Source organism: Scatophagus argus, chromosome 5 (assembly GCF_020382885.2).
Source record: "Scatophagus argus isolate fScaArg1 chromosome 5, fScaArg1.pri, whole genome shotgun sequence".
Taxonomy (NCBI): domain Eukaryota; kingdom Metazoa; phylum Chordata; class Actinopteri; family Scatophagidae; genus Scatophagus; species Scatophagus argus.
Genome location: NC_058497.1, coordinates 25,946,843 through 26,077,860, shown reverse-complemented (window position 1 = coordinate 26,077,860; position 131,018 = coordinate 25,946,843). Strand labels below are relative to the sequence as shown.

The following is a 131,018-nucleotide window of genomic DNA, read 5'->3' as shown; positions in this document are numbered from 1 at the left end:
TGGCAAACTTGGTGCAGATTCCCAGCAGCAGAACCGCATTAAGTGATGTTCACAGTTTGTGTTCTCTGTGTGTTCCAGTTTCCTGTTGGATTATGACCTGACAGGATGTGACACCGTGTTCCTGCAGCATACGATCTATTAGTGAGCGCTTAGCTCGGAACATTCAGCCGGCGTTTTCTCTGAATGAATCTTTAACCGTGTTTACAGAGTTTTTATCTTCCTTCCTCTTCCTCTGTGGCCAGTGAGCCTAAGTGCTCCGACGGCGAAGCTTTCAGGGGGCGTAGGATTTCCTTCAAAACACTTTGCGGATGTGTTGCATCTTCAACACAATCAGCTCTTGGCTTTAATATTTCATTTCTGACATTTTTTGATTGTTGAATTCCGGCGGCTTGAGGTGAAGCTGGTGCAGTGAGACACAAAAGGTCCAGACTGAACACACCTGGGAGGGCAAACCAGCAGGTAACATGAATCAGGGACGCCGGACAGGAAGTGCAGCCCAGAACATGACACATGTGAAGCTGAACTACAAAATCGAAGAGGGAACAGACGCACCAAACGTGAAGAATTAATTTAACGCCACACACTCAGCAGCAGGAGTCTTTATGGAGTCTAAAGTGCACCAAAATGTGTCACGGCTTTAAAACACGTCGGTAAAAGGATTTCTGTAGTCTGCTAGGAATGACATCACTGACACAGTAAAACCAGATGATCCCTTTGTTCTTATTAATAACTTAATGACTTCAGTGACTAAATGTTTAACAACAGATTGCACTTTTGAAAAACGTTTCTTTTCATTTTCCTACTTAACTGGTCAGGGACTGGTTAACTGGACTCATCTTACGTTGGCGTGAAACTGAAGATCCGAGTCGGGTTTATTTGCGGGTTTCGGCCGAGTTGCTCCCTGACTCTGGTTTAATGTCATCAGCTGATGTTTTCTGTCAGATATGAGATTGCAGAGCTGCACCGTGTTCGGATTTAATTGAACTAATTGCAGGGATGATTGCGAGCGAGTGCTCGCCTGCTGAGCGAGCTCCCAGGGGTCACCGCGGTTTCCGCTAAAACGGCGTCCAGATGCTGCTGATTGACGAAGGTCCATTCAGGAGGAAGCTGAAAGCTAATGGAGCTACAGCAGCTAATTTATGACAACATTAACACAGAGAGGAGGAGGAGGAGGAGGGGAGGAGGGGGAGGAGGGCAGTAATGTCAGACAGCATTAGACAGACGCCCCGAGACAGGAAACTGCTGATGAGGATGATAACGAGGATGATGATGCTGGTAATGAGTTCAGGACTTTCCTCAGACTTTCCTCCAGCTGTGGGTTCTCCTCAAAGGAGAACGTTATGATAACATCTCAGAAGAACTTTGAAAAGTGAGGAAATCTTGTGAACATTTATGTAAAATTAAAACGTTTTTCACAAACACATTTGATGTTGGGAAAATATTTCTGGGACATTTTTGGAAAAGGACATTTTTTAAAGGGGATGCAAGTTGTGGAAATGGAAAACACACACACACACACACACACACACACACACACACACACACACACACACACACACAGAGTTTCCAGTTTAACTTGTCACTGCTGTTCACCCTCGCGTGTCGTGTTCATGTAAGAAATGAAAACCTGAAAGCAACTGATCTGTGCAGCTCATGTGGGAACCAAACATGAAACATGAACGCACAGGAAGCCAACAGTCTGACTTCCTGCTCGTCTGTCTGTGTTTCCTTTCAGAGTGTTTAAGAAAGCCAGTCCCAATGGAAAGGTGAGTCTTTTCTTCTTCACGTTCAACCTGCTCAAGCCACACTTTTAGCTTTGGCTCTTAAAGTTTTGTGCACACCTGAAACAAGGTGCAGACATTGGAAAAAAACACCAACACCTGTGGGGGAAAAAATTCTTAAAAGGTGTGTTAAATTTAATATCTGAACATGAGATTGGCGGTTTGAAGAACTGATCATTGATTCTGATTGGCTGACCTGACTTCTGTGTTCCTCCCTCAGCTCACCGTCTATCTGGGGAAGAGAGACTTTGTGGACCACGTGGACCTGGTGGAGCCTGTCGGTGAGACCGGTTTTTCATCAACATCAGTTATAACGTTATAATTCTTATTGTTGTTGTGGTTAATGTGATTATTAATTATCAACAGTAATAAAATACTGAAGTGTCTGAATTTGCGTTTGAGGTTTGCTTTGTGCTCGAAACAGAAACTGCTGAAAATCAGAATAAAAATCAGCTGTCCTCTTGCTCTTAATGGACTTTTGGACTTTTTGTCCTGCAGATGGTGTCGTGCTGATCGACCCAGAGTACCTGAAGGAGAGGAAAGGTGAGAAATCTGAACCTCCGTCAGAATCATTCTTTAAATCAGCACCGTGTGAAAACCAGGTTTTTAATTGTAACAAACAGACTCCTAGAAAAAATATGGAGGACATAACTTTACTTTGTGTCCTCACTGGCAGCCAGAGCCCAGATTTCCTCTTCATCCTCAGTCCTCATCTCCTTCTGACATCCTGGGACCAAATAGAGGACCTCAAGATCCTCTATTTGGTCCCAGGATGTTCTTCATTTACGTACTCACTTCAGTGTTACGCTGATGACACGCATTTGCAGTTCTGATTCCTGAAAAGTTGGGACACTGTGTCTCAACCACCCCTTTATAGCTCTGTTAAGTTAAAGGAGCAGTCCAACACTAAACCTTTTCAGAACATCAGACTCTTTCTCAGAGTCTTTCTATCCACAGAAACTTGAGAGAAAACTTTAACAACAGTACAGATGAAGATCGGTTATGTGTTTAGCCTAGCTTAGCACAAAGCCTGGAATCCACTGGCCTGGCTCCTTCAAAATATTTATAGGTTATTTGGAGGTTATTGCTGAGATATCAAGTTATGATTTCATATTTTTTGTTCCCATCAGTATTTGTGACTCTGACCTGTGCGTTCCGTTATGGTCGTGAGGATTTGGATGTCCTTGGGTTGACGTTTCGGAAAGACCTGTTTGTGGCCAACGTCCAGGCGTTTCCTCCGCTGCCTGAAGAGAAGAAGAGTTTAACTCGTCTTCAGGAACGCCTCATTAAAAAACTTGGAGAACACGCCCACCCGTTCACTTTCGAGGTACTGAGCCTGCCAGACGTGTTTAGTGACTTCAGTCACTCAGGTGTTGATAAATCGTCTTTGGGAGCTACCCAACATGATTAACCTTCATCAGGTTCCTGTTGCCCTGAATTCATCCTGTCAGGCCAAACTTCCTCTCCTCTGGCCTTCATGATACATGAAATGGTTCAGTTTCAGGTCTCAGGTAGGACGTTAGAAATCGTTTGTGGGATTTGAATTAATGGAACTTGCTGGGTCCGCACCCTGACGGGACCTGAGAAGACCACTTCAGAGCAGATCAGTACTGACTGATCAGATTATCTGCAGATAAGAACGTCTTGTTTAGTGTTGATCAGGCCTTAAATGTGAAGACTCAGAACAGAAATATTTCTTTTCAGAGATTCAGAGCCCTGCCAGAACCAGGGAACTTTGTCCTCCATCCACAGGCAACCTCTTCACTGCACTTAGTTAATATGTAGACTGGTGATATAAGAGTTATTTATGAAGTCATTTTGTTTGTTTTTGTTTACTGAGCATCTAAGTTCAGTGTTGATATTCTGATTTTCTCTCAGAGGATCAATAACCTCTAAAAACACATGATAATTTATTCATTGATGTTAATCTGAATCTGCAGCTACTAACTAACTAAAGTTTCCAAATAACTGTGGCGAAGTAATAAAGTGCAGTACTAGAAAAGACAAGCAAAAAGTGAGAATACTCACAAACACAAATACAGATACAAATACAGCACTTGAGTAAATGTACTTTCCTCCACTTCCAACAATCCCTGAGAACTAAAGGGAGGCTCCATCAAACGAGTGATTAGTTTTAATGAAGTACGAAAGCAGAAATGACTAAACGTGATTCCAGTGGAGACACAAGCGGACCTTTAAGTCCTGCTTATTAAAATTTTCTGGGACAAAAGAGAAGGAGGAGACACAATGTGACTACTACTGATAAAAAGATAAATAAGCTGCAATGATGAAACAAGTCTCAAAGAAATACTGGCAGCTGTCATGTGTTTTCAGATTCCCCTGAACCTACCGTGCTCCGTCACCCTGCAGCCGGGCCCGGAGGACACCGGGAAGGTAAAGACGCTCGCTTGAGCTCCTCCTGCCACGACATTTTCTGTCTTTGCCCAAAAAGTATTCAGGAAATCACAGGTTTTCTCGCTGGTGTGTGTCCTCAGGCCTGTGGAGTCGACTTCGAGGTGAAAGCTTTCTGCGCAGAAAATCTGGAGGAAAAGATCCATAAAAGGTAAAAGTGGGTCTGCTGTGGCTCGAACCCGGACAGAACAGAGAGATGAATTACGAGTGAAGGTGAAACCAGGAGCTTCCTGCACGCAGACGAATGCCGTGTCGTGTTGTTGTCGCAGGAACTCGGTGCGTCTGGTGATCAGGAAGGTCCAGTACGCTCCGGAGAAGCCCGGTCCTCAGCCGACGGCAGAAACCACCAGACAGTTCCTGATGTCGGACAAACCGCTGCACCTGGAGGCCTCGCTGGACAAAGAGGTGAGCTCACACCTGAGCCAATCACACACACACACACACACACACACGTCAGGCAAAAAGCACACACAGAAGAAACAAAGGGATTTGGTGAAGTAGAAATAGAAAGTAGCATGAAATGGAAATACTTCAAAGTACAAATACCTCACATTGGTACATCGCACGAGTGAGTAATGGCGCTGAATGACCAGCAGCTCTGACCTCTGTGTATCTGCCCGCTGGCTCTCAGATTTATTATCACGGGGAGCCAATCAGCGTCAACGTTCACGTCACCAACAACACCAACAAGACGGTGAAGAAGATGAAGATCTCAGGTACGTCTGAGCACCTGTCCTCGCTCTCTCTGTGCTTCTCCATCGGTCTCACTGATGGCCGATGTTTGTTTCCGTAGTGCGGCAGTACGCCGACATCTGCCTGTTCAACACGGCTCAGTACAAATGTCCGGTGGCCACCGAGGAGTCAGAGTGAGTTTCAGCCTCTGCAGCACATTGGGTTTACCCTGTGAGATGTTCGCATTTCCAAAGATGTTTTAAATGGATAAAGTGCTACAATCACATTAAGGTGAAGATGTTTTTCTGTCTTCAGTGATGTTGTCGCTCCCAGTTCAACTTTCTGCAAAGTTTTCACCCTCACTCCATTTCTGGCCAACAACCGAGAGAAACGAGGTCTCGCTCTGGACGGGAAACTGAAGCATGAGGACACCAACCTGGCCTCCAGCACACTGTGAGTCCACCTCTGCCAGAGCTGAGTGTCTGAGGTCAGACTGTGGGGTGTTTGGGGGTGTATCCTGGATGTTTTAGGCACAACTCGGAAGCTGATAAATGAGCATCCAAACTCATAAAAATATGTTACAAGAAGAATGTTGGAAAAGCTTTCATCGGCTCAGCTTGAACTTCGTCGATGTCACTAAATTTAATCTGCAGGGTTTGATCAGTTTGAGCACATCAGAGTTCAGCCAGCCTTCATTACAGCCAGCGCAGAGTGAAGAGGTGAGGTGAAGGGTGCAGGATGACCAGAGCAAGTGTCTGGCTGCTGATTGGTGTTTCTTCAGCAGGTTAAGAGAAGGAGCCAATAAGGAGATCCTCGGCATCATCGTGTCATACAAAGTCAAAGTGAAGCTGGTGGTGTCCCGAGGCGGGTCAGTACACTCTGCTGTGTTTACCTCAACAGGTTATCAGCTGACACGAGCTTCAAAGTCACACTGACGTCAAAGTTTGCTTTAGATGTATTTCTTTATATTTATCTGTAGATTTTTATATTACATTTATTTTGTGCCATCTGCTAACATGGAGGGGGAGGAGTTTGTGAGCTGTACTGCAGCCAGCCACCAGGGGGCGTGCAGATGTTTGGGCTTCACTTTTGGAGAGCTTGATGTTTTCTAACGGTCACACAGCTGCAGCTCTGAAACGTGATTGGTTAAATACGACTTCTTCTTTCAAGATGTGAAAATATCCACAACCATATTGTTCCGTTTGACTTTAAAGCTCAGTTTGAGTGTGAATCTCTGCTTTCTGTTCATCCCTCCTGTCAGGACGTTAACAGCTGTTAAATTCCTCAATTCCACTTTTGAGCATTTGGTTAAAAACCATAAACATACACTCGTTCTTATCTGGATGACTGATGACGGAGGCTGAACGGGAAGGAAGGCAGCCGTCGACGAGCTGTGGTTACGGCGGCAGAAACACGCAGCGACGTCAGCCGTCTCGGGCTGAATGATGGTAACGCGTATTTCAGGTTCACAACGATGACGCTTTGTTACTGATGTAAGATTAACCTGAAGTGAAACTCATCCAGCTCTGACGAGCTTCGCTTCGGTTCCGAACGCGTCGTGACTTCTCACATCACCGCAGGAGGTCTTTCAGCAGACAGTTTCCTGCTTCGTCTCAGTTCTTTAAATATTCAGGTCATAAATATCCTCGGTCCACAGCGTGAACGGGATGAACAGAAAGCGGCTCAGATCACGCCGCGGTTGGCCTTTAAGCGCTCTGTAACGCAGCGACAGTTAATGAGCGCATCAATGGAAACGCTGCTGCTGTGAAGCTGAACCTCTTTAATGTCTATTGATTTCAGGCTCCTGGGAGATCTGGCGGCGAGGTAACCTTTCACGTTATGTCACTTCACTGAGATCATCGATGAACACACTGATACAAAGCACACACTGTGATTTACAAAGGTCGCCCGAACGTCTCACTGAACAAACTCAACGTGTTCAGTGAAGCCGCGGGGGGCTGTGGGTGTTTTCATGAGCTCTGATGATTTGTTTTCCAGTGACGTCTCCGTCGAGCTGCCGTTCACGCTGATGCACCCGAAGCCCATGGAGGAAGCCAACTGCAGAGACGGTGAGTCGCTCAGACGCGTTTTGACTCGGTTCAGCGACTCAGAGCGTTGGTCTGATCGAGTTCGGTGTGTGACTGCTCTCGCTGTCTCTGCTGCAGCTCCTGACGAGGCCCAGATCGACACAAACCTCATCGAGTTTGACACAAAGTGAGCAGCCGTCTCTCTTCCTGCCTGTCTGCCTCTCTGCCTGTCTGTCTGTGTGTTTCTCTCCCTCCTCATCAGCTCCTCCAGCTCCCCTCTGTCATCTGATTGGCTCTGCCCTGGTTTACGGCCTCGTCAATAACCCTGACAGCAGAGAGGGTTTCCTCTCGGCCTGCTGAAGCATTAACAGTGATGGACTCGTCTCCCGAGTCTCAGCCTTAATGCGTCTTAATGTCCGCTGCTGCAGGAAATGGGCTGTAAACTGGAGACTCATCCTGCTGTCAGCGCACACTCAGCTCATTATTTCACGCTCATACAACCACAGAGTAACAACAAATAATTTATTATTATTACTTATTCACCAAACACCACTTTTATTTTCCTATGCTGCTCACATTAGAAACAAATGAGCGGTGAAATGATTTCCACTTGTTCCCAGTTTCCTTTGATTTCACGTTAGCTGTAGAGTCAGTCGGTGGTCGGTTATTTTATTTTAAAGTCTGCAAAGAGCCAGAATCCAGAATAACCTGACAAAAATAAATAAATATAAATAAAATAACTGAGGGTTTAAAATAGATTAAAACAGAGGAAGCAGATTCATCAGGTTGCATTAAACGTGTTGGTAGATTTTCATTCATTCATTCATTCATTCACTGTTGCAGAAGATTTTAGATTAGATTTGTGTTTGTCTCCTCTGATGGAGCTACGCTAACAGTTTCCACCTGCTTTCAGTCTTTATGCTAAGCTAATCTCTGCTCAAGATGAAGCGCAGCCATGAAACTGATATCCAGCTTCTCCTCTTCCTCCAGGGAGCGCAGAGAAAATCTAATGCAGACGTCTTTGGTTTCATCCTTCATCCTTCTCTCTCTCTAAACCCTCTCTCAGCCCATGACCACTTCCTGTCTCAAACCTGCACGTTTTTATGTCTTTTTGACTCTCTTTCGTGAATTAACCTCCGCTTCCTCCTTTCCCTCAGCGATGATGACATCATCTTCGAAGACTTTGCTCGCCAACGGCTGATTGGGGCGAAGGACGACAAGGAGGAAGACGAGGAGCCGGTGGACTCGCCGAAACTCAATGACAGATAAAGGCGGCGAGCGTTGCTGCCGCCGCCGCCGCTGTTGTTGTTTCGCTGCTGTTTGTAGTGTGGAGCTAACGGAGGTCACCTTTAGGTCAAGTCTGGACACCCTTTAAACACTCTGCGGTGCCGTGTTTGTGTTCTCGTTCATGTTCGTCCTCTCTCTGCGTCCTGCCAGGGTGTAAAAAGCTAGAATACCGCAGCATAGACGTCAGTGTGTTTTCAGACGGAGCAGCTGTCCACTCCTTCGCCCGCCGGCCGGAGACTCCGCCCGCCGGCCGCGGCCTCGTGACGACGGCTGGTAGCATGCCTCTAATGCCACTTTGTTCTATGTGTTTCCATTAGGGAGCGAACAGGAGTAACGTTGTGTTGAGATTAGTTTCGATGTGTCGTGTCAGAGGATCTTCATAAACACTGCCGACTTTGGTTGAGGTGGAACAGTTCACCGGCTGACGGAGGCTGAACTGTGAGACGAAGCTGCAGAGCGTGAAGAAACACCAGAAGAAGAGTCACCTGCAGGACGTCTCGACCCCCCCGAGAGGACCTGAAACTGTCACAAAGCCACCAATTAGCTGAGAGGAACCGGTGGCCTTGTTTGCATGAAATACATCAGTACTTTATACAATTCACTGACGTCACGAGTTACCAGTCTTTACAGGAGCGTACGAGTGTTTGTGTTTCCATATCATCATCAGTATTTAGACGTGTCCACTCAGCTGCTGGTTTCACTTCATTTCTACCAACACTGACTTGTCTGCACATTCAGCCTCAAACTTTTTGTGGCATAAGAGCAAAATGTGATTTTTTTCCATCACTGAAAAATCTGAAGGCCATCTTGTCATTTTGACAGGTCTGCTGTAATGTCAGCAATTCACATGCAATTCATTCTGGACCACATGACCACATGCAGACCACCTGACTTGTCAGAAATAAAGAAAAAAATCTTTCTCCTCATCCTGATTTTTCATTGAAATAAAGTCCAACCAATGGCTCCAGCAGGAGGTGAAGTAAATAGGATGCGTTCAAGCAGAAAATGCAAAAACAAACACCGGTATGGTCCTTTAGAGCGTGTAATTCATGTGACGTGTCAGGAGATTCATGCAGTGTGTAATTACTCAACATTAACTTTACAACAATGTTTAATTTGAACATTTAAAGTTAAACTGAAACGTCCCTACAGAATTGACTGCTGTGTGTATGTGTGTGTGTGTGTGTGTGTGTGGTGTTTTTGAATCTGACAGACTGAATGCATTTGGGGTTTTTTTTCACTGTAACATGACATCACAGGATGAAGAACGAAAACACCGAAAAACATCTGCTGTGTTTGTAACAACATTTTAATTGACTTTTATTTTGACAGGACCAGGAAGAAACCTGTATCTACTGCATCTTTAATAAAGGGACATTTATGGCATCTGTGTGTGTTTTAACGCCTCCTGGTCTTCGCCTGAGTCCGTTCCTGCTCCTCAGAGGATGAACCCTGTAGACTTTAATGGTCCCATGGCCTCCTGGACGAAGGTCACGTGTTCACTTATCTCCAGTAGTCGTGAGGCTGCAGTAACGTTGGATCATCAGTGTTGTTTGTCTTGAACTCTACCTGAAGACGTACACTTCAAAAAAGAATTTAAAGACTGGACTGTTTCCTGTTTCTGTGTTAAGACAGAAACATCACAAAATGCCCTTCAATACTGATTGTCACTGATGTGATTTTTGTAAAGCAATGACAGTGAAAACTCACATGACTTATCCACCATACAAATGTTAAAGAATATTCAAAACTAAAGGAAAAGGAATCATACGTGATAAAGACTCCTGACTAATTCTGTGAAGGTCTGTACTCAGTTATCTACTGTCCCTGATGGAAAACACCGGGAGGCTCTTAAACAGGAAGTAGTAAATGTGAGACACGTTGGCTTTACAAACAGATCAGGTGGTCACAAGGATGTTTGAAACACAGCAAACTGTGTCACGTTTGTGCTTTTCCAGCAGGACAAACTTTCACCCTCATTATTGTCTTCATCCTGAGTTTAAAAATCTTAAAGAAGCCGTTTCGAATTTCTTTAGTCCGGACGCCGTAGATGATGGGGTTGACAGTCGCTGGGAACAGAATGTACATGAGTCCCATGAAGGTGTTGACATCCGTCGGTATGGGGATGTTCAGGTTGTGAGAGAGGAACGTGACGCTGCCCACCAGGTAGAAACACATCATGATGATCAGGTGAGTGCCACAGGTGTGAAACGCCTTCCAGCGGTCCTCGCCGGCCGCAGCGGCTCGCAGCACCACGCTCAGGATCTTCATGTAGGAGAAGAAGATGAGCGGGATGTCCACGCCCACAAAGCAGACGATCACGGCGAGGCCCGCCGCGCTGCTCTTCGCTGTGCTGCCACACGCCAGGCTGACCAGCGCCATGTGGTCGCAGTAGCAGTGCTGGATGATGTTGGAGCCGCAGAACCGCAGCGAGCCCGCCAAACCGACCAGCGTGGCCATGATGGATCCGCTGCGGACCAGAGTGAAGAGCAGCAGCTTCACGAACATGGAAGAGTCGATGATTTTGGTGTAGTGCAGCGGCTGGCAGATGGCCACGTAGCGGTCCAGCGCCATCGCCAGCAGCAGCGTCGACTCCAGTGAGGACAGGAAGTGGGTGAAGAACATCTGAGTCAAGCAGCCAGCCAATGAGATCTCATCCCTGTCGAACAGGAGGCTCAGGAGCATTTTGGGGATGATGGCGGTCACCACGAGGATGTCGACGAGGCAAAGCGTGCAGATGAGCAGGTACATGGGGCTGTGCAGAGCCTCCACCCGGCGGATCACGAACACCAGCAGAGAGTTCCCCAGCAGCACCGACAGGTAGGAGGCGGAGAACGGCAGCGCCAGCAGCCGGCGGTGTTTCTGCAGCTCAGGAAAGCCTCTGAACACGAAGGTGCTGTGGGAAAAGTTGTTGCCCGGCGACACCTCCAACATGGCGCCGACGTCACCTGAGCAGCAGTTCAGGAAACAGTCAGAAACAGTCAAAAGAAATCAGTCTGTTTAATTCATCACCATAGAGTTACTCATCAGTGCACACACACACACACACACACACACTTTCTTCGCTTTATTAGAGTCAGTGATTGTGTATTCACTGAGAGGGTTGCTGAGGAATTCATTATCAGTTATGATACATAAAGAATCATTTCATCCAAATCACAACAAAAATATTTTCTCCCTTTTGCTTCGTCCTCCAACAAAACCAATAACTACTGAAGAAGAAGAACAAGTAAATGCAATAATAAATACAACTTACATAAATAAGAATAAAGCTTTCGAAGCCTGACACACCTCTAACAAACACACACAGTTTACATTTCCGTGTGTGTGAGCGTTTGTCGATAAAAACGACTGGAAGCGGCAAGCGTTTTACATTTCTGATTGACGGAACGTATCGATCAATAACATAATGTCAGAACAATGTGAGTGAAAGTTCACATTAAAGGCATCCTGACAGTCAAACTGAATGATATGCTAACAGGCTTGTCTATGCTAATAGCTGCTTTCAGATAAGAAACACGCGTGGAACATCAGAACGCCACATACAGACGTGCTGCATTCAGATGTTCATAATCTGCCAATAACTAAAGCCTTTAACCAAATACACAAAGTACAAGACTTGTCTTTGCAGTACACGTAGTAAACAATAGACACACCTGACTAACAGCAGAAAACTGATTCGTCATCTATATATTTGAATGAATGAAAACCTTTTCATCCAGTCTGTTCAAATGTCATCTTTACGAACTCAATTCAAAGCTCAAACTCTTTGATAGCAAAGTGAGAAACAACACGCAGCATTTCAACACGTCCTGCTTTCCTACCTGCTGTGGTTCCTCCGCTGGTCCTCAGGAAGACCTCCGTCCTCTCACACTTCATCTTATACCTGAGGTTCAAACGTCCCACAGGACCGACTGGTCCCAAACGCAGCAGCACAAACACTTTTAACAAATTCGAACTCAACCCCATTAGAGGGCAGCCGGACTGAAGGTCCTCTGGAGTTTACTTAACCCGCTGACTTCAGGAAATCCTCTGATGCTCGGACTCGAGTGTGGAAACTTTCCATGTGATTTGTTTAATTTTTGTGCACATGTAACGATGAAACGATTTAAAATACAGTGGATTTATCATTCAGCAAAATGACTAAAACATTTCTGAATTCCAAATGTGAATATTTGATGATTTTCTTCGTCTTTCGTGACAAACTGAAAATGCACCCGCTTCAGTCATAAACTTTTCCTGCTATGAGGCCTTTCCACCCCGAGCTTAACAGGAAACGTTAACTGTGGTTAGTTTCACAGAAACTTTGGTGACTTTTGGTTTCGACTGGACCGTGAACTACACAGTACAGTACTGCTTCCTGCCTGTTGTTACCACATGAAAAACTACACGACTACATCACTGTACTTGTGCTTCAGTACATTTTCTTCAGTATTTCCTCCTAAAAGACACCAGTGAAATCCAACACATTCTGATGATTACATCATCTCATCCTGCTTCAACGCTAAAGCAGCAAATCAGAGGCCGCAAGGTGTTTAAAGGGTTAAACCGTTAAATCAAATTAGTCTGTGGCTCGTCCCTGCAGGAATCTCAGCTGGCAGTTTGTTTTGTCTTCGGTCCTGGAAGCTAATTGGCCCCGAGGTGAAAGCAGCAGAGTTGAGTTTCCTCTGAGAAGAACGTGGAGTTAATTATCTTCAGTCACACTGCTGGGACACTCAGGGCGGCGGCTCTAATCTGATTCTTGTGACTCCAGTTTTAGTGGATGAACGCGTCCGACTCTGCAGACATCAAGGCTGAACAGAATTCTGTAACCTCACTGTAATATTGTCATGTTTCTTGTTACGTTGACTCACCTCGTTAACAAACTTGACAGCATTCTCGCCTTATAACAAGATAAACCACGTGCAGATTTAACTTGTTAGAACATCTAAACAAAAACCACTTTCATCAGTTTGGAGAGAAAAGCTTAAGAAAACTGCAAGGAGGCTTCAACATGCTGGTCATGCAGAAGAACCAACTGACTGAAATAAAGTGAAGTTCACACTGGAGAAGAACAAAAACACCTCGTTAGCTGGCTTTCATTAAGCCAGCTGCTGCACTCACCTGGACTTACCTGATCGCTGTGTCCTCCGTCACCCACTCAGTCACAAAGTGGACGAGCGAAGTGTCACTGAAGCGTTAGCAGTTCTCGGTTTTGTCCGAGCTGAACCGCTGGACCACCTCGGCGTGAGAGTGGACAGAAAACTTCAGACTGAACTCCCAGCAGTCTGATGGAAAGATTTTGGATGATGGAGCTGATGTAGGCCACACAGTCTCAGGTTTGGTACCTGAACAGATCCTGTCTCAATGTTTGGACTCCATGTGCTGCTCTGGTAGCTCACCTGGTACAGCGAGTGTCTGATGCTAACACCTGAGGACGTTTTGCAGCTTGTCTTCTTTCTGTCTCGCTTTGCAGCTAAGTTAAGATGAACCTTTCCTAGTGGGGACATCCTCAGTGTCTCAGCAGCACAAGGACAGCAAATTAAGGTACAAATAGGAGGATATTTTGTTTTTTACTTCCTTTTTTTAAAAAATAAACTATACAAAACACACACACGGTATATACAGTACTGCACAATTCTTTACCTTATCAGTAAGAGCAGTAAGAAGTTAGTACTATTGCACTTTGGAGGCTGGGGGTGACTGCACAGTGAGCTGCTGAGGTTCAGTTTGTGGTCCGGTTGTACAGTCTCCCAGCAGGAAGGACGGCCCTGCAGTAACGCTCCTTCACACACTGCTTTCACGTTGTGAACGTTGTCCCAGTCTCTTTCTTTAATTCGTCTGAAACTCTCAGATCTTTGGGTGACGGCTAACCGTCACTTGGAACAAGACGGCAGCTGCTGTATTCATCTTATCCGTATTGCTGTGGTGTGCGGTTAGATTATCCCACAGACATAAAGAAAACCTAAATTGAATTGTTCAGGTTTCCTTGCATCGGCCATGTTTCTGTTGTGTTTTGTAAAGCGCAACGTCTACAGCAAGCCTACAGGGCTAAAATACGGTGGAAAGAAAGCAAAGTGAGCCTGGAGAGCTGTTTGTTCACAATGCACAGACTGAGTGAGCTGCTGCGTGGGCCTTAAGAGAACCGAACTCAGGCCACTCGACGTAGAGGTCTCAGAGGGATCTGAGTTCGTTTGCTGTATTCAAGAAAACACAGAAAATGCTGACTCATGCTCTGAGTTTGTGTGAATGGCTGAAAGGGACCAAGCGTGAAAACACCCCAAAAGACTAAGAACCGTCTGAACAGCTGACACAAGTCAAACCTTCACTCTATGGCACTGTTTTTAAGATACTTCTGTTTCCTGTCTCCTCGTTGTCATTCTTAAATGACCTGCGATAATCACAGGAAGCAGAAATACAGCTCTCCCAAAGTGTACAACCAATCACGTCGTGAGTTTTGCATACTAATTACGTGTAGTGTTTTATCATGAGGCACCTCGCTGTTGTCTGCTGGTTGTCAGAGTGTGAAGTCGTCTGTGGTTCCTCACCTGGCAGGAAGCTCATTCCTGATCCCTCAGGTTGTGGGTTTGAGTCTTTGCTGACGCTGACTGAACATCTCAAGCCTCATCTGTCAGTGTGCTGCGGACCTCCTGCCCTCCATGTTTAATAAGTTCTCCTCCAACACACTTAATTCATGTGGTCAGCTGGTCGTGAAGCTCTGCGTGAGGCTGAAAACGAGCCGATAATCTGAACTGAGAAAACATCTGAGACACGCAGGGCAGTACGGAGAAACACTGGACCAGGGACACAGGAAGACATTTCTAATTTGATAGTCTGTGCTGTCCTGTTGATGGACCCTCATGTCTTCATCATGACCATCTGTGAAGACTCCTCATAATTAATTGTTGTTGTTATTCAACACCAGCCACCTTCAGCTTCGATCAACAGCGACAAGAAGAAGAAAAGTGAAAGATAAATGTGGATGAAAAGATGAAAGATGAAAATGAAAAATGTTATTATTAATATCATAATTATAACAACTGTGAATGAGGACGTAAACAGCTTATACTGCCTCATAATGTCTTATAGCAGCGAGGTGAATAAACCTGATGGGGCCTGCAGAGTCTGTGGTGTGTCAGTAGATGTCAGTATGCTGCCTCACAGCTCCTCTCTGAGCTGCCTGAACACAGCAGCTTGTCATCAGCTCTTCTGTCCACAGAGACGCCACTTCGAATGTCCTCCTGGGAGCTTCGTGAGGTTTTGGTTCTGAAAGAGACCAGGAGGTGATTTGAAGTGATGTCATGAAGAGCCGTCCAGATGTTCCAGTCTGAGGGAACATCTGGATCCATGCAGATGACTGGTGGATTCACCTCATGCTGGCTCCATGATTTAGATGTAAATGGAGAAGCTGATGTAATGAATGTGATTACTTCTGCAAACTTTACTTTTTGATTCTGCGTGCTTCCTCGAGTGTCAAATCCATATTTTTTGTTCATTCGGAAACGTTCAAACAACATTCTATGTGTATAAATGCAGACTGTTAAATCTGTACAAAAAGACCTCTCAGCACATGCTGTTCTCAACACAGAAAGAGATATTTGATTTTTATCGTAAAGTTCACGTGTGGTCAGATGTCATGTATTCTGTGGAAGGAGGGATGACGAGTACATACAGTGTAACACGTAGCTATGGAATATAATTCCATAGGTAGCTCACCTGGTGCAGCAAGCACTGGCCAAAGAGTCCCACCTGAGCAATGTTGCCGCTGAGCTTGTTAAAACAATCCTTTCTTGGTCTCACATTCACAGGACTGATAAGAAGGCCAGACAGCGTCTCTTCCACCTCAGACGCCTCAGAGACTTCAGGCTCCCCCTCAAGGTGCTCAGGAACTTTTACACCTGCACCACTGAGAGCATCTTGAGTGGGAGCATCACCACATGGATGGGCAGCTGCACAAAGCAGGACCTCTCGGCCCTTAGGAGGGTAGTCCGCTCAGCTGAGACAATCAGAACAACCTTACCCGACCTGCAGGACATTTACACCAAACGATGCAGGTCGAGAGCCGAGAAGATCCTCAGGCAGCCCCATCACCCCGGACACTCACTCTTCTCCCTGTTGCCATCAGGCCGTCGGTTCCGCTGCCTGAGAACCAACACTGAGAGGATGAGGAAAGCTTCTTCCTCCAGACCATCCGTCTGCTCAACAGTGAGCGTTAATCTGGACAATCCCACTCCCACCTGCACTACATGCACTAGATGTAAATAATGCACATTTTCACTTTTTTTTAAATTTAAATTTAATTTTATTATTTTTCTTTAAATTTAATTTTTTTATTTACCTATTTTTTGGTAGCAGGGACACAAAGAATTTCACTGCACATTGTACCGTGTATGATTGTGTGTGTGACAAATAAACCTATCCTGTATCTCTTGAAATAATCTTGAAAAAATGTCAGTTTCCTTTCCTTAACTTTCAAACAACAACACAACCTTCCTCTTGGTTTGTCAGCACGCACACAGACCTGTCAGCTGCCCCGAGGACCAGTCTGTGTGAGCTCACCTGTTAAAGGGTTGGAAATGTTACGTGCTGTGCGTGTTACTGACTGGCCTGTGGACACCAGGTCAACAGCCTTTACGTCAAGGCAAGACACGTTTGTGACAGGAGGTGGCGCTGTTGTGCTTTTGTGGATGCACCCCGGAAGCCAAAACGAAGTGAACGAGCGCCGTCCTGAGGGGGCCCAAACCTTCTCTCCGTTGTTTCGCAGGTGTGATAAATAAAACTTGCTTTTCTGTCTGTAAAATGAGTCGACGTGACACGTAAGCACGTTTTCAATTGTTCGGTAACAGTCACACGTGATTTGAAGAATACGTGTTGAGCTTAGAAAGCTTCGTTTCTTTGCTAACCGACTCGACATGTCGTAGCTGGAACTTCGGTTCTGCGCAGTGTGTGTCGTAAGTCTGAGTGTAACCGATGGTTGCATCTTGTGGTTTAAGAGAGCGCGTTTTAAAAATTGTTTACTGTGTTGCCAGCCAGCCGTGAGTAAATGTAGTTAAATGGTAGTTAGTTAAATGTAATATTCAAACGGGTTTCGCACTTCCGGTTACTTGCTGACATGGCGCGGTGGCGCCATATTGCTAAGCGCTACTATTAACTAAGTGTATGAAAGAGCGTTTTAAGCTTTTGATTGAAGGCTTTGTGTAATTTATGCTCTGAATAAGACTGTGTGTAATACGTACGTTGAGCTATATTTTGTTAAACTGTCATAATTTTATCCGAGCTGTTGTCTGCTTATGTGAAATATATGCTAAGGTATTTTGAATTGTCTTACACTCATACTCCTATAATCTTTATTTTGACCGCGTTTATTATTTGTTTTTTTGTCAAGTTTCTTTTTTTCTGAATGTCATGACTCATTATTGCTTATCTGTGTTTAATTTATATACATATTTGATTTTAACAAGTTGTAAAATTACAGATATAATGTAAACAAAAGTAAAGTAAGTAGTCAGCCTGTACTATTACAAAGCCTTGTAATGTGATTATGAATCATATGCAGCTTTATCTCAGAAATTAACAAGCACAGTTCTGGTCAGGACGCTGACCGTGACCCTCCTGCTATTGGTCCACAGGTCAGATCGCCTGTAGACCGGCTACACGGCGCTCCCTAGCCTATTTAACTCAGCTCGAAGAGAGAAGGTCTGACTTGTATCAGCTGCTCAGATGGTTTCTTGGTCTTTTTAGACCTTACAGAGCAGCTGCAGAGTGAGACAGAAAGAAGACAAGCTGCAAGACGTCCTCAAGTCCTGAACGTGTGACCTCTGCTGGGAACTCTGGACATCAGACACTCGCTGTACCAGGTGAGCTACCAGAGCAGCACATGGAGTCCAAACATTGAGACAGGATCTGTTCAGGTACTAAACCTGTATCAGCTCTGTCATCCAAAATCTTTCCATCAGACTGCTGGGAGTTCAGTCTGAAGTTTTCTCTCCACTTTCACGCTGGCTTTTCTTGAGCCTCCACCTTCAGTCTGATCCTCTTTGTCTCTCTGCTTGTTGGTTTCTGTCAGTGCTGAAAACGGTCCAGTGGCGAAAGACCGTGATTGGCGACGTGGGATCAAACCTCAGCTCGGACATCCAGAGGTAAGACACAAAAGTGTTTGTCCGTGTGGTCAAAACAAAACGCCTTGATAAAACTTGGATCGTTGCGTTCGCTTGTGGAGTTTATGAGTGCATGGTGGAGGTTACAGCGAGCAGGTAAGTCCAGGTGAGTGGAGCAAGGCTGGTATTTTGAGTCAGTCAGTGTGAATTTTATTTTACTTTATTTCAGTCAGTTGGTTCTTGGTGACACTGTGATGTGTGACGCACACACAGACCCCTCCTCCCACAGAATACATGACATCATATGAATATGCTAAATAACAGATTTTATGATAAGCATCAGATGTCTGTTTCCGACATATTTAAAAACAACACGTGCTGAGATATTTGTTTTGTACGTGTATAAGTCCTCATTTAGAGACATTATTTGAACATGTCCAACCAAACAAAAATATGTATTTGGCACTTGAGGAAGCATGGAATGAAAGGAATGAAAAATAATAAATGCAGAAGTGGACTTATTCATTACATCACGTTCTTCATTTATGTGTAAATTATGAAACCAGTATGAAGTGCACATCATTCCAGGCATTTTTGTCTAACTTTTGCCAGTAATATAATGTTGAGTTAAAAATCAAACTGACTCATAATGCTGATTTGTCTCAGCATTTTACTTCATATTGTCTAAGTCTTAATTACCAATTTTGACGTATCTCATATTTTTGCATTGCAAGAAAGTAGACATTAACTTAGATATTATACATAACATTTCTTAGTTTCTAAAGACCAACTTCACTTTGTTATTTGTTTTTGCTCAGTTGTGTTCTTACATTATTCCATAAATGTATAACAAACAAGCAAACCCTGGGAAATCTAATTTTGTTTGGGCTAATGATATGTTTCATTTCCTGTCACTGAAGAGTCAGGGAGGAAGTTGTGATTAAAACTTTACCTCGACCGTGAGCATTTCTGCCTGAGTCATGTCAGATAGATTTTCATCAAGACAGCAGCTCCCGTCATCCCACACTGCTTCACTACATCATGAAACTGTTCCCGTTGTTTTGATTGAGAGGCAGAAACTTCATGCTGTGCATTTAAAAAGCTTTAAAAGAATTTTGACATCAACTCTCATAATCTGTTCTGTATATTTTACATGAATAGGTTCTTACGAATAATTCACATTTGTGACAAAGCGACAGCACATTAGTGTCTTCACAATGTGCTGTCTGATTTCGGTGGTTCTGACGCCGTAGATGATCGGGTTGAAACAGCTCGGGAACAGCAGGTACATGATGCTGAAGAAGACCCGAATGGCTGCTGGAGGACCGTTTCTTATCCGATATGACAGGAAAGCGACGAGTATGATGGTCAGGCTGACAGACATGACCACGATGTGGGTGATGCAGGTGTGAAGTGCTTTGACTCCTGACTGGCCTGAACTCAGAACAGATCTGAATATGACTATGTAGGAGGCAGTGATGATGATGAAGTCAGCTACGGGGATGAGGAACACTGAGATCAACCCCACCAGACTGTTGACAGCGGTGCTTCCACAGGCCAGCTCCACTAAGGCCATGTGCTCACAGAAACAGTGTTGGATCACGTTTCTGAAGCAGAATGACAGTGATCCTGCAAGAATCACGACCAGTGAGACCATGAACACATTTCTGACCAGCAGAGGCATCACGAATTTGAAGAATCTTGGTAAAGCCATGCATTCATGGTAGTAAAGTGGCGTGCAGATGGCAAAGTAGCGGTCCAGCGCCATCCACAGCAGCAGAGTGGACTGAAACGCTCCTAACAGGTGAACAAAGTAGATCTGAACCAGGCAGCCGATCAGAGAGATTCCCCTCCAGTCGAACAAGAAGCTCAGCAGCATGTTGGGCACGAAGAACAGTGGGAGGCTCAGGTCCACAAACGCCATGCCAGCGATGAGGATGCACATCGGTGAGTGGAGGCTCCTCTGAGAAATGACAACATACAGCAGCAGGGAGTTGGCTGACAACGACACAACGAACATGATGGAAAATGGGATGAAGAGGACGGGCCTCAGCGCTCCGAGTTCGTTGAAACCATTGAGGATGAAGTGTTTGTGTGAGGAGACGTTCTCCATCCTCCCCTCTTCATAAAACCTCGTTCAGGATTTTAGTTTGATCAGCCTGCAATCAGAGATTTGAATAGTCACTAAAAGTGAAAGTTTCTGTGGTAGGTTCTAGTTGAAAGAGCAGAAACCTGATGTCAATCTGTTTAAAAACAGTTAAAGAACACCACTAACTTAGGATGATCTGTTGATTATTTGTTAACCGTTGTTTGTGAAAACACTGAATTAGTGAAACCACCACCTCACATCAGTACCTTTGTTGTTTGGTTCGAGTGAGCAGTCAGGTGTGAAGGACAGGATGCTTCAGCTGCTATTTCAGTGTTTCAGATACGTGTTCATTAAACTAACGTCTCACTAGAGATCATCACACAAATTTTTGTAGGTATTGAAGGCTAAGACCTAAAGACGTGTTAACGGACACAGCAAAAAAGAAAAAACTCTCCACTAATCTCCACTAATATTCAACTTTAATAATAATATTTCATTTAACTCTACATATATGTTGGTCTGAGTGGATAATGGCTGTAAGAAGTCCAGGTCTGTCACACCAGAATCCAGGATTCACATCCTGTGTCCAGACTATCAGGAAAAAATGAATACATAAATCCTACTGGTTAAATTTCATCACAATTTCAGAAACTCCTGCGATACTGCTTTGAAAGACGACACGCTTGTCCAGTACTGATCTGAGCTGAGGCTCGGGGTGGGGAGTGTTGTATGCCATACAGATTGTGAAGGCATCAGGTAAATTGGATTTTAGGAAGAACAAATAAAATACAAACACATTTCATTACAAGGCTAAAGGAACTATTTTTCTTTAGTCCCTGAACAAACTTCATCAGGGAACGAAAAAGTGCTCCAGTGTTTCTCTTTCACCTCGCCGGTGACCTCAGAGAAGTCTGAGAGGTCGTGTTGACCAGAAAGACAGCACGAACACTTACCAGACTGTACATCTGAGTGGAAACTTTGAACAGATATCTGTCAGTGAAAGACACGAATCAGCACCATGAATTCATACAGTAAACAAACCTCACACGGAGTGCAGGAGGCTCCTCTCTCTTCAGGGTGTTTGGGTTCACAACGAAGAGAAAACTTTGTACACTGAAATCAGTGGAAAGGTTTACCTGATGGATTAATTACTCTTCAGCATCTAGAAATAAAAGAGGACAAGAGGCTCCAGGAACATACAAACAGATCAGTGTGTACAACAATACCATTGTTTGTAGAAGATGTCTGAAAACAGTCTGAGGTGAATGAGCCCCCTGCTGATCTCTGAATGTTTGAACACGAAGAGCTGAAAAGAAATCTGCAGGGTTTACTTGTTGGTGTCAGAGTCCCATCAGTAAATGTGTCCCGTCTGCAGGTGGATCATTTCAGCTGCTGACTCTCCTCCATACCTCCCTCCACCCATCTAGGCCATGGGGGCGCTGACTCAGCACTTTAATACCCTCCACTTGATGCTGCCATTGGCTGCATACGAAGAGTTTGACATGTCCGTCACACCAACAGTTTGAAACACTTTTGCTTTTAATGAACCAAATCCAGTGATAACAGGAGGACATGTGGACAGCCCAGACCTCCGCCAAGGCCAACAGTCCACTCTTCTGCAAGTGTAAACACGCTTTGTCTGGGTGTATTTACTCAAAGTAATAGAAATATGTCAGAACAAGATGGTGTGTAAGTGAAGTGTTAGCATCACAGCTCACTCAGTCAGTCAGTGGAAGTGTGTGACAGCCTGCCCGTGTTTTCTTCTTCTTATCCTTATTACTGTGTTGGGGACGTTTCTTGCCGTCTTTGGGTTGTGCACTTGTAGCCTCCAGCCGGTCACCGTGTGCAGGGTTTGGGGTCGGACTGTGGGCTAAAAATGCAGTGACCATATGCGTCTCCGTCTCCATGTGGATAATGTGTGTATCACTTATGCTAGGCAGTGTGGCTCATACCTGCGGCTTTGTGTGGAGGTCGGGAGTGTTTATGATAATAACTTTTTATTTCTCTGAGTCAGTCCCTCTGTTCAATCGCTGAGTAACTTACTCAGGGGATGGAGAGAAGGCAACACTTGAATCCTACTCATTCTGCAAGCAAAGTTAAAATTTATTTGCGTATCTGGCGTGTGATTCAGATCTGCTCCAAATTTAATGGTTTGTTCTTTGGTCCGTGCTGCACTCTTCTACCAGGTTTCTTGAAGGTGGCAATGTTTTGATTGAACCTGGAGTGGTTGTACTACTCAGGTCTCATGTTTGAGTGGGACATGTCAGAGTTTCTTGGCATTTTTAATTCAGTGCATAATTTTTTAAATATTCGAAATAATAATCAAAATGAGAAATCAGGGCTGAGCTGAACAGAAGTTTTATTTGGAATTTCCTGTCTGTGGTCACAACACATTTAAAAAGCAGTTATTATGCAGCAGAGGCCCAAACCACCTGGGTGCAGAAGTCGGGCTTACCCATCAAGCTGATCATCAGAGAGTAAGAACTATTACAGAACACTCGGTCAAACCCAGTCCTGACATGTGGCTGATGTCTAGTCAAAGTCAGTAGTTCAAAATGCCATTTCTGTCAATTACTGACTTTATCCTAATCTTGACCATTTTTATTTTGTGATTTTTAACTTCTTACCAACTTCTTCCTTGTCACGTCATAGATGGACTTTTGCAGAAGAGTTACTTAAATACGTAACAGTATCTTAAGAATGGGCAACCGTTTTAAGAAAGCGACCGCACATTAGTGTCTTCACAATGTGCTGTCGGATCTCGGTGGTTCTGATGCCGTAGATGATCGGGTTGAAACAGCTCGGGAACAGCAGGTACATGATGCTGAAGAAGACCCGAATGGCTGCTGGAGGACCGTTTCTTATCCGATATGACAGGAAAGCGACGAGTATGATGGTCAGGCTGACAGACATGACCACGATGTGGGTGATGCAGGTGTGAAGTGCTTTGACTCCTGACTGGCCTGAACTCAGAACAGATCTGAATATGACTATGTAGGAGGCAGTGATGATGATGAAGTCAGCTACGGGGATGAGGGACACAGTCAACAGCCCCACCAGATTGTTGACAGCGGTGCTTCCACAGGCCAGCTCCACTAAGGCCATGTGCTCACAGAAACAGTGGTTTATCACATTTGGACTGCAGAATGACAGTGATCCTGCCAGGGTTACGATCAGCGTGACCATGAGCACATTTCTGATCAGCAGAGGCATCACGAATTTGAAGAATCTTGGTAAGGCCATGCATTCATGGTAGTAAAGTGGCGTGCAGATGGCGAAGTAGCGGTCCAGCGCCATCCACAGCAGCAGAGTGGACTGAAAGGTTCCTAACAGGTGAACAAAGTAGATCTGAACCAGGCAGCCGAGCAGAGAGATTCCCCTCCAGTCGAACAAGAAGCTCAGCAGCATGTTGGGCACGAAGAACAGTGGGAGGCTCAGGTCCACAAACGCCATGCCAGCGATGAGGATGCACATCGGTGAGTGGAGGCTCCTCTGAGAAATGACAACATACAGCAGCAGGGAGTTGGCTGACAACGACACAACGAACATGATGGAAAATGGGATGAAGAGGACGGGCCTCAGCGCTCCGAGTTCGTTGAAACCATTGAGGATGAAGTGTTTGTGCGAGGAGACGTTCTCCATCCTCCCCTCTTAGAAATATCTAATATTAATATTACTTTTAATATTTACATTAATCCAAATGAAATATAACTTTCTAGAATTTAAGCTTCAGCACTTTAAACAAAGGCACCAACACAGGATGTCAGCTCAGTTATTAAATGGGTTTGGATTTGTTTGCATCAGTTATGCATGCAAACATATTCAGTCATGATCAGCTGACAAGCACAACATTTTTCACCATTATTGTTAACTGGACTTTTTCCTCTTGTTGCACAATGTTCACCTGCTTTAAGAGAATTACTGAAAATGACAGCTTAAGATGGAGACTTTCTTCAGTCGTCATGTGTTTGTAAAGCTTGAAACACTAAAATCCTATTTAAAACAACTGTTAGATGTAACCCAGAGGACACACATTTGTTTTTCTTCCCAGTACAGTCTTTTTTTCACCACAAGAACGAAACTCTGTAGCAAACAAAAGCAGATAGTCTGCTGAATCAGATACCTTCAAATGTCTACTTCTCACAGACAAAATCCCATAACTTCACAGAGAGAGCAAATCTGTCGGCAGGTTTGAGCCCCACCTGAACATTCAAATATTTTCACTTGTTTTTGTGCATTCACAATCTCATTCACAATCTCAGAAGTCGAACTTATGTCCTATGTCATCTCGTCCCAAACATTTTGCAAGGTTTTTAATGACTTGAAGCTCATCTCCAGAAGACTAAGCACCTGTAGATGTGACGTTCAACTAACATCAGCAGGAAAAGTTTGAGCAAAAAGAGAACGACAGGGAACTCGACGAGGTTCAGAAATCAGGTCTACCAGATGACAGCAACAACATTTATCACTTAACCAATTTGTTGATTGAATGGAAATTGGAAATGGAAATGAATCAGCAACATATCACGAACCAGAAAACAGTTTAACAAAGCTCACAAAACACAACAAAGAAAAAAACTGACCAAATTATTCAACTGCTCAGCCACCCAGATCATCACACTAGAATATATGACACACGTATGATGTATCCATGTGTAGTTGTATGTGTTTAAGAGCTCAAATATAATTAACTGTGAGGACCTGCTCACACTTCAATAAAACAGAAATCAGCCAGATTCACTTGTTGGAGGCATCTTTAAATGCATCTTGTCTGCAGTGCATCAGGGTCAGCTGCTATCTCCATCAATCCCTCCCTCTCCCCGTCACTGCCGAACCACTGACTCTGCACTTTAATGCCCTCTGTGTGACGCAGCCATTGGCTGACGAGTCCAACACTTCGTCACCTGTCAAAATAAGACATTAAAGGGACAGTTCACCCCAAAATCAAAAATACACACTGTTCTTCTGAGTGCTAATTTTAGTGTGAGCTGGAATTAGATGGCCCCTGTCTCACAAAGATACATTTGGAAAAACTCAACATTGGTGTCTCTTCACAGAAATCATGAGCTGTTATTGAGATAATTCACAAACCTTGTTGTGAGCACTTCTGTATAGACCGTAAAGTGAACCCTGTTATCGTTTCATCCCGCTCTGCAATCCTGGGGCTACACCATCTTTAGTTCATAAAAAATAGCAAGACATGTTAAGGTAACAGCGAAGCCTGTGTCACTAAAAATCAAGTCGATTCTCTATGTCAAGGCATTTAATGCAGAACTGGCTCCTTCAGAGCGTAATAAGATTTTGGTTCGTGAGTGGTGGCACGGTTTGACACGTGATCATGATCAGGCTACTCTAATAGGGTACTCGCTATGTGTCAACAGAACGGCAACATGGCTGCCTTTATGCCAGTTGATGTTCTAAGCAGAGATTTGGGAGAATGATTGTATTGTATCCAGGAGAACCTGGATACAGGACTCTGGATAGATAGATAATGGCTGCTAAATGCTAATGGCTCAATAACTAATGTGAACAGAAGCGGGGACAGGGCGTCCCGCTGTTTTGTACGTCTAAACAACCTGCAAAATGGGGAATCCAGACCATTTGTGACAACAGTTGCACTAGGTTTCTCATATCTATACATCTTAATCCAATTAATAAACCCCTAAAAATAACAAAACTTGAGAAAATTGCACTGCAGTTACCTGTAGTTTGAAACATCAACACCTTGGAGTGGGCATTTTTGATTTTTGTTTTTGTTAACCCGCTGTTAATGTTTCTTTTTGCCGTTTGCCTGCTTTAGTGATGAGTTTCTCCTTTTTCTTGCATATTATGCACAGGGCAGGAAGGACAGGGCCAGAGCTCGGGATAGGTAGGCCTGACCTGGACTGCTGCTCGACGTTCTTGACTGGTCTTCCGTATCTTCTCCTTCTCTCTGTCACGTACAAGACGTCTTTCTACCCTTGCAATGCCGTTTTTGTAGATAAACCTACGGTAGCATGTGGGATGGAAGGCGGCATCCTCGGTTATGTTTTTGAACTCCAGATCCATACAGTGTTTGTAGTTCTCAGCCACGTACCGACACTCACCCTTCAACTCGAGCCATCGTTGTAGGTTCCTGTAAGTATTCCACCGTGTGATGATGAAATCTTGTATCTTTTCGTGCCTCACAGAAGTAATGTGCATATAACACAGTTTATATTTAGATAATTTCGATTTTTGAGGACTTTCTGGTGTATTTTCCTTGTCTTCAGTACTGCTGGAGTTTACGCTCTGAAGGAGCTAGTTCTGCATTAAATGCCTCGACATAGAGAATCTGACTGGATTACTAGACTGAATTTTTAGCGACAGACTTTTTGCTGTTAGCTTAACAAGACTTGTTTTATGAACTAAAGATTCTGTAGCCTCCGGCTGTGAAGCAGAAATCAATTTCTAAAAGACTTTTCGTGGTTCACCTTACAGCCTAATATATGAACTATTTTCTTTCCACATCACTGTGCAGAGGGGAAACGTGCATCTACTTATGGGCAAGAGGCTCGTGCTCGTGTCAGGGCGAGATGTAAACACTGGAACTGAATGAAATTTCAAATATTTTTAATCTCTGGGGCTTCACTTATTTTACCTTGATATGCCTCCTAATATTACGTCATTCCAGTGGTTCTCCATGTGTTTTATTGGCTCCAATGTTGACTTTAGAGGATTTAGCTTCTGTAGTTGTAAAATTTGACTAATGTGTGCATCTGTCTGTGAATCTGCATATTTGAAGATATTCCTGAGGGACTTGTCCATAGTCCATCCGAGTTCATAGTGAAATAGGTGACTCATAAAACACAAGCCAAACATGGATGGCATAGAAAAGAAACCTGCTTGGGAGTTTTTCCGGGCCACTCAGTGTTGTGGTTATTTATTGCACGCTTGTAGAGCTGTGTTTTCAGTCAAACTCGCAGATGTCCATGGTTTTCTGGGGCTTCTGTAATGTATTAAAATGTATGAACACTGTAAGGCTACAAAGAAGGTCTGGTCAACACTGCAGAAACAGGAGGACCTCTTCAGCCAAAGGTTTTGAGTCAGAGTTTGCACTAACATGTCATATAGTTAACAGTAGTATTTCGGGGTAGTTAGTTACTTTTGCCAAATCAGCTCTAGGAATGGACGAGAAAAAGTTTGTAGTATACACATATGTGTTGACATGCTGCATCCCTGTAGGAGCAACTCTTTATCATGATTGTAATTTGACACAAGAATTTTGTAGTAGTAAATAAATGCTTAATGTCTCTGTGTAGTTTTCAGATGTTAATTTTATTAAGATACCAGTGTATTGCCAGCAAGATTTTTTCAGATAAGGATCAGTCACGATAGTGAGGTATTGCTTTATTTATCATGGACCAAAAAATGAAGTCAAACCAATACTGTACAGAAATTACATACAAAAATAGACGAAACCTGTGATATCTGCCCAAAGGGTTATAAATATTAAGTTAAGACACAAACATGATCACTCTGGCAGCTACCACCCAGCTTCTTCTGAGATGTAGGACAAATTGAACACCCTGCAGACAACGGCCTCAACCAAATGTCACAATGTACCCCCATAACACATTCAAGTTTACGAGGTTTATTTGGCAGCTTCGCCCACTGCCTGATTTAACTCACCATCAGGTGACACCAAAGCTGTTTTGGTCCCAGTTGCATTTGAACTTACCAACTATTTTGTGCTCAAACACGATGTTTGTTATGGATATTTTGTGCATAGAAGTTCAGATCAGAAGTCAGTACTAAAACATCACCGGGGCTCATGGGTGTCACCACCTGATGCGGTTAAAACAAGGCAAAACTTGCAAAATTTAAAACACAAAATGTAGCAAACAGTATAACAAGCAGTATAACAAAATATTGATATCAACATAATAAGAATGAAATGAATAAAAGCAATAAATTGACATCTCGTAAAAACAAACAAGTCAAAAAATAAGAACAACAAAAGCAATAATCACCTAGTTTTTGCCCTTATTGAATTGAATTTTGATATATAAGAGCGGTTTGATGTGACAGATTTTTCAGAATTTCTTAATAATGGGGTGCAGTCTGGTGACAGTATGTAAGCATTTTCAGGATCTGCTGTCGGATCTCAGCGGTTCTGATGCCGTAAATCATTGGGTTGAAACAGCTCGGGAACAGCAGGTACATGGTGCTGAAGAAGACCCGAATGGCTACAGGAAGATGATTTCTGGTCCGATATGACAAGAAAGCCACAAGTGCGATGGTCAGAGTGACAGTAATGACCACGATGTGGGTTATGCAGGTGTGAAGTGCTTTGCCTCCTGACTTGCTGGACTTGATCACAGAGTTAAAAATCACCCCATACGATGCAGCAGTAAAGATGCCGTCTGCTACAGGGATGAAGAACACAGCCAGTAATGCAGTCAGGTTGTTGATGGCTGTACTTCCACAGGCCAGCTCTGCTAAGGCCATGTGCTCACAGAAACAGTGGTTCATCACATTATCAGCACAAAATGAAAGTGTTCCTGCCAGACTCACAAACAGTGTGATCAGGATGACATTTCTGACCACAAGTGGGATTATGAACTTGAGGAATCTTGGTAAAGCCATGCATTCATGGTAGTAAAGTGGTGTGCAGATGGCAAAGTAGCGGTCTATGGCCATCCATACCAGCAGTGTGGATTGAAAAGTTCCCACAAAGTGAATGAAGTGCATCTGAACCAGGCAGCCGAGCAGAGAGATTCCCCTCCAGTCGAACAAGAAGCTCAGCAGCATGTGAGGGACAAAAAACAGCGGGAGGCTCAGGTCCACAAACGCCATGCCAGCGATGAGGATGCACATCGGTGAGTGGAGGCTCCTCTGAGAAATGACAACATACAGCAGCAGGGAGTTGGCTGACAACGACACAACGAACATGATGGAAAATGGGATGAAGAGGACGGGCCTCAGAGCTCCGAGTTCGTTGAAACCATTGAGAATAAAGTGTTTGTGTGAGGAGACGTTCTCCATCCTCTCGTGCTCATAAAACCTCGTTCAGGATTTTAGTTTGATAAGCCTGAAAACAGAGAGAGACATGTAGAAATGAAACTTCCACTCACCTGCAAATTGTGTTTCTGTAGGATGCCTTTCGCGATACAAGAAAACCTTATTTATATTGTATAATATTAAATGAGTTCAGCTGTTTCTAAGAGATTGGTACTTAAACATTTGAAAACACAGTGGGAAAACAGAATGTTAAGACCAATTTACACTCACATAATGGTGACTTTTAATATGTAATTCAATGTCACTGATTATTATGACTTAGGAACAGATGCAAAGATGAGCCACAGAAATGAAACTGATATATTAAAAAAATCAAAGCAGTGTTTAAAAATGCCTTACTTCACTAATTTTTGGTGTTTTGTCCTTGTGAAAATGTAGTTATTATATAAAACATTTTCTTACTGTATTAAAGTGACTCGTATAGTTGGAGATATTTTATGTTTGGATTATTGATTGTACATTAAAGCTTCCTTACACCTGAATGGGGGTCAACGGTTTTCAGAAAATATATCTTCAGAGGGAGATAAGGTTGTCTAATGCCAGTTTCTGGTGTATTTGAGGCTCAATTCTGCTTTTCTGATAGAAATTCTTTACTTCAAATACTTTAATTGTCCTGACACTCCCTCAAAATATTTTCATGATTTGTCTCATATCGAGTATGTGTTTCTCCACAGTGTAATTCTGCTCCAACATGACTTGACAACTTGTGCTTGGAAACAGTGCTTGAGAGAAACAGCAACATTTACCACAATTCTTTCCATTTAACAGTAAGTCTGTTTTGGCTGCATTGGAACTTTCGACAACAAATTTATGCCAAGGGAAAAACGATGCTGCTACACCATGAAACATTTTTGCAAACAAACCTGGCTCACATCTCAGGGTATTTGGTATTGCGCTGAAGAGAGAACTGAAAACACACAGAAAATATTGTGAAATTAATCCAAGTATTCAGCCAGTGGACAGAGATGATTTAACATGTTTCCTGACAGATAAATTAATGAGAATCACAACATGTAACAGTATAGAAAATCTCTGAAACAGTCTGAGATTAAATAATTTCCCCTCACTTTCTGATTAGTCATTTGGTTGGAAGAAGAGCAGAATTCAGAACTCGGTCCTGAAGAGTTGAACCTGATGAACGGTAGAAAAGAAATCAACAGGTTTTACTTGTTAGTGTTAGTTCATCGACCCCTCCATCCACCTGACCCCCCTGAACACTTAACACTTTAATACTCTCCGCCTGATGTTGCCATTGGTCGACGAGACAAAATTGGACTGAAACTCCCAGGGTGTTATGAAATCAAAATAGGAAACACAGGAAGTAAAACTCCAACTTTGAAGAACCTTAAAACAAACTAACATTCTTTTCTGGGGAAGACTGAACAGAAACAGGTTTTATTCATAATAGATAATATTTTTACATCTTAAGTTTTGCTGATTAATTCTTACAGCACAACAGTTGTTCTTTTCATAGCTGATTGATATTGAATGAACTTATGATGGAGCTGTGTGTGGGAAATGAAAATGTGCAAGCGGTGCGATAGCATGAAAGCTAAGCACTGTTGTCATACACAGAATATTTTCCCAGAGTTGGCAGATCTGCTTCAAGAATCTTCCCTGCACGGGAACCAGACTTGTGGGCAATTCTCCCAAACAGTCACAACATTGTCTTCGTGTTTCAGTCACAGTTTTCTCGCAGCCCTAATATATAAAACTTTCTTGAGGCCAGGAAACTGACAGTGAAAATACATTGATGGACAAAGTGTCAGGAGTTGAAGACAACAGATAAGAGCCCTGCTGAGATTGCTGTTATGTTCCTGTCAAAAGTTGGGAACTTGTGCTGGTCTTCATCTGCATCTGAGAGGAGAGGTCAGCTGCTGGCTCAAAGTATCATCAGGATGACCCCATAGAGCCATCGAGCTACATCATATCCCACGTTGAAACAGCTTGAAACTTTTCCTGAAACCATTGTGATAAACTTAATTGACTTGGAGGGCAGACACATTTAGAAAGACAAGTGGAAGGAGGCAGAAAAATAGACATCCAAGCATATTCGAGTCTCCTACAAATCCAGAAACAGAACTAGCACCACTTTATGCAGTCTGGTTAGGTAATATTCACCCCAGGTATTTCATGTGTTGTCATGTTTGATAAGCTCTGTTAAACAAGGCCAGGCCATTATCAACAAGCCAAGCTGGCCCTGATGAAAGAGGTTTGGGCCAAGTGGGTGTAGCACCTGCCACTCATCTATAACTAAGTCCTATAACTGTTTATAACTAACTAAGTATCTCTAAGCCCTGACATCACAGTGGATGAGGGGACGCTGACCATTCAAACAGGACATGCCAAGCAAACTGTTTAAATATGGGATGATGATGTGGGCAGCAAATTTTACTGTGAACATAACATGTCATTTTGTGCCATTACTTAAAAATATTAAATAGTTACAACACGTTTTTGCTAAAAGCTGAGACAATAAGGACAGTATATTTCATAGAAGTATTATGTCAAAATAATCCTTACATTATGCTTTTACTCAGAAATCCGTTGTATGAGCCGTTGAGAGCTGTCATGAGCTGTTAATGAGGCCTTGAACAGGAAATGTAACCACAAAGGTTCAAAGGCAGTGTTCACAATAACTTGTTTAGACACAGCATTAGGCAATAACATATTTATTGTTATGGCTTTGTAATCAGCTGTAATGTGGTGGTCATTTTGGACCAGGAATACAGACTTAATTAACATGAAACAAGCACAACAAGAAGGTTAAATGTGTAAAGTGTTGATTTGCTTGCTCTCAGCACAGAAACTTTAGATTTGCTCATGACTTGCACGTGTGACAAACTCGCACATCTGCCATTTGTTCTTCAACTGCATTCACCCACACCTTCAGAGTGCGTGAAGTTGGCAGGATGGACCACTTAGGCAGAATGTTGTCACTGTCAGAATGTCCAAGGGCAGGTGACTGCCAATAGAACACACGGTTGTCTACACAGAGAGACGAATCAGTAGAAATACAGTTTGTTCAAAGATCAGATCTTCTGGCACTGAAATTGGCAGTCACATAAGGTTGAAGGTTTTCAGTGACTTTGAAGCTGCAGTATTTTCTAGCCTCCCAGGTGCCATTCTGCTGCTTTAGTTTGACAGTCTCATTCACTGCTGGTATCCACCAGGAGGTTCTCCAGTTACCACCCAGCTTCCTCTGAGATATAGAACAAATTGAACACCCTGCAGACAAAGCCCTCAACCAAATGTCACAATGTACCCCCATAACACATTCAAGTTTACAAGGTTTATTTGGCAGCTTCGCCCACTGCCTGATTCAACTCACCATCAGGTGACACCAAAGCTGTTTTGGTCCCAGTTGCATTTGAACTTACCAACTATTTTGTACTCAGACATAATGTTTGTTATGGATATTTTGTGCATAGAAGTTCAGATCAGAAGTCTGTAGTAAAACATCACCGGGGCTCATGGGTGTCACCACCTGATGTGGTTAAAACAAGACAAAACTTGCAAAATCTAAAACACAAAATATAGCAAACAGTATAACAAACAATATAACAAAATACATATATCAACATAATAAGAATGAAATGAATAAAAACAATAAATTGACATCACGTAAAAACAAATCAAAAAATAAGAGCAATAAAATTTCAATGCAATTTCAATTCAGTTTATTTATATAGCGCCACAACAACACAACTTTTCACAACAAAAGTTATCTCATGACACTTTCCAATTTGAGCAGGTCTAGACCAAACTCTTTAATTAAATTGTAAATAGAGAGAGCCCCACATTCCCCAACATAAAAGCAATAATCACCTAGTTTTTGCCCTTATTGAATTGAGTTTTGATATATAAGAGCAGTTTGACGTGACAGATTTTTCAGAATTTCTTAATAATGGGGTGCAGTCTGGTGACAGTATGTAAGCATTTTCAGTATCTGCTGTCGGATCTCAGCGGTTCTGATGCCGTAAATCATTGGGTTGAAACAGCTCGGGAACAACAGGTACATGGTGCTGAAGAAGACCCGAATGGCTGCAGGAAGATGATTTCTGATCCGATATGACAAGAAAGCCACAAGTGCGATGGTCAGACTGACAGTAATGACCACGATGTGGGTGATGCAGGTGTGAAGTGCTTTGACGCTTGACTTGCTGGACTTGATCACAGAGCTGAATATCACCACATACGACACAGCAATAAAGATGAAATCTGCTACGGGATTTAGGAAAATAGTCATTAGCCCAGTCAGGTTGTTGATGGCTGTACTTCCACAGGCCAGCTCCACCAAGGCCATGTGCTCACAGAAACAGTGGTTCATCACATTATCAGCACAAAATGACAGTGTTCCTGCCAGACTCACAAGCAGTGTGATCAGGATGGCGTTTCTGACCACCAGCGGGATTATGAACTTGAGGAATCTTGGTAAAGCCATGCATTCATGGTAGTAAAGTGGTGTGCAGATGGCAAAGTAGCGGTCTATGGCCATCCATACCAGCAGTGTGGACTGAAAAGTTCCCACAAAGTGAATGAAGTGCATCTGAACCAGGCAGCCGAGCAGAGAGATTCCCCTCCAGTCGAACAAGAAGCTCAGCAGCATGTTGGGCACGAAGAACAGTGGGAGGCTCAGGTCCACAAACGCCATGCCAGCGATGAGGATGCACATCGGTGAGTGGAGGCTCCTCTGAGAAATGACAACATACAGCAGCAGGGAGTTGGCTGACAACGACACAACGAACATGATGGAAAATGGGATGAAGAGGACGGGCCTCAGAGCTCCGAGTTCGTTGAAACCATTGAGGATGAAGTGTTTGTGCGAGGAGACGTTCTCCATCCTCCCCTCTTAGAAATATCTAATATTAATATTACTTTTAATATTTACATTAATCCAAATGAAATATAACTTTCTAGAATTTAAGCTTCAGCACTTTAAACAAAGGCACCAACACAGGATGTCAGCTCAGTTATTAAATGGGTTTGGATTTGTTTGCATCAGTTATGCATGCAAACATATTCAGTCATGATCAGCTGACAAGCACAACATTTTTCACCATTATTGTTAACTGGACTTTTTCCTCTTGTTGCACAATGTTCACCTGCTTTAAGAGAATTACTGAAAATGACAGCTTAAGATGGAGACTTTCTTCAGTCGTCATGTGTTTGTAAAGCTTGAAACACTAAAATCCTATTTAAAACAACTGTTAGATGTAACCCAGAGGACACACATTTGTTTTTCTTCCCAGTACAGTCTTTTTTTCACCACAAGAACGAAACTCTGTAGCAAACAAAAGCAGATAGTCTGCTGAATCAGATACCTTCAAATGTCTACTTCTCACAGACAAAATCCCATAACTTCACAGAGAGAGCAAATCTGTCGGCAGGTTTGAGCCCCACCTGAACATTCAAATATTTTCACTTGTTTTTGTGCATTCACAATCTCATTCACAATCTCAGAAGTCGAACTTATGTCCTATGTCATCTCGTCCCAAACATTTTGCAAGGTTTTTAATGACTTGAAGCTCATCTCCAGAAGACTAAGCACCTGTAGATGTGACGTTCAACTAACATCAGCAGGAAAAGTTTGAGCAAAAAGAGAACGACAGGGAACTCGACGAGGTTCAGAAATCAGGTCTACCAGATGACAGCAACAACATTTATCACTTAACCAATTTGTTGATTGAATGGAAATTGGAAATGGAAATGAATCAGCAACATATCACGAACCAGAAAACAGTTTAACAAAGCTCACAAAACACAACAAAGAAAAAAACTGACCAAATTATTCAACTGCTCAGCCACCCAGATCATCACACTAGAATATATGACACACGTATGATGTATCCATGTGTAGTTGTATGTGTTTAAGAGCTCAAATATAATTAACTGTGAGGACCTGCTCACACTTCAATAAAACAGAAATCAGCCAGATTCACTTGTTGGAGGCATCTTTAAATGCATCTTGTCTGCAGTGCATCAGGGTCAGCTGCTATCTCTGCACTTTAATGCCCTCTGTGTGACGCAGCCATTGGCTGACGAGTCCAACACTTCGTCACCTGTCAAAATAAGACATTAAAGGGACAGTTCACCCCAAAATCAAAAATACACACTGTTCTTCTGAGTGCTACTTATCCATTTGGATAATTTTGGTGTGAGCTGGAATTAGATGGTCCCTGTCTCACAAAGATACATTTGGAAAAACTCAACATTGGTGTCTCTTCACAGAAATCATGAGCTGTTATTGAGATAATTCACAAACCTTGTTGTGAGCACTTCCATATCGGAACTTTTTTCTTTTTGTATCACTGTGCAGATGGGAAACGTGCATCTAATTATGGGCGAGAGGCTCATGCTTGTTTCAGTGTGGGATGTAAACACTGGAACTCACTGAAATTTCAAATATTTTTAGTCTGTGGTGCTTCCCTGCCTTTTCCTTAGCAACAGTAGCGAGGAAAAACTGCCTTTTAGAAGGCAGAATTTTCGGAACAGACAGAGCAATCAGAGCTGCAGCAACAGTAATAATACCAGAAGTATTGGAACTGTAGATAATGATAATTATGAAGTATACAGAAGGTACTATGGTGATTCACCGTAATAATGGTAGTGGCTGTACAGAATAGTACTAGATTTAAAGCCGCGGCAAGAGGTCTAACCATGATCCATGGGAACATGAACAAGAAAGCACAAGGACTCCAGGGACGAAGTTGAGTTAGTAACATGCATTAATTGGACATAAATGTGTGCAGAAGGAGAGTTAGAGGAGGCGAGAGAGGCTCAGTGCATCATGGGAGATCCCTGTCAGTCTAAGCCTATAGCAGCATAACTAGTGGTCAGCCCTAACTGTAAGCAGGAGCTTACAGAGGAAAGTTTTTAGTCTCCTCTTAAATGTAGAGAGGGTGTCCGCCTCCCAGACCGAAACCGGAAGATGGTTCCATAGTAGAGGAGCTTGATAACTAAAGGCTCTGTTTACAAATCTACTTTTGAAGACTCTAGGAACCACAAGTAGCCCTGAATTTTGGGAATGCAAAGTTCTGGTGGGACAATACGGAACTATCAACTCTTTAAGATGTGATAGTGCCTGGCCGTTCAGGGCTTTTTAAGTGAGGAGATGGATTTTAAACTCTATCCTGAATTTTACAGGGTGGGTTAAATGCAGAGAACAAATTTCGTTGAGTTCCCTCCAATGACAAAATATGTCACTTTAATCACTTTAATCACTTTATCAAAACAAAAAATGATGCAAGTAAAACATAATATTCAATTCAGTAAAAATAAATGCATAAAATATTAAATAATGTTTTGCTTAAGTGTTCAGCCCCAACCAGTATAGCTATCCCTACACAACGTCTAGAACAAAAGAGCATTTTTTAATGTTTGCGGTTTTGGGCTAAGCTTTTGTTGTCCGAGGTTCAACAGTATCTTCTATGTGAACTCAAATATGTTCTTCATACCTTCGGGGTGATCCAGATGGAGTCCATACATTAAGCCGAACAGAAGACAGAGTGCTTGAGAGGTTGTGGGAATCTCATCCATGGCAGTGTTTCCTTCAAGGATGATTGCAATGTTGTTAATCAGTGATGGCGTGTCCTCAGCCATGATTCTAAGAACCCCAACAGGCACCTGTGTGAAGTCACATGCAAAGTCTGAATATTGCATTAAAAATAAAATAACACAAATAAATTAAGGTAGTTATAGTGTGCTCACTCTTATGATGCACAACATCACCCAGCGACTGTATTAGAGAGCTTTTTAGATTATGAGCAGGTAGAAATGGCTGCATTTCAGCACTAAGCCTTAACTAAAAGAATAAAAAAAATAATAAAAGGCTATACAACTTCATCTGTGAAGCTCAAATTTGGCTCAACTGACTTTGAATGCATTGAAAATCATATAAAACATAGATGTGTTGTTGCAATTTAGTGATATAACCCTCTAAACCCAATTATCGGGCAGAAATTGAAATGAAACATTTTCACCATAACTTCACATCACATGTGAGGTATCAAATTTGTTTTTAACTACCAACTGATTAAAAATATGTCACTTGTTTATTGTTGTGACATCCCAACTTAAGTATGTTTGGTTTGTAAAGTCTGAATACAGGCTTTAATAACTAACTTGACCTCAGTTCTTAAGAATTTTACTATTGGCTAAATCTGAGATCTGATGATATCCTAAAATGTGCACTGTGCGATGGTCAATCATTATCGTTATAAATGTACTTACTGAGCAGCTGAGGAAGAATTTGCTGGAATTATCTCTAAGACATTGCAGGACAGCAGTGCGTGTTGTGGTGATGTCATTGATCTCATGGAAAAGATGACAAAAAAAGAATAAGCAGAAGACTATATGAAAGCAAACTTATTTGGAAAAATTTGGCTGGAGGAGGCGATCGAGCGATTGGCCGACAACTCCTTTTCTGGTTTTGAAGAGTTCAGTGAGACAAGTGGTATGGTGGTCCAGAGCTTCGTTGGTCTGGCTGGGTAAGACAGTTATCTGGTACCCTGGTGGCCAATACAGTCTTGGTGACCGTAAAAAACTAGTATGAATTGAGTTAAATGCACTATTTCATCCTAAGTAAGAACATTGTTTGCATTTACAGTGTACACTTGTGGGTCATCTGTATAACAGTGAAAATTTATGGCGTCTTTCCTAATTATATCACCGATGGAGAGCATATAAAGAGTGAGTAGTATTGGCCCAAGCACAGAGCCTTGGGGGACTCCGTGACCAACTTTTGTGAGTATGGACGATGCGTCATTAGCATGAGCAAATTGAGATTGATCTGATAAATATGACTGAAACCATCTTTATGCAGTTCTTTTAATGCCAATTAGATTGATTTGATAAATACGACTGAAACCAGCTTAATGCAGTTTTTTCAATGCCAATTAGGTGTTCCAATTTGTGTAATAAGATAGAATGGTCAGTGGTGTGAAATGCAGCACTAAGGTCTAACCGTACAAGGACGGAGAAAAGTCCCTCGTCTGATACCAATAGAAAGTCACTTTTGACTTTGACTAAATGCCATCTCTGTGCTGTGATGAGCTCTAAAGCCAGATTGAAAATCCTCAAGTAAGTTATTACTATGTAGAAAGCCATGTAGCTGACTGGCGACTGTTCGCTCAAGGATCTTGTAGAGAAATGGAAGGTTAGATATTGGTCTATAGTTGCTTAATACATCTGGGTCAAGGAGAGGTTTGACTACAGCTACTTTAAAAGACTGGGGCACATAGCCTGTTATTATGGACAGATTGATCGTGTCTAATAGAGAGGTCCTAAGTAAGGGTAAAACTTCTTTGAGCAGCTTAGTTGGGATGGAGTCTAAGAGGCATGTTGTTGGTTTCAATGAAAATATGAGTGAATTTAGCTGATTAATGTCAATGGGAGAAAAGCACTATGGCTCTGTCAGCCTGGCTACAGTGCTGAACAGAAACCTGGAGTTATATTTGTTATCCTCAATTAATTTTGAGTAATATGCTTCTCTGGCAGTCCATAGGGCCTTCCTATATGATCTAAGACCATCTTACCAGACTTAGAGAGATTCTGTGAGTTTGGAGGAACACCATTTCCTTTCAAGGTTTTGCACATTTTGTTTTAATTTTCAAACCTCAATATTATACAATGGCACAAGTCTCTTTTGCTTTACATATTTAGCAGGGCAATAGAGTCGATTGTTCGTAATGAGCTTGCTGTACTGTCCACAAAATGGTCTATTTGAGAGGGACTACAATTGGCATAAGACTTTTCTTTAGTGTTGTGAAGTTCTACAGTACGGGGCCATGATACTGAAGTAAATGACAATAGAATTGCTTCCTCAGCCCTATCAGACAGGTATCAAGTATGGGAGTTTTTTCTTGGTGGTATGTAGTCAAGTAATTCAAACTCAAAAGTTATTAAACAATGGTCAGGTAAAAGAGGATTTTGTTCAAAGACTATTAAATGTTCTATTTCAGTGCCATATGTCAAAACAAGGACAAGTGTGTGATTGAAACAGTGAGTGGGTTTATGTACACTATTTACGCTGATAGAAGGCGATTGAATCTAATAAAGAGATAAATGCTGTGCAAAGGCTATCATTACCATTGTCTACATGGAAATTGAAATCACCCATAATAATTACTTTATTAGTTTAAAGGACTAGGACTGGAGACCACCTCAACAGCCAGCGATTGAATGATGACATACAGCTAAACAGGTCATCACTGGTCAGATTTGGTAGGGGTCCAGAGAAAACTATGGCGTCCGACATTGTCTTTGCAAGTGTACACAAAGATTCAACATTAATTTCAGTGACCTCCGAATGGCTCACTCACTGTTGTGGTTATTTATTTCACGCTTGTAGAGCTGTGTTTTCAGTCAGACTTGATAGCATTTATAGATATTCGTGGTTTTCCGGGGCTTCTGTAATTTATTAAAAAAAGAAGAAGAAGAAGAATCAGCTTTATTGACACTCCACCACACCCAAATCTTTCCTGCCCGTCCGGTGGGGGAATCGAACCGGTGACCCTCCGATCACAAGCTGCTTCTCCAACCTCTAGGCGACGGCTGCCCCCCAAAATGCATAAACGCTGTAAGGCTACAAAGAAGGTCTGGTCAACACTGCAGAAACAGGAGGACCTCTTCAGCCAAAGGTTTTGAGTCAGAGTTTGCACTGACATGTCACATAGTCAACAGTAGTATTTCTGGGTAGTTAGTTACTTTTGCCAAATCAACAGAATGGACTAGAAAAAGTTTACAGTATCCACATACGTGTTGACATGCTGCATCTCTGTAGGAGCAACTCTAAAATGACTGTAATCTGACATGAGAATTTTGCAGTAGTAAAGTAAATGCTTAATGTCTCTGTGCACTTTTCAAATGTGAATAGTTGAAATAACGGTAATATGTAAAATTTAAGTTTATTAAGATACCAGTGTATTGCCAGCAAGATTTATTCAGATAAGGATCAGTCACGATAGTCAGGTATTGCTTTATTTATCATGGACCAAAAAATGAAGTCAAACCAATACTGTACAGAAATTACATACAAAAATAGACGAAACCTGTGATATCTGCCCAAAGGGTTATAAATATTAAGTTAAGACACAAACATGATCACTCTGGCAGCTACCACCCAGCTTCTTCTGAGATGTAGGACAAATTGAACACCCTTCAGACAACGGCCTCAACCAAATGTCACAATGTACCCCCATAACACATTCACGTTTACGAGGTTTATTTGGCAGCTTCGCCCACTGCCTGATTCAGCTCACCACCAGGTGACAGTTCTGTTCATCTCTTCAAACTTTCACCAAAGCTGTTTTGGTCCCAGTTGCATTTGAACTTACCAACTATTTTGTGCTCAAAATTAAAAAAAAACACAAAATGTAGCAAACAGTATAACAAGCAGTATAACAAAATACATATATCAACATAATAAGAATGAAATGAATAAAAGCAATAAATTGACATCTTGTAAAAACAAACAAATCAAAAAATAAGAGCAATAAAAGCAATAATCACCTAGTTTTTGCCCTTATTGAATTGAGTTTTGATATATAAGAGCGGTTTGACGTGACAGATTTTTCAGAATTTCTTAATAATGGGGTGCAGTCTGGTGACAGTATGTAAGCATTTTCAGTATCTGCTGTCGGATCTCAGCGGTTCTGATGCCGTAAATCACTGGGTTGAAACAGCTCGGGAACAACAGGTACATGGTGCTGAAGAAGACCCGAATGGCTGCAGGAAGATGATTTCTGATCCGATATGACAAGAAAGCCACAAGTGCGATGGTCAGAGTGACAGTAATGACCATGATATGGGTTATGCAGGTGTGAAGTGCTTTGCCTCCTGACTTGCCGGACTTGATCAAAGAGTTGAATATCACCCCATACGATGCAGTAGTAAAGATGCTGTCTGCTACAGGGATGAAGAACACAGCCAGTAATGCAGTCAGGTTGTTGATGGCTATACTTCCACAGGCCAGCTCTGCTAAGGCCATGTGCTCACAGAAACAGTGGTTTATCACATTATCAGCACAAAATGACAGTGTTCCTGCCAGACTCACAAGCAGTGTGATCAGGATGGCGTTTCTGACCACCAGCGGGATTATGAACTTGAGGAATTTTGGTAAAGCCATGCATTCATTGTAGTAAAGTGGTGTGCAGATGGCAAAGTAGCGGTCTATGGCCATCCATACCAGCAGTGTGGACTGAAAAGTTCCCACAAAGTGAATGAAGTGCATCTGAACCAGGCAGCCGATCAGAGAGATTCCCCTCCAGTCGAACAAGAAGCTCAGCAGCATGTGAGGGACAAAAAACAGCGGGAGGCTCAGGTCCACAAACGCCATGCCAGCGATGAGGATGCACATCGGTGAGTGGAGGCTCCTCTGAGAAATGACAACATACAGCAGCAGGGAGTTGGCTGACAACGACACAACGAACATGATGGAAAATGGGATGAAGAGGACGGGCCTCAGAGCTCCGAGTTCGTTGAAACCATTGAGAATAAAGTGTTTGTGTGAGGAGACGTTCTCCATCCTCTCGTGCTCATAAAACCTCGTTCAGGATTTTAGTTTGATAAGCCTGAAAACAGAGAGAGACATGTAGAAATGAAACTTCCACTCACCTGCAAATTGTGTTTCTGTGGGATGCCTTTCGCGGTACAAGAAAACCTTATTTATATTGTATAATATTAAATGAGTTCAGCTGTTTCTAAGAGATTGGTACTTAAACATTTGAAAACACAGTGGGAAAACAGAATGTTAAGACCAATTTACATTCACATAATGGTGACTTTTAATATGTAATTCAATGTCACTGATTATTATGACTTAGGAACAGATGCAAAGATGAGCCACAGAAATGAAACTGATATATTAAAAAAAATCAAAGCAGTGTTTAAAAATGCCTTACTTCACTAATTTTTGGTGTTTTGTCCTTGTGAAAATGTAGTTATTATATAAAACATTTTCTTACTGTATTAAAGTGACTCGTATAGTTGGAGATATTTTATGTTTGGATTATTGATTGTACATTAAAGCTTCCTTACACCTGAATGGGGGTCAACGGTTTTCAGAAAATATATCTTCAGAGGGAGATAAGGTTGTCTAATGCCAGTTTCTGGTGTATTTGAGGCTCAATTCTGCTTTTCTGATAGAAATTCTTTACTTCAAATACTTTTATTGTCCTGACACTCCCTCAAAATATTTTCATGATTTGTCTCATATCGAGTATATGTTTCTCCACAGTGTAATTCTGCTCCAACATGACTTGACAACTTGTGCTTGGAAACAGTGCTTGAGAGAAACAGCAACATTTACCACAATTCTTTACATTTAACAGTAAGTCTGTTTTGGCTGCATTGGAACTTTCGACAGCAAATTTATGCCAAGGGAAAAACGATGCTTCTACACCATGAAACATTTTTGCAAACAAACCTGGCTCACATCTCAGGGTATTTGGTATTGCGCTGAAGAGAGAACTGAAAACACACAGAAAATATTGTGAAATTAATCCAAGTATTCAGCCAGTGGACAGAGATGATTTAACATGTTTCCTGACAGATAAATTAATGAGAATCACAACATGTAACAGTATAGAAAATCTCTGAAACAGTCTGAGATTAAATAATTTCCCCTCACTTTCTGATTAGTCATTTGGTTGGAAGAAGAGCAGAATTCAGAACTCAGTCCTGAAGAGTTGAACCTGATGAACGGTAGAAAAGAAATCAACAGGTTTTACTTGTTAGTGTTAGTACATCGACCCCTCCATCCACCTGACCCCCCTGAACACTTAACACTTTAATACCCTCCGTCTGATGTTGCCATTGGTCGACGAGACAAAATTGGACTGAAACTCCCAGGGTGTTATGAAATCAAAATAGGAAACACAGGAAGTAAAACTCCAACTTTGAAGAACCTTAAAACAAACTAACATTCTTTTCTGGGGAAGACTGAACAGAAACAGGTTTTATTCATAATAGATAATATTTTTACATCTTAAGTTTTGCTGATTAATTCTTACAGCACAACAGTTGTTCTTTTCTTAGCTGATTGATATTGAATGAACTTATGATGGAGCTGTGTGTGGGAAATGAAAATGTGCACGCGGTGCGATAGCATGAAAGCTAAGCACTGTTGTCAAACACAGAATATTTTCCCAGAGTTGGCAGATCTGCTTCAAGAATCTTCCCTGCACGGGAACCAGACTTGTGGGCAATTCTCCCAAACAGTCACAACATTGTCTTCGTGTTTCAGTCACAGTTTTCTCGCAGCCCTAATATATAAAACTTTCTTGAGGCCAGGAAACTGACAGTGAAAATACATTGATGGACAAAGTGTCAGGAGTTGAAGACAACAGATAAGAGCCCTGCTGAGATTGCTGTTATGTTCCTGTCAAAAGTTGGGAACTTGTGCTGGTCTTCATCTGCATCTGAGAGGAGAGGTCAGCTGCTGGCTCAAAGTATCATCAGGATGACCCCATAGAGCCATCGAGCTACATCATATCCCACGTTGAAACAGCTTGAAACTGTTCCTGAAACCATTGTGATAAACTTAATTGACTTGGAGGGCAGATGCATTTAGAAAGACAAGGAGGCAGAAAAATAGACATCCAAGCATATTCGAGTCTCCTACAAATCCAGAAACAGAACTAGCACCACTTTATGCAGTCTGGTTAGGTAATATTCACCCCAGGTATTTCATGTGTTGTCATGTTTGATAAGCTCTGTTAAACAAGGCCAGGCCATTATCAACAAGCCAAGCTGGCCCTGATCAAAGAGGTTTGGGCCAAGTGGGTGTAGCACCTGCCACTCATCTATAACTAAGTCCTATAACTGTTTATAACTAACTAAGTATCTCTAAGCCCTGACATCACAGTGGATGAGGGGACACTGACCATTCAAACAGGACATGCCAAGCAAACTGTTTAAATATGGGATGATGATGTGGGCAGCAAATTTTACTGTGAACATAACATGTCATTTTGTGCCATTACTTAAAAATATGAAATAGTTACAACACGTTTTTGCTAAATGCTGAGACAATAAGGACAGTATATTTCATAGAAGTATTATGTCAAAATAATCCTTACATTATGCTTTTACTCAGAAATCGGTTGTATGAGCCGTTGAGAGCTGTCATGAGCTGTTAATGAGGCCTTGAACAGGAAATGTAACCACAAAGGTTCAAAGGCAGTGTTCACAATAACTTGTTTAGACACAGCATTAGGCAATAACATATTTATTGTTATGGCTTTGTAATCAGCTGTAATGTGGTGGTCATTTTGGACCAGGAATACAGACTTAATTAACATGAAGCACAACAAGAACAACAAGAAGGTTAAATGTGTAAAGTGTTGATTTGCTTGCTCTCAGCACAGAAACTTTAGATTTGCTCATGACTTGCACGTGTGACAAACTCGCACATCTGCCATTTGTTCTTCAACTGCATTCACCCACACCTTCAGAGTGCGTGAAGTTGGCAGGATGGACCACTTAAGCAGAATATTGTCACTGTCAGAATGTCCAAGGGCAGGTGACTGCCAATAGAACACACGGTTGTCTACATAGAGAGACGAGTCAGTAGAAATACAGTTTGTTCAAAGATCAGATCTTCTGGCACTGAAATTGGCAGTCACATAAGGTTGAAGGTTTTCAGTGACTTTGAAGCTGCAGTATTTTCTAGCCTCCCAGGTGCCATTCTGCTGCTTTAGTTTGACAGTCTCATTCACTGCTGGTATCCACCAGGAGGTTCTCCAGTTACCACCCAGCTTCCTCTGAGATATAGAACAAATTGAACATCCTGCAGACAAAGCCCTCAACCAAATGTCACAATGTACCCCCATAACACATTCAAGTTTACAAGGTTTATTTGGCAGCTTCGCCCACTGCCTGATTCAACTCACCATCAGGTGACACCAAAGCTGTTTTGGTCCCAGTTGCATTTGAACTTACCAAATATTTTGTACTCAAACACGATGTTTGTTATGGATATTTTGTGCATAGAAGTTCAGATCAGCAGTCAGTAGTAAAACATCACCGGGGCTCATGGGTGTCACCACCTGATGTGGTTAAAACAAGACAAAACTTGCAAAATCTAAAACACAAAATATAGCAAACAGTATAACAAACAATATAACAAAATATTGATATCAACATAATAAGAATGAAATGAATAAAAACAATAAATTGACATCTCGTAAAAACAAATCAAAAAATAAGAGCAATAAAATTTCAATTCAATTTCAATTCAGTTTATTTATATAGCGCCACAACAACACAACTTTTCACAACAAAAGTTATCTCATGACACTTTCCAATTTGAGCAGGTCTAGACCAAACTCTTTCATTAAATTGTAAATAGAGAGAGCCCCACTTTCCCCAACATAAAAGCAATAATCACCTAGTTTTTGCCCTTATTGAATTGAGTTTTGATATATAAGAGCAGTTTGATGTGACAGATTTTTCAGAATTTCTTAATAATGGGGTGCAGTCTGGTGACAGTATGTAAGCATTTTCAGGATCTGCTGTCGGATCTCAGCGGTTCTGATGCCGTAAATCATTGGGTTGAAACAGCTCGGGAACAGCAGGTACATGGTGCTGAAGAAGACCCGAATGGCTACAGGAAGATGATTTCTGATCCGATATGACAAGAAAGCCACAAGTGCGATGGTCAGAGTGACAGTAATGACCACGATGTGGGTGATGCAGGTGTGAAGTGCTTTGACGCTTGACTTGCTGGACTTGATCACAGAGTTAAAAATCACCCCATACGATGCAGCAATAAAGATGAAATCTGCTACGGGATTTAGGAAAATAGTCATTAGCCCAGTCAGGTTGTTGATGGCTGTACTTCCACAGGCCAGCTCCACCAAGGCCATGTGCTCACAGAAACAGTGGTTCATCACATTATCAGCACAAAATGACAGTGTTCCTGCCAGACTCACAAGCAGTGTGATCAGGATGGCGTTTCTGACCACCAGTGGGATTATGAACTTGAGGAATCTTGGTAAAGCCATGCATTCATGGTAGTAAAGTGGTGTGCAGATGGCAAAGTAGCGGTCTATGGCCATCCATACCAGCAGTGTGGATTGAAAAGTTCCCACAAAGTGAATGAAGTGCATCTGAACCAGGCAGCCGAGCAGAGAGATTCCCCTCCAGTCGAACAAGAAGTTCAGCAGCATGTGAGGGACAAAAAACAGGGGGTAGCTCAGGTCCACAAACGCCATGCCAGCGATGAGGATGCACATCGGTGAGTGGAGGCTCCTCTGAGAAATGACAACATACAGCAGCAGGGAGTTGGCTGACAACGACACAACGAACATGATGGAAAATGGGATGAAGAGGACGGGCCTCAGAGCTCCGAGTTCGTTGAAACCATTGAGAATAAAGTGTTTGTGTGAGGAGACGTTCTCCATCCTCTCGTGCTCATAAAACCTCGTTCCGGATTTTAGTTTGTTAAGCCTGATCAGTCAACATTTTACACGGTTTTTAATGCCTTGAAGCTCATCTCCAGAAGACTAAGCACCTGTAGATGTGACGTTCAACTAACATCAGCAGGGAAAGTTTGAGCAAAAAGAGAACGACAGGGAACTCGACGAGGTTCAGAAATCAGGTCTACCGGATGACAGCAACAACATTTATCACTTAACCAATTTGTTGATTGAATGGAAATTGGAAATGGAAATGAATCAGCAACATATCACGAACCAGAAAACAGTTTAACAAAGCTCACAAAACACAACAAAGAAAAAAACTGACCAAATTATTCAACTGCTCAGCCACCCAGATCATCACACTAGAATATATGACACACGTATGATGTATCCATGTGTAGTTGTATGTGTTTAAGAGCTCAAATATAATTAACTGTGAGGACCTGCTCACACTTCAATAAAACAGAAATCAGCCAGATTCACTTGTTGGAGGCATCTTTAAATGCATCTTGTCTGCAGTGCATCAGGGTCAGCTGCTATCTCCATCAATCCCTCCCTCTCCCCGTCACTGCCGAACCACTGACTCTGCACTTTAATGCCCTCTGTGTGACGCAGCCATTGGCTGACGAGTCCAACACTTCGTCACTTGTCAAAATAAGACATTAAAGGGACAGTTCACCCCAAAATCAAAAATACACACTGTTCTTCTGAGTGCTACTTATCCATTTGGATAATTTTGGTGTGAGCTGGAATTAGATGGCCCCTGTCTCACAAAGATACATTTGGAAAAACTCAACATTGGTGTCTCTTCACAGAAATCATGAGCTGTTATTGAGATAATTCACACACCTTGTTGTGAGCACTTCCATATCGGAACTTTTTTCTTTTCGTATCACTGTGCAGATGGGAAACGTGCATCTAATTATGGGCGAGAGGCTCATGCTTGTTTCAGGGTGGGATGTAAACACTGGAACTCACTGAAATTTCAAATATTTTTAGTCTCTTCACTGCCTTTGCCTTGATATGCCTCCTAATATTACCTCATTCCTTGGCGACAGTAGTGAGGAAAAACTGCCTTTTAGAAGGCAGAATTTTCGGAACAGACAGAGCAATCAGAGCTGCAGCAACAGTAATAATACCAGAAGTATTGGAACTGTAGATAATGATAATTATGAAGTATACAGAAGGTATTATGGTGATTATGATAATGATAGAAAAAGTAATAATGGTAGTGGCTGTACAGAATAGTACTAGATTTAAATCCGCGGCAAGAGGTCCAACCATGATCCATGGGAACATGCGAGACAAGAAAGCACAAGGACTCCAGGGACGAAGTTGAGTTAGTAACATGCATTAATTGGACATAAATGTGTGCAGACGGAGAGTTAGAGGAGGCGAGAGAGGCTCAGTGCATCATGGGAGATCCCTGTCAGTCTAAGCCTATAGCAGCATAACTAGTGGCCAGCCTAGGCCAACCCTAACTATAAGATTTGTCACAGAGGAAAGTTTTTAGTCTCCTCTTAAATGTAGAGAGGGTGTCCGCCTCCCAGACGGAAACCGGAAGATGGTTCCATAGTAGAGGAGCTTGATAACTAAAGGCTCTGTTTCCCAATCTACTTTTGAAGACTCTAGGAGCCACAAGTAGCCCTGAATTTTGGGAATGCAAAGTTCTGGTGGGATAATACGGAACTATTAACTCTTTAAGATGTGATAGTGCCTGGCCGTTCAGGGCTTTTTATGTGAGGAGATGGATTTTAAACTCTATCCTGAATTTTACAGGTAGCCAATGTAGAGAAGCCAGTACAGGGGAAATATGATCTCATGCTGGTTCTTGTCAGTAATCTTGCTGCAGCATTCTGGATTAGCTGGAGAGTCTTTATAGATTTATTGGGGCAACCTGGTAGAAGGGAATTACAATTGTCCAGCCTGGAGGTAATGAATGCATGGACTAGTTTTTCTGCATCTTTCTGACTCAGGATGTGCCTAATTTTTGCAATATTGCAGAGGTGAAAGAATGCAGTCTTTGAAATATTCATTATGTGTGAGTTAAAGGACATGTCCTGGTCAAAGATAACTCCTAAATTCCTTACAGTGGAGCTTGAGGCCACGGCTAAGCCATCTAGCATTGCAATTATCACTGGATAATTTGTATCCAAGGTGTTCGGGGCCCAGAACAAAAGTTTTGTCTGAATTTAAAAGTAGGAAATTGCAAGTCGTCCATTTATGTCTTTAAGAAATGCCTGAAGTTTGGCTAACTGATTTGTTTCATCTGGTTTCACTGACAAGTACACTGTAAATTCTAACAAGTTGAGTTTACTTAAAAGAAATTTAGGACACCGATTACCTTGGGAAAAGTAAGTAAACAAATTTAGTTTTGTGATGTAGTGTGAAATTATTATATTTAAGTGAGCAGTACATGTTTTTGAAGTTGTAAGAACTTTATGTATCTCAGCACAGTTAAATTCAAATCAAGTTGTTGCAACTTCAATACTTTGTGTCACATTAACGTAATATATCCTGCCAAAACAAGTGGACATCGCTTTAAATTTGTAATAAACTTCACTTGAGGTATGTTAGTGTAATCCACTTTACTAAACTTGACAGAAAATCAATAAAGATAAGTCACATTAACTTAATATACTGTGCCAAAGTAAGTGAGCAGTACTTAATTTTAAATAAATGCACTTAACATACCTTAGTTTAGCTAACTTAAAAATAAGAATTCACAAAATGGCATTACAAACATGTTTTTTTTATTTCAGTATCTCTAAACAACAACAATAATAATCAACATGCTATTCATTCGGAAACTTGTCTAGAAAGAGATCATCAAAGGTCGAGTTTGACTGAACAATTATTCAAATTACAGTTGTAATTTGAATAATAGTACTTGGCCATATGGCGATTTTTGTTAATACTGTGATTAATTGTTCAGCACTAGTCCAAACCCTTCTGTTAGCGGGGAACCAGGACAGTCAGTGAAAAGAGGAGAGAAAACAGGGGGATTCAGTTATGCTAACACCAATTAGAGGCAAATCCTTCCTTGTAGTTTGCTGATTGCTTCAGATTTCTGCTAAGTTATGCCTTTCTCTAAATTATTATATACTCAATATTATGTGTTTGTGAGAGAGACTAAACATCATATACTGTATGCTCTTTTTCAACAGTTTTTACTCACTGAACACCTGCACTGATGGCTCTTTTTTATGCTTTCCGATCACAAATGCGAAACATAGGGAACAAATACAAGAAGTAGGTATCAATAGATACTTTTTTTTTTTTTTTTTAATACTGTTGGCTCCCCAAGTACCTCCTCCCTTTCTGCAATTACGAGGTAGCAATAACTGCACGCCCATAATATTGAGCCAGATGAGTATGAAATGAAATGAGTAAGTAAAATGGCTGAGTAAAAAAAACAAATAAACAAAACAATGGTATTCTTTTGACAGTTATTGTGAAGATTCACAGTTTTGTTAGAGTGATCATTCTCACTGTGTTGTGTATCAAATTTGTTTATATATTTCTTAAGAATAAAAAATGGAGACCTTTGCAGTTCCACCAAGAAAGAAAAAAAAAAATTGTCGTGGTTTCATTATCAAAACAAAAAAAGATGCAAGTAAAACATAATATTCAATGCAGTAAAAATAAATGCATAAAATATTAAATGTTTTGATGAATTGTTCAGCCCCATCATACTCGCACTCATTCACACACCACACGTGTGTAGAAAACCAGTATAGCTATCCCTACACAACGTCTAGAACAAAAGAGCATTTTTTAATGTTTGCGGTTTTGGGCTAAGCTTTTGTTGTCCGAGGTTCAACAGTATCTTCTATGTGAACTCAAATATGTTCTTCATACCTTCGGGGTGATCCAGATGGAGTACATACATTAAGCCGAACAGAAGACAGAGTGCTTGAGAGGTTGTGGGAATCTCATCCATGGCAGTGTTTCCTTCAAGGATGATTGCAATGTTGTTAATCAGTGGTGGCGTGTCCTCAGCCATGATTCTAAGAACCCCAACAGGCACCTGTGTGAAGTCACATGCAAAGTCTGAATCTTGCATTAAAAATAAAATAACACAAATAAATTAAGGTAGTTATAGTGTTCTCACTCTTATGATGCACAACATCACCTAGTTACTATTAGAGAGCTCTTTAGAATATGAGCAGGTAGAAATGGCTGCATTTCAACTAAAAGAATAAAAAAAAATAATAAAACGCAATACAACTTCATCTGTGAAGCTCTAACTTTGGCTTTAACTACCAACTGATTAAAAATATGTCACTTGTTTATTGTTGTGACATCCCAACTTAAGTATGTTTGGTTTGTAAAGTCAATACAGGCTATAATAACTAACTTGACCTCAGTTCTTGAGAATTTTACTATTGGCTAAATCTGAGATCTGATGATGTCCTAAAATGTGCACTGTGCGATGGTCAATCATTATCATTATAAATGTACTTACTGAGCAGCTGAGGAACAATTTGCTGGAATTATCTCTAAGACACAGGGGCAGACATTGCAGGACAGCAGTGCGTGTTGTGGTGATGTCATTGATCTCATGGAAAAGATGACCAAAAAAGAATAAGCAGAAGACTATATGAAAGCAAACTTATTTGGAAAAATTTGGCTGGAGGAGGCGATCAAGCGATTGGCCGACAAATCCTTTTCTGGTTTTGAAGAGTTCAGTGAGACAAGTGGTATGGTGGTCCAGAGCTTCGTTGGTCTGGCTGGGTAAGACAGTTATCTGGTACCCTGGTGGCCAATACAGTCTTGGTGACCGTAAAAAACTAGTATGATTTGAGTTAAATGCACTATTTCATCCTAAGTAAGAACATTGTTTGCATTTACAGTGTACACTTGTGGGTCATCTGTATAACAATGAAAATTTATGGTGTCTTTCCTAATTATATCACCGATGGAGAGCATATAAAGGGTGAGTAGTATTGGCCCAAGCACAGAGCCTTGGGGGACTCCGTGACCAACTTTTGTGAGTATGGACGATGCGTCATTAACATGAGCAAATTGAGATTGATCTGATAAATACGACTGAAACCATCTTTATGCAGTTCTTTTAATGCCAATTAGATTGATTTGATAAATACGACTGAAACCAGCTTAATGCAGTTCTTTCAATGCCACTTAGGTGTTCCAGTTTGTGTAATAAGATAGAATGGTCAATGGTGTGAAATGCAGTACTAAGGTGTAACCGTACAAGGACGGAGATAAGTCCCTCGTCTGATACCAATGGAAAGTCATTTTTGACTTTGACTAAATGCCATCTCTGTGCTGTGATGAGCTCTAAAGCCATATTGAAAATCCTCAAGTAAGTTATTACTATGTAGAAAGCCATGTAGCTGTTCGCTCAAGGATCTTGTAGAGAAATGGAAGGTTAGATATTGGTCTATGGTTGCTTAACACATCTGGGTCAAGGAGAGGTTTGACTACAGCTACTTTAAAAGACTGGGGTACATAGCCTGTTATTATGGACAGATTGATCGTGTCTAATAGAGAGGTGCTAAGTAAGGGTAAAACTTCTTTGAGCAGCTTAGCTGGGATGGAGTGTAAGAGGCATGTTGTTGGTTTCAATGAAAATATGAGTGAATTTAGTTGATGTCAATGGGAGAAAAGCACTATGGCTCTGTCAGCCTGGCTACAGTGCTGAACAGAAACCTGGAGATATGCTTGTTATCCTCAATTAATTTTGAGTAATATGCTTCTCTGGCAGTCCATAGGGCCTTATATTTTTTGTGCGATTTTAGGTCCTGTGTGTTAATACAGTATGTCAAAATGAAAAAAATAACAGTAAAGTCACAATTGTGAGGTTGTGCTGAAGAAAAATCATACCAAACATGGCAAGGTAAAAAATTTCTAAGCTGAAATATAAAGGTAGAATCAAAAATAGTCAAAAGCTGACAATCATACATGACTCCAGAGGGTTAAACTGTTCCTGAAACCATCGTGATAAACTTAATTGACTTGGAGGGCAGATGCATTTAGAAAGACAAGGAGGCAGAAAAATAGACATCCAAGCATATTCGAGTCTCCTACAAATCCAGAGACAGAACTAGCACCACTTTATGCAGTCTGGTTAGGTAATATTCACCCCAGGTATTTCATGTGTTGTCATGTTTGATAAGCTCTGTTAAACAAGGCCAGGCCATTATCAACAAGCCAAGCTGGCCCTGATCAAAGAGGTTTGGGCCAAGTGGGTGTAGCACCTGCCACTCATCTATAACTAAGTCCTATAACTGTTTATAACTAACTAAGTATCTCTAAGCCCTGACATCACAGTGGATGAGGGGACACTGACCATTCAAACAGGACATGCCAAGCAAACTGTTTAAATATGGGATGATGATGTGGGCAGCAAATTTTACTGTGAACATAACATGTCATTTTGTGCCATTACTTAAAAATATGAAATAGTTACAACACGTTTTTGCTAAATGCTGAGACAATAAGGACAGTATATTTCATAGAAGTATTATGTCAAAATAATCCTTATATTATGCTTTTACTCAGAAATCGGTTGTATGAGCCGTTGAGAGCTGTCATGAGCTGTTAATGAGGCCTTGAACAGGAAATGTAACCACAAAGGTTCAAAGGCAGTGTTCACAATAACTTGTTTAGACACAGCATTAGGCAATAACATATTTATTGTTATGGCTTTGTAATCAGCTGTAATGTGGTGGTCATTTTGGACCAGGAATACAGACTTAATTAACATGAAGCACAACAAGAACAACAAGAAGGTTAAATGTGTAAAGTGTTGATTTGCTTGCTCTCAGCACAGAAACTTTAGATTTGCTCATGACTTGCACGTATGACAAACTCGCACATCTGCCATTTGTTCTTCAACTGCATTCACCCACACCTTCAGAGTGCGTGAAGTTGGCAGGATGGACCACTTAGGCAGAATATTGTCACTGTCAGAATGTCCAAGGGCAGGTGACTGCCAATAGAACACACGGTTGTCTACATAGAGAGACGAGTCAGTAGAAATACAGTTTGTTCAAATGAGATGTTCTGGCACTCAAACGGTCACTAATGTTTGCCTCAGCCCAGCCAGTCAGTTCATATATACCTAACGTGTGATGAACATGAGGCAGTCCTCATAGAAGTTTATTGTTTCCATATAATAGAGCTATTTTACATGGCATTTTTAATAGTTTCCTAATAATGAGGGCAAGTCAGCATTTTAATAATGTGCTGTCGGATCTCGGTGGTTCTGATGCCATAAATCATTGGGTTGAAACAGCTCGGGAACAGCAGGTACATGATGCTGAAGAAAACCCGAATACCTTCCGGAAGATGATTTCTGATCCGATACGACAGCAAAGCAGCAAGTGCTACGATCAGACTGACAGTAATGACCACAATGTGGGTGATGCAGGTGTGAAGCGCTTTGACACTTGACTTGCCGGACTTGAGCACAGAGCTGAATATCACCACATACGACACAGCAATAAAGATGAAATCTGCTACAGGATTTAGGAAAATAGTCATTAGCCCAATCAGGTTGTTGATGGCTGTACTTCCACAGGCCAGTTCCACCAAGGCCATGTGCTCACAGAAACAGTGGTTCATCACATTATCAGCACAAAATGACAGTGTTCCTGCCAGACTCACAAGCAGTGTAAACAGGAGGACATTTCTGACCACAAGTGGGATTATGAACTTGAGGAATCTTGGTAAAGCCATGCATTCATGGTAGTAAAGTGGTGTGCAGATGGCAAAGTAGCGGTCTATGGCCATCCATACCAGAGAAGTGGAGTGAAAAGATGCAACAAAGTGAATGAAGTGCATCTGAACCAGGCAGCCGATCAGAGAGATTCCCCTCCAGTCGAACAAGAAGTTCAGCAGCATGTGAGGGACAAAAAACAGGGGGTAGCTCAGGTCCACAAATGCCATGCCAGCGATGAGGATGCACATCGGTGAGTGGAGGCTCCTCTGAGAAATGATGACGTACAGCAGCAGGGAGTTGGCTGAGAGGGAAACAACGAACATGAAGAAGAATGGGATGAAGAGGACGGGCCTCAGAGCTCCGAGTTCGTTGAAACCATTGAAGATGAAGTATTGGTGTGAGGAGACGTTCTCCATCCTCCCCTCCTCATATAACCTCTTTAACATTTCAAGTTTGGTCTCTCTTCAGAGAGAGACCAAATGATTGGAAAGTTAAACTTCCACACAACTGCAAATGATGTTTCTGTAGGATGACAAAATAATTCAAGAAATCATTGGCATGTGAAGAAAAACTTAAACCCCAGGATGGGGCCTGCTTTCACTTTCTGACTGACACCCTGATACCCAGCAACCACTTCAATGTAATTTTAGTTAATTTAATTTATAAAGCTTCAAATGACATTTTTTCACAGTTTACCTCAGTTCACTTTTCAGTCGATACCAGAACAACTTTATCCTTTCACAGTCTGTTCAGATGATGAAAACATGTCAGCACTGTATTACTGAGTAGTTTGTGATTTTTTACAGTCGAATAATGGACTGTGCATTGAAACCTCCTCACACCTGAATCATGCACAGTGTATAGCTACTTTTTTTTTCAGGGTTTGTTTTTTCCAGGGAAAAAAAGTCTGCACTTATTGTAAGTGCTTTCACAACAATTTGTTATGTCACAACTTATTGTAAGAGCCATTTTTTTGATTCAACCCCAACTGATATTCCTGGGATTTTTCTTTCTCACCCTCCTTGTAGCTCACCTGTCTTAGTCGTCACTCCTCATTGTTTTTCCAAACTGTGATCCTACACAATGTTCCATGAGTCTACTCTGTGAAGATGATACCTCATTCATGTCTTTCTGACTTCATGTCTTCCCTCCTCTGTTGCTCTTACTCCTCGTAATCAGGGTCTACGCTTAAATAGTTTTGAATGTTTGAAAAGACCTGAGGAAAATTTGTTATTTTTCTCAAAATAAATAGCTCTGACCTGACAGCAGGTGTGCTGAGAAAGCATGGGTGCTACAAACACACCATCATTGACTACATTTTAAAACACAGTGAAAACATCGTGGATTTAATACAAAGATTCAGCCAGCGGAGTGTGGTGATTTCCATTGTATCTAGACTTGCAAAACCAAAACTTGACAGCAAATAAAATGCCTGAAACAATCTGAGGTAAAATAATATCCCCTCACTGTCTTTGATTTGAAGAAAATCAAATTTCAGGTCTCAGACATGAAGGATTAAACCCAAAGAACTGCAGACAGTTCAGCTCTGTAGGAAAAAAGCCATCAGGTTTTACTGGTTGGAGTTTGAGTGTCCATCACTAAATGTGTGCTGCTGATTTCAGCTGCTGGCTGTTCTTCATCCAGTCCTCCCTCCACCCGTCCCTACTGAATGCTGATTCAGCACTTTAATACCCTCCATCTGATGAGAGAAAGTCAGACTGAGAGTCCCACAGTGTCATGCAATCCAATTAAGAAAGTATAGGAAACTTACATTTTGCTTTAAACAAAGTAGAAAGTTCTTCCCGGTTAGAATGGAAGAAAAAACAGTGGCTGAATGATTTTGCGTGCATAGATTTGTAAGTTGCTCCCTCAAACTACTGTAGCCGGGGGAATTTATTTGTTGCTACTGTGGTCAGTTAGTGAGTAGCAGAAGCTAGCAGCTGCGTTTCAGTTTTATGATTTCAAATTACTGAAATTGTTGCCTTCAAACTGGGTTAGTAATTATTGGCTGGTAGCTTGGCTGGTCAAATTTTAGCTAACTTGCTAGTACTAAGTTAGCTGTCAGACTTAACAGAGAATCGCTTATTTATTTTACTGGGAGGACATATCATCAGTGTAAAAGACAACTGGGGGACTGATAACCAGTAAAACTATGCAGCTATGTTACTTGTTCATGAAGCTGCATGATCATCACTGAATTGTTATCAGCGTCACTTAAGCTTACTCCTGACCTGTCATCATACCTCTTCCTCTGCTATTTTTTGAACATCTTTAATACATAATTAATTTTAATTGGTAGAACGCTCTGTTACAATCACTTTGCTGCCAACGTTGTTAAAATAAATAAATAAGAAAAACCCCTATCAGCCCCATATTAATCTATCACCACTTTATGCAGACTCTGATTGGGTGATTTGTTGTGCCGCGATGTCATTGACATTTCACATCTAGTCATGGGTGGTCAGCAGAGATGTAGCGATCGACCAGCCAGGAACCAGAATCAGCTGTTTTGCAGAGCGCTTGTCCTGGAACGGCGATCAATCGATCAGTCTCCTGTATCTCCAATTCCAAGACAGTCCTTTACGCATGTGCCACACATCATATGCACAGCAGCGCAGGCTGGAACGTCACAGGTTATTATATTGACCTTAAACAGTTAATCAAAGTTAAGAGTTGCAGTATTCACAATAACTTGTGTTGATAGCTCTTAACACGCGTTGGGTGTTAATATGTGTATTGTTATGGCTTTATAAACAGCTGGAACAGCAAACTTAATTAACATGAGGCAAACGCAACAGAAGGGTCAAACCTGGAAAGTGTTGTGATTTAATTTGAGGATTTAAGGATGCTTAATTTTCATTGCAGAAACTTTAGATTTGTTTGTGACTTACTTCCTCATCTGCCATTTGTTCTCCAACTGCATTCACACACACTTGGCTGTCAATGGAAAACACAGTCTTCTATCTACTGCAGTTGGCAGTAGGTTGATGACCACAGTTTGATTGGTTTGAGTCGACCCAACAGCAGAACTACAGTTTGTTCAAATCAGATCTTCTGGCACTCAAATAGGCAGCCACTGAAGGTTGAAGAGGTTGAATAAGAAGACTGATTTCAGGCCAGTGGAGCAGAGATGTGAAAATAACACCTTCACCACCAAATAGTCACTAATGTTGGCCTAAACCCAGCCAGTCAGTTCAGCTGCTGAGCCTGCTGTAAGCCCTGAAAAAGAAAGCATTCGCCTGTCATCGTTTTTATGTTTCATGAACATATTCATTTTTGTCATTATTACCTTCTAATCTTTTATTTTTGCCTCATAGTAATGGCCATCCACAAAACAGAATCATTTTAAATTACAGATTTTTAAAGATCTTCACAATGTGCTGTCTGATCTCAGTGGTTCTGACACCATAAATTATTGGGTTGAAACAGCTCGGGAACAGCAGGTACATGGTGCTAAAGAAAATCCGAACAGCCACCGGAAGAAGATTTCTGATCCGATATGACAGGAAAGCCACAAGTGCATTGGTCACGCTGACAGTGATGACCACAATGTGAGTGACGCAGGTGTGGAGCGCTTTGACTCCTGACCTGCGGGACTTGAGCACAGAACTGAATATCACCACATACGAGGCAAAGGTGAAAATGACATCTGCTACAGGGATAAAAAACAGAGCCATTAACCCACTGAGGCTGTTAATGGCTGTACTTCCACAAGCCAGCTCCACCAAGGCCATGTGCTCACAGAAACAGTGTTGGATCACATTTCTGTGACAGAATGATAATGATCCCGCCAGACTCACAAACAGTGTGATCAGGATGACATTTCTGACCACAAGTGGGATTATGAACTTGAGGAATCTTGGTAAAGCCATGCATTCATGGTAGTAAAGTGGTGTGCAGATGGCAAAGTAGCGGTCTATGGCCATCCATACCAGCAGTGTGGACTGAAAAGCTCCGACAAAATGAATGAAGTGCATCTGAACCAGGCAGCCGAGCAGAGAGATTCCCCTCCAGTTGAACAGGAAGCTCAGCAGCATGTGAGGGACGATGAACACTGGCAGGCTCAGGTCCACAAACGCCATGCTGGCGATGAGGATGCACATCGGTGAGTGGAGGCTCCTCTGAGAAATGACAACATACAGCAGCAGGGAGTTGGCTGACAACGACACAACGAACATGATGGAAAATGGGATGAAGAGGACGGGCCTCAGAGCTCCGAGTTCGTTGAAACCATCAAGAATGAAGTGTTTGTGCGAGGAGACGTTCTCCATCCTCCCCTCTTCATAAAAAGTCTTTGTTGAGATTCTTATTTTCAGCCTGAAAGCAAAGAGAGACCAAAGAACAAATGGTATGAAAATTGAATTTCCACACAACTGCAAATTATTTTTCTTTAGGATGACAAAATAAAGCATGAAGTGTCTTCAAATGACATTTTTTCACAAATTTACATCAGGTGACTTTACAATCTCTAGAGCAATTACAATTTGAGTATGAGCCATTAACAGTTTCTGGGAGACAGATCTTTCGCAGAGTCGTTTGACAGCAGTGGGGGAATGAGAATTTTATGAGTTGAAAATGACATATTGCTTTTTTTTTTTAAACAGATATTCAGTGTCATTAAGTAAATGTCGGTTCATATGTGACACAGCAGACACATATCTGAGGGCCTTTTGAGAGTCACCTTTTATATATAGGAAACTTATGTTGCATTAATTCTCTTTTTGTCTCATTCTGAAAACAGTTTTAAGCAATCAGGGTAACGTGTTCATCTGTCCACTGTCAACACTGATGACCCTCAAACTAATGTTCAGTACATGAAGATCACGTCACTTACTGATTGTAGCTCAGTCGCCTTTGTCATGACTTAGAATTTCCAAATACTTGGCAAGCTTTTATTAGACCCAAAGATCAACTGAAATGAGTGATGATTATCTTGTCATTGTACTCTGATCGGTACCTTTTATTGGCTGTGGCTGATCTGGTGTTTAGGGTCTCTGATCCACATTCTTTACTCCAGATACTTTCACTTTACCTGATACACTACATTATTGTTATGGTTTGCCTGACATGGTCTTTGTGTTTCTCCATGTTGTAGCTGTATAGCGAGTTGAGCCGTCTAGTCTGTGGTCACGACTTCTTGGTCGTGACAGTTCGTCATGCTCTTCTGTTGCTCCCTCTTCTGAGACTTAATCCAGGATCAAAGGATAGAGGATTTTAAATGTTGCACAGATTGAAAAGACCTCTGAGGAAAATTTGTGATTTTCAGTAACATAAATCAATCTCACTTAACAATAGTTAACCACAGCATCGCTTTCAACAATTTCAAAACATAATGAGAACAGTGTGGAATTAAGCCACAGATTCCGCCAATGGGGTGAGATAATTTAATTAGTTTTGTTTCCAGACGGATAAAATCATGAGCATCACAACAGAAAATGTTCCTTAAAATCCTTAAAATGTTTGAAACAATTTGAGGTGAAATTTTCTTCCCTCACTGTCTGATTAGTCCTTTGGTTGGACGAAAATCAGATTTCAGGACTCAAACATGAGGAGTTGAACCTGGGGAGCTGCAATTCTGTAGAAAAGAAATCAACTGGTTTTACTTGTTGGTGTTTGAGAGTTCCTCCGTAAATGTGTCCCATCTGCCAGTCGACAATATCAGCTGTTGACTCTCCTCCATCCCTCCCTACATCCACCTGTCCACCCTGAACGCAGGCTCAGCCCTTTAATACCCTCTGTCTAATGCTGCCATTGGCTGAAGAGACAAAGTTAGACTCGAAGTATCACAGTGTCATACAATGAATATCAGAATTAGAGTCTTTCCCAGAACGGCTGAACAGAAACAAAGGTTTTGTTTGTAATAGAGAGTGTTTTACCTCTTAATTCTTTTTTCATTTAATTTTTACATACAACAGTGGTTTTCTTCATAGCTTACTGATGTTGAATGAACTAATGATGACACAATGAGTGGGTGTAACGTGCAAACAGAGTGGTGCATATAAACTAAATGTTACACTATTGTTGAACTCTGAACATTTTCCCGAAGTTGGCAGGTCTGCTGACGAATATTCCCTGCATGGGAAGCACACCTGTGGAAAACTCACAAACAATCACATTTTTGCAGTAATATACTGGAGATTTTCTTGCACTTCTGATATGCAAGACTTCTTTGAGAACTTGCTCACAGTTTGCTCTGTGGCAGCTGCAAAGACCAAACAATATGCTGTATCACAGTGTTGATGAGCTGTTTTTCCCTTGGCATGGCTCTGGATCATACATCTTTGATGAGGACTTGACACACAGAAATAACATACGATAGGTGGCAGTGGCTCAAACCAGGTCAAGCCAGAACTTGTTCAAGGTTGGTCTTTTAAAGTTGTATAAATGTTTGTGTGAATGGGTGAATGCCGGCTTGTGATGAGCATTTGAGTGGTCATTGTCTAATAACGGGGCACAGTCTGTATCAAGCAACAGCTCATCAGTGTCTTCATAATGTGCTGTCGGATCTCAGCGGTTCTGATGCCGTAAATCATTGGGTTGAAACAGCTCGGGAACAGCAGGTACATGGTGCTGAAGAAGACTCGAATGGCTGCAGGAAGATGATTTCTGATCCGATATGACAAGAAAGCCACAAGTGCGATGGTCAGACTGACAGTAAGGACCACGATGTGGGTGATGCAGGTGTGAAGTGCTTTGCCTCCTGACTTGCCGGACTTGAGCACAGAGTTAAATATCACCACATATGACGCAGCAATGAAGATGAAATCTGCTACGGGATTTAGGAAAATAGTCATTAGCCCAGTCAGGTTGTTGATGGCTGTACTTCCACAGGCCAGCTCCACCAAGGCCATGTGCTCACAGAAACAGTGGTTTATCACATTATCAGCACAAAATGACAGTGTTCCTGCCAGACTCACAAGCAGTGTGATCAGGATGGCGTTTCTGACCACCAGTGGGATTATGAACTTGAGGAATCTTGGTAAAGCCATGCATTCATTGTAGTAAAGTGGTGTGCAGATGGCGAAGTAGCGGTCTATGGCCATCCATACCAGAGAAGTGGAGTGAAAAGATGAAACAAAGTGAAGGAAGTGCATCTGAACCAGGCAGCCGATCAGAGAGATTCCCCTCCAGTCGAACAGGAAGTTCAGCAGCATGTGAGGGACAAAAAACAGGGGGTAGCTCAGGTCCACAAACGCCATGCCAGCGATGAGGATGCACATCGGTGAGTGGAGGCTCCTCTGAGAAATGATGACGTACAGCAGCAGGGAGTTGGCTGACAACGACACAACGAACATGATGGAAAATGGGATGAAGAGGACGGGCCTCAGAGCTCCGAGTTCGTTGAAGCCATTGAAGATGAAGTATTGGTGTGAGGAGACGTTCTCCATCCTCTTGTCCTCCAAAACTCTCCTTTTCAGGGTTTTAGTTTGTGCCTGAAAACAGAGAGAAACCAAATGTTTTGAAAATCGAACTTCCACATAAAGACTGTCAATATGTTTCTTCTCCAAAACAACTTTAGAAATTATTGTATTGTTAACAGAAGAGCGGATCCAACACAGATATTCAAACCACAGGACTGGAGCTGTCAGACTGATCATTACTCAAAGTTACTAAGTCAATTTAATTTACATATCTTAAAATAATGTTTTTTAAATTCACCCCAGAGAACTTTACAATCTTTACATCTTACAACAGTCTTCATCAGTTTACTGTGAATTCAATGATAAATAGATGCTGAATTGGGAAGAAACATTGTAGAGTTATAAAATGAAAAAGTGTGAAGACAGTATATGAGTGCAGAGTATAAAGAGGACAAAAACAATATAACATTAATGCCAAAAGTGTAATGAGCTTGACAGTTTCTCAGTTAGATGAGAGAATGAACATTTACCCTGTTACATTTACATTGTGTAACTTTTTAAAGTAAATAAATTGAACACTTTAAAAAGTTTATTTAAATCAGTATCATTTTCAACTTTCAACAACCATGCTGTTTTTTTAAACTCAGGGAGACTTATTTTTAAAAAGTGGCTGATGTCCTTCACATTGACAAGACTGTTTTTTCTTCGATGAGTCATGTTTGATGTTGGAAATGAGCTGGAGAAAATAACAAAGCATTGTGAAGGCCAGTGCCGACATGACAGGGCTCTTTTTTTCCTCTTTACTTCAAATGAAGAGATGTAACTGCACACCAACCCCATATCATAGAACTGGAAATCAGCCAAAAATTTGTTTTCATGTCAGCCGATGTAAGCCTTAGCCAATAAAGTACCTCTACTCAAACTTTCTCTTTCCTCCTCAGTAAGAGAGACAGATGTTAGTGGTTTTTCTGTCCAGGGATTTAATGAAAATACAGCAACACACAGCGTGAATCTTGCTACAGTGCATTTTCTGGGCTTGTTTTGGCAATATTCTGGATGTATTCAGCAGAAAGACAACATGTCTGTGACAGCTGATCTGGTGTATTTGGGGCCAGATTTAACAGTAAGTCTGTTTTGGTTACATGAGAACTTTGAAAGGGCTCAACAACAAATACATGCCAGGAGAAAAACAGCTCATCAACACTGTGAAACATTTTGACACGATAACCTGGCTCACCTCTCCTCAGTTTGTTTGGTTTCGCATTGAAGAGAGAACTGAAAACTCACTGGGAACTTGGAATTAATACAACGATCCAGCCAGTGTAATGAGATAATTTAACATGTTTCCAGACACATAAAAGTATGAGAATCACAACACATGACAATTTGAGGTGAAATAATCTCCCCTCACTGTCTAATTAGTCTTTTGGTCAGAACAAAATCAGATTTCAGGACTCAAACACGAGGAGTTGAACCTTGAGAGCTGCAGTTCTGTAGAAAAGAAATCAGCAGGTTTTACTTGTTGCCGTGTGAGAGTTCCTCAGTAAATGTGTCCCATCTGCCAGTTGACAGTATCAGTTGTTTGCTCTCCACTGTCCCTCTCTACATCCACCTGTCCCCACTAAACGCTGACTCAGCCCTTTAATACCCTCTGTCTAATTCTGCCATTGGCTGTAGAAACAAGGTTAGACTCAAGTCCCACAGTGTCATGCAGTCAAAAGCAACGCATGGGAAACTTCCACAGACTGTGCACACACTTGCTGCGTGAGACACACCACAGATGTCATGCTGTCACGCCTTATCTTGCTTACTTCTCGCCCCCAAAGTTTGTCCTTTCACCTGGACGTGACTGACCTGATGTTTCAACCACAGATGGACACACCATATTGAAGAAGTGAACACATCTGTATGTATTTAATTGACAATTAATGAAACAGCACAGCATTGTCTCGTAATTAGCCTTATCGAGACAATGGATGGGAGACATTATCAAAAAGATATGTATGAATGCATATGGCTGTATGGACGTGCTGTGATGGATCCAACAGATTGTTCAAATCAAATCCAATGAAATGGGCAATCACTGAGGGTTTAAAGGGCTGTCAGAGACAACAGATTTATGTCCAGTAGAGCAACGGTGAGATAATCACGACTTCACCATCAGATACCATCAGATAGCCATCAGCTCCATCGTGATTGTTGGTCCAGACCTATTTACATATGCCAAACAAAGAAAGGGAAACATAGGCAGGAGTCCGTCAGAACGTAGATCGTTTACGATGACTGCCAGGGAGCACAGGTGACAGGGAGGGTAAACACCTGAGTGTAGTAGCCCATCTCGGTAATCTTGGGCACACAGGCAGAGCAGTGCTAGTAGACTACCTACGGGAGGATTATCAAGAAGCAGCTGAACAATTCATTCAGGTGAAAGTGTTGCACTGTCTCCAAATTTTGGGAAGTGGGGGTGGACGGAAAACATTTGACCAAGGGAAGCTTTCGAAATGCCTGTACATAGTCTGGCACAGTGAGACTTGTTCATAGATGTGAGTTTGGAATCTGTCAGTCCATTTTCAGTTGCTATGGCGCAAAATGACTCTGGACACAATTCAGTCAAAAATGAAGAAAAGTGAATGAGATGATTCAAGTACACTGAATTTTATTGAGAACAGGAGAAGGAGACTTTGGCCCTCAGACCCCAGCAGGAGGTAGATCACCATGTTAAACTGTGACGAAGGAGGTGTTTCCATGGTAACAGTGCGGAAGAGGTGGAGGTGGGTTGGAAATTGTCACAGTGCTGAAATGACAGCTGAATGGAGAGAACACTTTTAAATTTTGACAGCTTGCAAGAGATTGGCTACAGGAGAAATGTGACAGCTTGTGATTTGAGGAAAAGGAGGGTGAGAGGGCATGCTCAAACAGATCAGAGCAGCAAGACATCAAAGGATCATTTGAAGTATTTTTGCTGAGAGTTACACCATTACTGTTAAAACAGGAAATGAATATGTCACAACTGCTCAGTTCACTCGGGTCAGCTTTGAGTAGAGTTTGACCAAAGAAAACTGCAGTACAGAAATGTCAAAAATATGTTTGAGGTATGATATCGCACTGACTATGTATCTTATCACAGCTGATTTACAGCACATTGTCAAAGACCCTTATCAACATGTTGGTTTATGTTGTGCTTTGTGTTTCCTATATTATTAATCTCAAAACATTATTAGCATTAACACCACAGACATAAACATAATGTGCTGCATTAAAACTACTCTGAAAAGTACAGTTTACTCAAAAACACTAGTAACACAAGTAAATGGAACCGTATAAATGTAATTTGTTACTACGCACTACTGACTATGACATACACTATATGTATGTTAAGTCACACTAAAGCACTTCATTTGATGTCTGTGCCTGTTTTTAAGTCTTAACATTGTCATTTTCCTGTAGCTTTAAGAGCAAAATGACTGAAGACATTTGGCAGGAGGGTTTGCATTCTCTTCTTTCAAGAATCAAACTCTATAAAAGTATCTGAACTTTATCAAACACCGATGACTTCATTTCCTCTACAGGTCATAAATTACTTTTCAACTTCTGAAACATTCAACATGTTTAATTGTTTTTGTTTGATGATGGACAGAGTGGGCAGCGGGGACTCTAAAGTGTGATTTCATCATGTTTACTGTGTCAGTTCTCAGTAATGAGCCCCAGCGGAGCTCCACCCTTTACCAGCTTCATCAGCAGCAGCTTTTTCCGTCTGTAACATGACACAGGAGGCTTCTGTCTGTGTGGACACTTGGACACTCGGGAGGCTCCAACCAGTTTCACTAACAGGCCAATTAGCACACTCTGGATCACAAGGAATCATGGGAGGACACGCTTCTGTGTCCATTGTTAATGAGCAGAGCAGCTTCAGGCCTTTGTTTGGTGTTTATGCTCCTGTGTAGTGACCTAAGGAAATGTAATGTTTGTTTTGTTGTTCCTCCCTCAGGAGTTTGGTGGCAGCCACCACACAAGTTTGTTACTTTGAGTTTAGAAAGACCAGAAAGGCACTTAGAGGAAACTATATGCCAGTTTTAAAATGCCACTACAGGTTTTATCCAAATGAGTTACAAGTCCTGTTTACTTTTCCCTGATTATCATCAATTTTTACATTTCCTTTAAAAGTTGACACTGTTGTTGTTTTCACACCCAACGGCCACAATGTGCGCCCATCCTCCCATCCACAGATCTGTTGGTGAAAATGAGGTGTGATCAGGTGTTTTCTTGGTGCATTGCTATGCTGAGGCAGCAAAAAAGCGATTGCCTCATTCACCTACAAAAACTGCTCTAAAGTCAATGGCACAGTATTTTTCTGCTCTTTAAAAGGCACATTATTCAGAGTCCGGTGTTCACAGCTGAGTTGGTGGCCCTGACATCATACGAATCCAAATGTACATTTTCGTAAACCTGCTACCCGCTTGTAATTTACAATGTTTACATGGGATTTCACACACAAAAACTACAACCAGCCTGATTAGGTGGAATTAAATGTATTTATATAGAGAGCGTTCCCCAAAGACAAATAGTGTTAAAGAAAAGTCCTGTCCCAAAAGGAAATTAAAAACAGAACCATCAGTGCTACCAACTAGCCCACCATTGCTCAGTGGTGATACACAGCAAGCTGGCTCTAAATCCCAACTTCCAGTCTAAACCTGCTGCTACCTTTAGTTAGGGATCTTGACTTTGCTGGCTTGAAGACAATTCCAAGACTGATGTTTTCCTGGCAGGCTTTGGGATGCTTCACCCTGCAGTGTTCATGTCCTGACTGGGGAGAAAGCTTGGGGGCATAGGGTAATGTGAATTTGCTTTGGGCCTTGCTTTTATTCAGAATCAGAATTCCTTTATTTATCCCTGAAGGGAAATTCTTTAAGAAAAGTGAAAGTGAGGAGTGTTTTGTCCAGGTTAGTGTGGTTGAAATCACCCGAGATTGCAATGAATGCACTTGGGTGCTGAGTCTGTATCTGGGCTATTGCAGAGTGAATAGTTTCACATGTCCTGCTGGGGTTTGCAGAGGAGGGAACATAAACATTTCTGGGCCAGGTTTGCACCACCAGGTCCAGCTGGAGGGTTCCAGCAGAAAATTGAGATGATGAGGGGAAGTGATGTGTATGCCTCCTTGGTGTTGGCATAGGAAATGTCCAAGATTTTATTGTTTCTGGTGTGGCAGGTAACATACTGGGTGAATGATGTTTGAGAGGATGAAGGAGCGGCATAATTGAAGTCTCCAGAGATGAGGAGCAGGGCGTTGGGGTGCAGTCTGCAGCCTGCTCACAGCTGAGAGCAGGAGGTCACAGGCCACATCGCCGTTAGCAGACAGAGGGATACACACAGTTATCACAATAACCTGCGTGAATTCCCTCGGGATGTAGTGAGGTTGCATGCTAACAGGTCAACGTCCTTACTGCAGAGTTGTTCTTTAACAGTGATGTGTCCCGGGTTACACCATCTATTGTTCAAACACTGCCAGCCCTCCTGTCCTCTTACCGCTCTCCTTCATCCTGTCTGTCTGTATAAGTTGGAAGCTCCAACTCGGCGACCGCGTCCGGAGTTACCGTCGTTAGCTGACTTCATGTACAGCATCAGGCTAGTCTCCCGGAAGTCCCACTCATGCCAGGTTAGCGCCGTGAGCTCGTCCATCTTGTTGCAGAGAGATCTAACATTCCCCATGGTGATGGATGGGAGAACAGGTCGACAACGACTTCTCCTGGCGCGGTGCACGGCACCCCCGTCTCTTCCGCCTCAGCTCCCAGGGGACGTTGGATCTCTCTCCATACAGTAGCTGGGTGTTAGCACAGCTAACAGCTGATCTCTGGTGTAAACAATGGAGCCTTGGCTCCACACAGAATCCCCATATGCGGTCGTTGAAAGTGCAAAAACAAAAAGGAAAACTAGTGCAAACTGCACATACATAATGTCCATGTTTACACAGTAAAAACAAAGGAGAAGAGCACACAAAAGAAGAAGATACAATCACATAAAACACAAGAAAAGCTCAACAATGAGGCAGAGCTGCTGCAGGCTGCCACTCATGCAGCGCCGGAACATGTAAACATTTTTTAAAGAGCATATAAAAGAAGAGGGCTAAGAAAGAATCTGAGCACGAAAGGATTTTATTGATTGAGGATGGAAGCTGTTCATCATGTGGAGCTTATCTCCATTTTCTTCTTTTTAGACAAGCATGCTGAACTTTGTTCAGTGTGCCATTCAAAGTCCATGCAGAGAAATCTGTCTTCTACATGCTTCAAATGAATAGATTAGATTGTCACTGTGCAATAAAGCGCACTTGGACATCTAACCAGATCTAATCGAACAGTAGCTAAACTACATGAAAATATCAGAATTAGCAATAAAAAGAAACCTCACATCATCTGTTTTTCTTCTGGACCTTTGTAGCAATTGCATCAAGTGTTGCATAGCTTGTCTGCTGCTGCGTTTACACAAGAAAACGTTGGAAAAAAACAGTAAATCATTTTTTCTTCACACCAGAAAACAGTTCTCAATAAGACCACCAAAAGTTTTAATTAAATTTGAATTTTCAAAAAAATTATAGCAGGCTTTTACATGTGAGTCGGATTTTTGACAGTTTCAGGCCATACATTACAGGGTTGAAGAGCGGCGGGCATGTGAGAAAGTATAAAGATAAAAAGATTCGCAGTGTATTTGGTACTCTGTTCATGTTGAACCTGCTCTGCAGTATTTCAAAACAAGCTCCAAACGAAAAGTTAATCAGAGAAGCCAGGTGAGGTGTGCAGGTACTGACAGCTTTTTGTCTGGTCTGCTTAGACCCAGAAAAACAAACTTTAAAAATCTTCATGTACGTGTAAAAGATTAAAATTAGAGGCCCAAAGACTGAGCAGGCACTAACAACCAGTCCATAGATGTTATTAGCTGTGGTGTCATAGCAGGCCAGTTTTACAATGGAGTAGTTGTCACAATACACTTTGTTAATGATGTTCCCGCACAGCTGTAAAGGAACAATCAAAGGCATTGTAAGAAAATTCACAAGGAATATGAGAAACCACGTTAGAGCAATAAGCAAGGCAACTCTGTTGTGTGTCATACGTGTGTTGTATTGCAGAGGATGACAGATCGCAAGATATCTGTCATAAGACATGACGGCTAAGTTTAAATATTCTATACTACCATAAGAGTAGACAAAAAAAATCTGCAGGAAGCAAAGTGAAGCAGAAACAGTGTGAACGTCAGAGAGGATCTGAACCAGCAGGAATGGAAACAACCCTGTACTACCATACAGTTCATTTACAAACAGGCTGCACAGGAAAATGTACATAGGTTCATGTAAGCTTCTGTTCATGCAGATAACCACAATGAGCAGGAGATTGGCACAGAAGATTAAAGAATATAAAATTACAACAGTCATAAAACATAAGTATCTAAACAGCCCAGTGTCAAAATAGGCAGCAAGTGTGAAATATGAAACCTGTGTAGAGTTTAACATGAGTCTTCTTGGTGTGCATATGGACCAATGATAATATTAGATTTTATAGATTTGTAAACTTTTAGCTGGTTTAAAGTTGTACTCAAACATCAAGCAGACACAAACAGAAGTCATTGTGATAATTAGATGTACCAAAGTCAATAAAACACTCTTAGTCATTACAAAACAGAGCTTATGGTACTGTGTGAAACCTTGCATTCATGCTGACCTGCTGTCGTCATGCTTGAGTTCATCTGAGAGGAAACTCTGCTCCTCTTTTAAACTTTCATGGTGGACGCCCACAGTGGCAGACTGACCTCATTATCTAAGGTCCTGCTGATTCATACTGATGTTTATTTCATGTCAGGAAGAAAAAAGATGAGCTAATATTTTGAAGCTGTGACATGAACAAAGAATGTTGGTGACCACTTGGTTTGGTTTCCTAATGCTGTTGTGGAAAAAGATCTCCTTGAGTCTGATGAAGAGAACAACTGAAATAAACTAGTGCATTTAGACACAGAGTCACGCTCCTGCAGGAGGGCTAACAGTTCCAGACTGACTGACTGACTGGGCAGTTGAGAGCAGGATGTATGTGTCGTATGTGGCTGTGTGAGCTTGAGGATGATAAGCAGGAATAGAGCAGGAATATTCATGGAATTTCAGCTCCTTTAATGTCCTCAACTGTCCCAAATTTTGTATCAAAAGGGGATTTCACGGGCAGGATTTGTTCAGGATGAAAGCTGTTCCCAGGGTTAGATCATCATCAAATAACTAATTGAACTAAGCAAACTGATCAGAAAAATGAACGACTGAACAAACATCAGCATGATAAGAACTACCAAAAATGACAGAAACGTCTTTGGGAAATTTTTATTTGATGTGTACATTTGAGTTTGGTTCATCATCCCTTCTGCTAATGTGGAGGGGGAGGAGTTTATGAGCTGTACTGCAGCCAACCACTAGGGGGCATCCAGAAGTTCTGCCTTCACTTTTGGGGACCTCTCATGTCATCCATCTTTATTTACTTTCAGTGGGTTCTTCATTTAAGTAAAAGTAGTCTTGCATTCAAAATGTTACTTCAGTAAAGTGTCTGAGTATTATCAGAAAAATCTACTAAAGGAATCAAAAGCGAAAGTTCTCGTTCACCTCTAACCAGCGGCCAGTAAACTACAGTATGTACACAGGTGCAATCGTAACATCGGCTGTATGTGCAGTCAGCCATGTAATTGTGAAAGGAGGAGGAAACCACTGCCACTCCTTTTTTGCTCATATTAGCGAGACATGACTATCAATCACTGAGACTTTTTCAGATGAGGTCACGCTTTTTGAAATAGAGTATGAACTCACTTTGGTTGGGACTCGCAGCACAGGTGCACCAGGACAGCAGGTGAACCACAACAAACTGTTTTTCTAGTCTGATAATTATACTGACTTTGAAAGGGTAATGATAGATCTGCCGTTGTTTTGTCCAGTCGTATTCATTATAATGAATCAGTTTTAAACTACTATGCTGACCTCACTTTGTATGTGCTTGATGTTTAGGCTGCACACGCAGGCATTTGAAACAGACATAATCAAGCCACCAGTTAAATCTACCACAAAAATGTAATGAAATTGTTGCTTTTGTGTGCACAGCGAATTTGTTTTGATGCAGAGGAGGCTCATGTTAAACTCTACACAAGTTTTTTATTTCACACTGGCCGCATACTTTGACACCGGGCTGTTGAAGTACTTATATTTCATGATTTTTATGTCTCTGTATATTTTTGTTCTTTGCTCCAATCTCCTGCTCATTGTGGTTATCTGCATGAACAGAAGCTTACATGAACCTATGTACATTTTCCTGTGCAGCCTGTTTGTAAATGAACTGTATGGTAGTACAGGGTTGTTTCCATTCCTGCTGGTTCAGATCCTCTCTGACGTTCACACTGTTTCTGCTTCACTTTGCTTCCTGCAAGTTTTCTGTGTGTACTCTTACGGAGCTGTAGAATATTTAAACTTAGCCGTCATGTCTTATGACAGATATCTCGCGATCTGTCATCCTCTGCAATACAACACACGTATGACACACAACAGAGTTGCCTTGCTTATTGCTCTAACGTGGTTTCTCATATTCCTTGTGAATTTTCTTACAGTGCTTTTGATTGTTCCTTTACAGCTGTGCGGGAACATCATTAACAAAGTGTATTGTGACAACTACTCCATTGTAAAACTGGCCTGCTATGACACCACAGCTAATAACATCTATGGACTGGTTGTTAGTGCCTGCTCAGTCTTTGGGCCTCTAATTTTAATCTTTTACACGTACATGAAGATTTTTAAAGTTTGTTTTTCTGGCTCTAAACAGACCAGACGAAAAGCTGTCAGTACCTGCACACCTCACCTGGCTTCTCTGATTAACTTTTCGTTTGGAGCTTGTTTTGAAATACTGCAGAGCAGGTTCAACATGAACAGAGTACCAAATACACTGCGAATCTTTTTGTCTTTATACTTTCTCACCTGCCCGCCGCTCTTCAACCCTGTAATGTATGGCCTGAAACTGTCAAAAATCCGACTCACATGTAAAAGCCTGATTACAAATGGACGCTATTAGCATTAGCAGCCACCGAACTGTGCACTGTATTAGAATTTGAAACATAACGTACGTCGTTCATACTTCAGTCTATTATGCATTTGTAAATACAGAGACTTGATGTCCACAATAGTAATGCTGCAGCTGTACAGTTTAATGTTGTGCTGGATTTGAGAAATGATCTGAAGCAGAATGGAAATCAATTTAGTTTTAAGTAAGACAGTGTCCGAGCAGTAACCAACATAAACAAATAGAATTAAGCCGTTTTCTTGACTTGCAGCGTAATAGTTTCGGAACGTTTCAGTGGAGGTCAGTTGAGACAGAGGTCAAATCTTTTGAGTTTTCACACATCAGGCAGGTGAGGCCAGGTACAGGTGTCCTTTGTGCACTTTGTGTTTGCTTTAAAGTTACTGAACGTCAGTTCTGCCTCTGGGTCTGCATCCTCTCAAAATCATGCCAGATATGGCTACAATAAGAATTAGACATCACATATTTATGTTTGTACAAGATGTTGTTTCTTAAGGTCGTCCTGCTTGGAGGACAGAGGGAGCATCGACTGTAACAAGAGTTAAAAACCTCATCCCAGTTGCCTAAATGACCATGAAAGACTCATCAGCTCTAGCACCTCCTCACTAAGTTTGTTAAATCCTTTTTTCCCTGTTTTTGCGTCCCAGTGTTTAACACAATCATCTTCCAGGCTCATCTCAAAACTTGAAGAACTGGGCCTTAACTCCATCCTTTGCAACAGGATCTTCAGCTTCCTGAAGGACACACCACAGGTTGTGCAAGTGAGCAGCCACAACTCACTCCTCCTCGCCATCAATGCAGGAGCTTCCAAAGACAACAAAGTCTTTGATAATGAAGAGCTAGTCTACCGAAGGCAGGGCAGCCCAAAGTGATGCCTGTGGGCCAAAGTTGGTCCATCATAAAGTTCACTTTGGCCTGCCAGGTGTTTCAAGTAAAATACTTGTACTACTACTAATAATAATAATGACGATAATAAACAAATAGAAATCACTGTTGTGATTTACTTATGTTGTCGTATTATTTGTAAGGTAAAATGTAGGATCCCTAATTATTAATAATTTTTCATCACCTGAGCATGGATTGTGCTGGAAATCAGTCAGTGAGAGGAAGTTAACAATACAATACAACTGGTGTTTCTCCTCCCGGATGGACATGCCCACAACAACTCCCCAGGTAGATGTTCGGGAGGCATCCTCGCCAGGTGCCCAAACCTCCTCAACTGGCTCCTGTTCATGCAAAGGAGCAGCGGCTCAACTCCGAGCCCCTTTGGAATGTCCGAACTCTTCACCCTATCTGAGCTGAGGCCATCCACCCTGCGGAGGAAACTCATTTGAGCCACTTGTATCCATGATCTTGTTCTTTTGGTCACGACCCACAGCTCATGATCATAGGTGGGGGTTGGAATGTAGATTAATGGGTAAACCTCTTCACCACGACAGACCAGTACAGCGTCTGCATCACAGCAGATGCTGTTCTGTTCCACCTGTCAATCTCCTGCTCCATTTTACCCTCACTCATGAACAAGACCCTGAGATACTTAAACTTCTCCACTTGGGTCAGCAACTCCTCTCCGACGCGGAGTGGGCAATCCAGCCATTTCCAGCTGAGAACCATGGCCTCAGATTTAGATATGCTATCTTTATCCCAGATGCTTCACAACAGGGCATCATCCCAGTGTGAGCTGGAGGTCACTGCTCGATGACACCAACAGGACCACATCATTCGCAAAAAGCAAAGATGGAATCCTAAGGTCACCAAACCTGACACCCTCCACCACTTGGCTGGGCCTAGAAATTCTATCCATAGAGATTGTGAACAGAACCTTGACCGGAGTCCAACTCTAACTGCAAACAAGTTTGACTTTTCGGTTTCCGGCAATGTGAACCAAGCTCTCACTCTGGCAATACAGAGATTGGATGGCCCTCGCAAAGGACTTATCACAGCCCACAAGGAAGAATTTTTCCAGCAGAGTACCATGACAACGGAGCAGGACGTACCGACCCTCTTACTGTCAGACTTTCTGACTTTCTTCCACAGAGACCGAAAAGGTCCCAGTAACCACCTGGAGAACCAGTACTCATGCACTCATTGTTTTCAGGTGCCTTTCCAGCTTTTCACCAGCACCATACAGCAATATCCATAGTGCCCCTACCCTAACCTTTGTTGTTGCTAGTTCTTCAATGACAGTTTGGTGTGTTTAGGACTTGAGTCTGGCAAGTCAGTCTCTCTGTATCACCTTCTGTCCCAGATGTCAGCAGCCTCTCCGACACGTCATCATACTTCCAAGGATGCCATCTAATTTTTCTTAACAGTCAAGGTCCTGTCTCAGCACACAAAACTTGTATTCCAACTTCCAGGTCAGACATTTTTTAATTTGGGACATTACACAACATATTCTGACATATTCTGATACAATCGTGGCAGTGAGAAAAGGTGGTTAGCTGTCGCCTCTTTTTTTGGGCTTACATTAATTAAGCAAGAGCGTCAGTCACTGGGATCTTTCGTTATGTGTCAACGTGCTGCTGTGGGTGTCCTCTGTCTTCAAAACTTTAAAAGAAGTCGAAGCAGGGTTTCAGCTCAGTTAGGAGGGACCCGCAATATGACGACAGTTGGACAGCAGGTGAAAGCTCAAATTCACATAATGTCACAGACTGTGTTTTTTAAATTCTAATCAAAACATAACTGTGTCTTTGAAAAGAAATGCTCTACTTAGGGATGACTTTTACAATTGTTTCCATGATAATGAATGTGTTTATCATTGCTGCACTGGCCTATGTTCACGTGTGCTTTATGATTACGATGAAAATTGTGCCCTACAAGTCCAAGCTGAAGGTTACATTTTTACAAATCCATAACAAAACATAACAAAAGGTAATATAATTACTGCTTGGTGTGCGTCCTGAAGAAGGATCATGGTAAACTCTACACAGGTTTCTTATTTCACACTTGCTGCCTACTTTGACACTGGAGCTTTTAAGTACTTTTGTTTTATGACTGTCATGTGTTTATATACTTTTATTGTCAGTGTAAATGTTTTGCTCATCGTGATTATCTGCATGAACAGAAGCTTACATGAACCTATGTACATTTTCCTGTGCAGCCTGTTTGTAAATGAACTGTATGGTAGTACAGGGTTGTTTCCATTCCTGCTGGTTCAGATCCTCTCTGACGTTCACACTGTTTCTGCTTCAGTTTGTTTCCTGCAGATTTATTGTGTACACTCTTATGGAGCTGTAGAATATTTAAACTTAGCCATCATGTCTTATGACAGATATCTCGCTATCTGTTATCCTCTGCAATACAACACACGTATGACATATAAGAAGATTGCTATACTGATTGCTCTAACGTGGTTATACCCTTTGCTTGCTTGTATTGCCATAATATATTTGAATTCCCATTTGCAGATGTGTGGGAACACCATTCACAAAGTTTACTGTGATAGTCACTCTGTTGTCAAGCTGGCATGTTCAGATTCCCTTGTGGTTAACGTATATGGGCTCACTGCATCTTTTGGCATAATCTTTGGTGCTTTGATTTTTATCATTTACACGTACATGAAAATTCTTAAAGTTTGTTTTTCTGGTTCCAAACAGACGAGACAAAAAGCTGTCAGTACCTGCACACCTCACCTGGCTTCTCTGATCAACTTCTCTGTCGGGGCTAGTTTTGAATTAATACAGAGCAGGTTTAACATGAACAATGTGCCCAATATGATGAGAATATTTTTATCTTTATACTTTCTTACGTGCCAGCCGCTCTTCAATCCTGTAATGTATGGCCTGAAACTGTCCAAAATCCGTGTCATGAGTAAAAATCTGATGTTAAATGTGGGCTCCTAATACAAAGTTATGAAACAGGTTTATTTCTTAGCTTTAGTTTAAACAGACCTTTGAAGTATTCTGATGTAGAGCTGTGCATTTTGCTATGTGACAAATAAAATCAACTCTTCAGTCATTTTGTTTTTGTAAGTAGATGAACGTGCAGCCACAGCACTGATGATAAATCTGTACTCAACAGATTCACAAATGGCAATTACAAATGTACTTAGCACAAGTGGAGAACTCACTTTTTCATTATATTTAGTTCTTATATTTGTATTACACTGAAAAAATGTAATACCAGTGTGTACATGAGCATGATTAATGTCTGGATGCTTCTGTGTACTGCCTCAATAAGTCCTTTGGAGCTGCAGCAGTAAACTGTCAGTTCCAGTATTTTCAAATGGTATAAATGGTGTTTATGCCCAAACAGCATGTGCAACACAAATGACTCAAGGTCAGGGCCACACAAAGTAAATAATAAATTCAGACCTGTTGCCTTAGACCTCCATCAAGGCTAATAATCCACTCTTCTATGATATGCATATCAGAAATAGCAAACAGTGGGCCTTTATGTCTGAATATGTCTTAAAATCACTCAGTCGATGTTTCTTTGACTTTGAGGGATTTTTACTCCCCATCTAATATGGCTCCATTATCGCGATTTGAATTTTGGTGGCAAGGCTCAGCCATCCCAAAGGACGCTCTGAACACCTGAAACAATTTGAGGATAACATTGAGCTGCTGATATGTTTACGGTGTTACTCTGTAGCTCGAGCTAGCTAGTTCTAACTTAGCTAGCTTCTAACTTAGCTAGCAAACATGAGCAAAGCATTAGGAGGTCAACTGGAAGGTCTACATGTGTGGAATAACAGACAGGATGACCTCAAGGAAGAAGCCTTCATAACCTTACTAACAGACCTTCAAACAGCATCTTGTACCAACATAAATACGTGATGTCTACTTCTTATTACAGTTGATGCTCCCTTTGCACTCCAAGCAGGCCATTGTGTCTGGCATGATTTTGTGGAAGAGGATGCAGACCCAGAGACAGAGCTGATGCAGTTTGGTAACTTTAATGCAAATACTGTCAAAAGAATAAAAGGCTTTCAAGGAGATGAGAAAGCAACTCAGACAAATAAAACCAACAAGTCATAGTCCAATCAGAAGTCATCAAACATCCAGGAAAGAGCAAAGCAATTTCTTCATGGTGTGTGTGGAAATTCGAAAGAATCTCAGATAAATCACAAAATCCCATGAAACCTTCAGACTCCTTTGTGGACAGGCACTGTCAAGTTCTGTGCATTTTGTGACAACAACTCTGCCCAAACTTGAAGAACTTGTAGAAGGACACAAAGGACAACTCGATTCTTCTTATTCTTTGAGTTTTGTTTTGTTGAGGATGGTTTTGCAGTAGAAAAGAATAGAATAGGTTGATAACCTTCAAGATAAGCAGAAAAAAACATGTATTAGTCTCAAATAAATTCCAATAAACATTTCCCTCAAAGTTTTCCTCAAAAATAAATGTTACTTACTTACTTAAATAGTTACTTGATTCGCAGACCAAACAAATTCATTCAAACTAATCAAGGATCTCAAACCAGTTAACGATTAAAGTAACATCATACTTAACTATTAAGTTCAAATACGGTTTCAACAAAGTACATAAACTTAAATTAGCATAATCAAAATTATCCAATTTAAACTGAATTTTATTTAATTCAACCAACTAGTCATGAAGAAGCATAACCGCAACACACATCACCCACATTTAAAGTTGCAATTTCCTGCCAGTTGTGTCTTCTAATTGATCAGGAGATGTGCTCTTGCCTTATTTCCAGCAGCAAGTGAAAGGAAAGGAAAGGAAAGGAAAGTGACATATCTTGTCATTGGAGGGAACTCACTCCAATGAAATTTGTTCTCTGCATTTAACCCACCCAAGTGACGTGCACACACACACAGCAAACCCGGGGCAGTGGGCGACCGCGTGCAGCGCCCGGGGAGCAGTGGGGGTTAGGTACCTTGCTCAAGGGTACCTCAGCCATGGACACCGGGACGGGGAATCGAACCTGCGATCCACCGGTTACGGGTCCGACACCCTAACCGCTGATCCACGACTGCCCAAAGCGCTAACTGAGCTACGACCAAATTTTTCATGCCATGCATTTCAGTGAGTGTGCAGGTGAATATGGTCCCTCTAAGAACGCTTGCAGAGAGTTTGGGTTCCACCAACCACTTCTGTGTCTGTTCGCCCTCTGCAGGAGTGGAGTGCATCAGAGTGTATTTGTGAATGTGCTCTTCTGAATGAATTGGGATCTGACACAACAGGGACATTGTTGGACACCTGTCTTTGGAGTTTTTGTCATGGGATAATCTTGATCCCATTAGGCTCATCAGAGGAGCTAAAAAGAAAATGCTGCTGGAACAGGACCATTTGGACTGTTTTGCTTGGTCTGTTGTCACCACAACCCGCCCTGAATGAACAGCAGAAAGTTGAGAGATAGGTGCATAATGATCATGACATTAGTCTGTATCATTATCATCATCATTAAACTGAAAATAAAATTCTCATGTCAGTTTTATTCATCTTGCCCAAAGTGGTCAGACATATGACTGTACCTGGCCTCAGTTCTATTTGTTTATGTTGGTTACTGCTCGGACACTCTTACTTAAAACTAAATTGATTTCCCTTCTGCTTCATATCATTTCTCATATCCAACAAAACACTAACACTTACAGCTGCAGCATTACTATAGCAGACATCATGTCTCTGTATTTACAAAAGCATAACAGGCTTAAGTATGAATGATGTACTTTATGTTCTGTACTCAGTCGTCACTCATTTGGACCACAAAAACACCTACGCCAGGATCCTGCACGTTGATTTCAGCTCAGCGTTTAACACCATCATCAAAAACAAAAACATCTCCAAACTCATAACGCTGGGCATCGGTTCTCCTCAAGGCTGTGTACTCAGTCCACTACTGTTTACACTGCTAACACGTGACTGTGCAGCCAGAAATGAGGGGAACCTGATCACAAGGTTTGTGGATGACACCACAGTGGGACGCATCTGGGCAAATGACGAATTAATGTACAGGGAGGAGGTAGATCACCTGGTGGACTGGTGCAGACTGAATAATCTGGTGCTGAATGTGGACAAGACCAAGGAAATGATCGTTGACTTCTGGCGGACTCAGCCGGAGCACGCTCCCCTCAGCATCAGTGGCCACCCCGTGGAGAGAGTGGAGAACATCAGGCTCCTCAGAGTGCAGATCTCACAGGACCTGGGCTGGAAGAACAGCACTTCAGCTATAACGAAGCGGGCCCAGCAGAGACTGCACTTCCTGAGGCGGCTGAAAAAAGCCTCTCTCCCCACCAGCATTGTCAGGACTTTTTACAGAGGTGTGGTGGAGAGCGTCCTGACACTGCATGTCCACTTGGTACTCCAGCTGCAGTATGGTGAACAGAAATGCCTTACAGAGAATAGTCAGGGGGGCAGTTTACAGGGCTTAGAGTGTGCTGTTTTCTTTTTCTGAGTACTTATTTAGTATTTATTATTACAATATTTATTCTTTTGTTTTGACCTTCACTTTCCCAATCCCAGGAAACGTTGTCTCATTTTATCTGCACTGCAGTTGCACAGTACGGTAACAATAAAAGCCTGATTTGATTTGATTTGATTTATGTTTCAAATTCTAATACAGTGCACAGTTCGGTGGCTGCTAATGCTAATAGCGTCCATTTGTAATCAGGCTTTTACATGTGAGTCGGATTTTTGACAGTTTCAGGCCATACATTACAGGGTTGAAGAGCGGCGGGCATGTGAGAAAGTATAAAGATAAAAAGATTCGCAGTGTATTTGGTACTCTGTTCATGTTGAACCTGCTCTGCAGTATTTCAAAACAAGCTCCAAACGAAAAGTTAATCAGAGAAGCCAGGTGAGGTGTGCAGGTACTGACAGCTTTTTGTCTGGTCTGTTTAGAGCCAGAAAAACAAACTTTAAAAATCTTCATGTACGTGTAAAAGATTAAAATTAGAGGCCCAAAGACTGAGCAGGCACTAACAGCCAGTCCATAGATGTTATTAGCTGTGGTGTCATAGCAGGCCAGTTTTACAATGGAGTAGTAATCACAGTACACTTTGTTAATGATGTTCCCGCACAGCTGTAAAGGAACAATCAAAGGCATTGTAAGAAAATTCACAAGGAATATGAGAAACCACGTTAGAGCAATAAGCAAGGCAACTCTGTTGTATGTCATACGTGTGTTGTATTGCAGAGGATGACAGATAGCGAGATATCTGTCATAAGACATGATGGCTAAGTTTAAATATTCTATATTTCCATAAGAGTAGACAAAAAAAATCTGCAGGAAGCAAAGTGAAGCAGAAACAGTGTGAACGTCAGAGAGGATCTGAACCAGCAGGAATGGAAACAACCCTGTACTACCATACAGTTCATTTACAAACAGGCTGCACAGGAAAATGTACATAGGTTCATGTAAGCTTCTGTTCATGCAGATAACCACAATGAGCAGGAGATTGGAGCAAAGAACAAAAATAAAGAGACACGTGACAATTATGAAGTATACATATTTAAACAGTCCAGTGTCAAAGTAGGCGGCAAGTGTGAAATATGAAACCTGTGTAGAGTTTAACATGATGCTCACTTTGGTTCATTAAAATTCTACTATGCACACAAGAATAAATGTTATCTTCTGGATTTGAAAAATTTTCACGTGCTTAAACTTGGACCTTTGCACAATTTGCAAACTGAACATTAAGCAGACATTGCAGTAATACTGAACAGATTCATTGTAAAGCAAACAGTTTCAGCAAACACCACAAATGTTGTTTTTCAAAGTCAGTGTAACACTTGTGTTAGAACTTACTGATTAAAAAGTGTGACATTGTGTGAACTTGAGCCTTCACTTGTCCTGCTGTAGTCACACTCCCTCCCAGCTGAGCTGAATCTGTGGTTTGAGTTCTTTTCAAGACCGAGGACGCCCACAGCAGCACAGTGACTTCATTACGAAAGGCCCCAATGACTGATACTGATGTTTAATTCATGTCACTAAAAATGCAAACTTTGTTGGATGACTGCTGTTTCTTTTCCAAAGCCGTTTAGAAAGAATAAAACTAAGGATAAAGGAATGGTTTATTATTTTGTTATCATTATTCTATCCATAATCTATAACTTCTGATTGTTTAGAAATCAACAACCCATTGCAAGGCTGACATGTACAGATTGGCAACTAGTCACAGTAATATTCATGACTCTGATTGATTCAAAGTCATCAAGTCATTGTAAAATGTAATTTATATTTATATATGCTGTTGGTTTAAGAGAGGAACGTGAAGAACCCAGAAGAAATCCACAGAGACGTGTCAGAGCCTTCTCAAACTCCATAATTAAAGACCACAGCCAGTTTATCAAATCAGTCCCAGTGCCGTCATGGATTGTCCAAAATAAACAGTTTTTGAGCTTAAATTGGTTTACCTTCAACTAGTACACCTGCCACCATGGGTTAATATATTTTCTAGTTGTGGCCTTGTCTTGTCAGCAGTGTTTTCACCAGATGATCATCTGTGATAAATTGGATTAGGTAGCTGCTGGACAGACCTGTAAACTCAAACTTGTAGTAAGGATGAACTAGCAATGAGGTCTTCAAATTTACATTTTTCTTTTTCTGGCATTCAAGAGAGGCTGGGAAAATGAAGTCCAAGTTGGCCACGTTCAAAGCCTCTACTCTACAGGAAGGTTTTGAGGTTTTGACCAGTTGTCAGTGCATGTCGTTATAGCAACTGAAATAACCATTAGTGGGCAAAAATTGCAAAGGAGGCCATCACGTAGACAGAGTCCTTTTAGGGCAGCAGACATGTTTCAGGATGCCAGCAGAACATCTTAAAATAACCAGACTTTTGGGGTTTAGGGTAGGGGCATTATGGACAAATCCATCAAGTCATAGTCCCATCAGACATCATCAAACATCCAGGGATGTGCTTGTGTGTCAGTGTCAGTTTTATTCATCTTGCCCAAATGGTCAGACATATAACAGTGGTGGCAGCCTGAAACATGTCTGCTGTAATGTAACCAATCCTGTCTAGTGCCCAGTTGGCAGCCTGGCTGATCCCTGTTCATCAGTGGCCCCATTCACATCATCCCTTCTACTACCCAAACCCCTGTCAGCTATCCCAGCCAACATTCTTATACTACAGTCCTTCATTTCCCGTATCCAGTGGTGCAACAACCCACTGAGCGTGAACTCAGGTCCTGAGCTGCAGAGGCCTTCAGTGTCTGTGCTGCAGTCATCTCTCTTTCCTCCTGTGCATGCTGCTGTCCCCTGTTCTCCAGCTGCAACATTCTTGTGTGCTCCTTTTGAGCCTGAGCTGCAGTAGTCACCCTTTCCTAGGCTGAAGCTGTCCCCTGCTCCGGCTGTATCCAGACCTGCTCTGTTTATCAGTCCTGATCTGTTCGGTTCTCTGTATTACAAAATTTAATTAAAGGGTTTGGTCAAGACCGTGTCATTGTATAACCTTTGTTTTGAACTGGCATTATATTAATAAACTGAATTGTGAATATCACAACACACGTACACTACATAGACAAAAATATTGGGACACCTGACCATTACACTAATGGGGAATGTGATGACATTGCATTCTAAGCTCATGGACACTGGTGTGGAATTGGTCCCCCCTTTGCACCTGTGGCAGTGTCTGCTCATATAGGAACCATTTCTGCAGGATTTTGGAGTGTTTCTGTGGGGGATTTTGCTCATCCGTGTAGTGAACGGGGTGTCCTGACTGGCGACCTCCGTTCCGGTTTGTCTTAGGGTTTTTCGATGGGGTTGAGGTCAGGGCTGTGCAGGTCAGTCAGATTCATCTGTACCAGACTGTTCTGGCCATATCTTTGTGAAGCTTGCTTTGTGCACCGGGGCGCAGTCATGCTGGGGTGGTGGGGGGCCTTCCCCAGGCGTTTATATTTTTTCTTATTATTTCCCTGTTTCTCTCTGGTCTACTTCTATCAGAATTCTATATATCTTATTTCTATTTTACTTTCCCTCCCAGGGATCAATAAAATCCTTGTTTTGATCTTCATTTATCAGTAAAAATAAACTAATAAAATCTATAGTGTAAGGTAACATTAAGTATGCTTTGCCAATTCTGGTGAAGAGGCTAAACAAATTCCTACAAAATGCTCTTCAGTGAAGTCAGATGAAGGTTCAGGAGTAAGATATAAGATAAGATGATAAGATGAACTTTATTGATCCCACAGTGGGGAAATTCACTTGTCGTGGCAGCTCACAAGAACAGAAATAGAGTTCAAAAGGCAAAAAGTGTGCAAAAGCAGTTATCCTTGTGGTTGGATAACCTTTTGATCTGGACATCTGAGTTCAACCCAAAACATTCTCTGTAATATAGATTATTTAGATTCGAGTCAAGACAACAGGTTTCTAATTATTATTTACATAATGTGATACTGTCTTAGAAACCACGCAGTTTGGTCATAACAAACAAGAAAGGTCTTTATTGAGGAGAAATTTAAGAGCAGCACAAGCAAGCTGAATAGGTAGGAAACGGATTGAGAAAAATTTTAATTAATAGAAATGAAATGAAACAATCTGTTTACATTATATAAGTCATGTAATTTTCAGGCATATACATGATGTGTACAGTTTGAAAATATTGGCAAAGATACTGTCTACTGCTGCAGCTCTAAAGGCCTTGTTGAGGTAGTACACAAAAGCATCTGGTCATTACTTGTCATCATATTCTTAATACAATCAAATATAAGTTTGATTTGTCTTTAAGTAAAACAATGATTGAAAGTTAAATTAATTTATTTGTCACATAGCAAAATGCACAGCTCTGCATAAGAATACTTCAAAGGTCTGTTTAAACTAAATCTAAGAAATAAACCTGTTTCATAACTTTGTATTAGGAGCCCACATTTAACATCAGATTTTTACTCATGACACGGATTTTGGACAGTTTCAGGCCATACATTACAGGATTGAAGAGCGGCTGGCACGTAAGAAAGTATAAAGATAAAAATATTCTCATCATATTGGGCACATTGTTCATGTTAAACCTGCTCTGTATTAATTCAAAACTAGCCCCGACAGAGAAGTTGATCAGAGAAGCCAGGTGAGGTGTGCAGGTACTGACAGCTTTTTGTCTCGTCTGTTTGGAACCAGAAAAACAAACTATAAGAATTTTCATGTACGTGAAAATGATAAAAATTAAAGCACCAAAGATTATGCCAAAAGACAAAATGAGCCCATATACGTTAACCACAAGGGAATCTGAACATGCCAGCTTGACAACAGAGTGACTATCACAGTAAACTTTGTGAATGGTGTTCCCACACATCTGCGAATGGGATTTCAAATATATTGTATATGTAATACAAGCAAGCAAAGGGTATAACCACGTTAGAGCAATCAGTATAGCAATCTTCTTATATGTCATACGTGTGTTGTATTGCAGAGGATAACAGATAGCGAGATATCTGTCATAAGACATGATGGCTAAGTTTAAATATTCTACAGCTCCGTATGAGTGTACACAATAAATCTGCAGGAAACAAACTGAAGCAGAAACAGTGTGAACGTCAGAGAGGATCTGAACCAGCAGGAATGGAAACAACCCTGTACTACCATACAGTTCATTTACAAACAGGCTGCACAGGAAAATGTACATAGGTTCATGTAAGCTTCTGTTCATGCAGATAATCACGATGAGCAAAACATTTACACTGACAATAAAAGTATATAAACACATGACAGTCATAAAACAAAAGTACTTAAAAGCTCCAGTGTCAAAGTAGGCAGCAAGTGTGAAATAAGAAACCTGTGTAGAGTTTACCATGATCCTTCTTCAGGATGCACACCAAGCAGTAATTATATTACCTTTTGTTATGTTTTGTTATGGATTTGTAAAAATGTAACCTTCAGCTTGGACTTGTAGGGCACAATTTTCATCGTAATCATAAAGCACACGTGAACATAGGCCAGTGCAGCAATGATAAACACATTCATTATCATGGAAACAATTGTAAAAGTCATCCCTAAGTAGAGCATTTCTTTTCAAAGACACAGTTATGTTTTGATTAGAATTTAAAAAACACAGTCTGTGACATTATGTGAATTTGAGCTTTCACCTGCTGTCCAACTGTCGTCATATTGCGGGTCCCTCCTAACTGAGCTGAAACCCTGCTTCGACTTCTTTTAAAGTTTTGAAGACAGAGGACACCCACAGCAGCACGTTGACACATAACGAAAGATCCCAGTGACTGACGCTCTTGCTTAATTAATGTAAGCCCAAAAAAAGAGGCGACAGCTAACCACCTTTTCTCACTGCCACGATTGTATCAGAATATGTTGTGTAATGTCCCAAATTAAAAAATGTCTGACCTGGAAGTTGGAATACAAGTTTTGTGTGCTGAGACGGGACCGTGACTGTTAAGAAAAATTAGATGGCATCCTTGGAAGTATGATGACGTGTCGGAGAGGCTGCTGACGTCTGGGACAGAAGGTGATACATTGCAGAGACTGACTTGCCAGACTCAAGTCCTAAACACACCAAACTGTCATTGAAGAACTAGCAACAGCAAAGGTTGACTCCTGTGTTGCATGATGTCACATGGGTTAAAGCCAAATAGTTGCTCTTGAACACTGCAACAACTACAGCTGACAACCAACTAGCACTGTTTAAGAAGAACTTACTCTCCATACAGGTGGCAGTAGTATGTATGACATAATATGTCATTAAAAGAGGAAAGACTGTGGATATACAAACCATAGTTGTGATAAAGATGTGGTTGCCTGCCATTTTCACACCAGTTCCGCCCACCACTTAAAACAGTTTCAGTTGGTCTGCAGTTGTGTCATTCCAGAGGACCATGTTCTGTGAAAATATTTGTGCATTGGAATAATCTGTGAAAAATTTCTGAAGAACCTCCCGAGTGTCACTTTTTAACTTTAGTCATTCACTTGCTTTCATCAATTCAGTTTCGCTTTTCTCATGCAGTGACTCTCGTAGCTGAGCAGCCAGTCGAACTGATTTCTCTCACCAATGGGCTCTGCTGACTCAACTTTCTCAATTGTCCAAAATGCCTCAGACAACAAATGACTAGTGCCAACCTTGCAGGACATACTGTAAAAACTAGGACCACAGACAATTGGGCCAGACGGTGTTCAGTTGGGGAGAACTGGTGACCTGGCCTGGAGATATTGTCAAGGGCTGGAAAGAGCACTTTGAGGAACTCCATAAAGTGAACGACTGAAAAGGCTGAAGACTTGGGGCAAGACCTGCCCATATGCCTAGCAGAGGTTGCTGTGGTAGTCTTTCACCTTAAGATGCCAATGGCTGTGGACATTGGTGGACTGTCTTGGCTGAGACAGTGGTGTATGTGGAGTAGCAGACCAGGATGGTGGTTCCCTGACTCTTCGGTGTCTTGAGGCCACAAAACACTAAATTTACCACTAAAACTCTTACCTTAAAACCATGATGCAACAATCTGGCTGTGTGAAAGCTATTAAGGTGTCATCATTCCAAGTCATCTGCTTCTGAACTACCCGTACAGAGCCTACTGGACGAGCTTGCCATTCAAATGTTCCCAGTCCCAAGATCTGGTTAAAATCTAAGGGGTATTCAAACTGGTGTCAAGGGAGGTCACCTAGTTTTTCGCTGCCTCCATCTGAATGCCTTCCCTGCTGCCAGTCAGAATCTGACCTGATTGAGTAGGCCACTGCCAAGATCACAACTCCAGTCATGCTCATTGACAACAGCTTCTCCCTAGACTAGGATTAGATTTAGTTGCTAGGATTTAAGTGGTGGTGCGCACAGACACACGGATACAGCGGATTGGAGCTCCCAGACACGTAGCAGCATGTTTGGCTTTTCATTTGTGTTCAGCTTGCTTGTCCATTTACTCGGTAACCAACAACATCAAAGATGAGCCGAACTGCTTGAAATCGGAAACCAATGTCAGGATTACACCATTGGAAACCTGAATTCAGTCCCACTGGAGATCTGGCAGCTTACTGAGCCCAGCAGAACATTCACCATCCCACCTGCAAGGCGCCAAAGGCAGCGTAGGGAAAGGAAGCAGAAACAGGATAAGAGAGCTGGTGTATGAGCGAGGCTATGGGCTATGGGCCAGTGTAGACCAACCCTTCTGAGTCTCTTCCTTATCACCTCCCAGTCAGTCATCAGTAAGTTGGGTAAAATCTGACTGAAGATTATTTCTCACTGCATGGATAGCTGTGTGATTGTAATCACAGAGACTTGGCTGGACTGCACCATCCCCAACGCAGCTATTGCGCTTAAGCAGATAGTTCTGCCGACTCTGCTTACCTGTCAGGGTTGCAGGGGTGGTTGGAGCATATCCCAGGTGACTACAGGCGAGAGGTGGGTTACACCCTGGATTGGTTGCCAATCAATCACAGGGCTGACACACAAAGACAGGCAACCACACATGCATACACTCATACCTCGGGGAGCAGCCAGTTAGCCTAATGTGCATGTTTTTGGGATTGTGGGAGAAGCCAAAGTACCCAGAGAAAACCCACACAGGCAAACTTCTGTGCAAACTCCGCACAGAAGAGCCCAGGTCAGGATTCGAAGTTCCCAAACCAAAAGCCGTGGTTTCACAGGGAAGTACAATTCAATTCAATTCAAAGTTCCAATTCATAACAGAGTTATCTCAAGACACTTAACAGGTGCGTAAACAACACCTCTGGGCAAAATCCCATACTGAGTAAGCATTTGGTGACAGTGGCAAAGAAAAACTTCCTTTTAACAGGCAGAAACCTCGAGCAGAACCAGACTCAGTGTAGACGCCCTTCTGCTGTGACCGCCTGGGAGGGAGAGGGGGGAGAGACAGGAGAGGGGGAGAGGACAGACAGGGAGATGGAGGGAGAAAGGAGAGGGGAGAGATAGAGAGAAAAAGGAGGGGGAGAGAGGAGAGACAGGGAGGATAGAGAGAACAGTGCAGAGCAGGAGCAGCAGGACCATAGAGGGCTCTGGATCCAGCAGCAGCACCAGGCCTCAGGAGGGCGGGGTAGGAGATTCTGGATCCAGCAACATGCTCTAGAAGTGCTAAGGAAAGATGGAACACAAGAGCTCTGGGGGAGAGGACCAGTTAGTGCTGTACCGGTGATGGGACATGATGAGTGAGTCCTCCTGCTCTGAAAGCTCAGTGTCTAAGGATCTCCCCCAGCTATCTAAACCTATAGCAGCATAACTAGGGGTTGGTCCAGGCAGAGCCTGAACAGTCCTAACTATAGGCTTTGTCAGAACTCTTAAACATAGAGAGGGTGTCTGCCGCCTGGACTGAGGCTGGTAATTGGTTCTACAGAAGAGGAGCTTGATAACTGAAGGCCCTGGCTCCATATCTACATTTGGAGTTTCGTGATATTACCAATAAGTCTTAATTTAAGGAACGCAGCATCATAGAGGGCTGATATGGTTCAGTGAGATCAGTGAAAAATGATGGTGCCAGACCATGCATGACTTTGTAGTTTAGGAGGAGGATCTTAAATTCTGCTCTAAATTTTACTGGAAGCCAATGTAGAGAGGCCAGCACAGGTGAAATGTGGTCACCATAGAAACCTTTGACTATCATTCAACCTCTTGATCTTTTAACCTGACCCTCCACAATCTCTGGGCCTAAATCACTTTAAATCTCATCTTAAAACCACAATACACCAATGCATCTGACTGTGTGTGAGAGCTATAAAATGTCACATTCCTACTCAGCAGCATTTGAACAGGCCAAAGAAAGCTCACCTGAAGTGCATAGCTATCAAATAGCAAATAATGGGGTATTAGAAGAAAGAACCTGTCTTCATAAATTCACAGAGGTTCATACATTCAGGTCCTTTATGTGTCCCCACTCTAGTTATACAGGAAACGAAAAGAAGACAAGGAAAATTATTGAACTGTTTATTGTCCAGAATTTTGAATAAAAGTACAAGTGAATAAATAATCATGCAAACAACTGTGCTTAACAATTATGGTTCCTGGTGATTAACAATGGATCATTCATCATCTTAACTACTATTAAATATACCCAAGTCACTTCACAATTTGACACAATGTGAACAAAATTACATTTAAAATAAATCATAATTATTACTAAGGCAATCTTAAATGTTCCCCACAATAACAGAAGCAAACGGTTTTAGTCATATACAACAGGAAAGTTTATATTGTTCTCCAACCTATAACAAAATGTCGTGTTTACCAAGCACATCCAACACAAATAAGTAAGTCTCTCTCATATTTAAGCAAAGATTATATGTTTACATATGTTACGGATACTTGACAGATTCAGGCCATACAGTAAAGGGTTGAGGAGAGGCTGACATGTAAGCCAGTATAATGACAAAAAAACACGCAACATGTTGGATACAGTGTTCATATTAAATCTGCTCTGTAATATCTCAAAGAAACAACCACAAAAAAAGTTGATCAGAGAAGCCAGATGAGGTGTGCAGGTACTGACAGCTTTTTGTCTGGTCTGTTTAGAACCAGAAAAACAAACTTTAAGAATGCTCATATAACTGTAAAAGATCAGAGACACGGGACATAAAAAATAAATGAAAGTGGAAGTGAGTCCATAGACGTTGTTGGCTTTAGTGTCAGAGCAGGCCAGTTTAACGATGGAGTAGTTGTCACAGTACACTTTGTTAATGATGTTCCCACAGAGTTTCAGAGGGACACTCATTGATATTGTCAGAAAACATATACCAGAAGAATATAACCATACTGTACAGATAAGTATTGTAATCTTGTTAGATGTCATGTGTGTGTTATATTGTAAAGGGCAACAGATAGCAAGATATCTGTCATAAGACATGACAGTTAAATTGAAAAATTCCACAGAAGTATACGAATACAAACAGAAAATCTGCAAGAAACAAACAGAAGCAGAAACAGTGTGAATGTCAGAGAGGATCTGAACCAGCAGGAATGGAAACAACCCTGTACTACCATACAGTTCATTTACAAACAGGCTGCACAGGAAAATGTACATAGGTTCATGTAAGCTTCTGTTCATGCAGATAACCACAATGAGAAAAGAATTGGTGCAAACAATGAAAACATATAACAACATAACAATCATGAAACATAAATATTTAAACAGTCCAGTGTCAAAGTAGGCAGCAAGCGTGAAATATGAAACCTGTGTAGAGTTTAACATGATGTCACCTTCTGTTGTTGTTTCACCAGCTTCAACTTGGACCTTTGCACAATTTGCAAACTGAACATTAAGCAGACATTGCAGTAATACTGAACAGATTCATTGTGAAGCAAACAGTTTCAGCAAACACCACAAATGTTGTTTTTCAAAGTCAGTGTAACACTTGTGTTAGAACTTACTGATAAAACATGTGTGACATTGTGTGAACTTGAGCCTTCACTTGTCCTGCTGTAGTCACACTCCCTCCCAGCTGAGCTGAAACTGTGGTTTGAGTTCTTTTCAAGACCGAGGACGCCCACAGCAGCACAGTGACTTCATTACGAAAGACTCCACTGGGGACACTGATTACTGGTATTGCTGATTAATTCATTCATTCATTTTCTATACCGCTTATCCATCAGGGTCGCGGGGAGCTGGAGCCTATCTCAGCTAAGTACGGGCGACAGGAGGGGTTCACCCTGGACTGGTTGCCAGCCAGGGCTGACACACAAAGACAGACAACCACATACTCTCACACTCACATTTAGGGCCAATGTAGAGCCGCCAGTTAAGCTAATGTGCATGTTTTTGGGATTGTGGGAGGAAGCCGGAGTACCCGGAGAAACCCACGCAAACATGCAGACTCCACACAGAAGGACCCAGACTGGGATTCGAACCTGGAACCCTCTTGCACCAGTCCACCAGTCCCTTCACCTCCTGTATATACGTCAGGTCATTGCCATTCCGAATGCCACCCACAACTGGTGTGTTGTCCACATACTTTCCAAGGTAGATCACATACACTGTATTGCCAAAGGTATTCACTCACCCATCCAAATTATTGAATTCAGGTGTTCCAGTCACTTCCATGGCAACAGGTGTATAAAATCAAGCACCTATCATTGTACATAATGTTTGGAGAAAGCCTGAGGTGCCCAGTTAATACAACATATGTATAAATATAAATACATCCATCCATCCATCCATCTTTTTCTGCTTCATCCGGGACCTGCTCGCGGGGCAGCAGCTTGAGCAGGGATGCCCAGACTCTCCTCTCCCCAGACACTTCCTCCAGCTCTTCCGGGTGGACCCCAAGGCGTTTCCAGGCCAGCCGAGTGACATAGTTCCTCCAGCGTGTCCTGGGTCTTCCTCGGGCCTCCTCACGGTGGGGCATGCCTGGAACACCTCCCCAGGAAGACGTCCAGGGGGCATCCAAAACAGAATGCCCGAGCCACCTCAACTGGCTCCTTTCGATGTGGAGGAGCAGCGGCTCTACTCCAGGCTCCTCCCGGGTAAATGTAGACCTTCACCTTAAGGCTCAGCTCCCTCTTTACCAAAATGGCCTGATACAACGACCATATTGCTGCTGTCGCTGCACCAATCCGCTTGTCAGTCTCATGGTCCCATCTTCTCTCACTCGTGAACAAGACCCCAAGATACTTGAACTTCTCCACTTGAGGCAGGAACTCTCCTCCAACCTGGAGAGGGCAGACCACCTTTTTCCGGTCGAGATCCATGGCCTCGGATTTGGAGATGCTGATTCTCATCCCAGCTGCTTCGTACTCGGCTGCAAATCTCCCCAGCGCATGCTGAAGGTCCTGGCTTGCACATGCCAACAGGACAACATCATTTGCAAAAAGCAGAGATGAAATCCTGTGGTTCCCAAACCAGACACCCTCCGGCCCATGGCTGCACCTAGAAATCCTGTCCATAAAAATAATGAACAGGACCGGCGACAAAGGGCAGATCTGCCAGAGGCCAACATGCACTGGGAACAGGTCCGACTTACTGCCAGCAATGCGGACCAGACTCCTGCTCTGGGAGTACAGCGACCGCACAGCCCTTAGCAAAGGGCCCCGGACCCCATACTCCCAGAGCACGTCCCACAGGATGCCGCGGGGAACAAGGTCGAATGCCTTCTCCAAGTCCACAAAACACATGTGGACCGGTTGGGCAAACTCCCATGAACCCTCAAGTATCCTGCAGAGGATATAGAGCTGGTCCAGTATTCCACGACCAGGTATGAAAACCACATTGTTCCTCTTGGATCCGAGGCTCAACTATCGGCCGGATTCTCCTCTGCAGTACCCTTGAATAGACTTTCCCGGGAAGGCTAAGGAGTGTGATCCCTCTGTAGTTGGAGCACATCCTCTGGTCCCCCTTCTTAAAAAGAGGGACCAACGCCCCAGTCTGCCACGGGATGCTGCAGAGTCATGTCAACCAAGACACGGCAGCATCGAGTTCGGGGATTGCCGCCATGACAGGCACCAGAGACCTTAGGACCACAGCTCTGAGCAGCAGCTTCCACAATGCAGTTGGAGAACATGGTCCACTCGGACTCAATGTACCCAGCCTCCCTCGAGATCTGGTCAGAGTTCTCCTGGAGGTGTGCGTTGAAGATCGCTCTGACGGAGGGTTCCGCCAGACATTCCCAGCAGACACTCACAATGCGTTTGGGTCTGCCAAGTCTGTCCAGCTTCCTCCTCCTCCAGCAGATCCAACTCCCCACCAGGTGGTGATTGGTGGACAGCTCAGCCCCTCTCTTCACCCGAGTGTCCAAAACATATGGCCGAAAGCCAGATGACACGACCACGAAGTCGATCATTGACCTCCAGCCCAGGGTGTCCTGGTGTCATGTGCGCTGATGGAAACCCTTATGCATGAACGTGGTGTTTGTTATGGACAAGCTGTGACCACCACAGAAGTCCAACAACAAAACACCACTCGGGTTCAGATCGGGGAGACTGTTCCTTCCAATCATGTCCCTCCAGGTGTTACTGTTGTCACCAACGTGGGCATTGAAGTCAACAATGCCAAACAACGCCTCTACTTTCTCAGGAGGCTGAGGCGTGCCGGACTGAGGAGCTCAGTCCTGACATCATTCTACAGATGTGTGGTGCAGAGCTTCCTGTGCTTCTGCATCATCGTGTGACACGGCAGCTGCTCTGCAGCAGAGAAGAAGGCTCTGCAGAGGCTGGTGAAAGCTGCACAGAAGACTGTGGGACGCAGCCTATCCACCACCACAGACATTTACACCTCCAGGTGCAGGAAAAGGGCCTCCTGCATCATGAAGGACCCCACCCACCCCTCACACAAACTGTTTGTCCCTCTCCCCTCAGGCAGGAGGCTGTGGAGCATCAAGAGCAGGACCACCAGACTGAGGAACAGCTTCTTCCCAGAAGCTGAGAGACTGTTGAACTCTGGAGGTCCTCTGTAGCCCCTGCTGCTACCCCCATACCTTACACCCCACACACACGTCACCCTCCCTCTCCCTTCCCCGACAACCACTCACGGAACATTGCACAATGCAGCCATTTTGCACATAACTTTACCCTACTCGTTTCATTTGCACAATACTGGTTGTTTTTATATTTATATTGTGTTGTGTTATTATATATTTATAGTACTACGTTTTGTAGGTTATTGGGCTTATACCGGGACCGAGGAAACTAATTTCGTTCCACCTCACGTTTCTACATGTGTGAAATGACAGTAAAGCTCCTTGAATCCTTGAATTCTTGAATCCAAATACATCTAAACATAAAAGCATTAAGTACACAAGATAGTTCTGTACAAGCGTACAGGGTACTGTACTGCTTGCCAGATGGCAGTCTGGCTGCATGTGTTTTCCATTCTCAGAGAAGGCCTATGACCGTGTACACTGAAAACTTCATTTTAAATGTTTAACTGGCATTAAACAACTGTTTACAGACCTCGACTTCCTTTCTCAGTTTTGACAGTGAATTCTTGTAGTTGGTGATAACGTTTGTTTGCTTGTCATTTTGACATCTGACAGGACCTGGAATGCATAGCTATCAAGTGGCAGATAGTGTGGTGTTAGAAGAGAGCACCTGCTTCAGAAATTCATGAACTCACAAAGTTCATACATTAAGCTGTGGCAGAAATTTGCAAAGACCAGTAGGAAAATTTCAGACATTATTGATGTGTTTATTGAGCAGAACTTTTTAGTTTTTCTAAGCATACAAAGAATCATGCAAACAATAATAATAATGATAACTTTCTTTATATAGCACCTTTCAAGAACCGGGTTTCCAAAGTGCTTAACGATCATTTAAAAACAAAACCAACAAATCGTATACAAATGAAAGACAATAAACGAAATATAAATTGATAATTGATGAACAAGGTTGAAGATTTAAGATAAAATGTAAAAGAAAAGCAATGAAATAAAAAACTGATTGAGAATAAATTTAAGAATTATACGATTAAAACCAATAAGCTAAAATTGACGGTAAAAAGACTGTAAAAAGACAACATCACATAAAGCCAGTCTATTAAAGGAGGGTCCATGTTATGAAATCCAGTTATAAAACAACTATACTTGACAATTATGCTTCCTGCTGATTAACAGTTGCTCTTGTTTTCTTCACTATTAAAGTATTTTCTCAATCTGACACAATGTGAAGCAAACTGCGTTCAGAAATCAGCCATCATTATCACTAATCTTAAATGTTTCCTGTGTTTCAAAAAGCAGTTTTCCATTATTCTATGACAAATGCACTGTTTGTGAAGCACAACCAGTACCTGTCAAATAGGTAAACATCTGAAATCATTAGCATCTTTTGTGGTCCGTGTTCAAGCAAAAATTATATGTTTACATATGTTACGGATACTTGACAGATTCAGGCCATACAGTAAAGGGTTGAGGAGAGGTTGACATGTAAGCCAGTATAATGACAAAAAAATGCGCAACATGTTGGGCACATGTTTCATATCAAACCTGTTCTGCAGTATTTCAAAGAAACAACCACAAAAAAAGTTGATCAGAGAAGCCAGGTGAGGTGTGCAGGTACTGACAGCTTTTTGTCTGGTCTGTTTGGAACCAGAAAAACAAACTTTAAGGATCCTCATGTAACTGTAAAAGATCAGAGACGCGGGACAGAAGACAAAAATGAAAGTGGAAGTGAGTCCATAGACGTTGTTGGCTTTAGTGTCAGAGCAGGCCAGTTTAACGATGGAGTAGTTGTGACAGTACACTTTGTTAATGATGTTCCCACAGAGTTTCAGAGGGACACTCATTGATATTGTCAGAAAACATATACCAGAAGAATATAACCATACTGTACAGATAAGTATTGTAATCTTGTTGGATGTCATGTGTGTGTTATATTGTAAAGGGCAACAGATAGCAAGATATCTGTCATAAGACATGACAGTTAAATTGAAAATTTCCACACAACTATAAGAACACAAACAGAAAATCTGCAAGAAACAATATGAAGTAGAAACAGTGTGAACGTCAGAGAGGATCTGAACCAGCAGGAATGGAAACAACCCTGTACTACCATACAGTTCATTTACAAACAGGCTGCACAGGAAAATGTACATAGGTTCATGTAAGCTTCTGTTCATGCAGATAACCACAATGAGAAAAGAACTGGTGCAAACAATGAAAACATATAACAACATAACAATCATGAAACATAAGTATTTAAACAGTCCAGTGTCAAAGTAGGCAGCAAGCGTGACATTTGAAACCTGTGTAGAGTTTAACATGATGTCACATTTTGTTGTTGTTTCGTGAACTTCAACTTGGACCTTTGCACAATTTGCAAACTGAACATTAAGCAAACATTGCAGTAATACTGAACAGATTCATTGTGAAGCAAACAGTTTCAGCAAACACCACAAATGTTGTTTTTCAAAGTCAGTGTAACACTTGTGTTAGAACTTACTGATAAAACATGTGTGACATTGTGTGAACTTGAGCCTTCACTTGTCCTGCTGTAGTCACACTCCCTCCCAGCTGAGCTGAAACTGTGGTTTGAGTTCTTTTCAAGACCGAGGACGCCCACAGCAGCACAGCGACTTCATTACGAAAGACTCCACTGGGATCACTGATTACTGGTATTGCTGATTAATTCATTCATTCATTTTCTATACCGCTTATCCATCAGGGTCGCAGGGAGCTGGAGCCTATCTCAGCTAAGTACGGGCGACAGGAGGGGTTCACCCTGGACTGGTCGCCAGCCAATCGCCAGGGCTGACACACAAAGACAGACAACCACATTCTCACACACTCACACCTAGGGGCAATGTAGAGCCGCCAGTTAAGCTAATGCACATGTTTTTGGGATTGTGGGAGGAAGCCGGAGTACCCGGAGAAACCCACGCAAACATGCAGACTCCACACAGAAGGACCCAGACTGGGATTCGAACCTGGAACCCTCTTGCACCAGTCCACCAGTCCCTTCACCTCCTGTATATACGTCAGGTCATTGCCATTCCGAATGCCACCCACAACTGGTGTGTTGTCCACATACTTTCCAAGGTAGATCACATACACTGTATTGCCAAAGGTATTCACTCACCCATCCAAATTATTGCATTCAGGTGTTCCAGTCACTTCCATGGCCACAGGTGTATAAAATCAAGCACCTATCATTATACATAATGTTTGGAGAAAGCCTGAGATGCCCAGTTAATACAACATATGTATAAATATAAATACATCCATCCATCCATCCATCTTCTTCCGCTTCATCCGGGACCTGGTCGTGGGGCAGCAGCTTGAGCAGGGATGCCCAGACTCTCCTCTCCCCAGACACTTCCTCCAGCTCTTCCGGGTGGACCCCAAGGCGTTTCCAGGCCAGCCGAGTGACATAGTTCCTCCAACGTGTCCTGGGTCTTCCTCGGGGGCCTCCTCCCGGTGGGGCATGCCCGGAACACCTCCCCAGGAAGACGTCCAGGGGGCATCCAAAACAGATGCCCGAGCCACCTCAACTGGCTCCTTTCGATGTGGAGGAGGAGCGGCTTTACTCCAGGCTCCTCCCGGGTAAATGTAGACCTTCACCTTAAGGCTCAGCTCCAGTGTTCCACGACCAGGTATGAAAACCACATTGTTTCTCTTGGATCCGAGGCTCGACTATCGGCCGGATTCTCCTCTCCAGTACCCTGGAATAGACTTTCCCGGGCAGGCTGAGGATTGTGATCCCTCTGTAGTTGGAGCACATCCTCCGGTCCCCCTTCTTAAAAAGAGGGACCAACGCCCCGGTCTGCCAGAGTAAGTCAACCAAGAGTTCAGCATCGAGTTCAGGGATTGCCGCCACGACAGGCACCAGAGACCTTAGGACCACAGCTCTGAGCAGCAGCTTCCACAATGCAGTTGGAGAACATGGTCCACTCGGACTCAATTTACCCAGCCTCCCTCGGGATCTGGTCAGAGTTCTCCTGGAGGTGTGCGTTGAAGATCGCTCTGACGGAGGGTTCCACCAGACATTCCCAGCAGACACTCACAATGCGTTTGGGTCTGCCAAGTCTGTCCAGCTTCCTCCTCCTCCAGCAGATCCAACTCCCCACCAGGTGGTGATCGGTGGACAGCTCAGCCCCTCTCTTCACCTGAGTGTCCAAAACATATGGCCAAAAGCCAGATGACACGACCACGAAGTCGATCATTGACCTCCAGCCCAGGGTGTCCTGGTGTCATGTGCGCTGATGGAAACCCTTATGCATGAACGTGGTGTTTGTTATGGACAAGCTGTGACCACCACAGAAGTCCAACAACAAAACACCACTCGGGTTGAGATCTGGGAGACTGTTCCTTCCAATCATGTCCCTCCAGGTGTTACTGTTGTCACCAACGTGGGCATTGAAGTCAACAATGCCAAACAACGCCTCTACTTTCTCAGGAGGCTGAGGCGTGCCGGACTGAGGAGCTCAGTCCTGACATCATTCTACAGATGTGTGGTGCAGAGCGTCCTGTGCTTCTGCATCATCGTGTGACACGGCAGCTGCTCTGCAGCAGAGAAGAAGGCTCTGCAGAGGCTGGTGAAAGCTGCACAGAAGACTGTGGGACGCAGCCTATCCACCACCACAGACATTTACACCTCCAGGTGCAGGAAAAGGGCCTCCTGCATCATGAAGGACCCCACCCACCCCTCACACAAACTGTTTGTCCCTCTCCCCTCAGGCAGGAGGCTGCGGAGCATCAAGAGCAGGACCACCAGACTGAGGAACAGCTTCTTCCCAGAAGCTGAGAGACTGTTGAACTCTGGAGGTCCTCTGTAGCCCCTGCTGCTACCCCCATACCTTACACCCCACACACACGTCACCCTCCCTCTCCCTTCCCCGACAACCACTCACGGAACATTGCACAATGCAGCCATTTTGCACATAACTTTACCCTACTCGTTTCATTTGCACAGTACTGGTTGTTTTTATATTTATATTGTGTTGTGTTATTATATATTTGTAGTACTACGTTTTGTTGGTTATTGGGCTTATACCGGGACCGAGGAAACTAATTTCGTTCCACCTCACGTTTCTACATGTGTGAAATGACAGTAAAGCTCCTTGAATCCTTGAATTCTTGAATCCAAATACATCTAAACATAAAAGCATTAAGTACACAAGATAGTTCAGTACAAGCGTACAGGGTACTGTACTGCTTGCCAGATGGTAGTCTGGCTGCATGTGTTTTCCGTTCTCAGAGAAGGCCTATGACCGTGTACACTGAAAACTTCATTTTAAATGTTTAACTGGCATTAAACAACTGTTTACAGACCTCGACTTCCTTTCTCAGTTTTGACAGTGAATTCTTGTAGTTGGTGATAACGTTTGTTTGCTTGTCATTTTGACATCTGACAGGACCTGGAATGCATAGCTATCAAGTGGCAGATAGTGTGGTGTTAGAAGAGAGCACCTGCTTCAGAAATTCATGAACTCACAAAGTTCATACATTAAGCTGTGGCAGAAATTTGCAAAGACCAGTAGGAAAATTTCAGACATTATTGATGTGTTTATTGAGCAGAACTTTTTAGTTTTTCTAAGCATACAAAGAATCATGCAAACAATAATAATAATGATAACTTTCTTTATATAGCACCTTTCAAGAACCGGGTTTCCAAAGTGCATAACGATCATTTAAAAACAAAACCAACAAATCGTATACAAATGAAAGACAATAAACGAAATATAAATTGACAATTGGTGAACAAGGTTGAAGATTTAAGATAAAATGTAAAAGAAAAGCAATGAAATAAAAAACTGATTGAAAATAAATTTAAGAATTATACAATTAAAACCAATAAGCTAAAATTGACGGTAAAAAGACTGTAAAACGACAACATCACATAAAGCCAGTCTATTAAAGGAGGGTTCATGTTATGAAATCCAGTTATAAAACAACTATAATTATGCTTCCTGCTGATTAACAGTTGCTCTTGTTTTCTTCACTATTAAAGTATTTTCTCAATCTGACACAATGTGAAGCAAACTGCGTTCAGAAATCAGCCATCATTATCACTAATCTTAAATGTTTCCTGTGTTTCAAAAAGAACAACAAGAAATTTTCCATTATTCTACAAACTATGACAAATGCAGTGTTTATGAAGCACAATCAGTATGTGTCAAATAAGTAAACGTCTGGGATCATGAGAAAATTATATGTTTACATATGTTATGGATACTTGACAGATTCAGGCCATACAGTAAAGGGTTGAGGAGAGGCTGACATGTAAGCCAGTATAATGACAAAAAAATGCGCAACATGTTGGGCACATGTTTCATATCAAACCTGCTCTGCACTATTTCAAAGAAACAACCACAAGAAAAGTTGATCATAGAAGCCAGATGAGGTGTGCAGGTACTGACAGCTTTTTGTCTGGTCTGTTTAGAACCAGAAAAACAAACTTTAAGGATCCTCATGTAACTGTAAAAGATCAGAGACACGGGACATAAGAAAAGGATAGAGACAGTGAGTCCATAGATGTTGTTGGCTTTAGTGTCAGAGCAGGCCAGTTTAACGATGGAGTAGTTGTCACAGTACACTTTGTTAATGATGTTCCCACAGAGCTTCAGAGGGACACTCATTGATATTGTCAGAAAACATATACCAGAAGAATATAACCATACTGTACATATAAGTATTGTAATCTTGTTGGATGTCATGTGTGTGTTATATTGTAAAGGGCAACAGATAGCAAGATATCTGTCATAAGACATGACAGTTAAATTGAAAATTTCCACACAACTATAAGAATACAAACAGAAAAGCTGAAAGAAACAATATGAAGTAGAAACAGTGTGAACGTCAGAGAGGATCTGAACCAGCAGGAATGGAAACAACCCTGTACTACCATACAGTTCATTTACAAACAGGCTGCACAGGAAAATGTGCATAGGTTCATGTAAGCTTCTGTTCATACAGATAACCACAACAAGAAAAGAATTGGTGCAAACAATGAAAACATATAACAACATAACAATCATGAAACATACGTATTTAAACAGTCCAGTGTCAAAGTAGGCAGCAAGCATAAAATATGAAACCTGTGTAGAGTTTAACATGATGCTCACTTTGGTTCATTAAAATTCTACTATGCACACAAGAAAAAATATGTCACCTTCTGTTTCACAAGCTTAAACTTGAACCTGGTTGGCACAATTTGCAAACTGAACATTAAGCAGACATTGCAGTAATACTGAACAGATTCATTGTGAAGCAAACAGTTTCAGCAAACACCACAAATGTTGTTTTTCAAAGTCAGTGTAACACTTGTGTTAGAACTTACTGATAAAACATGTGTGACATTGTGTGAACTTGAGCCTTCACTTGTCCTGCTGTAGTCACACTCCCTCCCAGCTGAGCTGAAACTGTGGTTTGAGTTCTTTTCAAGACCGAGGACGCCCACAGCAGCACAGCGAGTTCATTACGAAAGACTCCACTGGGATCACTGATTACTGGTATTGCTGATTAATTCATTCATTTTCTATACCGCTTATCCATCAGGGTCGCAGGGAGCTGGAGCCTATCTCAGCTAAGTACGGGCGACAGGAGGGGTTCACCCGCGGACCACGGACTGGTCGCCAACCAATCGCCAGGGCTGACACGCAAAGACAGACAACCACACACTCACACACTCACACCTAGGGGCAATGTAGAGCCGCCAGTTAAGCTAATGCACATGTTTTTGGGATTGTGGGAGGAAGCTGGAGTACCTGGAGAAACCCACGCAGACAAACATGCAGACTCCACACAGAGGGACCCAGACTGGGATTTGAACCTGGAACCCTCTCGCAACAGTACTAACAACTGCACCACCGTGCCGCCCACTGATTAATTCATGCCAGCAATAAACAATACAATACAATGGACTCTTATTGACATTTAAAACTATACGCCATTGCACCACGACAGTGTACGTTAGAATGACATTTCATTGCATTGGCCCCCTACTGTAACTATTTTCAGAAGTGAACAGAAGACGATATACTGGGTTAAATGTTGGACTGAATATATTCTCTGCTGTCCACACTACACTCTGTAAGGACTTCCTGTCTGAGGCATTGCATCTGCCATACCAGATAGAGATGCAGTTGGTCGATATGCTCTCTATTGTGTCTTTGTAAAAAGTGGTGAGAGTGGAGATGGTAGATAGGCTCTTCCCAACCGACGCAGGAAATGCAGACAGTACTGTGCACATTTTACAAGTGCTGTGGTTAAGGGACCAGGTGAGATCAGCCATTATCTGCACCCCCAAGAACTGCTCTCGGGAGCTCAGTGAATTCCAGGGTGGTACTGTGATAGGATGCCACCTGTGCAACACGTACAGTCGTTCCTTGCTACTAAATGTTCCACAGTCAACTGTTAGTGGTTTTATAACAAAGTGGAAGTGATTGGGAACGACAGCAAATCAGCCACAAAGTGGACCTCATGAGATACTGGTGCCCAAGCTTTGCTCAAGCTTTGTCCTCATTAATTGATTCTGGTGCTGACGCTAATGTAATTGACGATGAGCTAACTTACCAGTTGGGTATTGAGCTGTTACCCTTGCCCGAACCTGTCCCCACCCAAGCTCTTGACGGTCATCTGTTAGGGTCACTCACCAGACTGTACCAATCAATTTGCTGATGTCTGGAAACCATCAATAAACCATTCAGTTCCATGTCCTGCCCTCACCTCGCATTCCTCTGAGCCTTGGTTTCCCATGGCTTCGCCGCCACAACCCACATATAGACTGGTCAGCACGGGTAATCCGAAGTTGGAGTTCTGTCATCAAGTCTGCTTCACACAGACAGCTGCTCCATCTCACTCTTAGCCTTCTCATGGCCAGCCTGATCTCTCTAAAGTCCCACCAGAATACCATGGTCTCAGCGACATTTTTAGCAAGTCTAATGCCACATCTCTTCCTCCTCATCTGCCTTATGACTGTGCCATTGACCTTCTTCCAGGCACCTCTCCCCTCAAGGGACGACTCTTTTCACTCTCTGGCCCTGAGAGGGAGGCCATGTAAACTTATATTAATGATTCCTTGGCAGCAGGAATCATATGACCGTCCTCATGCCCTGTTGGTGCTGGATTTTTTTTGTCGAAAAGAAGAACACAACCCTCAGACCTTGCACTGACTACAGAGACCTCAATGACATAATAAAGAACCGTTATCCATTGCCCCTAATCACCACTGCTTTTGTACTACTACAGGGGGGCAGTGTTTTCACCAAATTGGACCTATGTAATGCCTATCATCGCATCGCTAATGCCTATCATTCCTTGTTTGGACAGATCACAAGAACTTGGAATACATTCGCACTGCCAAACATTTGAACTCACGTCAAGCTCGATGGTCCCTTTTCTTCACAAGGTTTAATTTTTCTCTATCCTATCTTTCTGGCTCCTGGAATGTTAAGCCTGATGCTCTGTCACACCAGTTTGTGAAGGACAGTTCCCCTGTGGAGTCAGCACCCCTTTTGCCTCCTTCCTGTCTGGTCGCCTCTCTCTTCTGGGACATTGAGGAGAGGGTGACAGCTGCCTCTGTGGATGAGCCTGGACCTAGTATATGCCCACCTGATCGATTGTTTGTACCTGATTTGCTAAGGTCAAAAGTTCTACAATAGTCACATTCTTCCATTGTATGAACCATCACAATGTTTGTACATATATATTTATATCGTGTTTTTTTCTTCTTGTAAATACTTTATTCTTCATTTTTTATTATTATTATTTGTTATTTTGTATTTTGTATGGTGCACAGGAGAGAGAAAAATCCGGAGTCAGATTCCTTGTATGGTCACATGTTTTGCGATATGTGAACCCGACACCAGCAACCATAGTCAAATGCATCCCGGGGGCCAGAGCGGGCAACATAGAGGGGAATTTAAAGCTGCTGGCGAGAGAAAAGAGTAAATATGGTAAGATTATAATTCACGTCGGCGCTAATGACACTCGACTACGCCAGTCGGAGGTCACCAAAGTCAATATTGAGTCGGTGTGTAATTTGGCAAAAACCATGTCGGACTCCGTAGCATTCTCTGGTCCCCTCCCGAATCTGACCAGTGATGACATGTTTAGCCGCATGTCATCGCTCCGTCGCTGGCTGTCACGGTGGTGTCCAGAAAACAACGTGGCCTTTATAGATAACTGGGAGACTTTCTGGGGAAAACCTGGCCTCATTAGCAGAGACGGCATTCATCCCACCTGGGGTGGTGCGGCTCTTATTTCTACCAATATGGCCAAGTTTATTAGACAACCAACACCCTGACAACACAGGGTCGAGGCCAGGAAGCAGAGTCGCTGTCTTACACACTTCTCTGCTGCTTCTGTAGGACTGCTGCCCTCCGTTAAAATTAGAATAAATAAAAATATAAATTCACACAGTAATACCAAGATTAATAATCCCATAGAAATAGTGTCAGTGCCTCGTGCTCCCATAGTCCAACCAGCACAAAATTAAAGAAGTGTTAATCATAATAACCTCATAAAAATACAAACTAGCAAATATTTAGACCCAAAAAATAGGACGGTCAGATGTGGATTATTAAATATACGATCCCTCCACTCTAAATCGCTCCAAGTCAGTGATCTAATTATTGATCATCAGTCTGATATATTCTGCCTCACTCAGACTTGGTTACGGGATGAAGAATATGTTAGTTTAAATGAATCAACTCCATCTGGTTATATTAACTATCATGTTCCTCGAGCCACAGGCCGAGGAGGAGGAGTGGCAGCAATCTACCACTCCAGTCTTCAGATTAACCCCAAACCTAAATCCATCTATAGCTCATTTGAGAGTCTCACTCTCAGCCTGTCTCACCAAAATTGGAAGTCAGAAAAGCCAGTTTTATTAGTTGTCGTGTATCGCCCACCTGCTGCTGCTTACTCAGAGTTCCTGTCTGAGTTTTCTGACTTCTTATCTAGTTTAGTGCTCAGTACAGATAAAGTCATTATAGTAGGCGACTTTAACATTCATATGGATGTTGACTCTGACAGTCTTAAGACAGCCTTTAGTTCACTCTGAGATTCAATAGGTTTCCTTCAGACAGTAAATGAACCAACACACTGCCACAATCACACACTCGATCTGGTTCTCACCTACGGCCTAGAAACTAAGAACCTGTTAGTTGTCCCTCAAAACCCTCTCCTTTCAGACCATTCACTTGTAATTTTTGAACTAACTCTAGAAGACTTTACAGCACACAACAAAAAGGTCTACTACACCAGATGCCTCTCTGAAGATACTGTAGACAGATTTAGGGATGCAATCCCATCACAGCTCCCCTCAGCACCATGTACCAGTACAACAGACCGTACTGATTTAAATGTTACTCCTGCAGTAATTGATTCCTTTGTTAATAACACTGCAGCCACGTTGCACACAGTTTTAGATATGGTTGCCCCACTGAGAAAGAAGGTTACAAATCATAGGAGGCTAGCTCCTTGGCATAATTCAAATTTACGAACACTTAAACAAACATCAAGACGGATGGAGAGGAAGTGGTACTCCTCCAAATCAGCTGAATCCCAGAGAGCCTGGAAAGACAGTCTATTGACATACAAAAAGGCCCTTCGTGAAGCCAGAACTGCCTTCATCCCTGCCCAGCGAAGCTCTGAGTTGATGTGAGGCTGTTGTTGTTGTTGTTGTCGTAGTGGTCATGGTGTTCGAGCCGTCCCTTATTTTAAAAAGTTCAGCTCGGCTGTACCTTATGCGTTTGTTTAGACAACCGAAACAAGTAGAGTTGGCCTTTAGACCAGCACAAAAACAACAAAAAAAAGGGCTTAAACCCGGGAGCGTGAGAAGCCGCTGCACTACTGCGCGCCGCCATCTGTTAACCTGCAACCAACACAAACCATCGCGTTACTCTTGCTGGGCACCTTCATCCACTTCCCATACCAAATCGTCCATGGTCTCACATATCTTTGGATTTTGTCATTGACCTTGCCCCGTCGGGAATACCACCATCCTCACCATAGTTGACAGGTTTAGCAAGATGGCACATTTCATTCCTCTTCAAAAACTCCCATCGTCTAAAGAATTGGCCAAACTCATTCTCTCGCATGTCGTCCGTCTTCATGGCATCCCAGTAGCTATAGCGTCTGATTGCGGTGCCCAGTTCACATCCATATTCTGGTGGGAGTTCTGCAAATTGATGGGGGCCTCTGTTAGCCTGTCCTCTGGTTTTCACCCCCAGTCTAATGGCCAGAGTGAGAGGAAAAACCAAGAAATGAAAGTCAGCCTCCGCTGCCTTGGGTCATCCAACCCCTCTGCCTGGTCCCAACAACTGGTTTGGGTAGAATATGCTCACAACACCCTTGTCAGGTTCGGCCACGGGTCTCTCTCCCTTCCAGTGCACTTATGGATACCAGTCCCCTCTGTTCCGAGAAAGAGGTTTCCAGCCCCTCAGTGCAAGCCCTCATTCAGCGCTGCCAACACACCTGGGCACAGGCCCACAACTCCTTTCAACGCTCCACTGATTGTTATGCCAAGTCTGCCAGCCGGCATCACTCTAAATCCCCTGATTACCAGGTGGGACAGAAGATTTGGCTGTCCACTAAAGACCTGCCTCTCCGTGTTGAGTCTCCAGAAAGTCCCTTGGTACCCGAGAATGCTGCTTTCTCCCTTATCTGTTTTGGGATGTCAGGAGCCGTCCCTTGGGTTCTGTCATGATTTGCTGTCTGTGAGTCACTGGGTTTTCCGTTTTGCCCTGAATGCTTCATCCCTCGCCCACTTCCAAGCCAGTCAGCCCATTATCACCTCAATCAGCCTCACTGCTCACCTGTTCTCCACACCGGTTACAAAGGCAACCCCTGCCCATCTCTCATTGCCAGTTTGTTCCTCTGCTATGCATGACTCTCCAGCTCTGTTTTCCAGTTTGCCTTGCCCGTTGATGACCGTGCCTGCTTCTGTTATTTCCCCCTGCCTTCCCTTTTGATAAAGTAGAATTTTACTTCGTTTTTTGAAGAAGGTTTTTTTGTTTTGATTTAATTTTTTGCTGAAGAGGTTTATGTTATTGGACTTTTGTGGAGGTTTTTTTTAGAAAAAAGATGTTTTTTTGTTGTGGCTAAATTTTTCCTGAAGAGGATTTTTGTTATTGAACCTTTTTGTGGACATCTTTGACCTGCCCAACTCCCTGGTGGACGTTTAACTGCCTCTGCAAAGCTTCCCTTATCAGATTAATAAAGTTTTTTGCTTTTTACTGACTTTGTCTTGTGTGTTGCATTTGAGTCCATATAACTCCCTGGTCTCACTACCACATACACCAGTGAACATCCAGGGCTCAGACATTGAGTACTTGTATATACTTGTATATAGCTGTTGTTGTACTGTGTTTACTTGAAAACTGTTAATTTATTAACTCTTTATGTTTTTTGAAACTGTTTTGTACACTTTTTGCTTTTTGCACTCTACTCTGTTCTTGTGAGCTGCCACCACAAGTGAATTTCCTTGCTGTGGGATCAATAAAGTTTATCTTATCCTATATAGATACTTTATCATTGTACATACTGTGTGGAGCAAGCCTGAGATGCCTAGTTAATACTGCACATGTATAAATATAAATACATCTGAATAGCAAATACATCTAAACATAAAAGTGTTAAGTGCACACGATAGAGCCCGAGGGGTTAATGAAGTGTGTTCATCATTGTCGTCCCATCTGGGTAGAAACTGTTCTTCGGCCTGTTGGTACAAGCGTACAGCCTACTGTACACTGAAAACTTCATTTTAAATGTTTAACTGGAATTAAACTCCTGTTTACAGACCTTGACTTCCTTTCTCAGTTTTGACAGTGAATTCTTGTAGTTGGTGATAACGTTTGTTTGCTTGTCATTTTGACATCTGACAGGACCTGGAATGCATAGCTATCAAGTGGCAGATAGTGTGGTGTTAGAAGAGAGCACCTGCTTCAGAAATTCATGAACTCACAAAGGTTCATACATTAAGCTGTGGCAGAAATTTGCAAAGAAAATTTCAGACATTGTTGATGTGTTTATTGAGCAGAACTTTTTAGTTTTCTAAACAAAGAAATCATGCAAACAATAATAATAATGATAACTTTCTTTATATAGCACCTTTCAAGAGCCAGGTTTCCAAAGTGCTTAACAATCATTTAAAAACAAAACCAACAAAGCGTATACAAATAAAAGGCAATAAACTGATAAATTGACAATTGGTGAACAAGGTTGAAGATTTAAGATAAAATGTAAAAGAAAAGCAATGAAATAGAAAACTGGTTGAGAATAAATTTAAGAATTATACAATTATAACCAATAAGCTAAAATTGACGGTAAAAAGACTGTAAAAAGACAACATCACATAAAAGCCAGTCTATGAAAGTGGGGTCCATGTTATGAAATCCGGTTATAAAACAACTATACTTGACAATTATGCTTCCTGCTGATTGACAGTTGCTCTTGTTTTCTTCACTATTAAAGTATTTTCTCAATCTGACACAATGTGAAGAAAATTGCATTCAGAAATCAGTCATGATCATCACTTATCTTAAATGTTTCCTGTGTTTCAAAAAGCAAAACGGTACACAATTTTTCCGTTATTCTACAAATTATGACAAAATGCACTGTTTATGAAGCACAATCAGTATGTGTCAAATAAGTAAACGTCTGGGATCATGAGAAAATTATATGTTTACATATGTTATGGATACTTGACAGATTCAGGCCATACAGTAAAGGGTTGAGGAGAGGCTGACATGTAAGCCAGTATAATGACAAAAAAATGCGCAACATGTTGGGCACATGTTTCATATCAAACCTGCTCTGCACTATTTCAAAGAAACAACCACAAGAAAAGTTGATCATAGAAGCCAGATGAGGTGTGCAGGTACTGACAGCTTTTTGTCTGGTCTGTTTAGAACCAGAAAAACAAACTTTAAGGATCCTCATGTAACTGTAAAAGATCAGAGACACGGGACATAAGAAAAGGATAGAGACAGTGAGTCCATAGATGTTGTTGGCTTTAGTGTCAGAGCAGGCCAGTTTAACGATGGAGTAGTTGTCACAGTACACTTTGTTAATGATGTTCCCACAGAGCTTCAGAGGGACACTCATTGATATTGTCAGAAAACATATACCAGAAGAATATAACCATACTGTACATATAAGTATTGTAATCTTGTTGGATGTCATGTGTGTGTTATATTGTAAAGGGCAACAGATAGCAAGATATCTGTCATAAGACATGACAGTTAAATTGAAAATTTCCACACAACTATAAGAATACAAACAGAAAAGCTGAAAGAAACAATATGAAGTAGAAACAGTGTGAACGTCAGAGAGGATCTGAACCAGCAGGAATGGAAACAACCCTGTACTACCATACAGTTCATTTACAAACAGGCTGCACAGGAAAATGTGCATAGGTTCATGTAAGCTTCTGTTCATACAGATAACCACAACAAGAAAAGAATTGGTGCAAACAATGAAAACATATAACAACATAACAATCATGAAACATACGTATTTAAACAGTCCAGTGTCAAAGTAGGCAGCAAGCATAAAATATGAAACCTGTGTAGAGTTTAACATGATGCTCACTTTGGTTCATTAAAATTCTACTATGCACACAAGAAAAAATATGTCACCTTCTGTTTCACAAGCTTAAACTTGAACCTGGTTGGCACAATTTGCAAACTGAACATTAAGCAGACATTGCAGTAATACTGAACAGATTCATTGTGAAGCAAACAGTTTCAGCAAACACCACAAATGTTGTTTTTCAAAGTCAGTGTAACACTTGTGTTAGAACTTACTGATAAAACATGTGTGACATTGTGTGAACTTGAGCCTTCACTTGTCCTGCTGTAGTCACACTCCCTCCCAGCTGAGCTGAAACTGTGGTTTGAGTTCTTTTCAAGACCGAGGACGCCCACAGCAGCACAGCGAGTTCATTACGAAAGACTCCACTGGGATCACTGATTACTGGTATTGCTGATTAATTCATTCATTTTCTATACCGCTTATCCATCAGGGTCGCAGGGAGCTGGAGCCTATCTCAGCTAAGTACGGGCGACAGGAGGGGTTCACCCGCGGACCACGGACTGGTCGCCAACCAATCGCCAGGGCTGACACGCAAAGACAGACAACCACACACTCACACACTCACACCTAGGGGCAATGTAGAGCCGCCAGTTAAGCTAATGTGCATGTTTTTGGGATTGTGGGAGGAAGCTGGAGTACCTGGAGAAACCCACGCAGACAAACATGCAGACTCCACACAGAGGGACCCAGACTGGGATTTGAACCTGGAACCCTCTCGCAACAGTACTAACAACTGCACCACCGTGCCGCCCACTGATTAATTCATGCCAGCAATAAACAATACAATACAATGGACTCTTATTGACATTTAAAACTATACGCCATTGCACCACGACAGTGTACGTTAGAATGACATTTCATTGCATTGGCCCCCTACTGTAACTATTTTCAGAAGTGAACAGAAGACGATATACTGGGTTAAATGTTGGACTGAATATATTCTCTGCTGTCCACACTACACTCTGTAAGGACTTCCTGTCTGAGGCATTGCATCTGCCATACCAGATAGAGATGCAGTTGGTCGATATGCTCTCTATTGTGTCTTTGTAAAAAGTGGTGAGAGTGGAGATGGTAGATAGGCTCTTCCCAACCGACGCAGGAAATGCAGACAGTACTGTGCACATTTTACAAGTGCTGTGGTTAAGGGACCAGGTGAGATCAGCCATTATCTGCACCCCCAAGAACTGCTCTCGGGAGCTCAGTGAATTCCAGGGTGGTACTGTGATAGGATGCCACCTGTGCAACACGTACAGTCGTTCCTTGCTACTAAATGTTCCACAGTCAACTGTTAGTGGTTTTATAACAAAGTGGAAGTGATTGGGAACGACAGCAAATCAGCCACAAAGTGGACCTCATGAGATACTGGTGCCCAAGCTTTGCTCAAGCTTTGTCCTCATTAATTGATTCTGGTGCTGACGCTAATGTAATTGACGATGAGCTAACTTACCAGTTGGGTATTGAGCTGTTACCCTTGCCCGAACCTGTCCCCACCCAAGCTCTTGACGGTCATCTGTTAGGGTCACTCACCAGACTGTACCAATCAATTTGCTGATGTCTGGAAACCATCAATAAACCATTCAGTTCCATGTCCTGCCCTCACCTCGCATTCCTCTGAGCCTTGGTTTCCCATGGCTTCGCCGCCACAACCCACATATAGACTGGTCAGCACGGGTAATCCGAAGTTGGAGTTCTGTCATCAAGTCTGCTTCACACAGACAGCTGCTCCATCTCACTCTTAGCCTTCTCATGGCCAGCCTGATCTCTCTAAAGTCCCACCAGAATACCATGGTCTCAGCGACATTTTTAGCAAGTCTAATGCCACATCTCTTCCTCCTCATCTGCCTTATGACTGTGCCATTGACCTTCTTCCAGGCACCTCTCCCCTCAAGGGACGACTCTTTTCACTCTCTGGCCCTGAGAGGGAGGCCATGTAAACTTATATTAATGATTCCTTGGCAGCAGGAATCATATGACCGTCCTCATGCCCTGTTGGTGCTGGATTTTTTTTGTCGAAAAGAAGAACACAACCCTCAGACCTTGCACTGACTACAGAGACCTCAATGACATAATAAAGAACCGTTATCCATTGCCCCTAATCACCACTGCTTTTGTACTACTACAGGGGGGCAGTGTTTTCACCAAATTGGACCTATGTAATGCCTATCATCGCATCGCTAATGCCTATCATTCCTTGTTTGGACAGATCACAAGAACTTGGAATACATTCCCACTGCCAAACATTTGAACTCACGTCAAGCTCGATGGTCCCTTTTCTTCACAAGGTTTAATTTTTCTCTATCCTATCTTTCTGGCTCCTGGAATGTTAAGCCTGATGCTCTGTCACACCAGTTTGTGAAGGACAGTTCCCCTGTGGAGTCAGCACCCCTTTTGCCTCCTTCCTGTCTGGTCGCCTCTCTCTTCTGGGACATTGAGGAGAGGGTGACAGCTGCCTCTGTGGATGAGCCTGGACCTAGTACATGCCCACCTGATCGATTGTTTGTACCTGATTTGCTAAGGTCAAAAGTTCTACAATAGTCACATTCTTCCATTGTATGAACCATCACAATGTTTGTACATATATATTTATATCGTGTTTTTTTCTTCTTGTAAATACTTTATTCTTCATTTTTTATTATTATTATTTGTTATTTTGTATTTTGTATGGTGCACAGGAGAGAGAAAAATCCGGAGTCAGATTCCTTGTATGGTCACATGTTTTGCGATATGTGAACCCGACACCAGCAACCATAGTCAAATGCATCCCGGGGGCCAGAGCGGGCGACATAGAGGGGAATTTAAAGCTGCTGGCGAGAGAAAAGAGTAAATATGGTAAGATTATAATTCACGTCGGCGCTAATGACACTCGACTACGCCAGTCGGAGGTCACCAAAGTCAATATTGAGTCGGTGTGTAATTTGGCAAAAACCATGTCGGACTCCGTAGCATTCTCTGGTCCCCTCCCGAATCTGACCAGTGATGACATGTTTAGCCGCATGTCATCGCTCCGTCGCTGGCTGTCACGGTGGTGTCCAGAAAACAACGTGGCCTTTATAGATAACTGGGAGACTTTCTGGGGAAAACCTGGCCTCATTAGCAGAGACGGCGTTCATCCCACTTGGGGTGGTGCGGCTCTTATTTCTACCAATATGGCCAAGTTTATTAGACAACCAACACCCTGACAACCCAGGGTCGAGGCCAGGAAGCAGAGTCGCTGTCTTACACACTTCTCTGCTGCTTCTGTAGGACTGCCGCCCTCCGTTAAAATTAGAATAAATAAAAATATAAATTCACACAGTAATACCAAGATTAATAATCCCATAGAAATAGTGTCAGTGCCTCGTGCTCCCATAGTCCAACCAGCACAAAATTAAAGAAGTGTTAATCATAATAACCTCATAAAAATACAAACTAGCAAATATTTAGACCCAAAAAATAGGACGGTCAGATGTGGATTATTAAATATACGATCCCTCCACTCTAAATCGCTCCAAGTCAGTGATCTAATTATTGATCATCAGTCTGATATATTCTGCCTCACTGAGACTTGGTTACGGGATGAAGAATATGTTAGTTTAAATGAATCAACTCCGTCTGGTTATATTAACTATCATGTTCCTCGAGGCACAGGCCGAGGAGGAGGAGTGGCAGCAATCTACCACTCCAGTCTTCAGATTAACCCCAAACCTAAATCTATCTATAGCTCATTTGAGAGTCTCACTCTCAGCCTGTCTCACCAAAACTGGAAGTCAGAAAAGCCGGTTTTATTAGTTGTTGTGTATCGCCCACCTGCTGCTGCTTACTCAGAGTTCCTGTCTGAGTTTTCTGACTTCTTATCTAGTTTAGTGCTCAGCACAGATAAAGTCATTATAGTAGGTGACTTTAACATTCATATGGATGTTGACTCTGACAGTCTTAAGACAGCCTTTAGTTCACTCTTAGATTCAATAGGTTTCCTTCAGATAGTGAATGAACCAACACACTGCCACAATCACACACTCGATCTGGTTCTCACCTACGGCCTAGAAACTAAGAACCTGTTAGTTGCCCCTCAAAACCCTCTCCTTTCAGACCATTCACTTGTAGTTTTTGAACTAACTAAGACTTTACAGCACACAACAAAAAGGTCTACTACACCAGATGCCTCTCTGAAGATAGTGTAGACAGATTTAGGGATGCAATCCCATCACAGCTCCCCTCAGCACCATGTACCAGTACAACAGACCGTACTGATTTAAATGTTACTCCTGCAACAATTGATTCTTTTGTTAATAACACTGCAGCCACGTTGCACACAGTTTTAGATATGGTTGCCCCACTGAGAAAGAAGGTTAGAAATCATAGGAGGCTAGCTCCTTGGCATAATTCAAATTTACGAACACTTAAACAAACATCAAGACGGATGGAGAGGAAGTGGTACTCCTCCAAATCAGCTGAATCCCAGAGAGCCTGGAAAGACAGTCTATTGACATACAAAAAGTCCCTTCGTGAAGCCAGAACTGCCTTCATCCCTGCCCAGCGAAGCTCTGAGTTGATGTGAGGCTGTTGTTGTTGTTGTTGTCGTAGTGGTCATGGTGTTCGAGCCGTCCCTTATTTTAAAAAGTTCGGCTCGGCTGTACCTTATGCGTTTGTTTAGACAACCGAAACAAGTAGAGTTGGCCTTTAGACCAGCACAAAAACAACAAAAAAAGGGCTTAAACCCGGGAGTGTGAGAAGCCGCTGCACTACTGCGCGCCGCCATCTGTTAACCTGCAACCAACACAAACCATCACGTTACTCTTGCTGGGCACCTTCATCCACTTCCCATACCAAATCGTCCATGGTCTCACATATCTTTGGATTTTGTCATTGACCTTGCCCCCTCGGGAATACCACCATCCTCACCAAAGTTGACAGGTTTAGCAAGATGGCACATTTCATTCCTCTTCAAAAACTCCCATCCTCTAAAGAATTGGCCAAACTCATTCTCTCACATGTCGTCCGTCTTCATGGCATCCCAGTAGCTATAGCGTCTGATTGCGGTGCCCAGTTCACATCCATATTCTGTTGGGAGTTCTGCAAATTGATGGGGGCCTCTGTTAGCCTGTCCTCTGGTTTTCACCCCCAGTCTAATGGCCAGAGTGAGAGGAAAAACCAAGAAATGAAAGTCAGCCTCCGCTGCCTTGGGTCATCCAACCCCTCTGCCTGGTCCCAACAACTGGTTTGGGTAGAATATGCTCACAACACCCTTGTCAGGTTCGGCCACGGGTCTCTCTCCCTTCCAGTGCACTTATGGATACCAGCCCCCTCTGTTCCGAGAAAGAGGTTTCCAGCCCCTCAGTGCAAGCCCTCATTCAGCGCTGCCAACACACCTGGGCACAGGCCCACAACTCCCTTCAACGCTCCACTGATTGTTATGCCAAGTCTGCCAGCCGGCATCACTCTAAATCCCCTGATTACCAGGTGGGACAGAAGATTTGGCTGTCCACTAAAGACCTGCCTCTCCGTGTTGAGTCTCCAGAAAGTCCCTTGGTACCCGAGAATGCTGCTTTCTCCCTTATCTGTTTTGGGATGTCAGGAGCCGTCCCTTGGGTTCTGTCATGATTTGCTGTCTGTGAGTCACTGGGTTTTCCGTTTTGCCCTGAATGCTTCATCCCTCGCCCACTTCCAAGCCAGTCAGCCCATTATCACCTCAATCAGCCTCACTGCTCACCTGTTCTCCACACCGGTTACAAAGGCAACCCCTGCCCATCTCTCATTGCCAGTTTGTTCCTCTGCTATGCATGACTCTCCAGCTCTGTTTTCCAGTTTGCCTTGCCCGTTGATGACCGTGCCTGCTTCTGTTATTTCCCCCTGCCTTCCCTTTTGATAAAGTAGAATTTTACTTCGTTTTTTGAAGAAGGTTTTTTTGTTTTGATTTAATTTTTTGCTGAAGAGGTTTATGTTATTGGACTTTTGTGGAGGTTTTTTTTAGAAAAAAGATGTTTTTTTGTTGTGGCTAAATTTTTCCTGAAGAGGATTTTTGTTATTGAACCTTTTTGTGGACATCTTTGACCTGCCCAACTCCCTGGTGGACGTTTAACTGCCTCTGCAAAGCTTCCCTTATCAGATTAATAAAGTTTTTTGCTTTTTACTGACTTTGTCTTGTGTGTTGCATTTGAGTCCATATAACTCCCTGGTCTCACTACCACATACACCAGTGAACATCCAGGGCTCAGACATTGAGTACTTGTATATACTTGTATATAGCTGTTGTTGTACTGTGTTTACTTGAAAACTGTTAATTTATTAACTCTTTATGTTTTTTGAAACTGTTTTGTACACTTTTTGCTTTTTGCACTCTACTCTGTTCTTGTGAGCTGCCACCACAAGTGAATTTCTTTGCTGTGGGATCAATAAAGTTTATCTTATCTTATCCTATACAGATACTTTGTCATTGCACATATTATTTGGAGCAAGCCTGAGATGCCTAGTTAATACTACATATGTATAAATATAAATACATCTGAATACATCTAAACATAAAAGCGTCAAGTGTGCACGATAGAGCCCGAGGGGTTAATGAAGTGTGTTCATCATTGTCGTCCCGTCTGGGTAGAAACTGTTCTTTGGCCTGTTGGTACAAGCGTACAGTGTACTGTACTGCTGGCCAGATGGCAGTCTGGCTGCATGTGTTTTCCATTCTCGGAGAAGGCCTATGACCGTGTACACTGAAAACTTCATTTTAAATGTTTAACTGGCATTAAACAACTGTTTACAGAGCTTGACTTCCTTTCTCAGTTTTGACAGTGAATTCTTGTAGTTGGTGATAACGTTTGTTTGCTTGTCATTTTGACATCTGACAGGACCTGGAATGCATAGCTATCAAGTGGCAGATAGTGTGGTGTTAGAAGAGAGCACCTGCTTCAGAAATTCATGAACTCACAAAGTTCATACATTAAGCTGTGGCAGAAATTTGCAAAGACCAGTAGGAAAATTTCAGACATTATTGATGTGTTTATTGAGCAGAACTTTTTAGTTTTTCTAAGCATACAAAGAATCATGCAAACAATAATAATAATGATAACTTCCTTTATATAGCACCTTTCAAGAACCGGGTTTCCAAAGTGCTTAACGATCATTTTAAAACAAAACCAACAAATCGTATACAAATAAAAGGCAATAAACAAAATATAAATTTACAATTGGTGAACAAGGTTGAAGATTTAAGATAAAATGTAAAAGAAAAGCAAGGAAATAGAAAACTGATTGACAATAAATTTAAGAATTATACAATTAAAACCAATAAGCTAAAATTGACGGTAAAAAGACTGTAAAAAGACAACATCACATAAAGCCAGTCTATTAAAGGAGGGTCCATGTTATGAAATCCAGTTATAAAACAACTATACTTGACAATTATGCTTCCTGCTGATTAACAGTTGCTCTTGTTTTCTTCACTATTAAAGTATTTTCTCAATCTGACACAATGTGAAGCAAACTGCGTTCAAAATCAGTCATGATCATCAGTAATCTTAAATGTTTCCTGTGTTTCAAAAAGCAAAACGGTACACAAGAAATATTTCCGTTGTCCTACAAACTATGACAAATGCAGTGTTTATGAAGCACAATCAGTATGTGTCAAATAAGTAAATGTCTGAGATCATGAGCATCGTTTGTGGTCCATGTTCAAGCAAAAAATGATATGTTTACATATGTTACGGATACTTGACAGATTCAGACCATACAGTAAAGGGTTGAGGAGAGGCTGACATGTAAGCCAGTATAATGACAAAAAAATGCGCAACATGTTGGGCACATGTTTCATATCAAACCTGCTCTGCACTATTTCAAAGAAACAACCACAAGAAAAGTTGATCAGAGAAGCCAGGTGAGGTGTGCAGGTACTGACAGCTTTTTGTCTGGTTTGTTTAGAGCCAGAAAAACAAACTTTAAGGATCCTCATGTATGTGTAAAAGATCAGAGACACGGGACATGCAATTGTGAGAAAAGTGGCCATGAGTCCATAAACATTATTAACTGTTGTGTCAGAGCAGGCCAGTTTAACAATGAAATAGTTGTCACAGTACACTTTGTTAATGATGTTCCCACAGAGCTTTAGAGGGACACTCATTGATATTGGTAAAAAACATGCAACAGGAGCATAAACCCATGCCACATAAATTAGTACTGTAATCCTGCTACGTGTCATACGTGTGTTATATTGCAGAGGATAACATATAGCGAGATATCTGTCATAAGACAAGACGGCTAAACTGAGAAATTCCACACAAGCATAACAATACAAGCAGAAAATCTGTAGAAAGCAAAATGAAGCAGAAACAGTGTGAACGTCAGAGAGGATCTGAACCAGCAGGAATGGAAACAACCCTGTACTACCATACAGTTCATTTACAAACAGGCTGCACAGGAAAATGTACATAGGTTCATGTAAGCTTCTGTTCATGCAGATAACCACAATGAGAAATGAATTGGTGCAAACAATGAAAACATATAACAACATAACAATCATGAAACATAAGTATTTAAACAGTCCAGTGTCAAAGTAGGCAGCCAGTGTGAAATATGAAACCTGTGTAGAGTTTAACATGATCCTTCTCACATAAACAGACTTCACTGTAATGACACTAAACTGATCATCAAGACAATGATTTCTAAATCTAAAATCTATAAATCTGAAATCTATAAATAAATGATTTCTTTCCCAAATTTATTATTACCTTCAATAAAGTCAATTTCATCCAGAAACAGTAAAATTACACTTAGTTTATGTCATTGTGTGTGAATAGAAACATTCACCTGATTCAGAGTCCCTCCTGACTGAGCTGAAGCTCTGCTTCTGCTTCTTTTAACCTTTTCAAGTACATGAACGCCCACAGCATCTGTCTGAGCTCATTATCAAAGGGATCAAACTCTGCTGTTCACCAGTTTGAATAAAAAATTAAAAAAACCTATTCCTGTTCTTTAAAATTACATGATGAAAAAAGCAGAGTTTCACCTCAGTCACGAGGGATTCGTACTGAAGACTTTGTTATTTCTAAATGTTCTTACTTTACTTACTTTGCTTTTCTCATAATTGTATGTCCCGTGAACAGACCAGACTATATGGCCTGAATCTGTCAAGTATCCGTGACGTCGTTAGGAGTCCATCATAAACATGGACTCCTTGCTTATTTGGTACATAATGACTGTGCCTTATAATCCCAGCATTTTGTTATAGATTGGAGAATAATGTGACATTTCTTGTGTGTTTCCTTCTGTAAATACAGGGAACATTTAAGACTGGCACATGGTGCATACTCAGACTGAGAAATGATGTGTGTACACCTGTCACCCATAATGTGATGACCACTGACAGGTGAAGTGGATATCCTCAGTTATCTCATGTCTGTGACACCTGGCAGTGGAATGGATGTATTAAGCAACAAGTGATTCACTACAGTGTTTGTTGTGAATGGGCCTGTGTAGCTGCAGACCAGTCAGGGTGGCCATGCTGACCTGTGACCTGTGCACCGGCGAAGGTGCCCACAGTGGGCATGTGAGCATCAGAACTGGACCACAGAGCAACAGAAGAAGGTGGCCTGGTCTGATGAATGTGTGTGTGTGTGTGTGTGTGTGTCTCTGACCTGGAGGAGACATGACACCAGGATGCACTGAAGGAAGAAGGCAAGCCGGTGAAGGCAGTGAAAACAAGTGAATACATCAGTAAGTCTTTCAGTTTTTATTTCTGTCTTCAGGGCCTTTCTGATACAACTTCAGTGGTGAAGACACATGAACCTCTGTGAGTTTATGTGTTTCTTAGGAACGGTCCTCTCTTCTAATGCCGTATTATCTGTGATTTGATAGTTATGTCATCCAGGTCCTGACAGGTTGCTTTTTTTAGCCAGTTTAAAGTCTGATGAGAAGGTGTCGCACTTCTGCACCATAAACATAATGAATTCAGCACAGGTACAGATGATGGATATGAAAGATAGCAGGATAACCTGGCATTGATGAAAACCATCCCTTTGCTTTTAGTTTTGTTGTTACTAAACTGTCTTGGATAAGTTGCAAACAGCAGTCATCCAGCAAAGTTTGCATTTTTACTGACATGAATTAAACATCAGTATCAGTCATTGGGGCCTTTCGTAATGAAGTTGCTGTGCTGCTGTGGGCGTCCTCGGTCTTGAAAAGAACTCAAACCACAGTTTCAGCTCAGCTGGGAGGGAGTGTGACTACAGCAGGACAAGTGAAGGCTCAAGTTCACACAATGTCACACATGTTTTATCAGTAAGTTCTAACACAAGTGTTACACTGACTTTGAAAAACAACATTTGTGGTGTTTGCTGAAACTGTTTGCTTCACAATGAATCTGTTCAGTATTACTGCAAAGACTTTTGTTTGTGTTTCCTCCATGTTCAGTTTGCACATTGTGCCGACTGGGTCCACGTTTAATCTTGTAAAAATTTTACAAATGTGCAACAAAAGGTAACAGTAGCACTTTTATGAACCAAAGTGAGCATCATGTTAAACTCTTCACAGGTTTCATATTTCACGCTTGCTGCCTACTTTGACACTGGACTGTTGAAATACTTATGTTTCATGATTATTATGTCATTATATTTTTTCATTCTTTGCTCCAATCTCCTGCTCATTGTGGTTATCTGCATGAACAGAAGCTTACATGAACCTATGTACATTTTCCTGTGCAGCCTGTTTGTAAATGAACTGTATGGTAGTACAGGGTTGTTTCCATTCCTGCTGGTTCAGATCCTCTCTGACGTTCACACTGTTTCTGCTTCAGTTTGTTTCCTGCAGATCTTCTGTGTACACTCTTATGGAGCTGTAGAATATTTAAACTTAGCCATCATGTCTTATGACAGATATCTCGCTATCTGTTATCCTCTGCAATACAACACACGTATGACGTATAAGAAGATTGCTATACTGATTGCTCTAACGTGGTTATACCCTTGTTTTGCGATGGTTGTGTTGTTATCTTTGAGTTCTCCTTTACCGTTGTGTGGGAACATCGTAAACAAAGTTTACTGCGATACCTACTCTGTTGTCAAGCTGGCGTGCACTGACACCAGTAAAATTAATATATATGGACTCATGGCCACTTTTGGCACAATATTTGGTGCTTTACTTTTAATCCTTTATACTTACATTAAGATTCTTGTAGTTTGTTTTTTGGGTTCTAAACAGACGAGACAAAAAGCTGTCAGTACCTGCACACCTCACCTGGCTTCCCTCTTGAACTTTTCCTTTGGGGCTAGCTTTGAGATACTACAGAGCAGGTTTAACATGAGCAGCGTACCCAATGTGCTGCGAATATTTTTATCTTTATACTTTCTCACATGCCAGCCGCTCTTCAATCCTGTAATGTATGGCCTGAAACTGTCCAAAATCCGTGTCATTTGTAGAAGTCTGATATCAAAAGCTGACTATTAATATGTCACCTATTGTGTGACAAAGTACATAATAAAAGTACTTTTCAGACTGTTTCCACTGTAGAAACAGGTGTGTAATGTCCAACAGTTGTGTAGTGTGTCATGACACATCACTAATGAGCTCAATGTATTTTCGAGCAAATGTACAATCACACCCGTATGCGTATGTTAACGGTGAATGACATTGTGAAAAATAAATGCACTTACATATCTCACATGCATATCTCTTCATTAGTGCCTTAGACAGTTAACCAGTCAATGTACAACAAGGCCTTTTTACTTGTATGACTGTACTATTTTTTTCTGCACAAATATTTTCACTTAAATCTCCACAAATCACTATTAAGCTGTTATAGTGTATGTGCTGTTTATTATATGTTTTTGTCACATTCATTTTAAAACACTTTTTGATCTGTTTCGTTCCTCCTCAGCCTGTTTTGCACAGAGGCCCTGAGAGGTTTCCCCACCTCTTTGTATGACTTAAGAGTTAAAGTTTTGCTGGTAGAGGCAGAGGCACAGACCACAATGTTATTCAAATTAGTCTATAATGCGGTCAGATAGAAAGATTTACAGGCATATGATAACACCATTTCAGATCTGAGAATTAATGCTAAATGCTCCAGCTAGTCAGGGATGTTACTGCTGCAAACCCACACCTCAAAATGCATGAAAATCTCACTCAGCTCGTGTGGACACATCCGCAGGTGTAATAATAGTAGGTTGGAATTGGGAGTTGGAATGCATTTAATTCTTAAAATCAGCAATTATGACCTTGGGTGAATCTGGGGGAGGGGAATGTACTTATCTTCATGAGCATAAGAGAAAAGATGGGAAAAAGTTTCTGGTGAGTACTGAGTTCAGTCAGAGGCTGAACTAAACACATACATGCAGATGCAAACACTGTTGGTGTCTGTTGCTGCTTGCCAGTTGTGGCTAATGTGTTCTGGCTGTTTGGGGTGGATAAACCTTCAGTCAAACTTGCACAAGTTACACAAATGATACCACGATCAAACTTACACAAAGGTCAAAATTTGCTTTGCTTTCTGTGTGAACATATTTGTCATTGCTGTTAAGACATCGTTGAGCTAGCTGTATAGCTTATGTCACTGCCAAATCAAAAGATATGTGAGGTCCTGCATTCATTATTCATTATTATTAAGTAGAATGTGCGGGATTACAATTCACCGTCCTGATTCATGGTTAATACAAAGAAGCTGCTAACTACAAATGTGCCGCTAGTCTTTCAGCGGTGGTGCTAACCTAGAATGACTTGATAAGCAGATTAGGCAAAGAATCAAGTAATCACTGTTTGCCTTGGGGTTTTACAATCTGTATGTCACACAGCGGTGAGGTATTGTCTCGTTTTGGTTTTATGTCTCGTCATTTCCTGTTTTATTTTGAAAAGTAAGTCTCCTCTCGTTTCAGGTCACTTGCCCTTCCTCTTGTGTCTCCGGTCTGATTGTCTTCCTGATTGCCTGATTGTGTCCACCTGTTCCCCATTATCCCTTGTGTTCAAATAGTCTGCGTTTCCCTTGTCTTGTGCCAGTGTGTTATCGTCCTCGTGCGTTCACGCTAGCTCTTTCCTCGCCACAGCCTTGAAAGTATTCTTTGTTTGCCTTTCTGTTCTTTCCTCTGTACAGAGTGTTTTTTGTTGTAATTTTCATAGCATAGAATTCTTCGCCCATAGATTAGTGACAGGTTTTTGAGTTTTTGCTTTCGTTTTCCTCCAGAAGAGTGATTCTTAGTTCGATAGTAGTTTTCCTTTTCGATAGTAGTTTTGTCCTCCTCTTTGCGAGTGATTTTTTGTTCTCCAGTTATTTTATTACCTATAGTTATTCTTTCCTCCTATGGGAGCGCTTTCATTTGTAGACAGAGCAGATATTCTCCTCGGTAATTTTGATAGCTCTTTTGTTTCTTCCCCTAGTAGGTTTCATGGTCGCGCTTCGTCTCAGGACGACACTCAGGTAATTTGTTATCCTTTTGTTTAATCACTCTGTAAATCTCTAGACGGAGCTTTCTAATAAAGACTGCTGTTGCGCAACTATCTCTGCATCTGAGTCCTATTGAGCCCGATCCTGACACTGTACAGCATACCAGATCCACTGTCCTTGGACCCTCGAAACAAGTTAATGAGTTACAGGGCAGGAAAAAACAACATAAATTTTTTAAAAGCCCTCAAATAAAAGATCTGCATCACAAATTAATGACATTTAAGGCATGTGTAAAAAAATTTAATGCATTTTCTCTGATAAACTAACTTTAAATGATTAAAAGTCATGGTCAGATTTTACTTAAAACCAGGTTGAATACTTTCATTCGGAGTTTGATATATTATTATTTATCCAGTAATTGCTGCTTTATTAGTGGAAAAATCTATTGTAGCCAGACATCTTTAAATCTTTCACAATGTCTAGTGAAAATAATTTGAAATATATAATGACACCAAACATAGAGCAATTTTTCACATGATTATATACAAAGAAGTGCAAGGTATATTTAAGCAATTTGCTAAGATTGAACTTGAGTAGAAAAAGTGACTGATGTCGCAGGGCCTTGCAGTGTGTTGTGTGTGGAGGACTAATCACAGTGGATCAGGATCAGAGCTGCTGCTCAGCTGCTGAGAGCTGGGAAGCTCTGGAGGAGAGAGCTGCTGCCACGGGTGAAGCTTCTCAATGTATAAACAAGCAAATTCTGCTCTGATCTGAAGACATTTACTGGCAGAATAGCTCAGTTTGCTTTGTCAACTCTTTGGACTGAAAGCGGATTTGTCTTCACCTTGCTTGCTGTGTATTAGCTTACAGCTAGTGTTCAATAAGGTGTTCTGGCTGTATCGGTAAATAAACACAAACAATCCTGTGACCAAAGCAGTATTATACTTGATTGCTGAGTCTCATTCCCAGGAATTTGACTGGAATTTCTCACCTTTATGTGGAATGTTGAAATCTTCTTGGACACATGAACTGACACCAACAAAGACCTCTTGCTGAACCTGAATAGGGCTCAAGGCGTTCATTCCTTTTAGTTTAAATACCTAAACTGAGATGTTTTGACACTTTTAAGCACCCTTTCAGTTAGAAATCAGTAACAACCAGTGTGTCCTTTGGTAATAAGGTCAGACTGCTGCTGTGGGAGTCTCCTGACTTGAAAAGGTTATAAGCAAACAGAGGCAGAGTTTCAGCTCAGTTAGGAGGGAATCACAGTGTGACTACAGTAGAACAATAGATAAGTGTTAGGATTTCTGCAATTTATTTAATGATGTTGTTTTTATATCAGACTTTGTTTTAAGCAAAAACAAAAAAAGAAAGAAAAAAAGGAATTTTAGAACAATTTAAACCTTTCTGAAAACTCTTGTGCAACTGTTGAATAGCTTTATGTTGTATCATCTCTTCCAAACTTTTCACTGAAGCTACATGATGTTTGCAGGGTTGAAACCAACCATTCCACCAAATGGAAATACACTGAAGGTCTTGCTTATCTTTTTATACACATTTATTCAAAGTCATCCTGACATATTTTGTATATTTGGCGTCTATCTACATGTAGCTGAGTTTATTGTCTGTTAAAAGGGCTGAAGAGATTTAATCAGGTTGTAATTAAAACTGTTGTTTTTTTCTCTGCAAGTCATGACAAACTCTACACGTGTTCCATGTTTCATACTTGCTGCCTACTTTGAACCTGGGGTTTTTAAATACTTGTATTTCGTGATTGTCATGTTGTTATATATTTTAACTGTTTGTGCGAATTTATTTCTCATTGTGGTTATCTGCATGAACAGAAGCTTACATGAACCTATGTACATTTTCCTGTGCAGCCTGTTTGTAAATGAACTGTATGGTAGTACAGGGTTGTTTCCATTCCTGCTGGTTCAGATCCTCTCTGACGTTCACACTGTTTCTGCTTCACTTTGCTTCCTGCAGATTTTCTGTGTGTACACATATGCAAGTATACAATTTAGTAATTTAGCAGTCATGTCTTATGACAGATATCTTGCTATCTGTTGTCCTCTACAATATTATAAATGTATGACGCCTAAAAAGGTGGCCATACTTATTAGTCTAACATGGTTGTATCCATTTCTCGCTATTTTTATTTTGATATCGTTGAGTGTTCCTTTACAGCTGTGTGGGAACATCATTAACAAAGTGTACTGTGATAACTACTCTATTGTAAAACTGGCCTGCTCTGACACCACAGTCAATAATGTCTACGGGATAGTTTACACCTTAACAACAGTTATTCTTGTACTTTTAATTTTTTACACGTATATAAAGATTCTTCAAGTTTGTTTTTCTGGTTCCAAACAAACCAGACAAAAAGCTGTCAGTACCTGCACACCTCACCTGGCTTCTCTGATCAACTTTTCTTGTGGTTGTTTCTTTGAAATAGTGCAGAACAGGTTTGATATGAGTAGTGTTCCCATTATGTTACGCATTTTTTTATCTACATACTGGCTTACATGTCAGCCGCTCTTCAACCCTGCATTGTATGGCCTGAATATAACCAAAATCCGCGTTACATGTAAAAGTGTTGTCTTTGGTAAAATGTAACCTTATACACTTTAATGATATGTTTGTACTTTATTGTATGTCTGTCCAGATAGATTCTTCCTCTGTTGTTCTTTTTTTAGTTTTGTTTCCCATTAAAGGTTTCTTCTTGATATGAATTGAGCATTTTAGAATGTGTTGTATGCTCTACAGATTGTGGAGACATATGAGCAGGTTAATGTCTCTAATACATTTCCTCATCTAAACATTAACAAAATGCAGACAGAAGAATACAGGACAGACGTCTCATGTCAGTGTAGGATGTCCTGCTGTACTGTTGCAAGGCTGGAGTTCACAGGGGAGAAGGTGACTTCTTTCACCTGCCATGTACTGCAGTTCACACCATCTGTCGAGGACTGGAGTGAGCCACTTTCCTTGGTTTGTGTCCTGCTTTAGCCAAAGGTCTTCAGTCTGGGCTTGGGCATCCAGAATAGTCCAGCTCAGGTTCAGCTGAGACGAGAGTAGTGGCGTGAACTGTAACCAGGGAACCACGCTCTTTGTCCTCATTTTGTCAGGAATACGACCTTCCAGCTCAGCAAAGGTCAAGGCCAAGTGAGTGGCAGCGTGTTGAAATCAGATGAGGCTGGGGAGGAGCAGAAAACAGGTTTTTGTTTGTGTTAACAGTCAAATATGTGTGTGGTAGCTACTGTCAGAAGCACAGGGCGAGACTTACATGCCAGGACCTCACAGGAGCCCACAACAACACCGCATCATGCACAGATGTTAGTTAGCCTAGCCAGCAATCGAAACATTCTGACATACAGACGCTAAAACTAGGACCAAAGGGGTTGACTGAGATTCATATAGGTTTAGTGAAATTGTCTCTGTAACTTGAAACCCTGGTGACAATGAAACAGCAGCCCAATTTTGGCCAGGGTCTCTTAGTAGAATCAGAATCAGGATCAGAATTCCTTTATTTATCCCTGGAGGGAAATTCTTGTTCTTACAGACATTGCACATGCAGTATTCCCGACCAAAAAGGAGAAAAGTGAGGAGTATAAAAAATAGGATAAACAATAAAGATAGGATAAACAAAAACTAAAGTCTCAAAGTACAGGTATTTACAAAAGCTGTATTAGTAGGTTAACCCGGTTCTTTGTAAGTACTCTACATATTGTAAATAAAGCATCATTTCTATGGAAGAAGTTGTCATGACTGCTGCTGTGGGTGTTGCCTGCTATGAAACGTTTAAGAAGGCACAGAAGTTACGTTTCAGCTCAGTTAGGGGGAACCCAGAGGATGATCACAGCAGAGCAGCAGTCATGAACTCTGCTATGTAATATATAATCTGAGCTTTATATTGATGTTAAATGAGAAAATGCTGCAGTTGGTTCAGAATGAGCAGAAATTAGCCATTAAAGTTTTTTAATCAACACTGAAGAAATCGTTAGTGTTCAGAATTGTTCTGTGAACCAAAAGGAGGATGATGATAAATGCTACAAAGTTTTCATATTTCACGCTTGCTGCCTACTTTGACACTGGGCTGTTTAAATACTTATTTTTCATGATTATTATGTCTTTATATATTCTAACTGTTTCCTCCAATCTCCTGCTCATCATGGTTATCTGCATGAACAGAAGCTTACATGAACCTATGTACATTTTCCTGTGCAGCCTGTTTGTAAATGAACTGTATGGTAGTACAGGGTTGTTTCCATTCCTGCTGGTTCAGATCCTCTCTGACATTCACACTGTTTCTGTTTCAGTTTGCTTCCTGCAGATTTTCTGTGTGTACACATATGCAAATGTGGAGTTTTGTAACTTAGCCGTCATGTCTTATGACAGATATCTCGCTATCTGTTGTCCTCTGCAATATAACACACGTATGACTCACAGCAAGGCAGCCATACTTATCTTTCTCACATGGTTGTACCCTTTTCTTGCAATCACTGTTCTGATTTCATTGAGTGCCTCTTTGCAGCTGTGTAGGAACCTCATTAACAAAGTGTACTGTGACAACTACTCCATTGTAAAACTGGCCTGCTATGACACCACAGCTAATAACATCTATGGACTAATTTACACAATTGCAACAATTTGTGTAGTAATTTCAATCATTTACAGTTACATGAGGATCCTTAAAGTTTGTTTTTCTGGTTCCAAACAGACCAGACAAAAAGCTGTCAGTACCTGCACACCTCACCTGGCTTCTCTGATCAACTTTTCTTGTGGTTGTTTCTTTGAAATAGTGCAGAACAGGTTTGATATGAAACATGTGCCCAACATGTTGCGCATTTTGTTGTCATTATACTGGCTTACATGTCAGCCTCCCCTCAACCCTGTTTTGTATGGCCTGAATTTGACCAAAATTCGCATTGTGTGTAAAAATCTTATTTTTGGTCAAATTTAAGTCATGATGTTAAAAATCTCATATTCAAAATTCCTCAAATTTTGTAACATGAAAAGAGGTGAATAAAAAATGACATTTAGCAATATAAGTGTTAACAGGAATGTGTACTGATTTCTGTTCTAAGTTTTAGTCTTTGGGGCTTGTGAAGTCTCTAAACTTAGATAATAAAGAGAACTACAGAAAAACATTGCAGTTCTTATTATTGTATTATTGTGTATTGTTTTGATAGTCATCTTTGTATGTGTTATAGCAGATGTCCTGTTACTACTTCAAGACTCCAGTAGTCAGTGAAAGGAGATGAAAGTCCTGTGATGAAACTGACCGAAAAAGTCAGTTTCAGTGAGTCAGTGTTGTGTTGTAATATTCTAGGTTTTTAAAAAATATCATCTTGAGGTTAATTCAAGGATCAAGGTTCTTTATTGTTATTGCATGCTATCACGTGAAATGAAATTTGTCCTCAGGACCAGTAGCGTACATATAAAATGATCCTAAAATAAGCATAAATAATAACTCAGACCTATAGTAACAATAATTCTAAATACTAACTGCTATACATACAATAAATAACAGTTATTCATGTAATAAATAAATAATAACTGGAGGTTAAGGCAGTTAGAAAAACTGTTATAAACAGAACATCATGTTAAGAAACAACAGCATAGCAGGACAGAGCAGCATTCTGTGTGTCAGTGACGCATGGAATTCAGTCTTACAACCCGTGTTTGAGCCTGGTGGTTCTGCTCTCAATGCTTTTAATGCAGCCTCAAATTCATCCATCCATCCATCCATTCATCCATCCATCCATCCATCCATCCGTCCGTCCGTCCGTCCATCCATTCATCCATCCATCCATCCATCCATCCATCCATCCATCCGTCCATCCATCCATCCATTTTCTTCGCGGGGACAGCAGCTTGAGCAGGGATGCCAGCCGAGTGACATAGTCCCTCCAACGTGTCCTGGGTCTTCCTTGGGGCCTCCTCCCGGTGGGGCGTGTCCGGGACACCTCCCCAGGAAGACGTCCAGGGGGCATCCGAAACAGATGCCCGAGTCACCTCAACTGGCTCCTCTCGATGTGGAGGAGCAGCGGCTTTTCTCTAAGGGAGCGCCCCACCACTAGCTCCTTTAGCTCCTTCAACGTGTGCAGCAAGATGTTGGAGATCTTCTACCAGTCTGTTGTTGCCATTTTCTCTGCTGTTGTGTGTTGGGGCAGCAGCATCAGAGCCAGCGACATGAAAACCTGAGTGACTCACAATTTCCTACTGCTAAATTCAGACTAAACTGAAGTTACTGTCCTGGGCCCTAAACACCTTAGAAACAAATTATCCATGATTTAGCAATGCTAGATGGCTTATCCTTGGCCTCAAGCTCCACTATAATGACTCTAGGATGTGATCAGGACGTGTCCTTTAACTCACACATAACATACATTTCAAAGACTGCATTGTTTCACCTCCACAATATTGCAAAAATTAGGCACATTCTGAGTCAGAAAGATGCAAATAAATCATCCATTTATTACTTCCAGGCTGGATTATTAAAGCACTCTTTTATCAGGTTGCCCAAATACGTCTCTAAAGACTCTCCAGCTAATCCAGCTCGCTTCTGCACGATTTGCTCACAAGAACCATCATGAGAGATCATATTTCTCCTCCAACCTAACATTGCCTTAAATACTCCGTTTTGAACAACAAAGTCACAGAAGTGCATTCAATCAAAAAAGCCACAGTTTTTTGAATTGAATGAATAATTTTTATTTTCGGTCACATACATCACAATGTCTATTTGTGATGTCTTATGTCTATTATAACTCCTAAAAACTTATTCTCATAAACTCTTTCTATTTCAAATCCACAAAAAAGCCACTTTATGTCTTGTTTTGCCTGACAGGCACCAAAAACCATGAATTTGGTTTTCTTTTCATTTAAAGATAATTTATTTAAATCAAACCACTTTTTTAAGCAACTTAATTCTGCTTGACTTTAATTACCAGTTGTTTCAAGTCAATCCCAGAGCAAAATTAATTAGTGTCATTTTATAGGAAATCTCATTACAAATCAAAAAAATGAAATGAAACTGTTGTTGGTGGAGGTGTTTCTGCTATGAACGTGGAATTAAGCAGACATAACAATGGAGCGACACTGGAAAGACCACGTGGCAAAATAATTCAGTCTGAGATGTGTTCATGAAATTACTGTTTATAGCAAACAGTAGTACAGTTAGACTTGTCAGAAAAGACTTTGCTCTGACAGAACTGTCAAAGAATGATTAAGCAATAGGGTTTCTGCTGTAGGGGCGGCACGGTGGTGCAGTGGTTAGCACTGTCGCCTCATAGCAAGAGGGTTCCAGGTTCGAATCCCGGTCTGGGCCCTTCTATGTGGAGTTTGCATGTTCTCCCTGTGCCTGCGTGGGTTTTCTCCGGGTTCTCCGGCTTCCTCCCACAATACCAAAAACATGCACATTAGGTTAATTGGCTGCTCTAAATTGCCCCCTAGGTGTGAGTGTGAGAGTGTGTGGTTGTCTGTCTTTGTGTGTTGGCCCTGCGATTGACTGGCGACCAGTCCAGGGTGAACCGGTGAACCAGAATATACACACAGCGTAAACGTGCACGTGTAGTGCAGTAAGCAGTGAAACTGAGCTGTGGGTGGGGCCTTGACAGCCTCGTAGTGATGTTGTCGCTCTGTGGTCTCCCCTGCTGCTTAACGGTCTGATTGCAGTGGGAACAAATGGGCTTCTGAAGTAAATAACAACACAAATATGTTGAAAACTGTCAAGATGTATTTTATATAGATACTAAAAAATATACATATATTACAGGACAGTAGTTTACATTTTACCAAACACAAGATGTTTGCATATGCTACGTATTTTAGACATCATCAGTCCATACAGCACAGGATTAAAGAGCGGCTGGCAAGTGAGGAAGTATAATGACAAAAAAATGCGCAACATGTTGGGTGTAGTGCTCATATTAAATCTGCTCTGTATAATTTCAAAGCAACAACCACAGCAAAAGTTGATGAGAGAAGCCAGGTGAGGTGTGCAGGTACTCACAGCTTTCTGTCTGGTCTGTTTAGAACCTGAAAAACACACTTTAAGAATCTTCAGGTACGTGTAAAATATTAAGGTTATGACACTACCCATTATTATCACAGTGTAAACTATCCCATAGATGTTATTAGCTGTGGTGTCAGAGCAGGCCAGTTTTACAATGGAGTAGTTGTCACAGTACACTTTGTTAATGATGTTCCCACACAGCTGTAAAGGGGCACTCAGTGATATCATGACAGCAACTTCAATAAATGGGTTCAACCATGTTAGAGCAGTAAGAATGGCAACTTTGTTATTTGTCATACGTGTGTTATATTGCAAAGGAAAGCATACAGCAAGATATCTGTCATAAGACATGACAGCTAAATTTACAAGCTGTACATTGGCATATGTGTACACACAGAAGATCTGCAGGAAGCAAAGTGAAGCAGAAACAGTGTGAACGTCAGAGAGGATCTGAACCAGCAGGAATGGAAACAACCCTGTACTACCATACAGTTCATTTACAAACAGGCTGCACAGGAAAATGTACATAGGTTCATGTAAGCTTCTGTTCATGCAGATAACCACAATGAGCAGGAGATTGGAGCAAAGGATTAAAATATATAACAACATGACAACTGTGAAAAATAAATATCTGAAAATCCCAGTGTAAAAGTAGGCAACAAGTGTGAAATAAGACACATGTGTAGAGTTTACCATCATCCTCCTTTTGGTTCACAGCACATCAGTTAAACTCTGCTTATTTAGCACTTTAAACAAAACATATTCTACCTGTTAACAGTTCAGAAATTAAAACATAGATGTGACAGATTAAGTAAACTTCAGAATCTACAATCTGCTGTCCTGATGGAGCCAGACTGTGAGCCTCCTACCTGAGATGAGACTCTGCTTCTGTTGCTTTTAAACTTTTCACAGCAA

The 131,018-nt window shown here is 41.9% G+C and overlaps 25 protein-coding genes and 1 long non-coding RNA gene across 30 annotated transcripts in view; 6 read left to right on the top strand and 20 right to left on the bottom strand.

Moving 5' to 3' along the window:
* arrb1 (arrestin, beta 1) overlaps nt 1-9,378 on the top strand; it is a 16,580-nt gene extending 7,202 nt beyond the window's left edge. Inside the window, exons 2-16 of one of the 4 annotated variants that reach the window (XM_046388236.1) lie at nt 1,736-1,766; nt 2,002-2,062; nt 2,280-2,324; nt 2,912-3,108; nt 4,116-4,175; nt 4,277-4,344; nt 4,463-4,598; nt 4,825-4,909; nt 4,987-5,059; nt 5,181-5,318; nt 5,650-5,733; nt 6,666-6,689; nt 6,864-6,934; nt 7,031-7,079; nt 8,050-9,378. In XM_046388236.1, coding sequence (XP_046244192.1) covers nt 1,736-1,766; nt 2,002-2,062; nt 2,280-2,324; nt 2,912-3,108; nt 4,116-4,175; nt 4,277-4,344; nt 4,463-4,598; nt 4,825-4,909; nt 4,987-5,059; nt 5,181-5,318; nt 5,650-5,733; nt 6,666-6,689; nt 6,864-6,934; nt 7,031-7,079; nt 8,050-8,161 — 1,234 coding nt within the window. In that variant the 3' untranslated portion in view covers nt 8,162-9,378. Of the gene's footprint in view, nt 1-1,735; nt 1,767-2,001; nt 2,063-2,279; nt 2,325-2,911; nt 3,109-4,115; nt 4,176-4,276; nt 4,345-4,462; nt 4,599-4,824; nt 4,910-4,986; nt 5,060-5,162; nt 5,319-5,646; nt 5,734-6,665; nt 6,690-6,863; nt 6,935-7,030; nt 7,080-8,049 lie in introns of all 4 variants that reach the window. The other 3 variants (XM_046388235.1, XM_046388234.1, XM_046388233.1) reach the window with 3 other exon arrangements.
* Nucleotides 9,379-9,910: 532 nt separating this feature from the next.
* or55e1 (odorant receptor, family 55, subfamily E, member 1) lies at nt 9,911-13,849 on the bottom strand. Of its 2 annotated transcripts, none has more exons than XM_046388239.1 (2): nt 12,004-13,849; nt 9,911-11,127 (listed from the first exon to the last, which is right to left on the bottom strand). In XM_046388239.1, exons 1-2 carry the CDS (start codon nt 12,146-12,148, stop codon nt 10,118-10,120), a joined length of 1,155 nt encoding a protein of 384 aa, XP_046244195.1. In that variant the 5' UTR covers nt 12,149-13,849; the 3' UTR covers nt 9,911-10,117. The 2 variants fall into 2 exon arrangements, with proteins under 2 accessions (XP_046244195.1, XP_046244196.1); XM_046388240.1 differs by having other exon boundaries at nt 13,033-13,849.
* Nucleotides 13,850-19,420: 5,571 nt separating this feature from the next.
* Nucleotides 19,421-20,368, bottom strand: LOC124059256 (olfactory receptor 52K1-like). The gene has a single exon (XM_046389107.1). It carries the CDS (start codon nt 20,366-20,368, stop codon nt 19,421-19,423), a length of 948 nt encoding a protein of 315 aa, XP_046245063.1.
* A 2,670-nt stretch (nt 20,369-23,038) lies between these two features.
* On the bottom strand, nt 23,039-24,027 carry LOC124059255 (olfactory receptor 52K1-like). The gene has a single exon (XM_046389106.1). It carries the CDS (start codon nt 23,984-23,986, stop codon nt 23,039-23,041), a length of 948 nt encoding a protein of 315 aa, XP_046245062.1. The 5' UTR covers nt 23,987-24,027.
* Nucleotides 24,028-28,408: 4,381 nt separating this feature from the next.
* LOC124059252 (olfactory receptor 52K1-like) lies at nt 28,409-29,350 on the bottom strand. Its single transcript, XM_046389104.1, has one exon. The coding sequence runs from the start codon at nt 29,348-29,350 to the stop codon at nt 28,409-28,411; it is 942 nt and encodes a 313-aa protein (XP_046245060.1).
* Nucleotides 29,351-33,287: 3,937 nt separating this feature from the next.
* Nucleotides 33,288-34,270, bottom strand: LOC124059251 (olfactory receptor 52K1-like). Its single transcript, XM_046389103.1, has one exon. It carries the CDS (start codon nt 34,227-34,229, stop codon nt 33,288-33,290), a length of 942 nt encoding a protein of 313 aa, XP_046245059.1. The 5' UTR covers nt 34,230-34,270.
* Nucleotides 34,271-40,970: 6,700 nt separating this feature from the next.
* LOC124059250 (olfactory receptor 52K1-like) lies at nt 40,971-41,912 on the bottom strand. Its single transcript, XM_046389102.1, has one exon. The coding sequence runs from the start codon at nt 41,910-41,912 to the stop codon at nt 40,971-40,973; it is 942 nt and encodes a 313-aa protein (XP_046245058.1).
* Nucleotides 41,913-45,803: 3,891 nt separating this feature from the next.
* Nucleotides 45,804-46,791, bottom strand: LOC124058743 (olfactory receptor 52K1-like). Its single transcript, XM_046388272.1, has one exon. It carries the CDS (start codon nt 46,789-46,791, stop codon nt 45,850-45,852), a length of 942 nt encoding a protein of 313 aa, XP_046244228.1. The 3' UTR covers nt 45,804-45,849.
* A 7,197-nt stretch (nt 46,792-53,988) lies between these two features.
* Nucleotides 53,989-55,040, bottom strand: LOC124059249 (olfactory receptor 52K1-like). The gene has a single exon (XM_046389100.1). It carries the CDS (start codon nt 54,943-54,945, stop codon nt 53,989-53,991), a length of 957 nt encoding a protein of 318 aa, XP_046245056.1. The 5' UTR covers nt 54,946-55,040.
* Nucleotides 55,041-57,849: 2,809 nt separating this feature from the next.
* LOC124059248 (olfactory receptor 52E4-like) lies at nt 57,850-58,770 on the bottom strand. The gene has a single exon (XM_046389099.1). It carries the CDS (start codon nt 58,768-58,770, stop codon nt 57,850-57,852), a length of 921 nt encoding a protein of 306 aa, XP_046245055.1.
* Nucleotides 58,771-60,869: 2,099 nt separating this feature from the next.
* LOC124059247 (olfactory receptor 52K1-like) lies at nt 60,870-67,566 on the bottom strand. The gene is made up of 3 exons (XM_046389098.1): nt 67,429-67,566; nt 65,587-65,706; nt 60,870-61,932 (listed from the first exon to the last, which is right to left on the bottom strand). The coding sequence occupies exons 1-3, from the start codon at nt 67,564-67,566 to the stop codon at nt 60,940-60,942; spliced, it is 1,251 nt and encodes a 416-aa protein (XP_046245054.1). The 3' UTR covers nt 60,870-60,939.
* An 877-nt stretch (nt 67,567-68,443) lies between these two features.
* Nucleotides 68,444-69,361, bottom strand: LOC124058758 (putative gustatory receptor clone PTE01). Its single transcript, XM_046388289.1, has one exon. It carries the CDS (start codon nt 69,356-69,358, stop codon nt 68,444-68,446), a length of 915 nt encoding a protein of 304 aa, XP_046244245.1. The 5' UTR covers nt 69,359-69,361.
* LOC124058742 (olfactory receptor 11A1-like) lies at nt 69,346-72,577 on the top strand. The gene has a single exon (XM_046388271.1). The coding sequence runs from the start codon at nt 70,986-70,988 to the stop codon at nt 71,928-71,930; it is 945 nt and encodes a 314-aa protein (XP_046244227.1). The 5' UTR covers nt 69,346-70,985; the 3' UTR covers nt 71,931-72,577.
* Nucleotides 72,578-74,848: 2,271 nt separating this feature from the next.
* On the top strand, nt 74,849-76,527 carry LOC124058784 (olfactory receptor 142-like). The gene has a single exon (XM_046388323.1). The coding sequence runs from the start codon at nt 74,849-74,851 to the stop codon at nt 75,776-75,778; it is 930 nt and encodes a 309-aa protein (XP_046244279.1). The 3' UTR covers nt 75,779-76,527.
* Nucleotides 76,528-76,814: 287 nt separating this feature from the next.
* LOC124058798 lies at nt 76,815-77,611 on the bottom strand. Its single transcript, XR_006843311.1, has 2 exons — nt 77,527-77,611; nt 76,815-77,198 (listed from the first exon to the last, which is right to left on the bottom strand). It is a non-coding gene; the product is annotated as an uncharacterized LOC124058798 (long non-coding RNA).
* Nucleotides 77,612-79,303: 1,692 nt separating this feature from the next.
* Nucleotides 79,304-80,418, bottom strand: LOC124058751 (olfactory receptor 11A1-like). The gene has a single exon (XM_046388281.1). The coding sequence runs from the start codon at nt 80,416-80,418 to the stop codon at nt 79,489-79,491; it is 930 nt and encodes a 309-aa protein (XP_046244237.1). The 3' UTR covers nt 79,304-79,488.
* Nucleotides 80,419-83,688: 3,270 nt separating this feature from the next.
* On the bottom strand, nt 83,689-84,802 carry LOC124058745 (olfactory receptor 5F1-like). Its single transcript, XM_046388274.1, has one exon. The coding sequence runs from the start codon at nt 84,629-84,631 to the stop codon at nt 83,699-83,701; it is 933 nt and encodes a 310-aa protein (XP_046244230.1). The 5' UTR covers nt 84,632-84,802; the 3' UTR covers nt 83,689-83,698.
* A 4,249-nt stretch (nt 84,803-89,051) lies between these two features.
* LOC124059246 (olfactory receptor 142-like) lies at nt 89,052-90,334 on the bottom strand. The gene has a single exon (XM_046389097.1). The coding sequence runs from the start codon at nt 89,970-89,972 to the stop codon at nt 89,052-89,054; it is 921 nt and encodes a 306-aa protein (XP_046245053.1). The 5' UTR covers nt 89,973-90,334.
* A 4,154-nt stretch (nt 90,335-94,488) lies between these two features.
* LOC124059245 (olfactory receptor 142-like) lies at nt 94,489-95,468 on the bottom strand. Its single transcript, XM_046389096.1, has one exon. The coding sequence runs from the start codon at nt 95,466-95,468 to the stop codon at nt 94,548-94,550; it is 921 nt and encodes a 306-aa protein (XP_046245052.1). The 3' UTR covers nt 94,489-94,547.
* Nucleotides 95,469-99,341: 3,873 nt separating this feature from the next.
* LOC124058757 (olfactory receptor 1509-like) lies at nt 99,342-100,589 on the bottom strand. Its single transcript, XM_046388288.1, has one exon. It carries the CDS (start codon nt 100,257-100,259, stop codon nt 99,342-99,344), a length of 918 nt encoding a protein of 305 aa, XP_046244244.1. The 5' UTR covers nt 100,260-100,589.
* Nucleotides 100,590-107,604: 7,015 nt separating this feature from the next.
* Nucleotides 107,605-109,062, bottom strand: LOC124058756 (olfactory receptor 1509-like). Its single transcript, XM_046388287.1, has one exon. The coding sequence runs from the start codon at nt 108,730-108,732 to the stop codon at nt 107,815-107,817; it is 918 nt and encodes a 305-aa protein (XP_046244243.1). The 5' UTR covers nt 108,733-109,062; the 3' UTR covers nt 107,605-107,814.
* A 7,300-nt stretch (nt 109,063-116,362) lies between these two features.
* Nucleotides 116,363-117,713, bottom strand: LOC124059244 (olfactory receptor 11A1-like). Its single transcript, XM_046389095.1, has one exon. The coding sequence runs from the start codon at nt 117,308-117,310 to the stop codon at nt 116,363-116,365; it is 948 nt and encodes a 315-aa protein (XP_046245051.1). The 5' UTR covers nt 117,311-117,713.
* A 1,019-nt stretch (nt 117,714-118,732) lies between these two features.
* Nucleotides 118,733-120,158, top strand: LOC124058749 (olfactory receptor 142-like). The gene has a single exon (XM_046388279.1). The coding sequence runs from the start codon at nt 119,224-119,226 to the stop codon at nt 120,151-120,153; it is 930 nt and encodes a 309-aa protein (XP_046244235.1). The 5' UTR covers nt 118,733-119,223; the 3' UTR covers nt 120,154-120,158.
* Nucleotides 120,159-122,161: 2,003 nt separating this feature from the next.
* LOC124058755 (olfactory receptor 142-like) lies at nt 122,162-124,810 on the top strand. Its single transcript, XM_046388286.1, has one exon. It carries the CDS (start codon nt 123,776-123,778, stop codon nt 124,697-124,699), a length of 924 nt encoding a protein of 307 aa, XP_046244242.1. The 5' UTR covers nt 122,162-123,775; the 3' UTR covers nt 124,700-124,810.
* LOC124058752 (olfactory receptor 52E4-like) lies at nt 124,803-127,176 on the top strand. The gene is made up of 2 exons (XM_046388282.1): nt 124,803-125,580; nt 125,776-127,176. Exon 2 carries the CDS (start codon nt 126,120-126,122, stop codon nt 127,044-127,046), a length of 927 nt encoding a protein of 308 aa, XP_046244238.1. The 5' UTR covers nt 124,803-125,580; nt 125,776-126,119; the 3' UTR covers nt 127,047-127,176.
* A 2,496-nt stretch (nt 127,177-129,672) lies between these two features.
* Nucleotides 129,673-130,802, bottom strand: LOC124058750 (olfactory receptor 142-like). Its single transcript, XM_046388280.1, has one exon. The coding sequence runs from the start codon at nt 130,800-130,802 to the stop codon at nt 129,873-129,875; it is 930 nt and encodes a 309-aa protein (XP_046244236.1). The 3' UTR covers nt 129,673-129,872.
* Nucleotides 130,803-131,018: the final 216 nt, after the last annotated feature.

Bases quoted from the DNA above. Each gene is read 5' to 3' on its own strand.
- LOC124058758 (XM_046388289.1), bottom strand. From the start codon at position 69,358: ATGTTAAACTCTACACAGGTTTCATATTTCACACTTGCTGCCTATTTT.
- LOC124058757 (XM_046388288.1), bottom strand. From the start codon at position 100,259: ATGTTAAACTCTACACAGGTTTCATATTTTATGCTTGCTGCCTACTTT.
- LOC124059255 (XM_046389106.1), bottom strand. From the start codon at position 23,986: ATGGAGAACGTCTCCTCGCACAAACACTTCATCCTCAATGGTTTCAAC.
- LOC124058742 (XM_046388271.1), top strand. From the start codon at position 70,986: ATGCAGAGGAGGCTCATGTTAAACTCTACACAAGTTTTTTATTTCACA.
- LOC124059249 (XM_046389100.1), bottom strand. From the start codon at position 54,945: ATGTTAAAGAGGTTATATGAGGAGGGGAGGATGGAGAACGTCTCCTCA.
- LOC124059244 (XM_046389095.1), bottom strand. From the start codon at position 117,310: ATGTTAAACTCTACACAGGTTTCATATTTCACACTGGCTGCCTACTTT.
- LOC124059247 (XM_046389098.1), bottom strand. From the start codon at position 67,566: ATGGGGAATGTTAGATCTCTCTGCAACAAGATGGACGAGCTCACGGCG. The intron at 65,707-67,428 runs GTTGGAGCTTCC...CTTGTGATCCAG, and splicing joins ACTCCGGACGCGGTCGCCGA to AGTGTGCTAATTGGCCTGTT. The intron at 61,933-65,586 runs GTAAAGGGTGGA...CTCTGTTTTCAG, and splicing joins AGCTGCTGCTGATGAAGCTG to GCACAAACTAAAACCCTGAA.
- LOC124059248 (XM_046389099.1), bottom strand. From the start codon at position 58,770: ATGGAGAACGTCTCCTCGCACAAACACTTCATTCTTGATGGTTTCAAC.
- LOC124059256 (XM_046389107.1), bottom strand. From the start codon at position 20,368: ATGGAGAACGTCTCCTCACACAAACACTTCATCCTCAATGGTTTCAAC.
- LOC124059245 (XM_046389096.1), bottom strand. From the start codon at position 95,468: ATGTTAAACTCTACACAGGTTTCAAATGTCACGCTTGCTGCCTACTTT.
- LOC124058749 (XM_046388279.1), top strand. From the start codon at position 119,224: ATGTTAAACTCTTCACAGGTTTCATATTTCACGCTTGCTGCCTACTTT.
- LOC124058784 (XM_046388323.1), top strand. From the start codon at position 74,849: ATGGTAAACTCTACACAGGTTTCTTATTTCACACTTGCTGCCTACTTT.
- LOC124058750 (XM_046388280.1), bottom strand. From the start codon at position 130,802: ATGATGGTAAACTCTACACATGTGTCTTATTTCACACTTGTTGCCTAC.
- or55e1 (XM_046388239.1), bottom strand. From the start codon at position 12,148: ATGGGGTTGAGTTCGAATTTGTTAAAAGTGTTTGTGCTGCTGCGTTTG. The intron at 11,128-12,003 runs GTAGGAAAGCAG...ACTGCTGCTCAG, and splicing joins CAGCGGAGGAACCACAGCAG to GTGACGTCGGCGCCATGTTG.
- LOC124059246 (XM_046389097.1), bottom strand. From the start codon at position 89,972: ATGTTAAACTCTACACAGGTTTCATATTTCACGCTTGCTGCCTACTTT.
- LOC124058745 (XM_046388274.1), bottom strand. From the start codon at position 84,631: ATGGTAAACTCTACACAGGTTTCTTATTTCACACTTGCTGCCTACTTT.
- LOC124059252 (XM_046389104.1), bottom strand. From the start codon at position 29,350: ATGGAGAACGTCTCCTCACACAAACACTTTATTCTCAATGGTTTCAAC.
- LOC124059250 (XM_046389102.1), bottom strand. From the start codon at position 41,912: ATGGAGAACGTCTCCTCACACAAACACTTTATTCTCAATGGTTTCAAC.
- LOC124058755 (XM_046388286.1), top strand. From the start codon at position 123,776: ATGACAAACTCTACACGTGTTCCATGTTTCATACTTGCTGCCTACTTT.
- LOC124059251 (XM_046389103.1), bottom strand. From the start codon at position 34,229: ATGGAGAACGTCTCCTCGCACAAACACTTCATCCTCAATGGTTTCAAC.
- LOC124058751 (XM_046388281.1), bottom strand. From the start codon at position 80,418: ATGTTAAACTCTACACAGGTTTCATATTTCACACTTGCCGCCTACTTT.
- LOC124058743 (XM_046388272.1), bottom strand. From the start codon at position 46,791: ATGGAGAACGTCTCCTCACACAAACACTTTATTCTCAATGGTTTCAAC.
- LOC124058756 (XM_046388287.1), bottom strand. From the start codon at position 108,732: ATGTTAAACTCTACACAGGTTTCATATTTTATGCTTGCTGCCTACTTT.
- LOC124058752 (XM_046388282.1), top strand. From the start codon at position 126,120: ATGATGATAAATGCTACAAAGTTTTCATATTTCACGCTTGCTGCCTAC.